General features: G+C 39.0%; 16 protein-coding genes and 1 non-coding gene across 24 annotated transcripts in view; 6 read left to right on the top strand and 11 right to left on the bottom strand.

Moving 5' to 3' along the window:
- The first annotated feature begins 8,394 nt into the window (after positions 1-8,394).
- On the top strand, positions 8,395-13,063 carry LOC126800226 (uncharacterized). Of its 2 annotated transcripts, none has more exons than XM_050527546.1 (4): positions 8,395-8,569; positions 8,706-10,369; positions 10,712-11,748; positions 12,779-13,063. In XM_050527546.1, the coding sequence occupies exons 2-4, from the start codon at positions 8,873-8,875 to the stop codon at positions 12,909-12,911; spliced, it is 2,667 nt and encodes an 888-aa protein (XP_050383503.1). In that variant the 5' UTR covers positions 8,395-8,569; positions 8,706-8,872; the 3' UTR covers positions 12,912-13,063. The 2 variants fall into 2 exon arrangements, with proteins under 2 accessions (XP_050383503.1, XP_050383504.1); XM_050527547.1 differs by having other exon boundaries at positions 8,714-10,369.
- Positions 13,064-14,351: 1,288 nt separating this feature from the next.
- On the bottom strand, positions 14,352-14,444 carry TRNAY-GUA (transfer RNA tyrosine (anticodon GUA)). Its single transcript has 2 exons — positions 14,408-14,444; positions 14,352-14,387 (listed from the first exon to the last, which is right to left on the bottom strand). It is a non-coding gene; the product is annotated as a tRNA-Tyr (tRNA).
- An 881-nt stretch (positions 14,445-15,325) lies between these two features.
- Positions 15,326-18,164, bottom strand: LOC126800245 (CBL-interacting protein kinase 2-like). Its single transcript, XM_050527573.1, has 2 exons — positions 18,046-18,164; positions 15,326-17,291 (listed from the first exon to the last, which is right to left on the bottom strand). Exon 2 carries the CDS (start codon positions 16,859-16,861, stop codon positions 15,446-15,448), a length of 1,416 nt encoding a protein of 471 aa, XP_050383530.1. The 5' UTR covers positions 16,862-17,291; positions 18,046-18,164; the 3' UTR covers positions 15,326-15,445.
- A 4,036-nt stretch (positions 18,165-22,200) lies between these two features.
- On the bottom strand, positions 22,201-26,239 carry LOC126800265 (uncharacterized). The gene is made up of 6 exons (XM_050527594.1): positions 26,127-26,239; positions 25,042-25,139; positions 24,625-24,800; positions 23,481-23,678; positions 23,138-23,197; positions 22,201-22,600 (listed from the first exon to the last, which is right to left on the bottom strand). Exons 2-6 carry the CDS (start codon positions 25,130-25,132, stop codon positions 22,436-22,438), a joined length of 690 nt encoding a protein of 229 aa, XP_050383551.1. The 5' UTR covers positions 25,133-25,139; positions 26,127-26,239; the 3' UTR covers positions 22,201-22,435.
- A 1,173-nt stretch (positions 26,240-27,412) lies between these two features.
- LOC126800235 (WEB family protein At2g38370) lies at positions 27,413-30,477 on the bottom strand. The gene is made up of 2 exons (XM_050527557.1): positions 30,162-30,477; positions 27,413-29,166 (listed from the first exon to the last, which is right to left on the bottom strand). Exons 1-2 carry the CDS (start codon positions 30,318-30,320, stop codon positions 27,649-27,651), a joined length of 1,677 nt encoding a protein of 558 aa, XP_050383514.1. The 5' UTR covers positions 30,321-30,477; the 3' UTR covers positions 27,413-27,648.
- A 9,829-nt stretch (positions 30,478-40,306) lies between these two features.
- Positions 40,307-41,125, top strand: LOC126800274 (uncharacterized). Its single transcript, XM_050527602.1, has one exon. The coding sequence runs from the start codon at positions 40,338-40,340 to the stop codon at positions 40,899-40,901; it is 564 nt and encodes a 187-aa protein (XP_050383559.1). The 5' UTR covers positions 40,307-40,337; the 3' UTR covers positions 40,902-41,125.
- Positions 41,126-44,998: 3,873 nt separating this feature from the next.
- LOC126800249 (putative F-box/LRR-repeat protein At3g18150) lies at positions 44,999-49,090 on the top strand. Its single transcript, XM_050527575.1, has 3 exons — positions 44,999-46,035; positions 46,137-46,280; positions 48,486-49,090. Exons 1-3 carry the CDS (start codon positions 45,130-45,132, stop codon positions 48,801-48,803), a joined length of 1,368 nt encoding a protein of 455 aa, XP_050383532.1. The 5' UTR covers positions 44,999-45,129; the 3' UTR covers positions 48,804-49,090.
- Positions 49,091-52,216: 3,126 nt separating this feature from the next.
- On the bottom strand, positions 52,217-64,496 carry LOC126800264 (cell division control protein 2 homolog). 4 transcript variants are annotated; one of them, XM_050527592.1, is made up of 8 exons: positions 64,468-64,496; positions 63,402-63,589; positions 63,186-63,306; positions 53,467-53,649; positions 53,189-53,352; positions 53,011-53,101; positions 52,867-52,925; positions 52,217-52,693 (listed from the first exon to the last, which is right to left on the bottom strand). In XM_050527592.1, the coding sequence occupies exons 2-8, from the start codon at positions 63,428-63,430 to the stop codon at positions 52,642-52,644; spliced, it is 699 nt and encodes a 232-aa protein (XP_050383549.1). In that variant the 5' UTR covers positions 63,431-63,589; positions 64,468-64,496; the 3' UTR covers positions 52,217-52,641. The 4 variants fall into 4 exon arrangements, 2 of the variants coding, with proteins under 2 accessions (XP_050383549.1, XP_050383550.1); XR_007672701.1 differs by lacking the exons at positions 53,467-53,649; positions 64,468-64,496 and adding an exon at positions 62,495-62,857 and having other exon boundaries at positions 53,189-53,306; positions 63,402-63,731; XM_050527593.1 differs by lacking the exon at positions 64,468-64,496 and having other exon boundaries at positions 63,186-63,259; positions 63,402-63,730.
- LOC126800250 (putative F-box/FBD/LRR-repeat protein At5g56810) lies at positions 56,612-60,473 on the top strand. Of its 2 annotated transcripts, none has more exons than XM_050527578.1 (3): positions 56,612-57,577; positions 57,720-57,863; positions 59,818-60,473. In XM_050527578.1, the coding sequence occupies exons 1-3, from the start codon at positions 56,720-56,722 to the stop codon at positions 60,133-60,135; spliced, it is 1,320 nt and encodes a 439-aa protein (XP_050383535.1). In that variant the 5' UTR covers positions 56,612-56,719; the 3' UTR covers positions 60,136-60,473. The 2 variants fall into 2 exon arrangements, with proteins under 2 accessions (XP_050383535.1, XP_050383533.1); XM_050527576.1 differs by having other exon boundaries at positions 56,613-57,625.
- Positions 64,497-64,775: 279 nt separating the features above from the next.
- Positions 64,776-66,632, bottom strand: LOC126800261 (cationic peroxidase 1-like). The gene is made up of 4 exons (XM_050527589.1): positions 66,360-66,632; positions 65,687-65,878; positions 65,402-65,567; positions 64,776-65,275 (listed from the first exon to the last, which is right to left on the bottom strand). Exons 1-4 carry the CDS (start codon positions 66,558-66,560, stop codon positions 64,890-64,892), a joined length of 945 nt encoding a protein of 314 aa, XP_050383546.1. The 5' UTR covers positions 66,561-66,632; the 3' UTR covers positions 64,776-64,889.
- Positions 66,633-76,725: 10,093 nt separating this feature from the next.
- On the bottom strand, positions 76,726-84,883 carry LOC126800281 (uncharacterized). 2 transcript variants are annotated; one of them, XM_050527611.1, is made up of 3 exons: positions 84,605-84,883; positions 77,800-77,863; positions 76,726-76,832 (listed from the first exon to the last, which is right to left on the bottom strand). In XM_050527611.1, exons 1-3 carry the CDS (start codon positions 84,830-84,832, stop codon positions 76,807-76,809), a joined length of 318 nt encoding a protein of 105 aa, XP_050383568.1. In that variant the 5' UTR covers positions 84,833-84,883; the 3' UTR covers positions 76,726-76,806. The 2 variants fall into 2 exon arrangements, with proteins under 2 accessions (XP_050383568.1, XP_050383567.1); XM_050527610.1 differs by lacking the exon at positions 77,800-77,863 and adding an exon at positions 84,105-84,168.
- A 10,584-nt stretch (positions 84,884-95,467) lies between these two features.
- Positions 95,468-97,628, bottom strand: LOC126800282 (uncharacterized). Of its 2 annotated transcripts, none has more exons than XM_050527613.1 (5): positions 97,471-97,628; positions 97,132-97,361; positions 96,902-96,971; positions 96,710-96,797; positions 95,468-95,603 (listed from the first exon to the last, which is right to left on the bottom strand). In XM_050527613.1, the coding sequence occupies exons 2-4, from the start codon at positions 97,315-97,317 to the stop codon at positions 96,748-96,750; spliced, it is 306 nt and encodes a 101-aa protein (XP_050383570.1). In that variant the 5' UTR covers positions 97,318-97,361; positions 97,471-97,628; the 3' UTR covers positions 95,468-95,603; positions 96,710-96,747. The 2 variants fall into 2 exon arrangements, with proteins under 2 accessions (XP_050383570.1, XP_050383569.1); XM_050527612.1 differs by having other exon boundaries at positions 96,706-96,797; positions 97,471-97,626.
- A 198-nt stretch (positions 97,629-97,826) lies between these two features.
- On the bottom strand, positions 97,827-99,916 carry LOC126800228 (putative pentatricopeptide repeat-containing protein At3g08820). The gene has a single exon (XM_050527549.1). It carries the CDS (start codon positions 99,900-99,902, stop codon positions 97,833-97,835), a length of 2,070 nt encoding a protein of 689 aa, XP_050383506.1. The 5' UTR covers positions 99,903-99,916; the 3' UTR covers positions 97,827-97,832.
- Positions 99,917-100,807: 891 nt separating this feature from the next.
- Positions 100,808-108,348, bottom strand: LOC126800219 (uncharacterized). The gene is made up of 9 exons (XM_050527535.1): positions 108,068-108,348; positions 107,425-107,588; positions 107,084-107,207; positions 106,860-106,986; positions 106,140-106,204; positions 101,792-106,025; positions 101,611-101,697; positions 101,382-101,501; positions 100,808-101,295 (listed from the first exon to the last, which is right to left on the bottom strand). Exons 1-9 carry the CDS (start codon positions 108,220-108,222, stop codon positions 101,245-101,247), a joined length of 5,127 nt encoding a protein of 1,708 aa, XP_050383492.1. The 5' UTR covers positions 108,223-108,348; the 3' UTR covers positions 100,808-101,244.
- A 6,833-nt stretch (positions 108,349-115,181) lies between these two features.
- LOC126800262 (short-chain dehydrogenase reductase 2a) lies at positions 115,182-116,533 on the top strand. The gene is made up of 2 exons (XM_050527590.1): positions 115,182-115,280; positions 115,579-116,533. The coding sequence occupies exons 1-2, from the start codon at positions 115,201-115,203 to the stop codon at positions 116,408-116,410; spliced, it is 912 nt and encodes a 303-aa protein (XP_050383547.1). The 5' UTR covers positions 115,182-115,200; the 3' UTR covers positions 116,411-116,533.
- Positions 116,534-138,197: 21,664 nt separating this feature from the next.
- Positions 138,198-138,723, top strand: LOC126800275 (wound-induced protein 1). The gene has a single exon (XM_050527603.1). It carries the CDS (start codon positions 138,222-138,224, stop codon positions 138,660-138,662), a length of 441 nt encoding a protein of 146 aa, XP_050383560.1. The 5' UTR covers positions 138,198-138,221; the 3' UTR covers positions 138,663-138,723.
- Positions 138,724-139,964: 1,241 nt separating this feature from the next.
- The window catches only part of LOC126800223 (uncharacterized), an 8,304-nt gene continuing 6,325 nt past the window's right edge, over positions 139,965-141,943 (bottom strand). The window contains exons 20-24 of the mRNA XM_050527542.1: positions 141,504-141,759; positions 141,359-141,404; positions 140,810-140,918; positions 140,583-140,645; positions 139,965-140,280 (exon numbers count right to left, since the gene is read on the bottom strand). Coding sequence (XP_050383499.1) covers positions 140,191-140,280; positions 140,583-140,645; positions 140,810-140,918; positions 141,359-141,404; positions 141,504-141,759 — 564 coding nt within the window. The 3' untranslated portion in view covers positions 139,965-140,190. The remainder of the gene's footprint in view (positions 140,281-140,582; positions 140,646-140,809; positions 140,919-141,358; positions 141,405-141,503; positions 141,760-141,943) is intronic.

Here is a 141,943-nt window from a genome sequence, read left to right on the forward strand (position 1 = left end):
AATGTCCGAAAACAATTGATTTTTGAAGTCATTACTATCATATATGATGTATGCACTTAGTATAGGTCCTATTTATAATAATGATATATTGATGCTCAACCAGTGTTTGTCACTATATCTAGTATCACAATTCTTTTCCTAAGCATGATATTAAGGAGTGTTGTACTTCTAAGATAAACAAGTATAGTTGGAGAGAAGTAAAGCGACAATCTTAGTAGTTACTACTGCACGCAACTTGGGAATAGGATCAAGCTTTAGTTAAATCAATCATTTGATTTTTATCCGATAATTGATGTACACATTAATGATTAATCAAACGCTTGCGAGCTACTAATACATCGACAGCTTGATACAGTTCTATATAACCTAATATATATGCATGATACGACATATCGGCCGCCCTGTGAACTTGTTTTATATGTACATGATAAGCTGCTATATAGTCACGCAGTGGCGGGACGCCCGGGGGGGGGGGGTGACTTCAATTAACATTATCTTAAAATTAACATTTGTGATTGAGATCGTGATTTCAATCATGTATTCATGTTATGCTATGCAACTTCTATTAACATTATCTTATTAACAGTTAATTATAGTATTGAGGGGATATACTATCGAGATTTCAATCATCTTATTAACATTTTGGCGTGCCATTACCCCCAGTCAACTTCTTCTTTCACTTTGCATCTTGATATATATTGCCTATAATCTCCTCTATGTTCATTACACATGTATGCAATAGTCTAAATATCTTTTATATATCGGTCGAGAGAAAAAATATATATTGAGAATATATCAAGGATATATCGGTATACATCAGATTTACTAATTTTTTAATTAAATTTATTATATATGATAAACATATACTTTAAAATGTACTAATAAACTTAAGAAAAGAGAACTTATATTTCAAAATACACCGGCTATGTGCTATTTCAATCGAGTTATTCCACAAGTACTAACTCTTTTGTGACACAATGTGCAAATAACTACATTCCTATGATTATGATCCTCCCAAAATCCATACTCCCAACCAATATCCAACAAAGCCAGTCTCCATAATATTTCAGAACTTTCTTGTGTTGAGTATTTGTTGTTGGAGTAGTTCATGTTGTATTAGAAGCTCTTGAAGAACTAGTACCAACACTATGAGCCATCACAAATTCAATCTTGTAATACATTATGCATATGCATTCAACTTTAGCAGTAATTCAGTAAACAACTAAGCATACAACAAGAGACCACAGTCTTATAATATAATTCAGACTTACTGTTAAATTATTTTGCAGTTACTCGTTTGCTTTTAATCCTTCTATAATTCAGATTACTGATTAATTACAAAAAAAAATTCCAAACAAATAAGAAACGCAAGCAGATAGGTGACTTACTATTACAGTTAGCATTCAAATCAATCATGTAATCCTTCTAGGCATCTAGCTCACCTCTATAGTCTCTACTCCGCAAGATGAAAACCTGCGTTCAAATTAATTAACCCCAATTACAATAGATATTCATCTCAGTTCTCAAATAATCAAACCCAGAGGCAAATAAACTTTTAAACCCAAATCGAAAATGAGTAACAATAAAAACTAGAACTAAATCCAAATCCAAACTGAACCCAATTCATAACTAAACTTATTATCTTAATTACAATTTACAAACATCTAACAATCCACCGCACAACCTAGAAGGGGCAGAAGGGCTTTTACCTATTCCAACCTTCAATATTGACTCATGTTGCTCTGCTTACGCATACGCCAAATCCTTTTTCAGTTCTTCTTCCAATCTTCTTCAGTTCTTTTGAGAAGATGGTCTTCTCTTTCAATCGCCTTCTTTCTTATGTTCACAGGGCCTTGTCTTTTTTGTTCTCAAATCAAAATGGTCGAATACAGTGAGAAATAAGACTTTCGTTTTTTGATTTTAACCTGGTCAATATCGGCTTGACCCGATACATTGGGTTTTTTAGTCAAATATCGGGTTGACCGATAACTTCAGACGATATGTACTTATCTTATCGGATTCAGCGATATATCGGCCGATGTATCCGATATTTCAAACACTGCATGTATGTAATCTATTTGCTATCTTCTACCCAATAACAATTTAAGAAATCCATAAGAATGGTGTCATTGTTATTTACCGGAATCGTTCGAAGATCTATGCATGGCTTATACAATTTTCATTAGCCTAATTTTCTTTTTTTTGCCCCCACAAACATTATTTGTTGCATTCGCCACTGGAGTCACGTACATGAACACATGATGCCTTTGATATTGTTTAGTACGCAATTGATTGAATAATTGACGAGTTCAAATATTTTTTTTTTGAAATGGGATTGTGTAGCTGTACTTAAGCATCCATTAATGAACTTATCGAATACAAAAGGGGACGTAAAGTCTAAATTCCTGCCTGAAAATAATATCATATAAATTTATAAACAAGTACCAAACAAAACACCAACTAGCAAAGAGTACCGCACTAATTGTGTTTTTATTTGCTTTAGAAATGCAGTGACATAATTGAGAGAACGATATGTATTTAACCCAAATACATAACCTAATGTCTAATAATAAAGCTCTCCGACTATATTGTTGCCGAAAGATAACTTTGGCGACACTAAGTTTCACTCTGCTATTAAGTGGCAACGACCATTTGACAAAACAAGGAACTCGCTGCCGACCTAGAGCAAACAAGGTACATGCGGACACAAATCCCAACTCGTCCAACGCCACTTGTTGTTCACTCGTCCCCCCTGTAATCACCATCTTAGACTGAAAACCAGAAACCATGGCCTTCTTCCATCCTAATCTCCAATCATTAGATCCAATTCCCAAGCACACATCTCGTTCAACCACACATGACGCACACCAACAAGGCCAGAGACTTGCACCAATGCCGCCGCACGGCTGAATGAGCACAAGAAAAGACATCAACAAGTTTATCAACCCTAGCGCGTGGATCACGTTCTTTTTTGCCCCTTTTTTTAATAATCGATCTTTGAGTTCAATTTTCTGAGAGAGCCAATTCTTTGCTATTAATCTAGGACCTATTAGCAATTTGTCTATTGTATCGTTCGTTTAGTTGGAGCTTGGAGCGATGCATATATGGGATGAGATACGATTTTGACTTCATTCAATCAGATCTTAATCACAATTGTATGACATTTTGGTGTTCTTTTAACGTCTTATTAACAGTTAATTGCTAGCTATTAGGGGATATACTATCGAGATTTCAATCATGTATTCATGTTATGCTATGCAACTTCTATTTACATACTGTTCCAAAGTCCAAACTGCCAACAAGTACATAAACAGGGCACCAGGCATCATGAGCCGTCATATGATATTCCAAACAAGTAAATTATAGACCGAAAGGCGATCACAAAACTACATTTCGAATTGACATATATATAGAATCATGAAGATGGAAGATAAATATTCAAAACTTAAACAAAAAAACTAGAATAAATTCTTTCTTTCTTTTTTTTTGGAAGAAAAGAATGAATGTGTACTTTAGCAAGATGAAGATATCACAAACCATCTTCTCCGAAATGACATAATATCAGCATCGAATATCTGTGTATTTAGCTCTCTGAACACACAGAACAGGTAATGTTGGACGCAGGATTGAAAAAGGTACACCTGTCACAACACCAATAACCTTCTTCGGTGTCACCGGTGCAGTTCCTACAGGTAACAGTGGACATTGGGTTGATAGAATTACAGCGCTCACAAGTCCAGTTGGCTCCGTCGCAGCACGTCTCTGTAAGCCCCTGCTCCAACCCCCTAACCAGGTTCTTAAAAAAATTCGTTATCATATCTGTAAGGTTTTGCAGTCTTACACGAAACAATGAAAAATCTTTGTCTTCCACTACCGGTGAGGATGAGGAGGGATCAATTTTACCCGAGATCAGAAACTGTCGATTCACGCTAAACTCTGCATGTTCTTGCAAGAACTGGAATAGATTATGTTTAGGTTGCTGGCCATCATTACTCAAGTTGTAGTAGGCATACACTTGAGTCCATTGCAATATCTGCCTGCATTCAATTATCTGTTTGCAAGCATTTATCAAAAGCACCGACGACCATGTCTCATCTTCATCTCATCAAATAAACTAACAGCTTTTTCCGTTAATTTTCCGCTGGTTATCCAGCGCTGGTAACAATACACGCATCTGTCATAGTTTTTGTATCCATCGACTGGGGTGGCTGCAGACTTGCAATCGCAAGATGTGAAGAATGGCCCAAGGCAAAACCAGCAGAACATGTAGGAACAAGGTGCAGGGCAAGTTATGCTTTTGGTGAAGGAGTATTCTTTGTGAACTGGTGTTTTGCACTTAGGGCAAGGCTTGATATGATCCAGTATCCATTGCCTGGTTTCATAATCCTCTTTGTTCTTCAAAATCCATTTCTTTGCAGTTTCACATTCCACAGGATGATGATTCTCCTCCTCACAGTTCCAGCAACAACTACGAGAGCAAACACAAATGACATAACAACATTTAGTGCTAGAACTGCTAGCATCCAACCAGATAGCGCTATTACAATCCGGAGTAGGACACCACTTAACCAACTTCTGATCTTTGAAATAAGATCTCAAGTAATAACGCTTGTACCTCTTGTACCATGTTGATTCTCGTCTTGAGGGCAGCTCTATCTTTTGGACTAAATCAGGACCAACCCCTGCACTACAATCGGGTTCAGGACATCTGAACATCAAATCCTCATTGATTGATTTTCTCATGTAAAGTCTCCAGCAATCTCCACAAAAAGGATGACCACAAGAAGCTGAGATATTACTGATACTACTCTCCGAACATAGTCGGCAAGTACTGATTTGGTTTTCACCGGCAGTACCGAGTAGCGGTTTCTCCAATAACAAGCCTGTTTATTCTCGGATTTTATTTTCATCGGTAAACCATGCATCGGCGAGATCAAAAACCATCCAATTCGAGTGTAGGAGCAGTAAGCATGCATCAGATTTTGTTACGCAGAAAACAGAGGACACTAGGGCAATATCATCCTCCTGAAGTTTGGCAATTTCTTCTGGTTTCAGAATAGCGTAATTATGGGAATCATCGGATTTTTCATTAAGGCAATCAAACCATGAACAATAGCTCACTGCTTCTTCATCGCTACTTCCATTCTCTCCGCCTCTAAAACTGTCATCGTTTGGAGGGTCGACGTCCATGTTGTCCATAGATTGTTGCTTCCCTTGTGCGGCGGCTACTACTTCAAACCTAAATTTTTTAATGCTATATGAATTTCTATATATTGAAAAAAAAAACGTTAAACCTATATTATGTGCCCGACTGAATAAGGAAACCTATTCCTAACAGAAAACTACCTTTTGATTTTGGCTTATGGATTATTCGTCTTTGTATTTGGCTTACTTTGTTACATCGGTTGATATATTACCAACATGTTCGACTATCAGTATTTTAAGCATGTAAAACGTTGCCCATTTTAATAGCTTAAAATGGAAGAGTTTTTAACCGAATAATCATTTAGTATTTCAAGAGCAACCTCTATTCTTAGCTAGCAAAAGGTATTAGATACTGCATGAAAATTATAGTAATGGATCAAACAGTCCTTAATATAAAGTTAAGCGTATGGGTGACGAATTAAAACAACACCGAACATATTAGTTGAAACAGACAACAAAAGTTTGATTATAAATTATTATGAAGTTGGGAGTTTGTGATTACCATAGGTGTTGGACAAGGAGCGAATATGAGGTTAAATTCTACAAAATAGTAATTTTTTGAAAGTTCTAGAGGGGGTGAATAAGATTACAACTTTTTTGTGTTAATTCGACCTCAAAGATACCAACAAATTGTAGTATCTGAGACACAATTATGTGCAATATGAAATACAAATTGTAGTAAATCTAAAACAACATTAAGATGTTTTTCACTCACAAAAACCCTGAATGTAGGGAGAAAAACTGTAATACTCAGAAACTCTTGCAACAGCTCCATCTACGGAAATCATGTGAGTTTGAGATTTAAAGAAAACTTTGGTTTGTAGTAAGAGTTATTTGCAAAATTTACCATTTCTTTTTCTAGAATTGGTCACTTTTCCTATTTTTCCTTGAGTTAATAATACTCAAACATCATTGAGCCCAGCCCAATCTCAACCTTCTAAAAAAACACTTGTACACTACATTTATATCATTACCTTTATGACATTACCAAATGCCTTAGTTGAAGTCTCATCGTTTGTTTAAAGGTATTCTCTTACCCTTATTCTGTCAGTCAATTTGGATGGCCTAATACACCTAGAATGAAGCTCAAATCGAGAAGTATTCTTTAGTAAAGTTGTTTGGGATTGTGTCGCCTACAACATATCCAATATTCAGAACAAATGGATTTGTATTGAGGTAAGTACGTCAGTTTGAGTAGAGGCTGCCAGAAAATCTGCATATTTTAGCTTATTTTGCATGTCAATTTGAGAATTTGGAACACAAGTGTTTGATTATTAGAGCCGCATTTCTCTCTTAACCAGCATCTTTTTCTAAGACTATAGTTGGGCTGCTATGAGAGTGAAAATCTCAACATGCATGTTAGATTTAAGCATGCACATCTTCCACTCTCTTATAGTCCAATAGACGGATGTTATCCCATCTAACGGTCAATTCAGGAAGAAGCTTATCATGAACGTTGTTGTACCGCAAGCGTAGTTTGTCCCATAATTCTTTAGGATCTTTTACGATCAAGTATTGCCTCTTGAGAGTTGCATGGATATGACGTCTCATAAAGATGAGAGTCTGAGTCTTAGCCATGGGTGGGAAATCAACAGGAGGGTCGGCAAACATGCCTTCGATTCCTCGGCTCTCGAAAGCGATCTCCATGTCAGAAACTCAACGGTGGTATTCCTTTCCTTCTAGATCAAGAAGGCCAAATTCCGGTCGAGATGGCGATGACATCTACAAAACGAATACAGAATCGATTAGATTCAAGTATACTAGGAATTAGAAGGGGTGACGTATTTGGTCACAAAAAAAATTGATGCAAGCGGCGATACTCATGATCGCACCCAAAACAGCGGTGCACTCAGGCGACCACACGAAAATCGATTAACTTCCCTTTTCAAACAATCGTGACTCCCCCAGGACCGCCACACAGAAAACATCGACCAAGAGGGGAAACTCATCCCTCTATAGTCTCGTCGGCGTTATAAGAAAGGCCGGAATTAAGACAAGAAGAAGGCTAATATCGCCCGATATAATATATCTATACCTTCAAAAGCGGGAACGTTTATGAAAAATTTACCTTTGAAAGTTTGTAGTATACGGGAGTAGCTTCTCTTGAGCGAAGTCTGTGCTTGTGAATCTCACGTTTCTTGCGTGAATATGTGCGAGGAGCAATTTTGAATGCTTTGATGCGGGGACTTGCGGGGTAAAAAGATGTTTTTGCGGAGCGAATGAGGAGGAGACCCTGCGGGGCTGCGTGCAGGGGCAGCAGGGGGGTCGCAGGGGCTGCAGGGGTCGCGAGCGGGGCTACAGGGGTCGCGAGAGGGGCTGCAGTGGTCGCGAGGAGATGCTGGAGGCCGGAGACAACGCGCCCGGCGGAGGAGAAGAAGAAAAAAAACAACATAAAAAATTTATGCACATGAAAGGGCGGAGTCAGGATTTCATAATGGGTTGGGCTAAAAAAAAATTACGATTATTTATTAACTATATATAGAAATTTGGGGTGGGCTAATATTTAAAATTTAAATTTTACACTAAAATTTAATTAGAAAGACATGCGTTTTAGTAATTTGAGGTGGGCTAAGCCCATCGTAGCCCGTGTGTAGCTACGTCTTTGTACACATGCACACATTCCATTCTCAAATCTCAATTCATATATTTTCGGTGAATAATCATTGGAAAATTTATAATAACACATTGAGGAATGAAGATGATAGATATTCATCTTCTTTTATCTCTACGAAAATCGGTTGGAGAAATGCATATTTTCACTATGTGAATGCATTTTTCTCAAACCTCATCTATAGTTCACATTTTAGTCAACTCCAAACCACCTTCTAAGCCCTTCTCTTTGACACTCTTTGCATTCCCCCTAAACACAGAAGCCAAACTCTGACCATAAATGAAGCATACGTAGAATTAAGTAATAATTTTAGGATGTAAAACAATTTCACACGCTAATCACACTTCCCTGAATGTACCCATCCATCATTAAAATCCCATCTATATTAACCCCTAAATACCATATCCCTTTATTAATAAGCACCATCTAGATCCTTTTTACAGTTTTACCCAACCGACCGTTCAACTGAACCCGCTTCATCCAAACCCAAACCGGCTCGACCGCCCGGTCCAGTGATTGCTTTTATAATGTGTTTTCCTTACATTCTCTCATTTTCTTTTCCCGTCTCTCTTATCTTTTCTCTCCCTCTCTCTCATCTGAAAATTTCCATCTTCGCTGTTACCGCAAAATCAAACCACGGCCGCCGTGACCGACCCGAATCCGAATTCCGAAGTGGCGGCTCCGCTTTTACGCCTCGTAATTCGCCCTCCCCCGTCTCATAATCCACCACCATCGCGAATGGACTTCGAATCTGTAAGTAATCCTCAGACTCATTCTTTAATCGGCGCCGCAGCTCTGTAAAATCTATATAAACCCTAGTGAATTCGATTGCTTTGTTCTTCTTGAATCCGTTTATGGATGATTGTGTTTCCTTTTCGATTTTGTTTAGGGGTGCAGGATTTTAGTGGCGCTAGGGTTCTTGGAGCATTGAGGAGGAGTGGTTTTGATTTGCTAGGGTTAGGGTTTGAGCATTTGCTTTGTTGAAATTGAAAGAGTTTGATTTTGCTAGGGTTTTGTTTCCTGCGAAAAATTGGCCCAAGGGGGGGTTAGAGGATAATGTGTATACTGTGTGTGATTCAGAAGTGGTCTCGCCGGGTTGCGACAATGCTTCCTTGGTTAGTTATTCCGTTAATAGGACTGTGGGCCCTGTCTCAGCTCTTGCCGCCGGCCTTTCGGTTTGAGATTACTTCGCCGAGGCTTGCCTGCGTGTTTGTGCTGCTAGTTACTTTGTTTTGGTACGAGATTTTGATGCCCCAGCTCTCGGCGTGGAGGTTGAGGCGCAATGCCAGGCTTAGGGAGAGGAAGAGGTTTGAGGCGATAGAGTTGCAGAAGTTGAGGAAGACTGCGACGAGGCGGTGCAGGAACTGTTTGACTCCTTATAGGGATCAGAATCCTGGCGGCGGTCGGTTTATGTGTTCTTATTGCGGGCATATTTCGAAGAGACCGGTTTTGGACTTGCCTGTACCTGGGATAGGGCTGTCGAATGCGGGAATTATCAAGGATTTGATTGGGAAAGGGGGAAAAATATTGAATGGAAAGGTATGGTCGGAAAATGGGTGGATGTGTGGTCAAGATTGGTTGGAGAATGGGAATTGGGTCGGTGGTTCTATAGGTGGGAAGTCTAGTTATTGGAGGAAGGATGGGAGCAGTGTTTTTGGAGGGGATGAGAATTGTTTGGCAGAGAAGTCTTATTCGGGTGTTGTTATTTTTGCCTGCAAGCTACTGACGTCATTTTTCTTGAGTGTTAGATGGCTTTGGAGAAAGATATTTAGGATTAGTTCATCAGGAGATGATGCTGCATCTGAAGAGCATAAAGCAATGTTGGCCAAGAGGGGTGAGAATGGGGTCAACTTTCAAGAGAGTAGAGGAGAAAAGGCACGCAGAAAAGCAGAAGAAAAGAGACAAGCTAGGATAGAGAAGGAGCTCTTAGAAGAGGAAGAGAGGAAGCAAAGGGAGGAAGTCGCAAGGCTGGTGGAGGAACGCAGGAAACTTAGGGATGAGAAAAAGGAAGCTGAAAGAGGAGATCATGGGAAAACACCGCCACCTGTGAGGGAGAAGGATAGTAAGAAGGAAGCAGAAAAGAGACGTCAGGATAGAAGGAAAGATAAAGACAAGGGTTCAAGCAAGAGCAATTCTGATGTAGAAGAGTTGGAAAAGAGAGCAGGTAAGGAGAGTGACCGGAAACGGGACTTTGACAAGAAGAATGACATTGAACGTCAGGAGCTTCAGAAATCAGGGACAGACTTTTTCAAGGGTCAAAGCACTGAGGTGGGGTATGCTGCAAAGAATATATCTTCAAATAGTTCAGTGAGGGGAAATGCCGGATCTAGGTACCTTGACCGCATGAGGGGTACAATCTTTTCTTCTTCAAAAGCATTTAGTGGAGGTAGTTTCTTTGGAAAGGGTTCCAATACTACAGTGACGAAAGAAACCAAATCTAGCATTTCTGTGGATCATGTCCATAGCTCTCCCCACAGGAAAGACTTATTCCCACCCGAGCGCGTAGCTGGCAGACCTTTGATGAATGGAGATGATAAAAGTATTAGCCGCCCTGTAAGTATTCTTGCTTCACACCTTTTTCTAATTCAGTTTTAGTACTACTGCAAAGCACTTTATTTACTTGCCTGCCTAGTTCTATGATCTAATTTTTTTTTCATATATTATAGATAGTAGGATTTGCTTGAGTAGGTCTATTATGCTATGCATCTATGAAGCTGGCTTCGACTAAAAGAGCATTCACCAATGTGATTGTTAACTTACCCAGTTTTGTTAAATGTATGCTGTTGGAATTTTTAAGCAAAGAAGATGAAAAATAACTAGTGTTTCAAGTCTTGTTGCCTAGTAATGACATAGGCATATTTTAAGAAATTATAATGTTGAGCTAATTTCATGCAGATTCAGTCCGAATCACAGCCAGGGACAGTGCCGAAAAAATCATGGCAGCAATTATTTACGCGTTCATCATCCGTTCCTGCATCCTCAACTGTAAATGTAATCAGTAGACCAAATGCAAAGTCCCAAACAGAAGTGCATACTCCTATGTCATCTGGTCAACCGTCATCAATACAATCTTTTGACAATCCAATTAATTTTGGTCTGCCATCACCATTCACCATATCTCCCTTTTCTAAAGGAGTCCCTAGCAGCAGTTTAGGCTTTTCACCTGCAATTGAACCCATGTTCCCTCGCGTTGGAGAAGGGCATCATGAACCAATACATGAAGAGCCAGAGCTTTTTGAAGACCCATGTTATGTTCCTGATCCGGTATCTTTGCTTGGGCCTGTCTCTGAGTCACTTGATAATTTTCAGTTGGACATGGGGACTGGCTTCGTGAAAGATCTGGGATCGGACAGGCCTCGCACATTAAAGAATGTATCTGCTTCTTCTGATCTCAACAAGCCATCTCCAATTGAGTCACCTTTTTCACGAGAAAAACATAACTGTAATCGCTTTCCAAGTACACCAAGGGCCCACGATATGCATTCTCCACCCCTAGATGATGCAAATGCAAATGATAAGGGTACGTGGAAAATGTGGAATAGTTGTCCTCTTGGCCAGGAAGGTTTAGGTTTAGCAGGTGGCCCAGCAAGCTGGCTTCTACCTCCTGAATTGAACAGATCCAGCAAGGATGATTCATCTCATATGTCACTGTTTTCAACAGAAGAACAGGTTCCTGGCCCTCACTCTCCTCGCCATCAAAGCATTTTCCTTGGTAATGGCCATAATGGTGGGACATTCAGCCCCGTGACTGGTTCAAGTGATCATGATCCTTGGTTACAAAAGGCATATTTTCCACCATTGTCAACTGCTGAACCCCATCTTCCTCTCAAACCTCCAGAGGAAGTTACGAAGAAAGAAATATTTTTTGGGAGTCCCAGCAGATCAACTACCAATCATGCGTTTGAGCTGTCTCCAGGAAATGGCTGGTCCAAGTAAGTGGATTTCACCTCATCCAGCTTATATCTTACTGTTCTTTTTATTATTGTTTGTGTAATCCTTGAAACGTTTTTTGATTGATTATGGCTGGTTTCCTGTTGCCTTGATTTGGGGGGGGGGGGGTTGTAGTATTAGGAAACGGTGCCTTGCTGAGAAAATAAAGTATTTCTACTAGAAAAATATGATGATAGAGAAGGGCAAGCGAACATGGCTTTAACACTTGTTTGGCCCTTGGGAGACCAAGATGCTGGAGGACATTCTGAAAATTCGACACTTTATTTCGAATATTCTGTAGAAACATGTGATGAAAAAGGATATTTTACTATATTGGAGCTATCAAACTCTTCCAAGGCATTTGGTTGGTTTTGAAGTTCTTTCCTGATTTAGTCCGCTTATTCAGATCTACCCATTGTATCCTGTGCATAATTATGTTTTCCAAGTAGTAGCTCACAGCTTTTAGCCATCACGCAGCTGGATTTCCTCTGTTATGTGGTTTAAAATAAAAAATTCAAAGTGATAGGGGCTGTATAGCTACATGTTCTAGTTGATGTTCCAGTTCACTTCATGTCTTGCTATTGTGTCTTAGCGGCTATACTGGCTTCTCCGATGTTGTAGTTAATAACTAAAAGTGAAATTGATATGATCTGTTTGTCAAGATGTTTTAGTTGAAAATGGTGTGGACATGTAATTTCCACTGTAAATGACGTATGCTGTTTAAGCATGCCCCATCAACGTTTTCTTGAGCTCTTCTTTGCTTCTTTTGCTTATGTAGAAGATAAGTTGATTTCTTACCAAGTCGATAGAGGGGGATGGTATCAGACTGTCAGGTGTTTGTCTAGGTGCCATCGGCCCAAATTTTGACTCAGCCTGTAGTTTTTTGGATGGTTTGATTTGTGCATTTTCTTAATTAATTTAATGGGATGTGACATGCTGTGATTGGTACTAATTTATATATGCTTTTGATATGTTTCCTAGTTCAGGTTTTGATAAAGTGACCTAATTGTTGTTTGCTGTGGTTATTCTCAGGAGGGAATCGATTGAATGCAGTGGTCAGGGTACAGCAGGGGAAGGTGTTGGAAAGCCGTCAGTTGTTAGGCCTCATGTCAGGGGTCCTTATCCTCCTGCCCCAGATGTACAGTCGCTTTGGTCTTATGTTTGAAAACAGAAAATGAGAGAATATGAGGGACTAAAAAAAACACACCTCCTGTTCTCTAATAGAGAGGCAAATAGCCTCTTTTGGAGTAGAGTTTAGAATACTGAATGCATTGTATCTTCCTGCTCATCTTTATAAGGGAGATTGATGTTTACTTACATTAGCTTCGATAGGAATACACGTGACATGCATGCTTTTATGCTCTCAGGTAACTGCTAGATGTGTCACTGTTCTGATTCATTAGTCTCTTTTTCATTAGAGCTGGAGGGTGTTACTACCATCTATGGGTAAATTCTACATTTGCAAAATGGTGATTGGTGCTCTTTTGTTTAACCGTATTGGCAGTGCTGTATCAGACTAACACACACTGAAGGAGGAAACAAATTTGCTGACCACCATTTTTGTGTTTATCCTTTTAAACTCATGTTATGTGTTTTTTCTCAATTTATATTTAGATAATAATTAAGTAATTGGACATATGTCATGAGTTTAAAAGGGTGGGTACAAAGTGGGCATAAGAATGGTGGTCGGTAAATTTGTTTCTTACTGAATGAGCGTTTTCATTCCTTCCAATATATGATTTTGTTGGCTAAATCAATGTTTTAGGAAGTTGTCGGGAGCGTTCGCTGATCTTTGAATTATACTCCTCGTATGGTCTTATTTGCGCTTTTTGTCAAGCATTGTATTTTCCTGCTCGTGCCAATACAATTACACGCAGGATCCATTTTCAGCATCTGTATAAAATGGGGAATGCTCGATAAATCTTCTCACCAATTTTTTAAAACATCGGTATAAAAAGTGGTACACATAGAAAGCTACTCGACTAATAATAATCATGCGTCACCTGGTTTAAAGAGAGGTGGCAAACATACTAAAACTGTGCATGTGCCATGCTCGGGCCGGTTTATTTATTTTTTGTACCGGGCCACGACCCAAGTCCATGTCGGGTCGGGTTCGGTCCAAGAAGCGGCCGGCCCGGCCATTAGGATCATAAGACGCAATTAATATTGAAAAAATTGTGTAATTAGAATATTTGTTTTATATAACTATTTAAAATGGTAAAATAAATAAAATACTATAATACATTTGATAATCTTATTTCTAAAACGTTACATATGTAAAAACTATGGCTTTTTTATCACTATTTTGATGATATTTGTGAAATAATGTAGTAAAAATAATGAAACAATCAATATGTTTATATTTAAAAAGCCTAATATTCAATTCTCATTATTATAATTATTTAAATATTTAAATAAATAATATAAAATTATTTTTTAACGGGCCGACTCATAAATTTTACCCGCCCAAACAATTAAAATAATAGACTAGGACCGGATCAGACGGGCTTTTCAGCCCACTTGACACCTCTAGAAGTACCAGTGTTAAAGACCCAAGATGGAACAATTGAAAATTTGACCCAAAAAATGAAAAACGACAAAAAAATCCGACCTACCGGATTCGAACCAGTGACCTAAGGATACCTGACAGGTTTTAACCCACTACAGTCCTCCGCTCTACCAACTGAGCTAAGGTCGGTTTGTTGTTAGGGTTGTTTCCGAATAATAATTATTCGTTTTGTTCGATTATAGCTAAACGAGAAAAACGAGTCAACAAGGGAACGCGTACTAAACTACTAATAGTAAGGCACGCGTGTAAAATTCGAACAAAGCCTTACTATCCATATCTGATTTGTTCTCATACTTCGTTCCCAGTCCAATTCCGACCTGGATTGCGTAAACGTCTATTGAGCACTATATATTAACACCAATCCTCATTTATGCATGAGATACAAGACTGCCCAGCAGCTCCACAATAACAACCCACATCTCTGTCCGTCTCTCTCAGCCAAAGACACTTCTTGTGTGCAAAGCAAAAGAATATGTGTCCCCTAAGGTTCATTTTGATTTTCTTGTCTGCCACGCTTGCCGGTTTCTTCTTGTTGCGGAACATCTCATCGGAAAATGACTTTGGAAACTGCATGCAGACTACTGGTCTCCAAGAACCTGATGCATCATCCTTCTCCTCCTCCTTTCCATCCAAGGTTGCATCTGCTGTGAAATCTGGTTTCTGGACGTGCGTTGACATGGCAAGTGGAGGTTACCTATGGAAAGCTCTGGTGTCTTCTCCGGCTTCCGTCCGTTCTCACTAGATAATTTTTGGGATTGGTTTTTCTGTCACAGATGATTTGTACTAATTTGCTTGTTCATAACTTGTATTCATCGTTATGCCATCTAGTTATGAATACATAGAACTGATCAAACGATCAATCTGTACTTTATATATAGAACATCAATGCTACAATACTAGAACCTATATGAATCTAGTTGTTCTTTCCAATGGTCCAATTTAAATAGAAGAACATTGAAAGTAAAAAACAGTTATTTCACATACATTCATCTGCAAGTATCCACACATAATTGAAAACTTCAAATTTTTTGCATAATTGGTACTTCTATAATGTCTCAATGACTAAAGCTTCTCAAGACTAGACCAAGAAATACTACAATCAAATTCACTACAATCTTCCCTTGATGGGATTATGCCGGCTGGGGAGAGACGACTTGAACTGGGAGCGCCAAAGGTTGTTGCTCTTGCTGCTCTGGTTGTGGTGGCTCTTGTTGCTGTGGATGTTGCTCCCCTTGCCAAGTCCAAACAATGTCCTTGAGACCTGGCCTTACCTCCTTTTTCATGACCTTCTGATACTCTAATGTATCTCCACTAGACTTCTTCACCTCCACCAAGTGAAAAGTCGGGGTGATCTCAAAGATCTCAGTTTCAATGCCTAAAACCCCCTTCCTGCCTTCCGTAGACCCTTCCATTCTCAACAACCCTCCGTCCTTCTTCTTGATTTTGAGTTTCAGACGCTTGGCTATGTCTTCCAGCTTGCTGATGATAGTTGGTGCAGTTTTGTTGGATGTAAACCGCACTTCTTTTTTCTGTTCAGCCTCCTCAAACAGTCCGGACAAGTCAAAACCAGCAGAGTAGGAGATGATATCAAAAGCATTCAAGTTAGAAGGCTTCTGTGCTAACTCTTGCTTTGCCTCTGTCACAGAATTGTTATCTTCACCTGGTCCAAAAATGGCATCAGCATCCAAAGGGGCCAGCTCTTTCACTGGCACTTCAGCAATTTCAAGTTTTTGGACCAGCCCCTTCCGGAACCAAGAAGACTGCATTACTTTAGACAAGGATATCCGAGTATTTGGATTTGGATCAAATATCTTCGACAGAAGCCTGCGTACTTCAGGAGTAAACCAGTTAGGGAATTTGAATTCACCCTTACCAATCTTCCTATACAACTCCATCAAATTTGCATCATGAAATGGAAGATAGCCAGCCAATAGAACAAATAATACCACCCCACATGACCAAATGTCAGCTTTGGCACCATCATAGCCTTTCCTGTTTATTACTTCTGGGGCAACATATGCAGGAGTCCCACAGGTTGTATGAAGCAATCCATCTTGGCGCTTGGATTCACCAAGGGCACTCAGCCCGAAATCTGAAACCTTTAGATTCCCATTCTCATCCAAAAGTAGGTTTTCCGGTTTCAAATCACGATGGTACACACCTCTACTATGGCAGTAGTCAACAGCACTGACAAGCTGTTGAAAGTATTTTCTAGCAGCATCCTCCTTTAGCTTGCCTTTGGAAACCTTGTTGAAGAGCTCACCACCTTTGACATACTCCATGACAAAATAAATCTTGGTTTTGCTGGCCATCACCTCATAAAGCTCTACCACATTAGGATGTCTAATCAATCGCATAACAGAGATTTCACGCTTGATCTGATCAATCATCCCAACCTTCAAGATCCTCTCTTTATCAATTATCTTTATGGCCACACTCATGCCAGTTATGAGGTTCCTAGCATGATAGACCTTGGCAAAGGTTCCTTGGCCTAATAACCTCCCCAATTCGTATCGCTGCATCAGCACACTCCCTTTGTTTTCCATTTCTGGCTTCTATTCTGGTACACAGTAGAACTTATTCTATATAATAGCTAAGTGTATGACAGAGAAACTATTTTCAATAATCTAAAAGGCTTTGAGATCAACCGTCCTCATCAACATAATGTTTTGACAAGAGGTACCCTCTCAAATTGACTACTACAGACGGCATTTGAGCATACAAGCAGGATGGGCTGTGAGTCTGTCCAATCTCATCCTTGATAAACAAGGGCAGCTCAAACAGTGCCACACGCTCACCAACAACTGAAGAAGAACTTTCAACTTTGAAGCACATCTTTCAGCATTCCCTACGCCTTCGTCTTTGATAACCCAGAGAAAATTGAAGAAGATGAGTAGCCGAAACTTATGCGGTCAAGAAACTGAAATAGCAATCAGTTAATTTTCCGACTGCCTGACAACTATATCAGATCCTCACCTGAAAAATAACCAAAATGAAACAGATGAGCCATCGTATAAACACAATGAATAATAATAGTACTGAAATTCTAAAAAACATGATAGTCTGGCCATAATTTGACAGGTCTTATATATCACTCTCGCTGCAAGCTGTCAACTTTATCAAGTTGTTCAGATCTTAGAAGCAAATGAGAATTTTGTTACTTTACATGGTTCTGAATGCATACTTTGATATCTTTCTCCTAGCAAGCTACAAACTTTAGCATGTTTCTCAAAATCTTAACGATAAACTGAGAATGTCTGGGTGAAGAAACATAAGGAATCTATCTTCTGAGTTCTGACACATGCAAGCTATGAATTGGGGCATGTCTACATCTTAAAACAAAATCCAGTAACACAACTTCCAATGATTATGAGAATAATTGTGATAACAGATATTCATAAACACATGCAACCTTACAATCCCAAATGCTAAGTCATGCATGAACAGAACAGAACAGAACAGAACACGAGTGATCTGTTTCATGTAATCATGTGAGAATCAAGATTAGATGCCAAAGTGAATTAAAAACTGACTGCCCTTTTGTTTAAACTCAATTCTGAACAGAAACAAAGAAAACCCAATTCTCAACTTCCAAATTTTCAAGCAGAGTTAGCAGACCAAACAGGAGGTTACAGAAAACAAAATCTCTGCCAAGCTAAACTCAACAAAACGTTCATAGTTTGCAGCAGAGAAGAACAAACAAGAATAATAATGAAGGCTGGAACTTTACCTTAGAAATGAAGAAGAAATCTGAATTCTGTAGAGCTGAAAGCAGAGAGAGAAAGGAAATTTGAGGGGAGAGGTTGAAGTGTTTCTGGTGTGTGGAACCGGGTTTAGGTTGAAAGGAAAAAACCAAAGAAGGGTTTATATTGGGCCAAGAGCGTTGCGCACCTCTTGTTTATAACCGAGTCACTTTCTACACTCCAACGGGCCAACGCCAACCAATAAAATTATTGATCTTTCGCTAACTTTTTTGTCCCTTTCAATAATGGAAAAATTAAATGTAATGTCTTTCCTTTTATTATGTTTCGAGATCTAATATTTTGAATAAGATTAATATAGAAAATTATAAAGAATATCACATTGCAAAGCGAGGAAAAGAAGTTATACGCCAAACAAAATTGTACACTACATTCAACACAAATAATAATTGAAAAATCGGGTTTGAAAATTTGATTAAAATATTTAGATCTAGTAACATGTAATGTACAACACAAAGTATTTACCCGTAAGATAGGTTTGTACTTACAAATATATTACAGATATACTATTAAAAATTGATCATGAAAGATATCGATTTAAATTGTTGGGTTCCATAGTCATACCCTCCTAATTGGTGGCTTAATTCCTTTAATTATACCCAGGTTGTGCTGGCTACTTGTAAACTTGTATATTGCCAATCATTGGTTCCTTTTAATATTCACCGGACGCGTTGATCACTATTATTAGTGTCTATCAATTCCTTTCATCTACGTAACCACAATTTTGCTAATCATCTAGAAATGTTTAAAACCAAATTCAGGTGTCCGTGTATGATTAGTCATTAATTACGTATTATAGCTCTCCCAATATGAATTGTGCACATGTATGATATCTATTCTTTAGAGTGAAAGGCCAATATCAATAACCATTCACAAGTCTTAATCAATTTCAGCTGCAAGTCTGCAACTGTTAGTATATACTTGCATATAAATTTCTATGAAACGTTTAAAAAACCAAATTGGCTATGATTTCATAACAGAAGATCATGAAGGTTTTCTCACATTAAGAGTGTAAAGCATGTGTTCAATTTGTGGTGGAACTAAAAATATCAAAGCTCGATCAAGTGGAATTGACTCAAAATTGGGGTGCTGCACATGAAATAAATCAGGGCTTGGCGTTAGGCAGGCCTTGTGAAGCTTCATGCATCAACATCATGTCACAGCAGAACCATTGACGAGTCGACAGCACAGAAGTGAATAATTTGGAGTTTGGCAAATAGATCTCACCTTCCTGGGTCACTATACTAACACGCAGTCACCCATTTCTGAGGTCTCAACTGGTGATGCATTCCAAACCACATACACGTTTCATGTCTCGTTGTTAATCTTTGGCATCTTGTTAACTCACTTGCTTAATCTCGTGGGTATCAATCGTCTCCCACAAGATTCTGGAGACCTCTGATAATAATCTTCTTCTGATCGAGGTTAATATAGTTATACACTTATGCTTGTAATATTCCTGAAATGATTGAGCTATATTCAACTTTGCCAAAGCCAAAGTGCATGCCATGCAATTGCAAACATGTCTGCTCATCATTTTTAATCAATCCTAAAGAAAGCTTCTGGGGTAGCTAGGGTGTCTCATCTACAATATTGATGATATATAAATGTAACCTTAGAATGCAGAGACCAACTTTTGTAATCTACACTTTTTCCATGAGTTCGGGATCTGAGGGGAGGAACAAGATGTAGCTAGTTTGGCATATTCCGATCCTTTAATTTGGTTTGGAACTTAGGTCTACAAATTAATATAAGACTCAATGAATTAGTTGATGTTGATGCCTTCAAATTGGTTACGCGTTCACCTAATAAGTCATTCGATCGATTCCTTTTCACAATCGATTACAATGAATTATGCTTCGAATTCTGAGGTCGGTACGCATGCATTGGGCGGGAGGCCGCCGGCCGGGCTGGTCACTGTGATGGTTCGATGAACACAGCTACATTTCTGTAGAGTTCGACTTGACAGAGTAGATGATAATCATTTTTCATATCTAAAAGACTAGGGCATCCAGTTCAAACAAAGAAAACTACAGAAAAAAGGACTTTCAAAGTTAATACAGTCCAGCACTTTCTTTGGAAGATAAGAAAAATCATTTACGCGCTGGGTGTATGTAAAAATTTCGTTGAGATATACTTTAGCCAGCATAAACTTGGAACTCGTTGCACATAGCTAAAAAACATGTTAATGTCGAGTAATGTATTATGAGTTTGCTGGTATAAGTCTTTTTATTATTATCTTAGTATGTATAAATTAACTCGCTTCAGCTTCAATGAATGAAGCTCCCATCAGGTTCCACATTCTAGTCTTCTTCTAGAGACATCCTGTTATAATAATTCTTCAGAATGTAGCTTCCAATTCATGTAGGTAGAAGAAGTTAAGAACATCAATCTTGAAGTGACGAGTATTGAAGTTTGCCAAAGACACCTTGCTCGGCCTAAAATAAATTACCCTTCACTTATAAGTCTAAAATAATATAAAATTCAACAAACTGTTAGGTGTTAATGATGATGCGAGATTAGAGAGATCAGAAGTATGCATTACGCACATCCCATTAACGGTTCACTCGATCGAGTAGAATTAGGCGGGTTTGAGAGAGAGCTCATCTATATACTATATACCTTCTTTAATTTCATAGTAGTGAAGACTCTTTCCTTTTATCGGAATGTAATTAACCTACACGTAAAGTCTCCTTTTCTAACAAATGAAACTCGATCTTCGTTGTGAGCTTTCTTTAGGGCTGTAGGGCATTGGTCTTGCATATCTCATACGAATTGTAATCATTAATCACATCTTATAAACCACTAATTGATGATCGAAGTATCATCTTCTACATTTTGGAAGTATTATCTAGAGACCAGAAATCAGAATTATTGTCGATCTTCACCCTCTAATGTTGAAGCAGGAAAGATACACCAGCTCATCGAAGGGCATGAGCGCATAGACAATATCCCGAACATATGAGATTTCAAATATGTCATGCAATAATCAAAGGTACCATTTCAAGCCAGCACGCAAAGAGGAGCTAGCATATGCAATGATGATCGAGGTTCAATAAACATACAACTATGATGAGGACCAGCTTTTAATTGTAATCTACAATTCATTTTCTTGTGATGCAAGGATCAAGTGGTCTGGCAAATGTTCCTTTGGTTCAAACCTATATATGCTTCAATGAAAGTATTGGTTGACAGTAAGCAAGGGTCCAACTTTGTTAGAGACGAAACCTCACCAAAATTTTACACAACCCAACGGGAGCTTCAGTAACAAAATCTGTATGGCGTATCAACAAACTCTTCATTGTTTTAACTTTCTTAGGTCTGATCTTGGGCAGTTGGTGTTACCTTATTCGATCATCGACCTCGCTATTACACCATTTGTCATATATACGTACAGAAACTTAAGCTTCACTGTTAGATCTAATAACTCAACATATATTGTATGAGGATGACAAATGATGTAAGGTGCTTCCTAACTATTGTCTCAGTGAAATTATACTAAAAAAACGAAGACTCATCATAAACATTTGGTATGAACTTTGCAAGAGTAGCCATTTCTTTCTCAGCGAATTGTTGGAGAACGATAGACCAGCCTGTAGGAGAAGTGACCAAACAGGATTATTCACCCATGGGAGTCTGACTTTAACTCTTGCGATTTACCGACAATATGACAGAAAGACGCACATAAAAGAATTTGTATTTCATTTTCTAGCAAAACCTTCTGCCAATGAGTATATCACATTATCACCAGCGAATGTGTACAATTTTTTTTGTTCTCTGATAACTCAATTAGTTTGGTACAACCGTACCTAGCAATTTTGCCAATGTACAGATGTCTTGTAAAAAATTGCCCTGCAATATTGAAGTTTCAGGACCGAAGAACTATCAGACGAATATTGAAGCACTTCAGATATCTAGAGGATAATGCGACAGTGAACCTGAAACATGCTCAACATGTAGTTTCCACAGGGATAAGACCACCTATGGTGTCTATCCAAACAATATCCCGGCAAGTTTTGTTTCATTTCCCAGGTAAAACCTATGTAAAAAGAAAGTGAGTTTTCAACACTTTTACTATTACACCTGCAGACAATGATGAAAAATAAACCGCAGACACAGGATCATAGATAGAGGAGAACAACATTGGAGATCAAACATTTTATGTAAGCATTTGAATTTATCTTACATATTTTACAAAGGATTCAACAATTTGTTGGCGAATCTTTACAGAATGTTCGACCATGTTTCCAGTACCAAACATATGACAGCACAGCACAGCACACCAGGGAGAGTACCAATACATAAGCTGAGTGTGGTACAAGCAGCATTCCAATTCCATTATATCGTTTGTTGCCTAGACTAAGAGTCTGCCCGCATGGATCCAATTTCCAATGATGTTGCTTCTTTCATACTAACGCTGCTTGGATTACAGGCATGAAGGGCGGTGCATATATCTGTTTTCTCAAGGTACTCCTCTGCATTCACAAGAATTAGTGGACCATACTGGAAGACGAGCCTCTTGCACTGCCAAATAGCAAAGCGTGTTAGTAGCTAAATCAAGCTGATGGAACAATGAAATTATAGAAAAGAGACACCTACTCCCCATCCCTAACCATCCTACCTCAACAAGGTCCAACAAATATGAATTCTTATGGAACTCTCATGGCTATTAATGTTTTACCACTAACCACGTAACCATATGACTAGTAACAAAATCTGGTTATCTCTATTATTCAACGATGTCTGACACATGAGAAAATTGTATGTCCTTTCAAAAAAGAAAAAAATAAAGAAAATTGTATGCAGGATCCCTTCCAGACCAACTACATTTAAGTTATATAGCCAATGTGTATAAAGCTTATAACTGGTATCAAAGATGTTCAAACAAATGAGAATACTAGAAAGTCTTTCGCAGAGTTCTGAAGGCCGAGGACAATTGATAGTTATTGATCCGTTGATGCTGCAACAGTATAATCTCACATATGGATATCAATTTTCAGCTTCATTGATCAATTAAACAATGGAGACAATACATAAATTTCAACTTTCAAAATTCCTTACCTTCTTGACATAGTTCTCCACAGAATTGCATGCCTTCAAAAGCATCTCAATGATTTCCAGCTGACAAAAGAGAAAGAAAGTAGAGTAAGTGTCTATTACCCTTGGAAAACATATATATGAATGCTGTGATGAATGATCTTTAATAGAAGTTGTACTAAAATATTAGATTAAATTCCAATCTGGAAAGTGTAAACAAAATCAATAGAAAGTAAAATGGAATATGATGATCAAAGTGTGGGCGTTGGCAACTAAACTAACAAGAAGAAATAAGAGCATATGGGCAAATGGCAAATCTGAATCTGATTTTTTCAGAAATTTCTTTATAATTAATAATTGTAGGTACCTGTGTATCAGGATCTTTTAACTTGACTAATACTTCAGAAACAGTACGATGACATAATCCACAGCTATCCTCCTTGAGTTGTGAGGAAAAGGTTGCAACTTGCTGACATAGGTTGACCTTCCGGCATAAATCAACAGGTTCTACAGAGGTAACCTCTAGGAAGAGGAGAGGAGCATAATAGTCCACCAAAGTGACACACTGTCCCACAAAAAGCACAAATGAACATTCAGAACTGATTAATTGATTCACAGAACTCCAAAGCTACTTATAGAGTTATATTAATTGATTCACAGAACTATCTGCCAAATTCTGCACAATAATTACTGATTGTAGAGTTCTGAATGCAAAATGTAAAAAGTAATCAACCCAATGTTTTATAATCATATACGGCCATACTACATTGTGCTAAACCCTGCATACAATTAGATATACAGCTCTAGAAATTCATACCAAACCATCCACTTAGAATTTGGTGAAAGTTTGCAAGATTGTATGACCTAACATATCAATGTCATTCATCATGTATGGAACAAATCACCATTTGAGACCAGTAAGTCAGCCAAAGAACATATATATATATATATATATATATATATATAGTCCATCTCTGCGGACGTCACCGTGCGGATTCAGCGATTCCGGCGACGCGCAACGACGGCGCGGATGGTGCCGACCGTGCTCCCCCCTTTCGGCGCTCCTGTATGTGCCGGCCAGCACATGCTGCAGCTCCGGCCGGCACATACAGGAGCGCTGGAAGGGGGTAGCGGTCGGCACCATCGGCGCCGTCGTTGTGCGTCACCAGTTGCCGGAATCGCCGAATCCACACCGTGAGGACGGTGTGGACATCCGCAGCTGAGATCTTCTCTACATATCACGGTGTGGACATCCGCAGCTGAGATCTTCTCTATATATATATGTATATATATGTATATATATTTTTTATTATTGTCAATCAATGGACCGACTGAATTATGAATGTAATTTCCTATCGAGTAAAGATGTGATTGTGAGCTTCTATTCTTGAATCACTTAGTGTGGGTTTGCTCATGTCTGAGCAATCTTTTGGTGGCTGCAATCATACAGACCCTCATTTTATTTACCAAGATTCTACAAACCAATCAATACAACTGGAGAAAGAGTTTACCTGCTGCTTGAAAGATTTTAATTGATTACAGGCGTTATGCCAAATTCCAATGATCTCAGTCTGAGTCTTGTTCTCACTGATGTAATCAAGTGCCTGAGATGCAAACTCCTCACATAATGTGCACACATTATTATTCCCAGAAAACTCATTCAAAGTTTGAGGTTCCCTCTCTTGCACTGCATTAGAAAGAAAAGGCAACAATTGTTCATTGCATGAACCAGGAATTAACAGTATTAATCAACTCATTGTATAAGGAAGCATTTTTTCCAATAAAATACTGAAATGTGCATAACGCACGAGATTCTGAACTGTAATACAGTTTGGACGTAATATTTATTTCATTCTCATAGAAGAAAATGCTCGTGTGTTACTTTTGAAGACTTAATTTTAGAAGACATTGGCCAATGACTAAATTACCTGAATAACTAACCACCACATGCCTTGCATCACAAGCCCAACTAACTCCAAGCAAATATAGAATTACAAAGCCAATTACTCGCATATTCATGGTGTGCCTGAAGTTCCATTAAACAACATGAGAGTCAGTATAAATGGTACATAGTACGTCTATAGCAAACCATAGACGATCAGAAATCTAGCAACTCAATACAAATAAAAGAACGGAATTACTAGTCAAATTATCTTAAACTACTAAGATGAGAGCTAATAGTACAAGATTCAATAACACAAAGGTCAAACATTTATCGACTCTATTCGAATGTATCAGCTGCTGGAACTGGAAGTTATAGCATCCTGTCAGGATTACAATTACTTCTACTTGGGCAAAAGTGGGGCACTGAGGTGAAATAGTACAGGCTGGCTTCTTCAGCCCAAGAAATGATTAGCGCTAAAGTCAGGGCCACAACCCCTTGCTAAGGAACTCACTTGCATACTGCAAACCACCAGCATAAAGCTTAAACCGAACCATATTGCCGCACCCAAGTCTAATAAAGTCAACCTCTTTCATAGTAAACTGGTTAAAATCCTACTGGAAGTTCAATGATTGTTCTTTCCCAAATATAAGTTCATGATATCGTTGATGAATTATGTAGTTCGAATCAATAAACAGCTAACATCAAGTGTAAAAGAGCCCACCTATTTCAAATTGAGTTTAGTTCTTCAACACTAATTGAATCAGCTATTCATATAATTGCTAACATATGAACTAGTAAAAGCATTAACAAGCAAAGACATCAATCACCAATCAAACAAAGCATGAATCTTTACCAATCACATGAGCAACTGATCATATATCAATTCAATACCACCCATATGCAGAAACCAATGGATGAAAACTGATTAGAAGATATGGGGATATCATACAAAGTCCTAAAGAATTGAGCTTGGTGTTTGGCAGCTGAGAAAACGTGGGAAACAAAACCATGAAACAAAGTTGTGGTGGACTTTTGAGAAGATTAGTTCGAGAATCCTACGATGATGTTTTTGGTAAGCAAACGGAAGCCTAACTGAAGTACCAAGGAATCGGAGAGACAGATATTTACCTGAAACTGGTGTTCCTTTCGGTTTGGGTCGAGCAGAAGGAAGGCGTTGAATTGTAGAATCGTTGTTGCTTGGGTTGTTTGCTTTGTTATAAAGTGCTGCAATAGCTACCCATCTGGGTCACGCTTCTATGTGCTAAGCTACACGTACATTCCGGTGGGGTTTCCAAACATGTTGCGGCATTATTTTGGATTTTTTTATAAAATCCCTCCAATTATTTCTTCTTCTTTTTCGAATGCTTCTGTGGGTAGGATTCTAAGTAACGTCCGGAATGCGATTTCCACGAGAGAAAACATCACTCTCTAGTCTCTTTCAACTTAAGGGCTATGGCGGATCGAGACCAGGGCTTGTCTGGCTCCATGCTACAATATTCATCCCAATTTTTCAATATATTAGTGCTAATAAAATATATATATATATAATTGGATTATTAGCATTTATTTCTTCTATATAACGGTATTCTTCTTCTTAAATTTCATAAAAAATTCTCAAATATTTTCTTATAATATTATTGTCACTCTATATATTGAATATGAAACTGCAAATATGAGATATTAAATTTCAATCTAATTAATTTGAGAAAAACATTGTTGGAGTATTTTAATTTGTCATTGATTTTTAGATTATTCTTCTATATTTATTGACACTTGTTTATATTTTTAAAGATTTTATAAACGTCAATGTTTATATGGTTATATATTGTATTGACAAAAAATTTTTTTTGCCTTCGGTCAATTTCAAGCTCACCCTATATTCGGATCCTAGATCCGCCACTGCTTAAGGGCTATAAAATTCTTTGTTGATAAACAAGTATTGGACCCTAAAAAAAAACTGAAATGAATTTCTTCAATTGGGGCTTACCTTCTTGAGTTGACATGAATTGTGTTACTGGTTAGTTACAACTGTTTATGGTCAAAGTTATGGTGCTTGGAGTTTATGGACCCCGATTGACAAAATAATTGGGTTAGCTTTACCAACTTGCAAGGCATCATATTAACATATAGCAAAACAGATCTCTTCTCTTTCAGTAACCATAAGCAGCTTTGAACAATCATGAACAGGTACAACATGGTAGACCTTTTATGTATACACAACTCAGCACTAACATCACAAATCCGTTTACCTCTGCTATTGCAGTTCTGAAATTTGGAGCTCAAAAACAAGCAAAGGAAGCAAGGCAAGGTTTGGTTCTTTGGCCCCATTATGGCCATTTGCGTCATAAAACAGGGTGGTCACCATATGCATTACTTGAACAATTTTAGCAAGACTCACTCGTATGATAGCAAAAGTTAAGCATTAGCATCAATGAAAGTGAAACACTTGAAAGGAACTTGAATGCAAACATTTTCACAAACAACACAGAAAGTCTTGACAGATACATGAGTCTGAGAAACAATCTCAACCCAAGTAATAACAGATTCTAAAGAAAGAAGAATCGGAGATAGAGGAGAGGGAACACGAGCATACGCATACATAACTAGATGTCAGTGCTTGAATGGATCAGCTGATTGACTTGATGATTAATTACTTCAAGTCTGGAGCTGGCTTCTTCTTTTTCCTGCTTTGCTTTGTCAAAAGAAGTGAGAACCGAGCAAACCCGGACTTCTTTCTCTTTGCAGAAAAATTCTTAAGACCACTTTCCTTATTAAACTTCTTCGAAGAGGGTTGGTCACCATTTTGCTTACTGAGCATCTGACCCAATGACACCTTTTGTTTTACAGGTGTCGTTTCGGTCAATTCCATTTCATCCTCTTCAGGCAACATCAACTTCCTGCTCAGGATTTGTCCAATTGATAAGGTTGGCTTTAGAACCGGCATTGTTTCATCACCAACTAGTTTCAGACCATTTACGTCACGCAACTGCAACTCTCTGGCATGACTTGATAGGCAAGGATTCTTGAATTTGGTAGAGTTGTGTAACGAAGAACGTCTTTTTTGACCATGCTGGGATCTCCATTTGCGGAGAGCTTCTTCCACTGCCAGCTTTCCCCTATTTGCAGCCTCCACTCTGTTCAGAGCTTCTTCCAATGCCTTTTTACTGGTTATGACTTCTTCAGTTGCTTCCTCTACTTTCTTCAGGATTTCTGTTTTCGATACATTTGCATCATCCACATACTTCATGGCATCTCTTACTCTCTTCTTAGATAGTTCTTCTGCATCTCGAACTCTGCGGGTTAAGGTAGAGTATTCTTCAAATGAAAGAGTTACTCCTTCAGGTTTCTCTGGTGCATCTCCAGAAGCATTCTCCTGGTTTGATAGAGCCTTAATTTCTGCAAGAGCAAAAGCTTCTGCTGCTCTAGCAGCAGCTTTCATCTTTCTTGCCGCAACCAACCTGATTTCAGCAGTCTTAATCTTACTTCTTGTCTGCTCAATCTCAGAAGTTGCTCTCGAGACCTCTATCTTTGCAGCTTCTGCCATTTTCTTGAACTGTTCTGTTTCAGAGCTCAGTCGCCGAAGCTCCTTTGCTATATCTAAAGACTTGTCAGGAGCGCCTTTAGATTCAGCATCCTTTGCCAATTGCAGCTTTTGTTTTGTCTGGTTGAGCTCTTCTTCAAGAGACAACATTTTTAAAGAATTTGAAGTTAACCTCACTCGGGTCTTCTCAAGTGCGACTCTCTCCTTCTCTAATTTCTTGTTGAATATTTGAACAGAAGCCCGAATGTCAGCAAGATCACTAGTAGTCCTGGTAAGGTTCACCTTAGCTTGTTTCAACTCCATTAAGATTAAACCTGGTGCTGAAGAAGGATACGAGCTCACACCTTCCCTCGAATTGCAATGGCTGGCATTGTCCCCATGGTTTTCCTTGTCTACTTCGTTTATCACAGGAATCATGTTCTGATTGTAGTCCTTACCAATATTTGTCTCAAGGTCCACTTCAGATACTTCTTTCTGCAGCTTTTTCTTCAATTCATCAATAATCTTTTTGGTTTGTTCTAGTTCTATTAGAACATCAAGAGTTTCCCTTTCTTTCAAAGTGAGATCTTTTTCCAACTGTAAAGCCTGCTCTTCAAGCTTTTCAGTGTTAACCTCTTCCATGTTATGCTGCAATTAGGCGAAACAAATTAAACACACAATATGGCTATGAAGCAAACAAACAAGATATCATCCCCACTATTTGGAAATTTCAGAAATGGAGGGGATACATACATGCAGATGCACAAGCCACTACTGTGCTTCACTGAGAGAAACCAGTAGAAGCAAATTGGACATTGAGAGCTAGTTTACATTATCAAACAATTAACGTTCCCTTTAAGGGATACACACTGGGATGATCCGCTGTGCAAATTTTGCAGTGAAAATATCATGGGTACACCATACACGACTCCATCATAGTGGTTCATTCCCATTCCCAAAAGAACGCAACAGAAGACAGACAAAACAGAAATTCACCGATCCAAATTTAACAAATAGGAATGTTACTTGATACAAAGAATCCCACAAGGTTCACTATTCAGCATTCATTTGACACTATAAGGAATACTAACAACCAGAGAGATGAAAAGCACCAAATAGAGCAATAAACATCTTAGCAAATTGTAAAATGTTACCAATCATAGTCTAACTATTTATTTGGCATGCCTATCTTCCCAAAGTGTCTAAAATTGATGAATTACAGCCATAATTTCCATCAATGTCACAGACAGACGGCAAACGCAAGCATTCCCATGACAAATTACAATGGGGCACAAACAAACAGTCAGGACAAAATTCCACACAAAGAAACAAAAATTATTTCCAGAGTCTCGACTACATATGGAAACAATTTGTTTCTCCAATACGAGTATTACAGATTAAAACTGCATTGCCACCACAATTCAAAATGTGAAACAAACTACCAATCTCAAAGACATAAAAATACATTTCCACTCAAAACATCCCCATATAGTCATATTACCCTAACAATACCGCCAAAAACCCAATGCACTTAGTTTCTCTGCTTTAAACATAACCCATTATCAAAATGATCAGAAGTAATCCCATCTTTCTGAACAAAGCAAAGCAAAAAAAAAAAAGGTAACGAGAGAGCATATATGTACCTCAGTCTCCGAATGCTTATTATTAGTATTCGAGGGTCTCCAGTACCCAACTCCACCGAATCGACACACCGCCTCCTTCACCGACTCAAACGGCGCCGATGTGTCGATCTCCGCCCGCAAACCCGACCCGCCATTCACGCCGCTTCTATCGGGCTCCATTTCCCGCACCCAGACAATTCAACTGAAATCCCAACACAGCCCAAAACAAAGACTGAACCTTTAAACCACCCAATAAGCCTTTGATGTATATTAACGTTAGAGGAAGGAGTCAAACAAAAAAAATGGTGTATGGTTTTCAGGTTCGAGCTCACACAGTTCGGAGTTCACAGAAACTAGTGATGAGACAACCCAAGAAGCACGGCTTTAGAGAGAGAGCCTAGATGGAGACAAGAGGGAAACTGAATAAACTGGTCTCCCGGAAATACCCATCACCGTGATCAAATTTTGCAAATTTCGCCGTTGAATAAAGAGAAGGCTTGGGGGTAGTTACGGAAATAAAATATTGCTTAGCTTTGGTATAAGCATTGGGTATTTGAAAAGTGAGTTCTACGCGCGAGTGAAATTCAACGGCAAACAAAAGCAGCATGATTATCTAACGGGCTTGTGGCCAACGCCAGCAATAATCATGAAAGCGCGTAAAAAGCACTTTTGCCCCTCTCGGCTTGGGCTTGCAGTTGCGGGTAATCAAGTACAGTTTAGATCCAACGTTCGGAAAATCTGGACAAAAGCACTCCCCGTTGTTTCCCGCAGAAGCCAAGGCTTCTATTTCAAACACTTACCTAGAGTTCTGTACTCTTCTCTTTTTTTTCTTTTCTTTTTTTCTCTTTCTGATTTTGTTAGGTGGTCTGATTATTATCGAAAAAACAACAGATTTTTGAACCGTTGGCCATTTTGTTCTTAGAGATCATCATAGATTCATGGTAATTACCTTCATCCTGGTGCAGCTAAAATAAGATAGGTAATACTAGTGTTTTGATTGTGAAGCGGCTGCTGCTTTACATGAAGGAGGGTTTCATTCAGCAATTAAATCATGTTATTGTTGAAGGAGACTCAAAGGTTTCTTGATGTTTGAAGTCCCTTCTCCAAGACTCAAAGGGTTTCATTTTGTTCTCACTTACCGCTTGTTGGGTGGATCCTCTATTTCTTGATGTTTGAAGTCCTTGTCCAATATATCTTACGACTAGCCTCGTCTTTTGTAAGTCTTCATTTCGTTATATATTTTGAGAAGCTAATTTTGTTGCATATAAAATTGATGTCTTAAGGCACTCTACTCTTCCCCTCTAGTTTAGTTCCACTCTCTTCATATCTTAGTTACCTTAGCATTCCATTTGAATCAGCTGAAAAATCAAGTTAATAGAGGTTTTGTCTTGTAAGTTATGTACATTATTATTCAATAGTCGAGAAGAAAATAAAATATGTTGGTTAATTAATTATGTATGCATATGTTTTCTGTTACCTTTTCATGCTAGTGATTATATAAGCTAATGACAAAACTACTCTTTCTCATATTCCTAACGCACGAAGTTTTGAGAATTGTTGAAACCTAGCTCGTGTATGTTGCATACCTAATTATTCAATCAAAATATACACAGAATATCTCCCTCGAAATCGTCATTTATGATACATATGGCGGCCTACTTGAAATTTTTCAGTTCCTTCCTATCCAAAAGCCAAGATTCCTCTTGTAGTCTTGTAAATTCAATATTGTTGAATTTTGTCTAGGATTTTCAATCGATTTCCTTGATAATCGATCCAATGAAAAACTTTGGTCATTGGTTTTGGCTCTGTGATCGACCTGTAGTATGATGGTCAATCAATCAGCTTGATGCTCTAATGGAATGAATTACGAGCCTCGATCCTTAACTACTCTATCTCAATGCCCTCAAGGCAAAGACGTTCAATTATTAAGAAGCATGAACTACCTAGTGAACTACTTCGTTTATTACTCTGTACGGTCTCTAAAGGGATAGGTAACCAGCTGAGCATGACACACATATAGTTAATTATGCTTTCATCTAGCAAAGAACGAGAGTGACAATACGCACAAGAAAATGAAATAATACTCGTGTCAATACGCACATTAAGTTCTCGCTCTAAGAAGTAATAGCATACGTGTAAGATTTGCGATTCACAGATCGAGCAGCCGTTGAAAGCCATTTCAGAGCTCCAGGGGCATGCAGAACCCAACCAGAAATCTAATAAATTTGAGTCACTTTCTTCTCTACGTCATACACAGATTTTATTTCCCTCTCTCACTTTCATGCAGATCTGGTTTCTCATTGCTATCTATGTGTGGTACTGCCATATTTAAGAGGGCAACGAGACATTATCAGTATAATTCTGAACTTGTGGAGAATAGTTTTATTATGATTAATCATATCAGTTGGCTGATTGTGAAGTTAGAACCGGGACCTTGAAGTAGACTTTGAAAAATTCCTCGAGGAATTTAGCCACCCCTCTAATTTATTAATGTGTTGTTATAAAACCAGTGATATATTGCATATATAATTTAATAAATTGAATTATAAATAATTATAAATCAGAAATGAAGAACACGAAAAGAAATTCAACCAAAATACCGAACGATTGATGTTGAAAGAACTAGTCGAGACGTGTGTGATACTACACTGTCCTTAAGACGTTTACGCCTCCTCTACCGGTGCAAGGATGCTTGGCGCTTGTCTCCCAGGATATAACGACTAAACGATTCTAGGAAGTTGCACTACTAACTAGAACCTTTAACGAACTCGAAATGCACATCTTTCTATCACTAGAGAAAAGCTAAGAGTTTTGAGAGTTGGAGATGATTGTGTTTTGAATGGGATGATTTTACAATGAAAGGATGATGACTATTTGTTACAAAGGAAGAATTTGAACAGTCAAGAGAATTTGAAAAGTCAAAACCGAATTTTCGGAAATGCAAAAAGAATATGCGTTCCGACCCTCAATTCGGTGTTGCATTCGTATCCGCAGGTCGCACGGGCATACACGAGTTTCCCTTGTGACCTAGGATTTGCACCCTCCCCTTGCGCGTGCGCGAGAGGGTACAAGGGGGCTTACACACTTTACAATCCATACACAATGGATTCTATATAAAGTCTTTTCAAAACTTCTCTTTTCCAATGTGGGACAAATACATTTCCCTCATTCTAAGTAGTCATCTTTGAGTGACAATTTCTTATTCACCCACAAACCAAATTACACAAACAAACATATGATCATGTAGCCCTTATTATGGAGAACTCAAATATATGTTCATCTTTGATTAATTATAAGTTTAACTTAATTTAATTAATCAATTAAAATTTGGTTTTAAATGGTTTTTCCAACCATTTTCCAACAATTCCCTACATGAATGAAATTAACCACCAAAGACTCGATAGAATTTGGTGATAGATTTCTACGGTTGAAACCTGCATAGGATAGGTAGGTTTGACCCTTTGAACCTTCCCTTATAAAAGTATGCTTACTTTACTAACTAAATAATAGACGCGATCTCTTTGAACTATTCGTCATTTGTGTAAATGATGACATACTTTACACAGGAGTCTCCCTGGTACACTTCGGTTCTCATTTTTGTGCTCATTCTGGCTATGGAACACACGCCTGGTTCTGCAAGTAGTTTGATAAGAGTTATGCCCTCATTAACTCCCCTAGAAGCGGCCCAACTTCTCTCTTGCATAGGTGATCTCTTAATTAAGAGTAACCCACATTACTCTGGTCGATTTCTCGACGCATAAGAATAATTAAAAGTTTTAACTTAACCTCATCTTTACGGGTATCACTGTTTTTCATCATAGGAATGGACTTGGGGAACTCCCCACAGTGATCCGAACTCATCTCCACAATTTGGTTTTCCCTTTTGAACCTAGATCTTGGGATCTCCAGTCAGCTAGGTTGGGTATCTACTGTAGTGATTTTTAATTTCCAGTGGGCTTTAGTCCCATTCCCTTCGATGATTTTTCAACTAACTCTCTGTTTAACCCTTTAGTTAAAGGATCAGCAATATTATCCTTAGACTTTACATAGTCTATAGAGATAACTCCAGTTGAGAGTAGTTGTCTAATGGTATTATGTCTTCGACGAATGTGTCTAGACTTACCATTATACATCTTGCTTTGTGCCCTGTTAATTGCAGATTGACTATCACAATGTATACCAATCGCAGGCACAAGTTTTGTCCATTTAGGAATGTCTTCTATGAACTGGCGTAACCATTCTGCTTCCTCCCCACATTTGTCTAGTGCTACAAACTCAGACTCCATTGTGGATCTAGTTATAACTGTTTGTTTTGAGGACTTCCAGGACACGGCTGCACCCCCTAGCGTAAATACATATCCGCTAGTAGACTTTGAGTCTTTCATGTCAGATATCCAGTTCGCATCAGTGAAACCTTCTATAACAGCTGGGTATGATATGTAGTGCAACCCATAGGTACGAGTATACCTTAGGTATTTGAGTACTCTTCCAATAGCTTGCCAATGCATAGCTCCAGGATTACTCGTGTACCTATTTAGCATATGAACCGCATAAGCTAGATCTGGTCTTGTACAACTTGTTAAGTACATTAGACTCTCAATTATTCTTGAATACTCTAATTGAGAAACCCTTTCACCTTTATTCTTGGACAAATGTAGATTCAAATCTACAGGAGTTCCGACAATTCCAGATTATTCCTTGTCAAATTTCCCAAGAATATTGTCCACATAGTGCGTTTGACTCAACACAAGCCCTTCTGATGTTCTCGTAATTTTAATTCCTAAAATGACATCAGCAAATCCCAAGTCTTTCATGTCAAACTTGGAATTCAACATATCTTTAGTAGACTTGATCATCTTATCGTTGCTCCCAACGATAAATATATCATCCACATACAAACATAGAATGATATATCCATTTTCAGTGTTTTTGACATATACACACTTATCACCTTCATTTATTCTAAATCCACTGGTGATCATGGCATTATCAAATTTCTCATGTCATTGTTTTGGTGCTTGTTTTAAGCCATATAATGACTTAACCAATCTACACACCTTCTTACTCTGAGGAGCAGCAGAAAAACCTTCTGGTTTTTCCATGTAGATTTCTTCTTCTACATCTCCATTTAGGAAAGCCGTCTTTACATCCATTTGGTGTACTTCAAGTTTGCGCAACGCTGCAATTGCAAGTACCATCTGTATGGAGGTTATTCTCGTCACAGGAGAATAAGTGTCAAAATAATCCAAACTCTCTTTTTGCCTATAGCCTTTAATAACAAGTCTAGCCTTGTACTTATCTATTGACCCATCAGCTTTTAGTTTCTTTTTGAAAATCCACTTGGAAGTCAAAGGCTTACACCCAGGTGGCAAATCCACTAATTCCCAAGTGTGATTTTGCATTATAGAGTCAACCTCACTTTTGATTGCTTCTTTCCACAGAGGACCATCAGTAGAGCTAACTGTCTCTTTGAAGGTACGGGGATCACCTTCAACCATATATGACAGGAAGTCAGGTCCATAGGACTTTGCGGTCCTTGCCCTTTTACTTCGTCTAGGTTCAACCTCAGACTCAGATTCGGACTCCGACTCAGATTCTTGATCCTGAGCATCATCAGTTTCGGCTCGGTTGTCTTCACGTGCCCGTTTAGAAGAATTAAATTCATCTCTAGACTTCCGTGGAAATACATTTTCAAATAAAGATGCATTTCTCGATTCCATTATCGTATCCTCATGGATTTCATGAATATTCGAATCATGGACTAGGAATCGATAAACCGAACTGTTATGTGCATATCCAATAAAGATACAATCAACCGTTTTAGGCCCATTCTTCGCCTTTTTAGGTTTAGGAATTTCCACTTTTGCCAAACATCCCCAAACTTTTAAGTATTTGTAGGATGGTTTTCTCCCTTTCCATAACTCATATGAAGTTTTCTCTTCTTTCTTTTTGGGCACCTTATTTAAAAGGTAATTTTCCGTGAGAATCGCGTCTCCCTACATGTTTGGTGGCATCCCAGAACTGAGTAGCATAGCATTCATCATATCCTTTAGAGTACGATTTTTGTGTTCTGCTACACCATTGGATTGTGGTGAGTATGGAACAGTCATTTGATGTATAATCTCATTCTGAGCACAAATCTCAGCAAATGGCGATTCATACTCACCCCCTCGGTCACTTCTTAGTGCCTTAATTTTCTTGTTGAGTTGGTTCTCAACCTCATTTTTATAGAGAATGAATTTCTCTATGGCCTCACTTTTGCATTTTAGCAAATACACATAGCAATATTTCGTGCTATCATCTATGAAGGTAATAAAGTATTTATTATTCCCTCTAGATACCGTTGATTTTAAATCACACACATATGTATGAATCAAATCAAGGGGCTCACTGTTTCTTTCAACACTTTGGAAAGATGATCTAGTCAGTTTAGCCTCTACACAAGTTTCACACTTATGTTTTGAATCAATTTGGAATTTTGGTAAGTGTTTCATGTTAATTAACTTTCGCAAAGTATCATAATTAACATGTCCTAGTCTACCATGCCATAAATTGAAAGACTCAATCATGTAGGTGGAAGTAGAAGCTTCATTCATTTTCTTGATCAAAGTCATTACATTCATTTTGATCATCCCACCCGAAACATAGCCCTTACCCACAAACATTCCATTCTTGGATAAAACAAGCTTATCAGACTCTATCACTATGCGGAACCCATGAGAGTTCAACATTGCACCAGAAATCAGGTTCTTGCGGATCTCCGGAACATACAGGACATTGTTCAGAGTCAACTCCTTTCTAGAGGTCATCTTCAGAATCACCTTTCCTTTCCCCTTGATGGTGGAGGTTGCAGAGTTCCCCATGTACAGAATCTCCCCATCCTCAGATGGTTCGAAGGTGGAGAACATCTTCTTGTCAGCACAGACATGTTTGGTGGCTCCAGTGTCCATCCACCATTCCTTGGGGTTTGAATCCACCATGTTCATCTCATATATCATGCAACAGAGGTTCATGTCTGCAACATCCTGAGTGACTGCTTCAATCAGGTTTGCCTCATTCCTTTTATTCCTCTTTGGTTTGTTGCAGTCGACAGACTTATGACCAGTCTTGTCACAGTTGTAGCACTTGCCTTCAAATCTTGGCATTTTGGAGATGCCTCCTTTTGGCCCCAGCTTGGACCCTGGATAGTTGTCTTTCTTATTTTGGGAACTTTAACCATGTTCCATCATGTTTTCCTTGGCAGAGACGCCATTGATCCATGCTTTCTTTTCGGATCCTCGGTTGTCTTCCTCAATGCGAAGCCTAACCTCTAGATCCTCTATGGTCATTTCCTTTCGCTTGTGCTTCAAATAATTCTTGAAGTCCTTCCAATCAGGTGGTAACTTTTCAATAGCACATGCTACTTGATAACTTTCACCTAGTTGCATTCCTTCAGCGTGAATCTCATGCAGGATTAGCTGAATCTCAGAGAATTAACTCATCACAGTTTTGGAATCCACCATTTTATAATCAAGGAAGTGGCCCACGATAAACTTCTTGGCGCCGGCATCCTCGGTTTTATATTTTTTCTCCAAGGATTCTCATAGCTCCTTTGCCGTTCCCATGCTAATGTACACATTATACAATGAGTCGGCTAGACCATTCAAGATATAATTCCTACATAAGTAGTCAGAATTATTCCATGCATTAACAGCAGCAATCTTTGCTTGATCACCATGGTCATCTTCCTTGAATTCAGGAGCATTCTCCGTCAAAAATCTTGCAAGATTCAGAGTAGTCAGATAAAACATCATCTTTTGTTGCCACCTCTTGAAATGCAAACCGTTGAACTTCTCAAGTTTTTCCCCATGGGATACTGAGACAGGTACAACGGGAGCAGTAAGCACAGTTGGCACCAAAGGTCCCTTGCCATTTCCAGAATTTTCTCCGTTAGTCATTTTTAGAAACTAAAACACACACACAAGGTGTAAGTTTACTTGAAAAATTGTAGATAAATATCGAATACAAATTATATAAGCAATATCAAAGATAAACGTCTTAAGATTGTTATAAAATCAGTGATATATTGCATATATAATTTAATAAACTGAATTATAAATAATTATACATCAGAAATGAAGAACACGAAAAGAAATTCAACCAAAATACCGAACGATTGGTGTTGGAAGAACTAGTCGAGACGTGTGTGATACCACACTGTCCTTAAGACGTTTACGCCTCATCTACCGGTGCAAGGATGCTTGGCGCTTGTCTCCCAGGATATAACGACTAAACGATTCTAGGAAGTTGCACTACTAACTAGAACCTTCAACGAACTCGAAAGACACCTCTTTCTATCACCAGAGAAAAGCTAAGAGTTTTGAGAGTTGGAGATGATTGTGTTTTGAATGAGATGATTTTACAATGAAAGGATGGTGGCTATTTATACTGTGTTTTGAGTGACAATTTCTTATTCACCCACAAACCAAATTACACAAACAAACATATGATCTTGTAGCCCTCATTATGGAGAACTCAAATATATGTTCATCTTTGATTAATTATAAGTTTAACTTAATTTAATTAATCAATTAAAATTTGGTTTTAAATGGTTTTTCTAACCATTTTCCAACATGTGTCACGATGCTTGTTAATTAATTAGAACATATATGATATATATTAAGGTGTTAATTGAACGTGGGTTGGATGAAGGGTGTAAAGACGGAGCCAGGATTTCATAATGGGTTAGGCTAGAAAATAATTTACGATTATTTATAAACTATATATAGAAATTTAGAGAGTGTTAATATTTAAAATTTAAATTTTAACATTAAAATTTAGTTAGAAATACAAGTTTTAAAAGTAATTTAAGATGAACTACAACTCACCGTAGTCCGTACGTAGCTACGTCCTTAGAAGGGTATGCATCATGCATGAACCAAGCTATAGCTTCTAGTTACACTTGTATCACGTACATGATGAAAGAGCAATTTCACTACACAAAGGTCGTTTTGCAACGAGGCCGGCGGACGCATTCTTCTACAATATTGCAGATTTGCAGTCCACGTCAAACTTCATCATTTCTAGTCGATTATCAACGCAAGTAGAACAAAACTTCATCCAATTTTGGTCAATTTGAGTACTTAATTAAGTTAATTTGTTGATCTAATATCTAACACACACCATCGCGAAGACCCAACAAGTACGTAATTATTAATTAGCGATGCTACTCATTGATACGTAGTTCTAAGCCTCTGCCGTTGGCATATCGTGCATTGTGAGGCTTAGTATATTAAAACCTGACTTGAACGGTTGAACCTCATACCAACAGTCAGTGAAAACCCCTATTCTGCTTAACTAATTATTCTGCAGAAGTAATAATTACTATGTAATATATGACCAGTAACAGGCCTCTGCAAGGAGTCAATGTTAACAGAATAACACCCCAAAGACCACAAAAATGTAATCTTTCCTACTGATTGATTTGTTAATGCAGAGTTCACACCCGATACGGAGACCATTGGCCATAACGTACGACCCATAAGTTTGTGGAAGATACATGTACCAATAGGAATACATGCAAATTTGGCGTTATAACTTCAGTTAAACTCGATTAATATTCAATTATTTTCTAGCCTAACCCATTATGTAATATATTCAAATAAACGTATGTGTTACTAACATATACATAAGATGATTAGGATCACGGTCAACTTACAAATGATCTTCATTTTTTTCGCTAAATTTATCTTACGAGGTAAATCTTCAGGTAAGTTGTTTTGAATGAGGTCTTCGGAGAAGAACAAAGAACGTACATACAACAAAAGGTTTGTTAAAGAAGAAAGATTGGGATCAATCATTCTTCAAAAGACCAGATTACTATATATATATTTATTTATTTATTTATTTAAAAAAGACGTCAAGAACTTATTACAACCATAAAATTGGTTAAAATTGTGAAGTCAACAATAGAGTTATACACTCATACGAGTTAATTAATCTTTCTTTTTTTGAAGTTAAGTTAATTAATCTATATATGAACGTATTTTGTTTGCTGACTTCAACTACTTCAGTGTGTTGCGCACTTTATTTAAATCCCAATCCAAAGAAAAAGGCAACCCAATTGCCTCTCCTACTTCCTCTCTCTCTCTCTCTCTTTCTCTCTCTCTCTCTCTCTCTCTCTCTCTCGCTTCAAACCCGGCCAATACACCGTCCAAAATGTTCGGCGCCAGCCACCAGCTTCCCCAGAAGTCCCTCGCAATGAAACAGGAGGATGACAAGTTCTTCTCTAGGGTTCTGTCCAAGGAAAGCTCCATGGCCAATCCATCTTTCAAGGTCTACTATGGAGGATTACCTGCAAATGTACCATTCATGTGGGAATCTCAGCCTGGTACTCCTAAACACAAATTCAGTGAAGAAACGCTTCCTCCTCTTACTCCTCCACCTTCTTATTTCTCCAACAATCCCAATAAAAACCCATTCAAGAAGCACTCAAGATCCAATCTTTTACGTGTTTTGTTCCTAAAGATTAGCCTGAAGAAAAACCATTTTCCGCAATCTCCCTCATCCACATCGTCTTCTTTGTTTTCCAAGTCGGATATGTCCATGCGTGTGCCTATGAACACTACCTGTCGGAGCAGGTTTTCGAGCCCGAGCTCATCTTTTGATTCAAGGGGAGATTATGAAGAGGATGGCGTAGTTGGCTCACCTGCTTCAGCATTATGCTTTGGATTTCGTAGGGTGATGGCTAGTGGAGCCAACAGGGATTGTCGCCGGTTTTGATCAGTTACCGGAATTTCCTTACTGTTAATATTGCATTGGCCATGGATGATGGATCTGATGGCCGAGGTACCTCTTTGAGAGTCCAGACATGCTTTGTATGGATCTTGCTTATGTTTTTGTTTATATATTTCATGTGTATAATATGTATTATTATAGTGACCTCTACTTCATTCTTAAACTGGTATATGGTAATTGCATTTTAGATATATCTAATTAAATTATGGCATTCAGTCGTTGCTTTTAATGTAGGTGTTTATTATAGGCAATGAACATTTATTAAGTAAATTGTGGCAAAACATGTACGAGCAGAGTACGTACAGAACATGAGAACATTAATTTTGGAGCTGTTAAATGATGTAAAATATGAGAAATAATTAGTTTTGAGGAACTATTACATTATAGATCGAGTACAATAGTAACCATGATCGGAGTTATTTCATTGAATAGGCTATAAGATGGTGATATGATCTCAAAGTATACTCTAATCAGTCTAATATATTGTCAGTTGTCTGAGGTTGCTCTTACATCTAACAAATTGAGACCATGGCAATTTGTTTTCATTTGGATTTTGGGAGTAAGGGATTTTTGCATTAGGTAGTTGGTTGTTGGGGACATACATACTAGCGTATCGTATTTCCTTAGCTCGTGGCTGCAGAAATATTAATTCAATGCAAAGAGGAAGGATGGGTAGAGCCGTAGAGGTTCCTATCACATATTCAATTGTTGCATTCTCGGCTCTGCCTTTGTGGCTTTGTCTATTAGTTGGGAATCTTTTGCCTCTCTTCTTCAAATGTTCACCGAATGCTAGCTTCTTAATTACATTTCGGATTGAATTTACAGAAAGTAATTAGTTTAGGGTTTCCGGCAATGGGAAGAAAAACATGAGATGTACTGTAGTTTTAGAAAGGCCTTATAGTTTCCGACGTGAGATGTAACGTACCCTCGAACGGTCCTTATTCGTCGCGGTGGCTCTCCAATTTTCAATCGTGTTACCCCATTATTATTAGAAGGACCATTTCATGGACTTCATGTACAATAAACCTAGTAGCAGAAGAGCTCCGGGAAGAAAGTCCCTAAAACTTAGAAATTCATGAGAATGATGATGACTTTCTATAAAGTAGTTTACTTTGCCTTTCCATGTTGTAGCTTTCACTTGTCGATTTGTCACGGACTCGAACAAGCCTATTTTGATCAATTATGTGAGAGTAAAACAGTAGCTAGAAAATGAGAAAAACTTGCGTGAAAATGATCTCTAATACTCTGTCGGTGCATATCTTTGGAAATAAATTAGTGACACAATGAAGCTCTGGGACCTTAGAGCTAATTGTCTGTTAACATATGGTATAGGCCAAAGATGATCGATCAATAATATTAAAGAGGGCTGGCTACATGGGGACACCATAGAGTACTAGAAGAAGATATTATTCTTGGCATATTAATGAATGAAAGAGGAAACAGAAGAGAAGGAAGCAGCTTAACACACCCTACATAGACAATAGACATGATACACTGAATGGCAGTAGTTGATAGACCTTGATCAAATCCGGATTGATCGTCTTTGTTTATCTAAAACTTGTCGGTAGCTGTATGCGACTCGCGGGGTGCGCATGGTGCACCATGTGCGCGCGGGCCATTGAAACTAGCATTTTTGAATGGTATATTGGTATAGAAACGTACATAAATCTCATGTCTGAACAGATTTTCCATCTGGATTTCCACTGTTTCTCCACAATCCGGACGTCGACGATGTCATTTTTTCTCGTTGGAGTGTACCACATCTTCCTAGATGTTGCTATTATGAAGAAGAAGGCAAAAAAGATCAGGGTCGGAGGTCCACTATGATCAGTCGTGAAGTTCTGAGTGAGGTTGTCGCACAAACCTCCGATCCCGATCTATTTCGCCTTCTTCTTCATCATAGTAGCGTTTAAGAATGTGTGGTGTTACTCCGGCGAGAAAACATAACGTCAACGACGTCCAAATCATAGAGAAATGACGTAAATCTAGACGGAAAAACCGTTTGTACGTCCACATCTAAGAAGCACTATTGAAAACATAACTCCATGCTCAATTGCTTACATGCTTCAAGTACATGCTCTCAAATTAATGGAATTATGCTTAGACTTTCCTCAAACAGTTTGGTTCTGTTTAGGTAGGATATAATTGGTTCAAACATTGGTATTTAGTCATTTCTTTAACCTCCAACTTGAATTCTCAAAAGAATTATCGATGATGATCGTATCATGATTTCAGGGTAATCATATTTATCGCAGGTCTCATAATAAATTAAGTAAAAGAACATAGCCAAATAATGAACACTAGAATAATCTTAATGACGTAATACGAAGTATGGAGAGTTTACAAGCGGTAAATCGGAAAAGATAGTGAAGAGATCTTAAGCGAAGAATCCTAGAGATAATATAAAACTCGTCAATGAAGTCTATACCTTTTTAAAAGTGCTTAAATATTGACAAAACAAACTCTAGAGTCACGAACCTAGCCATTCAGCTGCCACACTTGGTCTATGCGGCGCTTCATCCCTATGGAGCCAGCCTTATTCAACTGGGCAATGCACTGGTTTCGCCCTGTCTTGGGCTCATAAGGGGATCGGCTCCAGACCCCAACCTGTGTGTAAGGCGGCCAACTCTTTTCTTCGACATTAAGTCCCCGACTAGCGACAAGCTCTCCAAATTGAACCGGGTCGGCCTGCCTGAACCCCTCGAAAGGAGCAGCCATATATCACCCACACTTGTTATCTTAGAGCAAATCCCATATATGCTTGATGTTCTTATAACCAGCGACGCCCACGATTGACACTCCTGAAAACGGGACGTGACATCCTCCCCCACCAAACTTGGTGTACGTCCTCGTACATGGCATCCCCACTTACGGCCCGCATATCCCTTGTACGCCCGCGATGCCTAGAGCGACGAAAAAGAGTTCCCAAAGATCGCCCAACAATGACTTCGCTCCGGATCTCTCGTCCTGGACTTTGTCACGGATCCTCTCATCCGGTCCTCTCTTCTGGAGGCGACCCTGCTTACTCAACTCCCCCGTGGAGCCCCCCGCATCTCGGGGACACGACGACATATGTGAGCGCTTGGCGAACACAACGACAATGATGTTGAGGCGGCTCTAATACCACTTGTCACGAACCTAGCCATTCGGCTACCACACTTGGTCTATGCGGCGCTCCATCCCCATGGAGCCAATCTTATCCAACGGGGCAATGCACTGGTTTCACCCTGCCTTGGGCTCATCAGGAGATCGGCTCCAGACCCCAACCTGTGTGTAGGGCGGCCAACTCTTTTCTTCGACGTTAAGTCCTCAACTCTCTGAATTGAACCAGGTCGACCTGTCTGAACCCCTCGAAAGGAGTAGCAATATATCACCCACACTTGTTATCTTAGAGCAAATCTCACATATGCCTAATGTTCTTATAACCAGCGACGCCCATGATTGATACTCCCGAAAACGGAACGTAACACTAGGGTAATCCTAAAAGCCCAAAGATTGAAACAAACCAAATCTAAAACAAAATAGAAAACATAAAATGCTAGAAATACATAAAATTGTTGATTCGAGACACTTAAAGAACTTGGAAGCCTGAAAAATCACATTGTGGTGATAAATCTTAACGTACTCAACCTAGGTTCGCTGCCCTTAACGAATTGGTCTCACCACAACTCCACAAGGGTAGGTGTGGAAACTCTTAGATCCTATTTTAGAAAATTAAAAAAAAAATCTCCTCAAAGAGATAGTTTATCAAAAATTATTAATTTTATTGAAAAATAAATTTACTTAGTATTTTATTAAAAGATAAATAATTCCATGTCAATTGCCATATCATTCGGGAAATCGATTGTAACACATGAGCGGCCTAGGTAAAAAACTAACTGACATGCAAGTCATGGATCCCACATCACCCGGTAAATAGTAAAGACATTGTGCTTATAGCCTTATACAGTTATACGAGTAGGATAGTTTGACGCGGTGCGGGTCAGTAAACCCAAAACGGACAATACGAGTAAGTTAAACCTAACTAGATCCAACGACTAAAAACGAGCGTAAAAACTAGTGTGAAAAACAGCATCGACAAATCAGGCCCGACTTCTCCCTTGGCTTATCCTGGCCAGAACAAACGAGTCTGGTTCGACGGCCTCGTCTTGTTGTTAGAAATTCCACCAGCCCGACAGTCCCGACAGTTTCCAGTTCAAAGTTGGAGATCGAGATGGCCTCGGAGGAGGTGGATTGTATCAGCGAATTGCCTGATGAAATTGTAACTCACATCCTCTCTTATCTACCTGTGGCAGACGCTTTTTCTTTCAAGTTAGTGTCTCGTAGATGGAGCCGCATCCAGGTTCCCCTCTCTAATATCTACTTCAGTGATGAGACTATATTTGGAAAAACAATTTTCTTCGAGGGATGTAGTAATCTTGAAAAGCTCAAGTCTGAATTTGTTGATAAAGTTGATGGGTTCCTCAACTTGTTTAGAGGGCCGTATCTTAATACATTCATGGTGGATTTCTGCCTGGATAATGAGTCTGCTCCTGCGATCGATAAGTGGGTCAGTTTCGCAGTTTCGATGCAAGTTGAATCAATCGAGCTAGCCTTTAACAATACAAACAGTCAAACCCTCTACAAGTTTCCTTTTGATCTTCTTCCAGAACCCAAACCTTTCACTCGATTGAAGCGTCTCAAGTTGTCAGCATGCTCGCTGTTGCTGACACCTGAGTCTCCTCCTCCTTTCAATTGCTTAAAGACCCTTGAATTGAAGAATCTTCCTTTAGACCAAACCAGTCTAGACGGCGTCCTTTCTTCTTGTTTGGACCTTGAATGGCTGACATTGGAGGAATGTAAATGGCCACGGACGCTGCGTGTGTCCAGCGCCCGATTGAGAGGCTTACGCGTTCGTCATCATCTGCCAACTAGCACTATTGAGCTCAATGCTACTCTACTCCAAACAGTTGATCTTAAAGGTCGCGCATTAAAGCTCTCCTTTTTGGTTGTTCCGCCTCTCGAAAGAGTCCATCTTGCGTTTGTAAACCCATATGCGGCAGAGGTTTTCTTTGATCTTCTACCAGCAGCGGTTCGTCCCAAGTTACAAATTTTATCGCTGAGATGGTTTAAAGCTAATGTAAGTATCCTAGTTGTAGCTTATTTTGATTGTTTAGTGACACATTTAGACTCTGGAGTAAACTTTGGTTTGACACCTTGTTTGTATTTTTTTGTTCTTAGAATATAAATGCAAGGATCCCCGAATTCAGCTGTCTCAAACAACTGGACTTCTTTAGTCCTATATACAGGGAATTTGACCTCCTCTCAATTACCAACCTTCTAAACGCTTGCCCCATGCTGCAGAAGATCCATCTGAATATGAATGTAAGGCATCATTATCTTCAAATTGCACTCTCTTAATGATATCATACTCAATTCTTTGTGAAACTTATTTACCTTCTGATTTATATGCCATGTTTCTTTTTTAGACACTACTGCATGCACGCATTTATATAGTTCTGTACACATATGACTATAAGTCCTTTTGCACCTTTCTTATTTTTAAACTTTTTTCTTTGGAGATTTATCGCTTACTTAATAGTATATCCTATTATAATGCTGCTACATATTTACATTGAGTTTGAGCAATAAACATCCTATAGAATACAAAGTATGACGTTGGAATATGATCTGATGTTTACATGACCAAGGATAACTTTGTTTGTAGAATTCAGACACACATGCACACACATGTCGAAACAGGCCTGAGAGATACTTGTTTGAACTCGCTTTGTGTATGAGAAAGAAACTTAAGTAAACAGATTGTTATCAACACATATTCAATAAAGGTTCAGGAGGTTTTGTTTAGGACTTTAGGCATATGTTAGAGAGCAGGAGAAAGAGGTCATGCTTTTCAGTTGACACTTGTTAGGGGTCATATTCAGAAATGAAGTGGATTTCATTGCGCAAAATTTAATGATTGGTGGAAGTCAGATTGCATGAATGATGATGGAATGATCTGGAGCATTTCTTGCTTTCGTATTCATTGTTTTTTTTTCCTTATTTCCTTCACGCCCTACTATTTGGACTGAAAAGGTTATGGCTTTGGGTGGAGTTTTAAGCTGGCTTGTGGACGCGTAAGAGGGTAAATGCTAGTGATTTAACTAAATTAAGGAGTCCACGTTGTCGCTACTCTTCATCCTTAAAAATCAGGTTAGCACATTGAAAAAAAAATGTAACTCACTTCCCTTCCCTGGCTAACACTATAGGATAGAAAAATTGCCATCTAATTCACCATTCAATGGCCTTATCTGAAAATCTACAGCTTATGAGTTTTCCACGAAACTGATTTTTCCTTCCAGTACGGATATGACTTGAATAGAAGTGCTCCTGTAATAACTCTCCAAGAATTAAAAAAAGTTACTAAGGCAACTGTAGGACTTGTGAGAAAATAAAAGGACTCTTAGAAGCACAAAACCAAACCAACACTTGAAGGCAAACTATATAATTCCCACATAACCTAACACCAGTTTCCAGTTCAACTTGACTAGATTCTATGGTTCAGGCCTTTTAACTTGTGATATTGATGCCAGTATTTTGCTCGGTATTGCACCCAGGAATAATCTCTCAAACACTTCCATTTCAATATTAGCGGTTCATGTGCAACATGCAGTGAAGCTCACTGATCATATCTTTGTGCATTGTCAAGCCTAAGGAAAAAAAATTATGGAGGCTGAGGAGTTTGGAACATTCATCAGTTTTTATTGAGCAGTTTACGTTTATAACTAGAGATAGTGGACTAAACTATACTTCTAGACCAAAATATGCTTGTCTGGCTGATTAGAAGTTGTGGAGCTTTACATTATCAACTCTGGTTACTGGATGGGAGTCTACTTTCTTGTTGTCCAGGTTGGCCGTCCTGATTTCTTGATTTAGTAGATTTTATTTGTGGTGCTTGAACTCTTATTTAACATGGAGGAGAGGGATCCATGCCAAATTTGCTAGAAGTAATTTCTTGTAGTCCAACTTTCTGAGGAGCAGGGAATTTAGGACTTTTTTATGCAGCTGTAGCCTGTTGTGCGGAAGCGGCTAACAATCCCACACACACGGGATCAAGAATGCCTGATACTCCCCCCACTTTAGCCACCCGGTTGAGTTCGGGTATGGGGTTTTCCACAAAAAGCCTCGGCAGTAGTGTGTGTGGTATCATTCCTTATAACCAAGGATGACTTTTCACTTTTCAGATGTGGGATTCAAATGGCTCTTATCAAAGCAATACTTTTTCCAACATAGCCAAGTTCCTTCCAACGGTAAAATGTATTAGAAAAGCTATAGAATTCCTCTTTTGATACATAATATGTCTGAGTTGTAATTTTTTCCCACCTAATCTAGCATGGATATTATGACTTGCAAATGACGTTGCAACTGAATTGGTTTGAGCATGATAATTCTCTTGATTGTATGCAGCTTCTATTCAAGGCATGTCATTTGGGGAACCAATGATTTAATAAGTAATCATGAAAAAATGAAATTAATTAATTATTTGTGCATTACGTAATCTAACATTTCTGTCTTATGATCTAATGGCAGATCAATTCCATACGCTCGGAAAGCAGGAAAATAGAGAAGGTGGTGTATTTGAATAACATGAAATATTTACATTTGGAAGAAATCGAAATCAGTGGATTTTGCGGGACACCGAATCAAATGGAGCTTGTCATATACCTGCTTAACAATGCAGTGGCCCTTAAGCTTATCACTCTTATCTACTCACAGTGTAAATCACATGATTATAAGTGGCGAAATGCTGATCATCTATCCTGGTCGAAGTTGCTGACTGAGAAGCAATTCCATGATTTGCTTCATAAGGAGATGATTAGCCAAGGGGCAGAGTTAATTATCTGTTGATTTCTTCCTGGTGAAGAAACTTGGGTTTCTAAATTGGTTGGTGTACTGATTCCATATGTGTTATGTAACAACTCTGCAATGGCATCTTCAGCAATACCTGTAGCCTGCCCTCTTCAGCGCTCTGTTCAATGTTATTTGGTATACGCTGGACAAGATTGTTCTATTTCATCTCCACTTAGAATCTTGTCAAAAAAAACGAGCTGAGATTTTGTTTGGGTTGTAGGTGAGGCGTGGTCTAGTTGGTTAAATACTTTAACTAACAATGTTGAGATCATGGGTTTAAATCTCATTAAATGAGTTATTTAATGATTTTTTTTTTGTAAAAAGATTCGTTTGGATTGCGAGAAAATGTCCTTTCGAGGTTTTGTATGTTTGATTGTCGTTTGAATTTTTTACTTTTGTTGATGTGGTTGATCAAATTGTCTGGTATGCCTGACCTTTGTTGTAGTTGAGCTAATTGTTGGGTATACAATTTTTATTGTTTTGTTTCAGAAATTACTAACATCCTAACCCGCACAATGCACGTGCAAGAAAAAAAAACTGCAGGTTCATGATATTGAGACAATATGTTATTCTCACAATCTCACGTCTCCACTTTAATTTAATCTTTCTCACAATTTTTTTTGGATACAAAAAGTTTTGGTGAGAACTTGATTACGCTATACCACTATCGTTAGGACAAACTTGCATTCTCAATTCTGAAGGACTTACGACTGACACATACATGTCACACAACTCTCAGATATAGATTTCCGCATGAGAATTTACAGATTGCGAACCAACGATGCATGCTGGTAGTGGAGATCGAACATGTGTGAGTGATACACCTCAAGTCCGCCCTTGTCAAATGAGCCAAACCTCGTTGGTAATATTCTCACAAATTTTTTTCCTTTATTCAAGTTTTTTTGGTTTTACGTAGTTGTCCCTTTGTTTATTTATGGTGGCAAAATAATAAAAGTACAATACCTTTTTTTGTGTAAAAATTTTAAATCTCGTTCTCAATTTGGTGAATTATTGGTTTTTCACTTCATAAAGTAGTAGAGATACAACTGTATGTATGCAAGCACCTACGTGCAGTAACATTTAAATGAAGAAAAAAAGTCACCATCAGTACCCCAACTTTGGTGGTAAGATCAATGTGGTACTCTAACTTAATGACTTAGTTTGCTCACGTGCACACGCACGTGCCCATTTAAAAAAGAACAAAAATAATGCTCACGTGCCCACGCACGTGCCCATTTAAAAAAGAACGAGAATAACTTTTCTCTTCTTCTTCTTCTTCTTCTTCTTCTTCTTGCCAGTACTCATGGTTGAGGGTTGCGGCTCAGCAAAAAGCCATTTAATTTACCTTCTACACACTTGGCTTCTCTTTGTTCTTATTCTCTCAAACGAATCCTCACTATCGCCAATCACAACCTCAAACCCTTCCGATGCGTTCTTCTTCGATCCTCCTTTCCCATTCCAATTTTGATCATAAACATACTAGTTAAAAAAACAGATCCAAGTACAAAAACTCAGAAGTACATTCAACAAACTAAAACAACGAAAATTACGAAATCATATATATATATATATATACATATATATATAAGTCGTTTCAGGTACGGAGGTCCGTACCTTACGGATTCACTGATTTCCGGGGACGGCAGGCCGCAACGGCATGGTGCACCACCACAGGCACAGTACCTACCTCCCGGCGATCCCGTCTATGCCGACCGAAGCTCCATTGACAACCCACAACAGCCGGAATATGCAAATTTCAATTTCTGGGCAAAATCCGGCAATTCCGCGACTACGACCGCCATGGGTCACCGATGGAGCTCCGACCGGCATAGACAAGATCTTCGGGAGGTGGGTAGTGCAGCTGTGTCGGTGCGCCGTACCGCTGCGGCCCACCGTCGCCGGAATCAGCCAATCCGTACTTTACGTAAGGTATGAACTTCCGCACTTGATCACCATTATATATATATATATATATATATATATATTCTTGAGCTCGAACTCCTCATATTCCTTGGATTCAGTTGTTGTAACTCATCTTCTCGTAAAACCGAATTGATAAGAGCTGAGAGATTCACCTAATCCTTCCCCCACCTAGTGTGCGGCTTCGCGGCCATCACTAGGTTTAGTGGAGTCGCCGCAGCCCACGATGATGATGACGGAGCTGAAGAAGCAGCTGGAGAAGAAGGAGAAGGAGGAGGAGGGGGCTTAGTGAAAGGCCATATGTAGAGGGAGTGGAGCTTGTGGAAGCCACCGAGAGCTAGAACAACAGATCTCAACTGCTGGTTTCATAGCCGATGTTAGCCCAATGGCGAGTGCATATGAGCTCCCAAAGCCGCCGTGAGTACTGCAAAGAAGAAAGAAGGAGAAGAAGAGAAAACTCATTTTAGTCATTTTAAAAATGGACAACTAACGGCTCCGTGCAGCAAAATGGCCTCCGGCCCATCTTTGATAGTAAATGACGAGTTTGGGTATCACAATGGTAGTTTTATAAGTTTGGATACCACATTGTTCTTGTCACTAAAGTTTGGATACTGATAGTAAATTTTTTTTCTTAAATGAATGTGGGCTTAAACAATAGCATTTCAAATGGAAGAGTAACATCTCCCTAACGACTTTCATTTTAGATTTCAACTTGCGAATTCTAAACAGACTTGGAACAAAAATCTTGGCAACAATTATTTTAGGGGAGTGATTGCACACCCAAAATTACAATCCACACACTTTACCATACTTTTTACTAGTTAAATGTCAAAACTATCCTTGTTTCTTTCTCTTCAAATTATTCATATGAGGACAGTTTTGACATTTCACTAGTAAAAATGGGATAGGGGTGTGGATTGTAATTTTGGGTGTTCAAATTTCACTCCCCTTATTTTATCACATATTCACATTAGTGTGTATAACTAAGGTCATCTCCAACCCAAGAGTGTTAGGTACTTATCAGAGAGCTGCAACTTTGTAATCGCCCAATTTCCTCTCTATTGTCTATGGACGGTGTATATTTATACCAAGGACAGAAATATAGGATCATTTTTTTTCCAATACACTTGGATTTGGTGAGGAGTGCTTGTTCGACAAATAAGTATATCATATCGTAGATCCAAATTTTCTCTTTATACTTGTTTAAGTAGAGAACTTAAAAAGTTGATGACTTAGGTAGTCGACTCTTTGTCATGTATGTGAAAGTAGAGTACAGCTCAAATGGCGTCCCGGATCCTGCGCTGGTTTTAGTTGGCCTTTAAAAAGCTAATGTATTTGTGCGGAGAGAAAATTAGGAGGAAGGCTTTGCTTCTCTTCAGTCACTGAAAGTTATGAGCACAATGCTCTAGACTACGTTGATGACGATTAATGAGCACTTGAGGAATGTATATAATCTAAGAAAGCCACCAAAATGGAAGTCTGCCTTCTACAATGTGACAAAGTTTTTTTTTTTTTGGAGAAGACAATGTGAGAAAGCTTAGTCGCGGGTCTTTAACGTGGGCAGAGTACTTTTACCGACAAAATGAGAATTGCTGAAATCAGAGGATAGCTATGAACATCAATATCAATATAAGAACTGAACTAAAACGTACTCAAAACTAATCAATTTCTCTTATCTCCCGTGTCCGCAAGCCAATCCATACCTGAGAAGCGAGCTTAACTGTACCCCTTTTCAGTTTGCCCGCAATGCCCCACTATTAGTATCAGCAACATTTCTGTTTGCTCAGGAAGCCCTAATATTAGGCTATTAGCAATATCAAAGTAACACTCTATTTTGCTAATAGAGATGTGGTCATGTATTTATATCCAAGACGTATTTAAATCTAAACTCAGACCCCGGAAAAGTAAGGGTGCTTCAAAGCATCTTCAGCTGAAATTCTAGCTTGAGGATTCGGGCATAGCAGCTTCTGCAAACATAAAGGCAAACTCAGAAACTCAACTAAATAGACTTGACAGATTCAATAAAGGAAAATGTTTGAGGCCATGCTTTTCAGTGAAAACTTGTTAGTGCTCATTTCATAGGATTTATCTATAACATATTTGGAAATTAGATCTTTTGCAACTTGAAGTAAGAACTTACCGACAGAAGATCTTTTGATCTGGGAAGGCATCCAGTCCTGGAACCAACTTTTCCAAGCCCTAAAACGAGATTGCAATTTAGTGTCTAGAAATGAATTCATACTAGATATCAAAAGAAATATTACAAGCGGTCCAAGATGGTTACCAGTGGCTCGTCTTCAGGGAACTGAAATTGGTCAGCAAACTTTAATTTTGACAGTGCAGACCAGTTGTTTTCCTCCGGGGTACCCAAAAACCTATTTTGAATCTGATCAGTAACATAAATAAAGTGGCAACTAATGCAAAAAAATCCCATATTAATATACTTAAAAAAAGGCAGGCACCTGAAATTTTTTTCAAGAACTTTCTTCTCATATTCCAGCAAAGAATCATGCCCATCATTTACAGCAGGACCAAAAATAGGACTTGGAATCGGGCTCAACATTTCACCAAGTATACAACCTGCAGCCCCCAAGACTTCTGGTGGTCTATAGTCAACTGTCACGACCTGCCGGGGGGGGGGGGGGGGAGAGAGAGAGAGAGAGAGAGAGAGAGAGAGAGTTAATCAAAAACTTTTTGCAATTGCAAGAACGGAAGAAAGAGATAAAATAAAGAGTAATACATCAGGTGAAAGACTGGGACTATCACTGGTAGAACTATGAGTAGTGAATCCCCTTGCAGCTCCAAAGTCTGCAATCTTCAACTCGTCACCAGAGAGTAGCAGGTTTTCAGGCTTTATATCTCGATGCAAAATTTTATGTGAATGGCAATATGCTAGCCCAGACAGAAGACCTTTCATGAATTTCTGCAAAATAAGAATGCAAAAGGGAATGTTAATAAACACTTTGTTTTCATTTTATGACAGACTGCAGACCACTGAGATATTCTAACTGTGAGACCTAAATATGACAATTCTATAAAGTACTTTCCTGAACAGGCACTACAATGTATAAATCAAATTATATCTCTTTTTAAACCATTTCTTCTTCACAATCTTATTTTCCCATTCTTGTACTTTTCTCCCTTCGCGTCTATCACTCTTCCAAAATCCTCCCTCAAATCCCAGTCCAAATACTCTAAAACTAAGTAGAGGCAACCAGCAGAGACTAACACACAATCCAACCTATCCAAAAAGAGATCAATAAACTGAGTAAACTTGTGAGCTGGAATAAAATTATGATATAGTAAGAAAATTGAGTTAAATGTCAAGAATTACCCGAGTATGTTGGGGTGCTTAATGTCACGTCCCTATTTTGGGAGTGTCGATCGTGGACTGCTGGTTGAAAGAACATTAAGGATATGTGAGATTTGCTCCAAGATTCAATGTGTGGGAGATATATGGCTGCTCCTTCCGAGGGATTCAGGCATGCCGACCCGGTTAAATTCGGAGAGCTTGTCGCTAGTCGATGACTTAACGTCAAAGAGGCGAGTTGGCCGCCCTACACACAGGTAGGGGTCTGGAGCCGATCCCATGATGAGCCCAAAGCAGGGCGAAACCAGTGTATTGCCCCGTTGGATAAGGCTGGCTCCATGGGGATGGAGCGCCGCATGGACCAAGTGTGGCAGCCGAATGGCTAGGTCCGTGACAAGTGGTATCAGAGCCACCTCAACATCGCTGTCGTTGTGTTCGCCAAGCGCTCACACGTGTCGCCGTGTCCCCAAAATACGGGGGGCTCCGCGGGGGAGTCAAGTAGGCAGGGTCGCCTCCAGGAGGGAGGACCAGACGAGAAGATCCGTGGCAATGTCCAGGACAAGAGAGATCCGGCGCAAAGTCATTGTTGGGTGGAAGATCTTTGGGAACTCCTTTTCGTCGCTCTAGGCATCGCGGACGCATAAGGGATGCGCAGGCGCACAAGGGATGCGCGGCCGCAAGGGATGCGCAGGCGCACAAGGGATGCGCGGCCGCAAGGGAGGATGTTGTGTACGAGGACGTACACCAAGTTTGGTGGAGGAGGATGTCACGTCCCTATTTTGGGAGTGTCGATCGTGGGCTGCTGGTTGAAAGAACATCAAGGATATGTGGGATTTGCTCCAAGATTCAATGTGTGGGAGATATATGGCTGCTCCTTCCGAGGGGTTCAGGCATGCCGACCCGGTTAAATTCGGAGAGCTTGTCGCTAGTCGAGGACTTAACGTCAAAGAGGCGAGTTGGCCGCCCTACACACAGGTAGGGGTCTGGAGCCGATCCCCTGATGAGCCCAAGGCAGGGCGAAACCAGTGTATTGCCTCGTTAGATAAGGTTGGCTCCATGGGGATGGAGCGTCGCATGGACCAAGTGTGGCAGCCGAATGGCTAGGTCCGTGACATTAAGCTCCATATGAATATAGCACTCTCGAAGCATGGAAACAGTCAATTCAGCATCTTCCTTTAGCTGAATACGCTTCAGCACCACCGATTTGTTACTTGGAGTATGAGTACCGCTAAACACATGACCATACGCTCCTGCTCCGATAATGTCCTCTTCGTCGAACTCATACTACAATAGTTTCAAACATTAAAGATGAAAAATACACAAACAAGTCTCCAGTTGGATCGCATAAACTAATGAGCTAGTGAACCCTTTTACCTGACCAACAACCACCATTGTCTCTGAAACCTGTTGTCTTGTATTTGTTTGAAAGTCGGATTCCCTAATACATTTCGAAAGTTAACAGCTTAACATGAACACCATGATCATTCTTATTTCAATATAAAGTAATCAATATCTTTCACTATTATCCTAAATCTACTTTTGTGAAACATGTGAATAACATTGACATGCGTTGTTTATCAAAACTTTAGAGTTTGATAGACTTTAGGGGGAGTCAACATCACATGTTAAGATCTTTAAGTAGTTGGTGTGTTATGTTCTTTTTCCATTCGATCAAGCTTTTGTTTTACCCAAGAGATTTTTGTTTTGCTTGACAAGATCTTTAGCGAGACAACGTTGTGCGCCATACAATCTAGGCATGTTACACAAGGGGGAGTGTTTCTGAATTACTATTCTACCCTTATCTGTGTATTAGCCTTAATATGTTTCATGTTAAGGATAAATTAACATCTCTGTAATATATTATGACTCTGAATTATACGAGATTGTAGTTTTGTAATACTTATATATAAGCCATTATATCATTTAATAAAGACACAGTTATTTCATAATATATATATATATATATATACAGTCCTTATTCAGAGTGAATGTTCACTCTGAAGTTTCAGAGTGAAGTTCCAATTTTAACACACTTTTCGGTCAAATTTTTTCACCATAAGTGATTCAATATTTAGATATGCTATTCAAGATCATCTCTATAAAGTTTCATCCAATTTGACAATGATTTGAGCTTTCAAAATTGAGATTTACACGAACGGTTCACGTTGAACAGTTTTAATTCATTCATTGATTTAATCTAATTTCAATACCTTAACGATGTCCGAATTAGATGAAATTTTGTAAAGATGATCTTGAATAGCATACCTAAATATTGAATCACTTATGGTGAAAAAATTTGACCGAAAAGTGTGTCAAAATTGGAACTTCACTCTGAAACTTCAGAGTGAACCTTCACTCTGAAACTTCAGAGTGAACCTTCACTCTGAAACTTCAGAGTGAACCTTCACTCTGGATAAAGGACTATATATATATATATATATTTGAATGGGCTGTTACATCAATAATTAATCTAATCAAGACCAGTTAAACCTAACTAGATCCAACGACTAAAAACGAGCGTAAAAACTAGTGTGAAAAACAGCATCGACAAATCAGACCCGACTTCTCCCTTGGCTTATCCTGGCCAGAACAAACGAGTCTGGTTCGACGGCCTCGTCTTGTTGTTAGAAATTCCACCAGCCCGACAGTCCCGACAGTTTCCAGTTCAAAGTTGGAGATCGAGATGGCCTCGGAGGAGGTGGATTGTATCAGCGAATTGCCTGATGAAATTGTAACTCACATCCTCTCTTATCTACCTGTGGCAGACGCTTTTTCTTTCAAGTTAGTGTCTCGTAGATGGAGCCGCATCCAGGTTCCCCTCTCTAATATCTACTTCAGTGATGAGACTATATTTGGAAAAACAATTTTCTTCGAGGGATGTAGTAATCTTGAAAAGCTCAAGTCTGAATTTGTTGATAAAGTTGATGGGTTCCTCAACTTGTTTAGAGGGCCGTATCTTAATACATTCATGGTGGATTTCTGCCTGGATAATGAGTCTGCTCCTGCGATCGATAAGTGGGTCAGTTTCGCAGTTTCGATGCAAGTTGAATCAATCGAGCTAGCCTTTAACAATACAAACAGTCAAACCCTCTACAAGTTTCCTTTTGATCTTCTTCCAGAACCCAAACCTTTCACTCGATTGAAGCGTCTCAAGTTGTCAGCATGCTCGCTGTTGCTGACACCTGAGTCTCCTCCTCCTTTCAATTGCTTAAAGACCCTTGAATTGAAGAATCTTCCTTTAGACCAAACCAGTCTAGACGGCGTCCTTTCTTCTTGTTTGGACCTTGAATGGCTGACATTGGAGGAATGTGAATGGCCACGGACGCTGTGTGTGTCCAGCGCCGGATTGAGAGGCTTACGCGTCCATCATCATCTACCAACTAGCACTATTGAGCTCAATGCTACTCAACTCCAAACAATTGATCTTAAAGGTCGCGCATTAAAGCTCTCCTTTTTGGTTGTTCCGCCTCTCGAAAGAGTCCATCTTGCGTTTCTAAACCCATATGCGGCAAAGATTTTCTTTGATCTTCTACCAGCAGAGGTTCGTCCCAAATTTCAAATCCTGTCGCTGAAATGGTTTACAGCTAATGTAAGTATCCTAGTTCTAGCTTATTCTGATTGTTTAGTGACACACTCTGGAGTATACTTTGGTTTGACACCTTGTTTGTATTTTTTGTTCTTAGAGTATACATGCAAGGATCCCTGAATTCAGCTGTCTCAAACAACTGGACTTTTTTAGTCCTATATACAGGGAATTTGACCTCCTTTCAATTACTAACCTTCTAAACGCTTGCCCCATGCTGCAGAAGATCCATCTGAATATGAATGTAAGTCATCATTATCTACAAATTGCACTCTCTTAATGATATCATGCTCAAATTTTTGTCACACTTATTTACCTTCTGATTCATATGCCATGTTTCTTTTTGAGACACTACTGCATACACTCATTTTTATATTTCTGTAAATATAATGACTTCTAGATCTTTTGCACCTTTTTTATTTTTTTTCTTTGGAGAAATATCGCTCACTCAATAGTATATCGTATTATTATGCAGCTACATATTTACATTAAGTTTGAGCAATAAACATCCTATAGAATTCAGAGTACGACGTTGGATTATGATCTGATGTTTAGATGACCAAGGATAACTTTGTTTGTAGAATTCAGACACACATACACACATGCAAAACAGGCCTGAGAGATACTTGTTTGAACTCGCTTTTTGTATGAGAAAGAAACTTAAGTAAACAGATTTAGGGGGTATTGTTTAGGCATATGTTAGAGAGTAGGAGAAAGAGGTCATGCTTTTCAGTTAACACTGTTAGGGGTCATATTTGGAAATGAAGTGGATTTCGTTGCTCAGAATCTAAAGATTGGTGGAAGTCAGATTGCATGAATGATGATGGAATGATCTGGAGAATTTCTTGCTTTCGTCTTCATTTTTTTTTCTTATTTCCTGCGCAACCTACTATTCGGACTGAAAAGGTTATGGCTTTGGTTGGAGTTTTAAGCTGGCTTGTGGACGCATAAGAGAATAAATGCTGGGTATTTAACTAAAGTAAGGAGTCCATGTTGTTGCTACTCACCATCCTTGAAATCGGGTTAGCACATTGAAACAAAACTGTAACTCACTTCCCTTCCCTGGCTAACACTATAGGATAGAGAGATCACCATCTAATTCAGCATTCAATGCCTTATCTGAAAATTTACAGCGTATGACTGAAGTTTTCCACGAAACTGATTTTTCCTTCCAGTATGGATATGACTTGAATAGAAGTGCTCCTGGAACAACTTTCCAAGAATAAAAAAGTTACTAAGACATCAGTAGGATTCATGAGAAAACAAAAGGACTCCTAGAAGCACAAAACGAAACCAACACCTGAAGGCCAGTGGCAAACTATATAATTCTCCAGGACCTAACACCAGTTTCCTGTTCAACTTGACTAGATACTATGGTTCAAGCCGTTTTAACTTGCAATATTGATGCCAATATTTTGCTCGGTAATGCAACCAGGAATAATTTCTCAAACACTTCCATTTCAATATTAGCGGTTCACATGCAACATGCAGCAAAGCTCACTGATCATATCTTTGTGCATTGTCAAGCCCAAAGAAAAAATAAATTATGAAGGCTGAGGAGTTTGGGACATTCAGCAGTTTTTATTGAGCATTTTACGTTTATAACTGGATATAGTGGACTAAACTCTACTTCTAGACCAGAATATGCATGTCTGGCTAATTAGAAGTTGTGGAGGTTTACATTATCACCTCTGGTTACTGGATGGGAGTCTACTTTCTTGTTGTCCACGTTGGCCATCCAGATTTCTTGAGTTAGTAGATAACCTTTGTGGTGCATGAACTCTTATTTAACATGGAGGAGAGGGATCCATGCCAAATTTGCTAGAAGTAATTTCTTGTAGTCCAACTTTCTGAGGAACAAGGAATTTAGGACTTTTTTATGCAGCTGTAGCCAAGTTCCTTCTAACCATAAAATCTATCAGAAAACTTTAGATTCATCTTTTGATACATGATATGTGAACATGTCTGAGTTGTAATTTTCTCCACCTAATCTAGCATGGATATTATGACTTGCACATGACTAAACGTTGCAACTGAATTGGTTTGAGCATGATAATTATCTTGATTGTATGCAGCTTCTATTCAAGGCATGTGATTTGGAGAACCAATGGTTTAATAAGTAATCATGAAAAATTGTATTTAATTAATCAGTTGAGCATTACATAATCTAACATTTTTCTTTTATGATCTAATGGCAGATCTCTTCCAGACACTCGGAAAGCAGGATCATAGAGAAGGTGGAGTATTCGAATAACATGAAATATTTACATTTGGAAGAAATAGAAATCAGTAGATTTCGCGGGACATCGAATCAAATGAAGCTTGTCATATACCTTCTTAACAATGCGGTGGCCCTTAAGCTTATCACCCTCATCTACTCTCAGTGTGAATCACATGATTATAAGTGGCGGAATGTTGAGCATCTATCACAGTCTAAGTTGCTGAGTGAGAAGCAAGTCCATGAATTGCTTTGTAAAGTGATGATTAGCCATGGGGCAGAGTTAATTATCTGTTAGAAACTTGGGTTTCTGAGTTGGTTGGTATACTGATTCCATGTGTTTTGTAACAACTCTGCGATGGCATCTTCAGCAATACCTGTAGTCTGCCCTCCTTCAGCGGTCTGTTCTCGAGGAAGATTCAATCATCTCTTCTGTCACTGTTATTTTGCATATGCTGTTCAATTTCATCTCCACTTACTCAGAATCTTGTCAAAACACGAGCTGAGATTCTGTTTGGATTGCGAGAAAATGTCCTCTAGAGGTTTTGTATGTTTGATTGTCGTTTGAAGTTTTTTTACAATTGTTGATGTGGTTGATCTAATTGCTTGGTTACTTTGGTATGCTTGACCTTTGTTGTAGTTTAGCTAATTATAAAAATGTATGTTGTATGTTCTACTAATGACATTATTACTAGCATCCGGATGCGCACAACGCAAGTGTAAGAACAAAAACTGCACGAACATGATATTGCTACAATCTGTTATTCTTGCAATCTTACGTCTCTTCTCTTTAATTTAATCCTTCACTGTTGCGCGTCCCTTTCACGGTTTAAACTCTTCCTTCTACTTTTTTTTTGTTTTTTCTTTATCCAAGTTATTTTGGTTTTACGTAGTTATCCCTGTGTATTTGTGGTGGCAAAATAATGAAAGTTTAAATCCCCAAGTTATTAATTTGGTGAATGACTTTTCACTTTATAATAGTAGAGATACAACCGTATGTATGCAAACATCTATGTGCAGGTAACATTTAAATTAATGCGGGCTTAAACCGTAGCATTTCAAGTAAAAGAACAACAATGATTTCATCACATTAGTGTGTAACTAAGATGAGGATTTGAGAGTAAAACCCTGTAATCTCCCAATTTCCTCTCTATCGTCTATGGATGGTGTATATTTGTACCAAGGGCAGGAAAATAGGATCATTTTTCTAATACACTTGGTGGAGAGTTCTTGTTTGACAAATAAGTAACATAGCGTAAGTCCAAAGTCTCTCTTTATACTCAGGTAGTCGACCTCTTTGTAATGTATGTGAAAGTAGAGTACACCTCAAATGGCGTCATGGATCCTGCGCTGGTTTTAGTTGGCCTTTAAAAAGCTAATGTATGCGTGCGGAAAGAAAATTAGGAGGAAGGCTTGAAGTTATGACGCACATTGCTCTAGACTTTGTAGTTGGCTGTATTTGGTTTAGGGTGGGGAGGGGATCACATGACTACGTTAATGACAATTATTGAGCACTTGAGGAATGTATATAATCTAAGAAAGCCACCAAAATGGAAGTCTGCATTCTACAATGTGAGGAAGCTTAGGTCTTTAACATGGGCAGAGTACTATTACCGACAAAATGAGAACTGCTGAAATCAGAGGATAGCTATGAACATCAATATCAATATAAGAACTGAACTAAAACGTACTCAAAACTACTCTCGTGTCCGCAAGCCAATCCATACCTGAGAAGCGAGCTTAACTGTATCTCTTTTCAGTTTGCCCACAATACCCTACTATTAGTATCAGCAACATTTCTGTTTGCCCAAGAAGCCCTAATATTAGCAATATCAAAGTAACACTATTTTGCTAATAGAGATGTGGCCATGTAGTTATATCCAAGATGTTTTCTAATCTAAACTCAGACCCCGGAAAAAGTAAGGGTGCTTCTTCAGCTGAAATTCTAGCTTGAGGATTTAGGCTCAGCAGCGTCTGAAAAGTAAGGGTGCTTCAAAGCATCTTCAGCTGAAATTCTAGCTTGAGGGTTCAGGCACAGCAGCTTCTGCAAACATAAAGGCAAACTCAGAAACTCAACTAAAGAGACTGACAGATTCAATAAAGGAAAATGTTTGAGGCCATGCTTTTCAGTGAAAAGTTGTTAGGGGTCATTTCATAGGATTCATCTAGAAGATATCTGGAAATTAGAACTCAGGCAACTTGAAGTAAGAACTTACCGACAGAAGATCTTTTGCATCTGGGAGAGCATCTAGTCCTGGAACCAACTTTTCCAAGCCCTAAAACAAGATTGCAATTTAGTGTTTAAAAACGAATTCATACTAGATATCAAAAGAAAAATTACAAGTGATCCAAGATTGTTACCAGTGGTTCGTCTCCAGGGAACTGAAAGTGGTCAGAAAACTTTAATTTTGACAGTGCAGGCCAGTTGTTTTCCTCCGGGGTACCCAAAAACCTATAATCATCTGATCAGTAACCTAAATAAAGTGGCAACTAATGCAAAAACATCCCAAATCAAAATACTTAAAAAGATGACAAAGGCAAGCACCTGAAAATTTTTCCAAGAACTTCCTTCTCACATTCCAGCACAGATTCATATTCAGCGTCCACATCAAGACCAAAAAGAGGAGTCAGGCTCAACATTTCACCAAGTATACAACCTGCAGCCCATATGTCAACTGCTTTTGAGTAGACAGTAGAACCCAGCAAGACTTCTGGTGCTCTGTAGTCAACTGTCACAACCTGCCCGGGGGGTTGTTGAGGGAGAGAGAGATAGACACACACACACACACAGAGTTAATCAAACAATCTTTTTTTTTTTTCAATTGCAAGAACGGAAGGAAGAGATACAAAGCTGGAGTAAGACTGGGACTATCACTGGTAGAACTATGGGTAGTGAATGGCAGATCCAAAGTCTGCAATCTTCAACTCGTCACCAGAGACTAGCAGGGCTTTATATCTCGATGCAAAATGTCATGTGAATGGCAAAATGCTAGCCCAGACAGAAGACTTTTCATGAATTTCTGCAAAATAAGAACGCAAAAAGGAATGTTAAAAAACACTATGTTTTCATTCTATGACAGGCTGCAGAGTACTGCGATATTCCAACTGTGAGACCTAAATAAGACAATTCTATGAAGTACTTTCTTGAACAGGCACTACAATGTATAAATCAAATTATTTCTCTTTTTAAACCTTTTCTTCTTCACAATCTTATTTACAGCTGGCCTAGGACTCTATAATTGCATGTGACAAGCAAGGCACCCAAAAATAGAAGGATAAAAGAAAAGTCAGTGCTCATCCATTTATCAAGTGTTGTACCAAATCCAGAATTAAAAAAAAAATTCATACGTTTACTCTTTTCCCATCCTTGTACTTTTCTTTGTTCGCTGCAAGTTCCACCCTCAAATCCCAGTTCATATACTCTAAAACCAAGTAGAGGCAACCAGCAGAGACTAAAACACAATCCAACCTATCCAATAAGAGATCAATAAACTGAGTAAACTTGGGAGCTGGAAAAAAAAATTATGATATAGTAAAAAAATTGAGTGAAATGTCAAGAATTACCCGAGTATGTTGGGGTGCTTAAGCTCCATATGAATATAGCACTCTCAAAGCATGGAAACAGTAAATTCAGCATCTTCCTTTAGCTGAATACGCTTCAGCACCACCGATTTCTTAGTTGGAGTATGAGTACCGTTAAACACATGACCATACGCTCCTGCTCCGATAATGTCCTCTTCGTCGAACTCATACTACAATAGTTTCAAACATCAAAGATGAAAAATACACAAACAAGTCTCCAGTTGGATCGCATAAACTAATGAGATAGTGAACCCTTTAATCTGACCAACAACCACCATTGTCTTTGAAACCTGCTGTCTTGTATTTGTTTGAAAGTCGGGTTCCCTAATACATTTCGAAAGTTAACAGCTTAACATGAACACCATGATCATTCTTATTTCAATATAACAGTAATCAATATCTTTCACTATTATCCAAATCCAAACAAGTTTTTGAAGAACTATCAGAATCACCAGCAGTTATAGCAAAACTTCAACCAAGAAGTTACAGAATCAGAGTTTATGACATCAAACTTTATATTATTGAGAGATATATCAACACAGAGATCAGATTAGCATCACATATCACTTCAGCAACCAAAGCATAGCACAGCTACAGTGTGAGGTATACAGGATTTTCATATTTGAAGGTAAAACCTCATAGAAGCGTGAATCGAGAGCTCTACCTACTTCAAATACCAAAACCGAGGACTCGTTTAAAGGAAAATGAAGCTTATCTCTCATATCTAGGGCTAAGCGCAAGCATGAACCATATGAACAGTGAAACGCAGCAAGAATCTACTCATTTCCAGCACAAAAAACACAATCGCAAGCTCAAATCAATCTTATAGCTACTAATTATCATGAAATAAACCAGATCTAAGGTCAAACCAAAAGCTAGGGTTTCAGTGCAGTGACGAAGCAAAATCACTGAACGCGGAAGCAATAACAGAATCGAAACGAAGCTAATTAAGTAAGTGATTACATAAGCCACAGGATCAAGAGCATGATAAAATGGAAGCCATAACTGAAATGCTTGAATCTAAAGGAAGAGGATGAAGAAAACTTACAGAACCAGCCAGAGAGAGAATTCTGAGAAAACGATCTCGGGATTTTTCGATTAATGCAGAATTGCATCATTTGGGGTATTTATAGCAGAATCAAATAAACTGTCTTCACCTAGGCTTTATTACAAGCTGGATGCCAGCTTGGCCCAAATGCCACATCACTATCCAGCCTGGCCCATTCTTTGCACTTTTGGGCGTTACTGATTATCAGTCCGGCAAAATTTTGAATGATTTAATTTTGTTTTTTTTGGCACTATATTAATCTCGATAAAACAGATGAACGAATTTATGGTGGTCCAATCAAACCAAGCGACAAAAACAGATGATTTTATTGATCTATATGTGTCCACAAATTCACTAGTTTAATCAAAACAAGAGCTAAATAGAAGCTCGGAAGCAACCGGGCTCAATCTAGTCCCGTAAACTCAATTGACCTTCTTACAATCGGTCCTAATCTGACCGCTGGTGCCCGTTAGAGGGCTAAGATTTCCCATCTTCACCATAGCGTTGGCGAAGTCCGTACTGAAACTTCCCGGGTTGCTATTATAAGCATTCACCTGAGCGTCAGTGGAACCGCCGCTAAAGAGTTGTTGATCGGAGTGCAACAGACCCTTCTGGCTCACCAAGTTTGTGAAGTAAGCATTGTCGAACGTGTTTGGGGTTGTGACATCAAGCGGGGAAAGGTTGGCATCACCCCCATTGCTTGGACAATTTGCTTGGAGCGATGTTGCGAATGAGGAGTTTATGTTGGCTTCATTGTAAAGCCTTGCCCTAAAAGTTGTGCACCTTGCCTGCCCAATTGTATGAGACCCTGATTGATTGAACGAGAACACACAAAGCAAGTACTTGTGAGGTTGAATTATTGACTAGGCTATAATGATTTCAAAATTAAGTCACCGCCGAGCCAACAGTTAACGATTAAAGATCTAAAACCAACCTGAGAGAGCCACTAATTCCTTTGCATTGAAGCCTTTGTTTGAGAAAGAAGTAAGTAGGGCACTAAGATTCAAGGTGGGAGCTGGAATGTTGGTATTAGCGTCACTTAAACTCGCGGTGGTGGAGTCTCTTCTCCCCAATGGAACTGTCCAGCTAGGTCCGCCCAACTGATTTGAGAATACAGAATGTCATGAGATCTGACTTGATGTATGTACGTAGACATCAATTACGTATGAACAAAATAAATCAGAGAACCAAATAGCTAAGGATGATATAGTTTGCTTACGGCGACAACGGAGTCTCTAGCTGCGACGGACAATATATCAGCACAAGAGAAAACACCGGGACAGAGACTCTCTAGTTGTGATTTAATGGTGTCGACTACGTCGAATCCCCTCAAAGAATTAGCATTAGGGCCGGCAGACTTCTCGCCGGTGAAATTGGCTGTGTCATCCAACAGTACAGAAGCATCGCATCCCTGTTTATAAACACGCGTTATTCAAAACTGATTGTCACCTTTTGACCTAAAACAGAATACATAATATGCATGATTAATTTTGAAAGGCCGTGCTTGTAAGTTTGTACGTATGCATATCTTACAGAGAGCAACGCGTGGAGATTCAAAGCAGATAGGGACATACTGAAGTTCTGAACAACAATCAACAAAGTCCAAAATATCGGCAGTTTCATGAAGCGAGATAGGATGAACAAAAATGTATACCTCAACCATTAGATCTACTACTTTTACCAACTTTAATTCACTTATATATATTCATCTCTTTAATTGGTCAGGTCGTCTCTTGTGATGTTCTAACGGTAATATATACTACATGATCGTGCTATTAGGTATCATAGGAGACCTTATGCATGCTGCATGCACATGAACTCGCACGCACAAAATGCATAAGAATAATAGAATCTATTGAAGGAGGCAATGAAAATAAGGAGAAGAAACTTGCATTAACAAAGCAATCGTGAAAATGGAGGCGGAGCAAGGAGGCTCCCATGCGAGCCTCGCTTGAAACGGCTGAGTTCACGGCTGATTTGATGGTGGAGAGGGCATTGGGACATGAGCTGGAATAGAAAGTAGAGGACAACTGAGCTGATGCTATTCCAACTAAAAGAAAAAAGAAGGACAAGGAGGCTTTGAAGTTTTTCATGACTTTAGGATATATGTTTCAGAGGGAGAGAGTCGAGAGATATGGGTATAGGAGGAACTGGGGAAGACTGGATCTAGGTTAGTGTCTTGGTTATGACACCAACAGAACCTATGTATTTATAGCGGGGGAGTGTTGTGTTTATCATCAGTGGACTAGTTGCGTTTAGAAATAGAAGAATGCTTCTAGTAGTCAACATGGAAAAAGAAAGTATATCATATAGGTAATGAAAAAGAAACAAAAAAAAAAAAAATTCGAAGGCTGGGGCGCTGGGCTGGCCGGCTGGCAGAAGAATATATATAGGTAAACGCGGTTTTCATCGATTCTTGTTCTGTTTACATTAGTAATGATCTTCGATATTTTGATATTACCAGAGAACTCTGTTATGAAAAGTTCTTAGTTTTTACTTGGTGAATTTATTAAAGCCTAAAGAGGTTAAGACTAGCTCGGATGTAAACGTGCAAAATCAAGGATTATCTACAGACAGAAAGGAGGTGGATAATGCCAAGAGATTTCTAGTTTTCGTAAAGTCATTGAGATGATATGATCGATATAAAGATTCTCCAAGGCTTCTACTATATTCCTGTAATTAATCTAGGTTATCTAGTCAATTAACTAGAAGTATGTATAACCAGAACGTTAGGATTGTTATCAGTAAGATCGAGTTGCATTTAGGCTACCTAGCTAGCTTCATGGCACAATATCAATTTACGTTAATCGAAACACATATACGCTACAAAATATGCTATAATGTTTTATGATTGTAGATACAATTTTCGCGTGTCCTCTCCAGATACGGCAATGCTACAAAAACTGGTCTGAATATCAAATAGAATAGCTTCCAGATAAAAGTTGCAGTATAAGTCACTTACGAGTTGCTAATGAAGATCAAAATCAATAGATGAGATGTCATTGTCCTGTTTTCTTAATGAAAGGCTGGTTAAATACTTTAATTGTACGTTGCGATGAATTTACTGAATATCATTAAGTTTCAAAAGTCTCATGCATGCGAAGTGCATCAGATAGCTTAAACTACAAAAGTACTCATGCAATTATATTAACCTTTTCTTTGGATCAATCTGGTGGAAATGGTCGAGTCAAACGAATTAGTATATGATTCTGTATACGTCATGCATGAGAGCAACGTTTAATTTAACATCACAGATCCATGCATGTTTGATCTCAATGCAATTTTCTGTTGCCTTTTGCCTTCTATTTTCTTCATCCACTCCAATTATTTCCCTGCAGAAAGAGAATTGTGTCGCTTCTCTTTGTTAGTGGGATTATTTGACATTTTGCTCATATTTATACCAAACAAAGTGAATCCATGCATCGTTGGAAATTTCTTTCACCATCAACTACCCCACACGCTTAAAATGACTTTGATTAATTTAAAAGCTAGTTAATTCAATAGCTTCGACTTTTACAGTGGATTAACTGGATTTCGATCAGCTAAATTATGTATGTGATGATTGCATGTGTTTCATGCATGGAAATGATTGGAGATGAAAAATGTATACGTGATTTGCTTAGCTAGCAAGCATGGTCTTAAGTCTTAACTATAATTAATTGATTAAGCTTATTGATTCAACGCTATAGATCGACTGGTTAGTTATAACATGGGTTTGGTAAAAGGTCGATTTCAAGTGAAGACTTTCTGAAAGTCCCAGGCTCACACATAGAACACAATATGGTTTGAAAATCCTGTGTAAAACCAATTCGTAGTTATATTATCATCTTGCAATTGCTCGATTAGTGACTCGTCAAGTCTTGGTTAGCTGTATGTCTGCGTCACTTTATTAATCGTTAGCTACGTGTTTGATTAATTGATATATAGAGACTGTGATCGAGGGCGGTCGAACGAGAATGGTGCGCCAAATCAAATGTAAGATTAAAACGTATTAATTATGCTTAAGAAATGAGTTAACAGTGGAAGTCAGCAAAGAATAATCAAACAGTTGAACAATGCGTGTAGAATAATAATTCTAAGATTGGAAGCAGAGATAGTGGAAGTAAGTTGATTATTGCTTGATTTTGAATTGATTGTTCATATACAGATTACAATGGTATATATAGGTTAATTCATCCTAACCACCTACTCACTCCGCTATCTTCACTATACATACTACATTCCACTCACACCTACTACATTCCACTCACACTCCCCCTCAAGTTGGTGCATACACATCAATCATGCCCAACTTGCAAAGTGAGTCATAAAAAACATTCTTGGACACTCCTTTGGTGAGTATATCTGCAAGTTGTTCTTCTGTAGGAACAAACGGAAAGCAAATGATCTCAGCGTCTAGCTTCTCTTTTATAAAGTGACGATCAACCTCTACATGTTTTGTACGATCATGTTGCACAGGATTCTGTGAAATATTAATAGCTGCCTTGTTGTCACAATACAGTTGTATAGCACTCTTAGGTTTAACACCCAAATCTTGTAGCAATTTCCTAATCCACAACAACTCGCACACTCCCTGAGCCATACCTCTGTATTCTGCTTCAGCACTAGATCGAGCTACCACATTTTGTTTCTTACTCCTCCACGTAACAAGGTTACCTCCAACAAAGGTAAAATACCCTGATGTTGACCTCCGATCTGTAATATTTCCAGCCCAATCTGCATCTGTGAAGCCACAAACATCAACGATATTGTTGTGATTAGAAAACATTATTCCTCTCCCTGGGGCTGACTTCAAGTACCTCAAGATCCTTACAACAGCATCCATGTGGTCCTCACTAGGGTTATGCATGAACTGACTTACTACACTTACTGCATACGCAACATCTGGTCTGGTATGTGATAGATAAATCAGGCGCCCGACTAGCCTCTGATAACGCGGTTTGTCAGTAGGGACTTGATCTGGATACTCTGCTAACCGGTGGTTCTGCTCAATAGGAGTATCAATGGGAGTCCAGTCCAACATACCTGTCTCTGTTAGTAGATCAAGGATGTACTTCCTTTGACACAGATAGATACATTTGCTTCCCCGGGCTACTTCAATGCCTAAGAAGTACTTGAGTGTACCTAGGTCCTTCATCTCAAACTCTGTGACAAGCTGTTTCTGTAATCTATCCACCTCAACAGTATCATTCTCAGTAACTACCATATCATCAACATATATAATTAGGGCTGTTACCTTCCTTTGTTGATGTTTGAGAAATAACGTGTGGTCTGAATTACTTTGTCTGTAGCCAAGTTTCCTCATGAATTGTGAGAATCTTCCGAACCAAGCACGAGGTGACTGTTTAAGACCATACAAACACTTTCTCAATCTGCATACGGAGTTACTTGGGGAGGTGGCCACATATCCAGGCGGAAGATCCATGTATACTTCCTCTGTTAGTTCTCCATGAATGAATGCATTCTTGACATCAAACTGCCTAAGTGGCCAGTTCAAGTTAGCAGCGACAGAGAGCAATACCCGGATAGTGTTCATCTTTACCACAGGTGCAAATGTCTCATCATAGTCTATGCCATATGTCTGGGTGTACCCCTTCGCTACTAGGCGTGCTTTATACCGGCTTACTGACCCATCTGGATTATGTTTCACTGTAAACACCCAACGACATCCTACAGTTTTCTTGCCATATGGTGGAGGTACAAGCTCCCAAGTATTGTTCTTTTGTAATGCTTCCATCTCTTCCTCCATTGCTTTCCTCCATTTTGGATCTCCCAATGCATCCTGCACTTTGTTAGGTACTGATACAGTAGATATTTGATTCACAAATGACTCATATGACTTAGATAATCTTTTGGTAGATATAAAATTTGCCACTGGATACTTGGCTTTAGTCTGAAGGGTAGGCTCGTATTTTTTTGTTGGTTGTTCCCGAGTAGACCTATTTGGCAAAACATATTGTCTACTAGTATCCCTAATAGAATGACTAACCTCAGATGAGTGATCTTCTGTACCAGGAGAGCATTGGTCAGGGGTATAAACAGTGATACGGGAGACATGAGGGGCAGTTGTGTTGTCAGCTTCTGGTGTCTCAATCGATTGAGTGACAACCTCTGGTGGCGCCTGTGTGGCTGATGATTGAGTAACAACCTCTGGTGGCGCCTGCGTGGCTGATACTTTGGTAATCTCAACGGGACCTGTTACCACATCGACTGGCTCACTTGTCTCCCCCTTTCCATGATATAACTCTTCAAAATATGAATTCTCCCCCTGAAGAGTAGTATCAGAAGAGGAAAAATAACTCATATCCTAAAAAAAGATAACATCCATAGTGACATAGTACTTCCGAGTAGGGGGATGATAGCACCGGTATCCTTTCTGATGTCCTCCGTACCCAACAAACACACATTTAATTGCCCGGGCATCCAACTTAGAACGCTGATGTTGTGGAAGATGAACAAAAGCAACACAACCGAAAACACGGGCAGGAAGATTATGAAAAGAGGGTGAGGAGACATGAGATGCAAGCACCTCATAGGGAACTTTCCCTTGAAGGACACGAGATGGAAGACGATTAATAAGGTGGGCGGAAGTAATGACAGCATCACCCCAAAGGTATTTAGGCATGTGGGCACTAAAGAGAATACACCGAGCCATTTCAAGTAAATGACGATTTTTCCTTTCAGAAACCCCATTTTGCTCAGGTGTGTAAGGACACGTTGTTTGATGAACAATTCCATGTGTGTTAAAGAACTCTTGAAAGACATGATTCACATATTCCCCCCCATTATCAGACCGAAGAATGCGAATGGTGGCATTATATTGTGTTTGGACAGAGGTATAGAAGGCACGAAAAGCTGGAAAAACCTCATTTTTATTTTTAAGAAGAACAATCCATGAGAGACGTGTGCAATCATCAATAAATGACACAAAATATCGCATTCCTGATACAGTTGACTCTTTTGAGGGTCCCCAAACATCAGAATGGATTAATTCAAAAGGAAGAAAACTTTTAGTAGAAGTACTAGGAGAATAAGTAGATCGATGACTCTTGCCCAAAACACATGTCTCACAACATAAACAAGACTCGTCCACATTAATAAATAAAGTAGGCATGGATTTTTTCATAACACTAAAGGATGGATGCCCTAAGCGACGATGCCATAACCAAACTTCACTTAGCTTGTCAGAAGTGGAGAGTAAAGCGGTCTGAGACGGTCCCCCTGGTTTTTCCCCTGCGTATGTCAGATCCAGATGAAACAACCGGCCCCTCAGATACCCCCGACCAATTACCCGTATGGTGAGAAGATCCTGAAAGATCACATACATAGGAAAAAAGGTCACAGAGCACTGAGCGTCAGCGTTCAATTGGGGAACAGAGATCAAATGATGAAATAAAGCAGAAACATAGAGTACATTGTGAAGCTCTATGGTGGGAGTAATACGAACAGACCCTGTCCCTAATACGGGAAATGCCTCACCATTAGCATTAGTAACATAGGGTACGGGTGGAGGGGATAATACGGTAAAATAAGATTTGGCATAAGTCATATGATCAGATGCACCAGAATCAATAATCCAGGTATCAGAACTAACAGAGTGAGAAATATTGAAGGCCATACCAATTTGACCACGGCCAACGATGGATGCGGTAGGTGCTCCTCCAGCAGTATGATGATCCTGCCCAACCACACCATAGATATCGGGTTCCGGAACTAAGTGAAGAGCTGCTGTTGCTTTTGCCTGGGGACGATAATTAGGCCTTTTGGGCCTAAGATGTGGATATAATTTCCAACAGGTCGCACGAGCATGGTTGGTGTCATGGCAATAAGAGCAAGGAGGGCGGGGCTGATTCCCGAAACCTGGTGGTGGTCCTTGTCGATGAAGGAGAGCGGAAGGGGTGGTGCCGGAGATCGAGCATGAACAGTAAGGCTGGAAATCACAGCCGGTGCCGGAAGAATACTCTCTTGCTGAGACTCATCCTTTCGGATATAAGTGAAAGCGGTGAGTAGGCTAGGTGGTTCGGTCATTCGGAGCAATTCGCCTTTCGCACTGGTATGCTTTGCATCAAGACCTTTCAGAAAATGGTGAACTCGTTCAAGCTCCTTCTCCTTTTGGTACCAAACGATATCCGCTTGATTTGTAATCATGCAAGGTCGTTTCACATCAATCTCAGCCCAAATATTCTTCAATTTGGTGAAATAGTGCGCCACCGGTTGCCCATCCTGGTGAATGGCTAAAGCTGTGCACTAATACTCATGAACCTGTATGAAATCAGAGTCATTAGTATATAAGCCGGCTAGTGTCTCCCATATTGCCTGTGCAGTGGGACAGGCCTCCACCAGATCAATTATCTCATCATTCATAGCTTTCCACAAGACAGACATGACAAGACCATCGTCATCGTCCCATTTAGTGTAGGCAACAATATCCGTAGGACTAGGAGCCTTAGTGACGCCGGTGACATGTCCCATTTTATGCATGCCTCGAAGATGAGCAGTCATGAGTCGTTTCCATTTACGGAAATTGGTGCCGTTTAGTTTGGCGCCCCCAAATGAACCACTTTCAGAACCCTTCACAGATACTTCGAATGTCGGAATATCAGAGGTCTGAGAACCATCAGCTTCGTGTCCAGAACCCATGGAAAAGGAAAAAGTGTAGAGGAGGCAAAAAATGGAGAAGAATCTGCCGCCGGTGCACTGGAACTGTCGGTGAAGATGCACTGATGGGTCGGGTCAGGCGAACCGGGTCGGATCAGGCGAACCGGATCGGGTCAGGCGAACCGGGTCGGGTCAGGAGAACCGGGTCGGGTCAGGCGAACCGGGTCGGGTCAGGAGAACCGGGTCGGACTGAGCTGAGCTGGGCTGGGCCGGGTCGCAACGAACTGGGCTGGGCTGGGCTAAAAAATGGGTCGGATACCCATGTGACGTCGCACCGAATCTGGGCTGAGCGGTATAAAAAGCGGGTCGGGCAGTGGATACCAGACTAGAGAAAAGGAGGGAGAGGACGGTGACTGCAGAGGGAGAGGACGGCGACGTCGGGGGCAACAACAGCGGCAAAGGGACAGCGATGTTGGGTCGACTCTGGAGTGGGTGGCGACTGCGGGCGATGAGTACCGGTGAGGAGCAGCGGTGACGGAGCCGGAAGAACGGAGCGCGGAGGGCAGCGACTTCGGGTCCGAGTGCGGAGCAGGCGGCGACTGCGGGTCGATGAGCGAGGAGCAGCGGAAATTCGACCGCGAAGTCGAGAGGCGCCGGAGGGCAGCGGTGAGCACGAGAGGGCGACCGGCCGGAAAAACAAAAGAAAAAAGAAAAAAAACAGAGCCTTCTTGCTCTGATACCAAGTGGAAGTAAGTTGATTATTGCTTGATTTTGAATTAATTATTCATATACAGATTACAATGGTATATATAGGCTAATTCATTCTAACCACCTACTCACTCCACTATCTCCACTATACCTACTACATTCCACTCACACCTACTACATTCCACTCAAGATGCTATACATCCAAAGACAAACTTCTAGGCTAGTAGAATTCTTAGAATTAACATATTAATTAGGCCATGGCGACAGAGATATACGTCCTAATAAACATGAAGAAGTTGAAGTAGATAGTGCACAAGCTTCGTCAAATTTGGTAGGTTTCTCACATCTTTGGAGTATTAGACAGTGCAGGGGAGGACAATTTATCATTGTTGTATAAGCAAGCACCTATAATTGTTCATATACACCGACTTCGAGTGTGAAAGACATAACAAAGAAACCAACATGTCTTCCTTTCTAGACTTTAAACGTCGGAACAGATAACGATTGCCACAAATCCGAATCAAACACGGTATTAGCTAGAGAACGAAAAGAGTTCAATATTATAGTTACTGGGTCTACAATTAGAGGAAAAACTGAAATTTTGCCCCCCCCCCCCCGGGCCCATCTTTAGGTGAGAATGGGGAAAACACGTCGAATGAAATAGTGTATGCAATTTTCTGTAATTCCTAGACTTGTGCCACTTGCCACAAAGTGTTCACGTATTGAGGAGTTGGTTCTCTAGTATTGCTGCTCGCTAATTAGTGAGGCTGTGAGATTAGTTCTACCACTAGGTGGTCAAGGACTACCATTTTCAGACAAATATATTTTCAGTAAGAAGCTAATTAAGAAAGGGAATCAGTACGTTTAGCTTTGTCTTCACTCTCTTCACAGTTCGCAGGGAACTCTGCGATATTTTCAACCAATTAAGACCGTGATGATTCATTAAGAATTGACCAGAAAAACTTCTACTTCGCATTCATTTTATCTACAACAGAGAATCGTACTACTTCTGCAGTAGAGATCTTCACAAGTAATGCATGTTTTGACTAAAAATGACAGCATTTGGGTTTGAATTTCAGAACCCTTCATTCTAACCTTCAAGAGGCTTTGACCTGCCCTATATAAGTTATCTTCTATCTGTCTTGTCTCCCACTCTAACCCTAGTTAAAGCAATCTTCAGATTTTCATGCCAAAGCACAAGTTAACTTGTTATCCTAGCTTAGTACTCTATTTGCATAGAGCTTGATCTGCAGCTCCCTCATGAGTATGGAGTATTGAGTTAGGATGCCATTTACCTAGTGCTAAAACGGTATGTTAACTCGGTTCAGAATTTCAGATTATCATTAGGATACTTAGCTATAGCTAGTAAATCGAACTTCCATTTCGCATGCTACTGCACCAGCTAACTTGTGATCCTAACTTATTATTCCATTTGAATCAACTCTCAGTTATCCAGTTATGGAGTGATAAGTTAGGATTCTGGTTACTTGGTGCTCAGAAAGGCATGTATCTGTTGGTGCTCAAAATGGCATGTATCTTTTGGCAATTGAGTTCAAGAGCCAAGAGAAGGTTCAGATTTCTTTGCTTTTGTGTTAGAATTTGTGGCCTTTTCTGATTTTCAGAGATCAAATCATATTTCGTCTGGTCCATTGGTCTCTGAATATCAGACTACGGTCTCTAGTTTGCAGTTTACGCATCAAGCAAATCATAGGCTTGTAACTCAATCTGAAGAAACCCATAGCTTCTTATCTTTTACTGTGGGAGTGTGGGATATGCCTGTAAGACTTCATACGCCGACGAGAAAGAAATTAATTACCATTCTCTTGTTGGTAGAGGTAGCTCTTTGTCTACTGATTTCTGTTAGAGTTTTACTTTCTTTGAATATGAAACTTTGTAATGAGATTCAAGCTAGGATCATATGTATCACTATGAGCATTAATATCAATTTGCTACTCAACAGAGGAGCTGCAAGACATTGTTTCTAGCTTGGACTCAATTTTGTTTAATGAAATTGGACAGTGTCCACACACAGAACGGTATGATCCCAGTCTTGACTCTCCACCACTAAATTTTTTCAGCAAAATTTCTGTGCTAAAATTTAAAGTGATCGGAGTAACATGGAAAGTTAAAAGTCGCATAAAATGAATTCTAAAGGAAGAAGTATTCTGTTTCCATGTAACATTGTAACACTTCCCTTTTACTGAGAAAAGGAAAAGGTTTGATTCTGCAAAGTTCAGATAACATAATTTAGGTCGATCAAGATCGAGGATAATCAAATCAAACTTCAAAACTCATATCACTTAGGAAAATGGCTTCTTGGGACATAGAAGCAGCAAATTAATTAGAAGTTTAGGCTTATAGTGCTATAATGACTATGAGAACTTGGGACATGTACGAGAAGAACTATCAACCAATATAATATTGTGAAAGGAATTAGACAATTAGGACACGTAAAAGACCAACTGATATCCAAAATTGGCATTCTGAGATGCAGATGATTATCTCAAACTAAGTTAAAAAATTATGCATAAATTAGAACTATTTTTTGTACGTGTGAAAGGCATGCATACATGATTGATGATTCAGAAAGCTACAGAAACCCATCGATATTGAAAGCCAGGATTGAGAACGAATCACAATTGTCTATGTAGGTATATGTCTATTTCTCATCTTATCTTTGACATCAAATTTTAGTACGTATTCAAGCTTTGGCAGAAGATCTGCAGTGTCAGTCAATGAAGGCAAATCATGTAACGACCCCAAAATTTCAAGCTTAAAAACTCAAAATTTCAAAGTCGTTAAACACCAAACAATTTCAACGAATCGAAATCATTTAAAATGCCACAGCGGATCATCTCTGAGTTCAAAATACAACTCAGTTAAACCGATTATTACAACCAAAATTATAATTCAATATTATAGCAAATGGAATTGCGTAATCCTCACAACAAACTCACAAGATAGTCACACAAAATCCTCACACAAGCTGGAGATAAATAACTTCAAGTCCTCTGAGCAGTCCGTCAATTCCCGCTAATCCACACCTGCGGAGTTATCCACTACACCATCGAATTGGTGCACCGGGATTGTAAACACAAACCCGGTAAGCTTTACAGCTCGTATGAGTAAAATGAAAATATAACTCGCATATTAATATATATACGAAAATCCACAAATCAAACAAATATAAATGCACTCATGAGTCAATGGACGGCCCATCTGGTTGTCCCAAAGAAATATGAAAAGAAGCGCTCATGAGAAATTAAGTAACCCTTCTGGTTACCCAAATGCATTTATAATACGGGTACCAAGAACGCTGGTACACATCTGTTACCCCTCTCGTAATACACCGCCGATATTGGGCAACCACCCGCTACCCAATATCCAAAAATATGAGTACTCATGAGCAGATAACCACCCGTTACCTCACATGCAGGACTCTGGCAGACAGACTAGAGCTCTAACTGTATCGTAACTTTCGCCCGGCTAAAGGCTAGGTTCCGACTTGCCAAACAGGTACAATAATCTCACATCATATTGTACCAAATCAAGTCCGAAGACAAATCAACATTTTAACAATCTCAATGTTAAAATCACGTACAATAATCTCACATCATATTGTACAAAAAATCAAGTCCGAAGACAAATCAACATTTTAACAATCTCCATGTTAAAATCACGTACAATAATCTCACATCATATTGTACCAAAAATCAAGTCTGAAGACAAATCAACATTTTAACAATCTCCATGTTAAAATCATGTACAATAATCTCACATCATATTGTACAAATCAAAATCACATGCTCAATATTTAATTCTCGTCATCGAAATGACAAATCCCAATGAATTTATAACAGTATATAATATAGCAAACTATATATATATATGTACTTATTACCATTTATACAATATATATATATAATCCACTATATCGTATACATGTCGTAATTCAATATTAAAAACTCTTGTAAAATCTTGAATCTCCGCAAGGGTAGATTCGTAAATATGTGAGATTTTACTCACCTTCTTTCCTGCGTGCAACTTCCACGACCCTGAAAGTAATTTCCTCACTCGTTTCGTCAGTCACCTAATAGCACGATAAATGCTTAGAAAATGATACTTAAAATATCAGGTGACGAGTTCAGCACAGCTAAATGTTGTTCATAAAACATTGTTCACGGAACACTGTTCATGTTTACTAATCACTGTTTTTACTAAACCACTATTCACAGTTACTGTTTTACCAAAACAATGTTCATAGTACTGTTTTACCACACCACTGTTCACATTTACTGTTACAGGTCACTATTGACAATTACTGTTATAGATCACTATTCACAGTTACTGTTACTATTCATTCGGCGTTACTGTTCACCGACCGCCAACAATCATCACCAAATTTCACCACCACAACCTAAACAACATTTCCAACAACTTCCTAGTTGACACCAATGTCTAAATCCGAGTCTAAACAGTCCAAACAACGAAGAACATAAAATCGGCACTATTCACAAACCCTAAAAATTGAAATTTTGATTCGGGTACTTACACTTCGATTTGGCTCGATTCCTTTTGTGGGAATGTTGCTGGGACTGAGACAAGCAAAACCCCCCAAGAATCGCGAGCCATGGTGGCCGGAGGAGGCGCCGCCGCCACAGCAGTAACTTCCGGCGGTTGCTACACCGTGTGTGGTTGTCCCCGGAATGCAAGGCGTAGCCCAAAAGATGAAGCTCGTCGAGCCCGTCAGTTTGATAGGTGGCACGACACGAGGCGACGTCGGATGGTGGAGAAATCAGCCGAAGAAGGTTTTTGGGTTGGGTGAACAGTACCCGAGCTCGGGTGAACAGTACCCGAGCTAATTTTTAGAAAAAATCTGATTTTCTGATTTTTAATCTCCTCTCCTTCCTTTTATACTATTTCCAAAATCGGAAACGAACTTCCGACGTTAATAACTTTCGCGTCCGATGTCCGATTCGAATGCATGATGTGTCCACGAATTCGTATCGATGAGCTCTACGACTTTCGTGAAGGAAGTTTTCGCAACCGAGCGACAGAATAAAAGTCGATCTATACGTTGCGGTAACGTTACGTTTTCTAATTAAACGATCCGAGAACGTTTCCGTTTCCGTTTCGAAATGTCACAAACCTCCAATTGTCGTCTTGAATTAATTTCACAAGTTTAACACTTTGAAAATACTCAACATTTAGTTTCTAAAAATTCGGGTTATTACATTCTATCCCCCTTAAAAGGAATTTCGTCCCGAAATTCAAGTTCACTCAATAAACAACTGTGGGTATCTCGTCTTCATATCTGACCCTAGCTTCCATGATGCATCACCTTCATCATGATGGCTCTACAATACCTTGACTAGCTCCACTTCCTTCCTCCAAAGCTTCTTTGTGGATCTATTCAAAATACAAACCGGCTCAAAACAAAAGTGGTATTTTCCTTCACCTCAATGGTGTTATGATCGATCACATATGCGACACATCAGGATCATACTTCCTCAACATGGAAATGTAGAAGACATTGTGAACGTCCGACATGCTAGTAGGCAAGGCTAGTTTTCCCACCTTCTCGAGAATCTCAAAGGCCCAACATACCTCGGCCAACTTTTCTTTCTTGTCAAATCTCACTACACCCAACTTTGGCCCAACAGATAGGTGATCGACATGGTCTACCTTAAGTGCCTCATAGGGTACCATGCCGATGCTGGAATGGTAACTGTCGTTGTAGGTGAACTCAATCAATCTCAAATGATTTCACAGCTACCTTAAAATCCAGCATACAAGCTCTCAACCTATCTTCCGTTACCTCAAACTTTCTCCATCAGACAATCTGTCACATGTCCTAACAATAATAGTCGCATGTGAGCTACTCAAAATATAATCATCCTCCCGAAACATAATGATGTTTTCAGCATGGAGGCGTCAACGCCCTCTTTTGTCTAGTTCACCACTCTCTTGCGATTTGACAGACTATCCTCACGTCATGAGTTAGCTCCTACCACTAAGCATGGTCAAAACTCTCAACATCTAACATGAGTCAAATCAATGATTAACACATGCCTACTACTTTCATCACACATAGTGGTTTTCAAATAAACGTGTTTTATCACGACAATACCTTCATGACTTCACCACAATGCATTGCTAGAATAACGAACCTACCATTCCTTCCAATCAACAAAATAATCTCCTTTCATGATCATCTTATTATAACCATAAAAAGTTGTCGTGCATGATACCCACTCAAGTACCATATTTGTATCGGCAACACGATAAAGAAATCTTAACTCATTGAGTTCACAACCACCACAGAACACCACCTTGGATTAAGAATTACTCTCAAAAATTTCACCAAAGAATCGACTAATATACGCACAAGGCAGTAGAGAACCTCTACCGCCACCACAAGAGTGACGCATCACGCATCCCATCATACTCACCAAAACTTACCGTCGAAAATTAATTACAACTTCTTGCTTCCATGAGTGGTATGCCACAATTTGGGGTTCAGACAAAGAAGGTATTTATCTCACAACGGTGGAACATGAAAATTAGGTGAACTTTACAGCGCAAAATCCAACACGACCACAACTGAGATATACTTTACCCCCTGGTTCATACATGCCTCAAATGCATGACATACGGTCCACACAAATGCCCCAGTGCATCATCTAAGATATTGGTTTCTCCCACCGTTGTAGTACTAATAAGTTTAGTAATTACTTCAACAGAACCCGATATTAGGTACACCATCTCCTCAAAACTAACCCAAAATGATCGCTATACCACCACTCTAAACAGTTGTTTCTTTACTTTCATTAAGAACTCTCATGGCCAACGCATTCGGCCAAAATAACTTCTCTGCAAGCAGTAATATAATTGGGTACTCTTTATTGCAAAATTTATCCCTTGTTGAACACTTCAGTCAACTTCTCCTTATCCAACAATAAACAATCTGATGCATAGAGGAAAAGAACCTCTAAGTCTCCAACATTAACGCCACTTGCACATGAAAAGAAAATTTAGTCCTCAACCATTTCTTTACCAGTTAGAAGGTACTTGTCACGACCAAATCGTTAAAACATCATTAAGCTAAGGTCATCTCATACCTTACCTTCAATAGAGTTACTTCACCGCCATTGCGTCTCATTTGGACCTGTGGCATTGTGAAGTTCCAATCCCCAACACCAAAATAATTAAATCCTGAAAGACCAGCATTCTCATTTAAATGCTCATCTAGCAAATAATTAATTCATATCGCCACCTTGAGATTTCTCTATCACCTTATATTTGTTGCTCAGCCAAGAACAATGCGTAACATCAATTGTCTATAGCCGAACCAAAACAAGTTTGGAATGTCACGTCGACAAAATGTGAATCTCAATTCAATAATTGTATTACCACTTTATGGACGTATCATACGCCCTACCACTATGTTACCAATAGCGTTAGAGATGTTAGTCACGAAAATTTTCGTTAACCACCTCCAACCTATGGTCTATACATCTCTTACCTGAACATAATATCTCAACCTTGTTAGGCTTCAACTTAGATTAGTTGCATAACTAAAATCTAGTCCTTAACATTTAAACATTGAACATCCCTCAATATAGGGTCAACGCTCTCTATCAAGACTCCTTGATAATTCTCTGCCCTGATAGGAAATTATATACTCAAACCTGTTAGCATTCCAGTATCTGGATCGCATGTCAAACTTAGAGAGTATTGTAGCCTCTCTAAGCTGATCGTACCAGTCATTAAGTCTTTGAATTCATTTGTCCCATCCATACGGCGTCTTCGTTATAGGGGCTATAACACAGTATCTCCTGAAACGTCTCACTTTACTCTGATATCACAACGATGTCTGTTATAGCTACTTCAGATCCACATACTCAACATATGCCATGACTCAAGCTCTCATGGCATTATCCGCCTCGAGTCAAAGATACGAAACTCTGGTTTCCTGGGTCTACGAATGAACCCACCATGTCAAAACAATCAATCACCGTGTACTGCGTACTCAACCAATCAATTCCTATGATCACATCATAGGTGTGATCCGGAATCACGATCAAATAAGCAGAGAACTCTCCACTTCCAATCACAATAGGACAAGCCTTTCATTGTCTCCAATTCGAGGAACACTCCAAATGCGAAGTGACACATAAAGAGTTTCTCATAGATGTAGGAGTCAATCTTACCATCTCCTCTACCGAACTATCACTAATAAGTGTCGATATCATCTTCTTCTCTTTCTCAGGGTACTCAATCATCTCAAAGTAGATTATGATGCCCTCGATCCAGTGGTCCACTACCATATGATCCAGGCCTCTATGAAATAAGACGTTGACAGACGATTAAAGTCCTTGATCAACTTAACACACGACTATCGTCGTCTCTAACGACAGCAGCAGGGTCAACATGTTCTGCCCGTGGAGCAGCCTCCTCGTAAAGGTTCTCCACATTGCGGACTCGGCCTGCAACCCTACCTCGGCCGCGACCTCTCGTCCGTCCTCGGCCCTGTTCACGGCCCTTTTTCCAAATTCATCACCATTCAACAATTAACACTCAGTCATACATGTGAAGTCTCGAATTCGACAAAATAGATCCAACTAATATCAATCATGAAATTTCAGAAGAAGGTGAATCATCGGAGTATCGTCACAATACTCTCTACAGGACCAAACCATAAGGTATGGCTCCTAACACTCTCGCGTACCCGACAACATATCAATACCGAGGAGCATGTGATAGGTGCCCGCCTGCAGTCGGATCATCGCTCCCGAATGGTATAGATAATCGCCAAATACGCACTTAGGCTCTGATACCAACTGTAACGACCCCAAAATTTCAAGCTTAAAAACTCAAAATTCAAAGTCGTTAAACACCAAACAATTTCAACGAATCGAAATCATTTAAAATGCCACAGCGGATCATCTCTGAGTTCAAAATACAACTCAGTTAAACCGATTATTACAACCCAAATTATAATTCAATATTATAACAAATGGAATTGCGTAATCCTCACAACAAACTCACAAGATAGTCACACAAAATCCTCACACAAGCTGGAGATAAATAACTTCAAGTCCTCTGAGCAGTCCGTCAATTCCCGGTAATCCACACCTGCGGAGTTATCCACTACACCATCGAATTGGTGCACCGGGATTGTAAACACAAACCCGGTAAGCTTTACAGCTCGTATGAGTAAAATGAAAATATAACTCGCATATTAATATATATACGAAAATCCACAAATCAAACAAATATAAATGCACTCATGAGTCAATAGACGGCCCATCTGGTTGTCCCAAAGAAATATGAAAAGAAACGCTCATGAGAAATTAAGTAACCCTTCTGGTTACCCAAATGCATTTATAATACGGGTACCAAGAACGCTGGTACACATCTGTTACCCCTCTCGTAATACACCGTCGATATTGGGCAACCACCCGCTACCCAATATCCAAAAATATGAGTACTCATGAGCAGATAACCACCCGTTACCTCACATGCAGGACTCTGGCAGACAGACTAGAGCTCTAACTGTATCGTAACTTTCGCCCGGCCAAAGGCTAGGTTCCGACTTGCCAAACACGTACAATAATCTCACATCATATTGTACCAAATCAAGTCCGAAGACAAATCAACATTTTAACAATTTCAATATTAAAATCACGTACAATAATCTCACATCATATTGTACCAAAAATCAAGTCCGAAGACAAATCAACATTTTAACAATCTCCATGTTAAAATCATGTACAATAATCTCACATCATATTGTACAAATCAAAATCACATGCTCGATATATAAATCTCGTCATCAAAATGACATAAATCACGATAAAATCATAACAGTATATTATATAGCAAACTATATATATATGTACATATTTACCATTTATACAATATATATATATAATCCATTATATCCTATACATGTCATATTTCATCAACACGTCCGAAGACAAAAACTCGTCCAAAGACAAAACTCATTCGAAAACAAAACTCGTCCGAAGACAAAACGTTTTAACAAACACCATGTTAAAACCACGTACAATAATCACACCTCATATTGTACAAATTAAGTCACATGCTCAATATTTAATTCTCGTCATCGAAATGACAAATCCCAATGAATTTATAACAGTATATAATATAGCAAACTATATATATATATGTACTTATTACCATTTATACAATATATATATATAATCCACTATATCGTATACATGTCGTAATTCAATATTAAAAACTCTTGTAAAATCTTGAATCTCCGCAAGGGTAGATTCGTAAATATGTGAGATTTTACTCACCTTCTTTCCTGCGTGCAACTTCCACGACCCTGAAAGTAATTTCCTCACTCGTTTCGTCAGTCACCTAATAGCACGATAAATGCTTAGAAAATGATACTTAAAATATCAGGTGACGAGTTCAGCACAGCTAAATGTTGTTCATAAAACATTGTTCACGGAACACTGTTCATGTTTACTAATCACTGTTTTTACTAAACCACTATTCACAGTTACTGTTTTACCAAAACACTGTTCATAGTACTGTTTTACCACGCCACTGTTCACATTTACTGTTACAGGTCACTATTCACAATTACTGTTACTATTCATTCGTCGTTACTGTTCACCGACCGCCACCAATCATCACCAAATTTCACTACCACAACCTAAACAACATTTCCAACAACTTCCTAGTTGACACCAAGGTCTAAATCCAAGTCTAAACAGTCCAAACAACGAAGAACATAAAATCGGCACTATTCACAAACCCTAAAAATTGAAATTTTGATTCGGGTACTTACACTTCGATTTGGCTCGATTCCTTTTGTGGGAATGTTGCTGGGACTGAGACAAACAAAACCCCCCAAGAATCTCGAGCCATGGTGGCCGGAGGAGGCGGCGCCGCCACAGCAGTAACTTCCGGCGGTTGCTACACCGTGTGTGGTTGTCGCCGGAGTGCAAGGCGTAGCCCAAAAGATGGAGCTCGTCGAGCCCGTCAGTTTGATAGGTGGCACGACACGAGGCGACATCGGATGGTGGAGAAATCGGCCGGAGAAGGTTTTTGGGTCGGGTGAACAGTACCCGAGCTAATTTTTAGAAAAAATCTGATTTTCTGATTTTTAATCTCCTCTCCTTCCTTTTATATTATTTCCAAAATCAGAAACGAACTTCCGACATTAATAACTTTCGCGTCCGACGTCCGATTCGAATGCATGATGTGTCCACGAATTCGTATCGATGAGCTCTACGACTTTCGTGAAGGAAGTTTTCGCAACCGAGCGACGGAATAAAAGTCGATCTATACGTTGCGGTAACGTTACGTTTTCTAATTAAACGATCCGAGAACGTTTCCGTTTCCGTTTCGAAATGTCGCAAACCTCCAATTGTCGTCTTGAATTAATTTCACAAAGTTTAACACTTTGAAAATACTCGACATTTAGTTTCTAAAAATTCGGGTTATTACAAATCAAAATGTAATAACCCTATTTTTCAGAGCGAATGTTGGATTGTTTTTAAGTTCATAAATTTGTAAAATTTATTTAAACGAATTTTGTTTGCTTAGCGAAGCGGTAAATCGAAAACGGAAACGTTATCGAAACGTTTATTTAGAAAAATATTACGTTTCCGCAACGTAAAATCAACTTTTACTCCGTCGCTCGTTTGTGAAAACCTCTTTCATGAAAGTCGTAGAGCTCGTCAATATGAATTCGTAGACACGTGGTATGCGTTATTTGAAGATCGCATGAGGAAGTTACGTTCAAGGGAAGTTTGAGTTCCGAAAATGGGGATGTATAAATAGAAACTTTTCTGTTAGGGTTTCATTAATTGCTAAACACACTTTGTCCCTCTTCTTCCCCTCGTGCGCCCCTCCTTCAGAGTCAAAGTCTGAAGACTGACCTGACCCGGACCCGAGCCAACCCGACTCGAGATTTCTGGTGCCGTCCGGTGTCCCCCGACCGCGCGACCAGCCCATATCGTCTCGCCTCGTCTGTGCGCCATGCCTCGTGGTGATGGTTGGTATCGATTCGTATCAGGTGGTGCGAACCGAAAGCTTGACAGCGACCCGATGACCCGGTTTCGATCCGGTTTCATTCCCGGCGATTCAAGCTCCTTCACCGGTCAAGTTCTCTTCTTCACCGTCGTGCGAGGCTTGCTGTGGCAGTGGCTTGCACCATTTCATGTCGGATTGAGAGAATCGAAGCTCGAAAGAATGGATGTTTCCTTGGAATCGGTTTGGTTGCTGCAGGGAGTTTCGGCGATTATGGCAGCCTTCTGACTTGATTCTCGGCCTTCCTCGGCGTGGCAGTGGGTCTATGATGTCCTTCCCCTCCCAATAAAACTTCCAATGGCAGTGAAGCAATCCAATTCGACCTCACCATGGCTGAGCAGTGCATTTGAGCAGTGGTGGACTTGATTCGAATTTGCATGTCACTTTGGCTAAGCAGTGCGTTCCTGGAGATTGAGTCTTGTATGGTAGAAGTGAGAGTGCACCTTGTAATGGCAGTTCCGATCAAGATGTTGTTGCCTAAGGTATCAATAGTTTTTTTTTTTTTACATTGTTGATGGGTAGTTGTTGTGAAATGCCTAGGATGTGTAACTTTAGGCAGCGATGTGTCTTCACACGTGGTATCGAGTCTTAGTAGTGCCATGAGAATAATTCGAACGCCAATTATCATGTACTTATCACGATTGAGTGATTATTACGGAAACAATAGCGTTACCGAGTTTAAATTGTTATGGTCAGTGAGCGGTTTCGATACTCAGTCGATTCACTCCCTGACCTAATGACGTTAATGTATTCAGTTAAGTACATTTTGGTGGCTTAACTCGAGTTTAACGACATTTGGGGTGAAAAACCTTATTCATTATTTTCACTGCAAGGGATATTGAGTTGTGATCTCGGTATGATTATGTACTTGGCGGTCTTGGTGTGGTGGGGGTGGCGGTGATTCTTCACAAGTGTGTGGAAGACGCATCCGGATTTTAAGGTGAGTAAAATCTCACATATTTACGAATGTATCATTGTGGTGATTTCAAGATTTTTGCAAGAGTTTTAAATATTGAATACGACATGTATATGATATAGTGGATTATATATATTTGTATAAATGGTAAATAAGTACATATATATATGTTGCTATATTATATACTGTCATGAATTCATTGTGAATATGTCATTTCGATGACGAGAATTATATATGGAGCATGTGATTTAATTTGTACAATATGAGGTGTGATTATTGTACGAGGTTTTTACATGGTGTTTATTAAACGTTTTGTCTTCGGACGTGTTTATGAAATATGACATATATATGATATAGCGGATTATATAAATATTGTATAAATGGTAAATAGGTACATATATATATAATTTGTTATATAATATACTGTTATGATTTTATCGTGATGATGTCATTTTGATGACGAGATTGTATATCGAGCATGTGATTTTGATTTGTACAATATGATGTGATATTATTGTACATGATTTTAACATGGAGATTGTTAAAATGTTGATTTGTCTTCGGACTTGATTTTTGTACAATATGATGTGAGATTATTATACGTGATTTTAACATGGAGATTGTTAAAATGTTGATTTGTCTTCGGACTTGATTTTTGTACAATATGATGTGTGATTATTGTACGTGTTTGGCAAGTCGGAACCTAGCCTTTGGCCGGGCGAAAGTTACGATACTGTTAGAGCTCTAGTCTGTCTGCCGGAGTACTGCATGTGAGGTAACAGGTGGTTATCGGCTCATGAGTACTCATATTTTTGGATGTTGGGTAGCAGGTAGTTGCCCAATATCGGCGGTGTACTACGTGAGGGGTAACAGATGTGTACCAGCGTTCATTAGTACCCGTATTATAAATGCATTTGGGTAACCAGAAGGGTTGCCCAAATTCTCATGAGCATTTTCGTTTTCATATTTTGGACAACCAGACAGGCCGTCCATCGACTCATGAGTGCATTTATATTTGATGTTTTTGTGGATTTTCGTATATATTGATATGCGAGTTTTATTTTTGTTTTTACTCATACGAGCTGTAAAGCTTACCGGGTTTGTGTTTACAATTCCGGTGCACCAATTCGATGGTGTAGTGGATACTCTGCAGGTGTAGATTAGCGGAAATTGACGGACCGCTCAGAGGACTTGAAGATATTTAGTTCCAGCTTGTGTGAGGATTTTGTGCGACTTTCTTGTGAGGATTATACATTTCCATTTGTTATAATGTCGAATTATAATTTGGTTTGTAATAATCGGTTTGACTGAGTTGTATTTTAAACTCAGAGATGATCCGCTGTGGCATTTTAAATGATTTCGATTCATTGAGATTGTTATGGTGTTTAACGACTTTGAAATTTTGAGCTTTTATGCTCGAAATTTTAGAGTCGTTACACAAAAAATCTGATGTACTTCCTCTTAACACTCTTTGCAGTCTAGCAAAAGTGGAAAATTAAGCTTACATACAATTTTCTCCCCACTACCTGTATTAAAACAAACACGCATCAATTTCAAGCTGTAAATAAACTAGGTAATTAAGATGGGTTGAAAGTTGAAACTGTAAATTGTCTATGGAGATAAGGAAAATGCTGTTCAGATTACTGAAATATGAATGCTTGTATTTTTATTCAAGTGAAGGTTTATGTATGTACATCTATATTAGATGCTATATATAAATTCAAGCTAGATGGTCTAGCTATCATCTAGAAGTTGGAACTAGTTTGCCACTGATTATCCAGATCATTTACTTTTATATGAACAGTTAGGTTCTTACACCAGCCCATTAATTTGTTGTGCTTTCCCAACTATTGTATGTTAAATTTATGTCAAGAAGAGAGATAGTGATAACAAAATAAGAACAGAGGGCAAGTTTTCATACTATTTTGATACTGGTTTCAGGGGCGGAACCAAGAACTCGAAGTGGGTAGGGTTGGTTTTTTAAGGCATGAAAAAAAAATTGTAGGAAATGAAATAATTAGAGAAATTATAAAGAAAAGTTGTAACTAAAGAGAAAATAGGGATATAATACAAAGAACTGGAAATGATGAGGCAAACAAATGGGGTACTGGGGTAGAATAAAAAGAAAATGGAAAGAAGAAGGCAAAAAAAGAAGGAAAAAAAGGGAGGAGGTGGGATTTGAATTCGGAACCAGAAGTGTCTGCTTACATTTTAGCCGGACACTTAACCAACTGAGCTAATTGACATTTGATAAAGAGAAGGGCATATAGGTAATTAATTACAAAGCTAGATTTCGTCTGGGCTATAGCCCTACCTGCCCTCAACGTAATTCCGCCTCTGACTAGTTTGGTAATGAAATTCATATAAGAGATTTGTAATAGGTTTCATCAATGTATACTAGAATGTTCCATGCACATTAATCACACCCCTCTGTCGAGATGGTCAGCTGCTTTGTGGTCCATATAGTATATGATCATATCAAGATTCAGAACTGATCAACCCTAGCTACCAAGTACAGGCATCCAATATTGATATCTTTGACTGGAAATCTTGAACTCAAGGCTGGAGTTGCAGCATATCTTTGTCCATAAGTATGCAGCTGACACCTTCAAGCCTGAAGCTTTGACTGGAAATTTTGAGCTCTGGATTTAAATTTGTAAAACCCCTCCACGTTTATCATCAAGTTTTGGTGCCTGCCATGCACTATGTATGATCTCCAGTTCTCCATCGTCTCTAGCTAACTCTTTCACTACTCTTCTGAGTCTTTCCTACACTTTGTTATCTCCTTGCCTGTGGTCAGAACCCATATTTGCTTTCAATTTCGACTGCCCTTCCCTCCTTTCATCATGATCAAGCTACTCCTTTGATTATCTAACTATCTATATATCATTACTTATCCCAATTACCCTCTTCCATACTCTGTCACCATCTCTTATTTCTAGGCACATTTGCTGTAGTTCCTGAAACTTTAGCATAATATCTATGACCACCACTTTGTCCTCATTCCCACCGCTGCTCTGGTGCATGTGCAACCCTTCCACCACCATTACTCTATCTACTAGAATTGTTAGCGTGATTAGTGTAATAGCATGATTAAAAGAGGAAATCACGCCTGGTGCATGTGCAACCCTTCCACCACCATTACTCTATCTATTAGAATTGTTAGCATGATTAGTGTAGTAGTATGATTAAAGGAGGAAATCACGGGCGTGATTTCCTCCGTGATTTGTGGGAGTAGGCTAAGTTATTTAGTTTATATATAGATTGCAAATCAAGTGTAATATAATCATCTGAGATACAATTTGAGTTGGTATCAGAGCCTTTTTTGGAGCTCTGTTTTTTCCTGGGTTTCACTGAGTTTTTGCGTGGAACTGCACCTTCTTCATTTTGGCATAGACGACGTCCACTGCCCCCTCCTTCAAGTTGTGATCATCACTGCTGCTCGGCACCTCCGTGACCCGCCCGCCGCTGTTGCTCGGTCTCCAACCTCTGCCCCACAAGCACAGGGACATAAATACAGCACTGTCCGGCAGCAAGCTTCATTGGTTACGTCGGAGAAAAGTTTTTTGTTTTTCTATCCCTTGAAGCCCGCGACCCGCCCGCCGCTGCTCAGAACCACCGCGACCCGTCCACAGCTGCTTAGAACCTCGGCGATTCACCCACCACTGCACAGAACCTCGGCGAACGACGACAGCCCCATCCTTTCCGAAGTCGAACCCGTCGTCGGTGTCATACCCAAAGACGTGGACTCCCGTCCCGGTGCTGCCGCCGTCGACCCCTGAAGCTCCTGTGAAAAAAAAGAGGCGCGCGACGGGGGAAAAACATTTCGGTGAAAATCCAACCCGGATTTGACTCGACCCGGAGACCCGGATTCGACCCGACCCGAGACCCGAATTCTATTATCTTGGTTGTCAGTGTAGATACACCGACAGTGTCGGTGCACCCAAGACAGGCTCAACTTCGTTTTTATCCTATTGTGTTCCCGCTGCATCAATCCTGATCTTTTTTTTCAATGGTTTTTGGAGACGACACAGAGAGTTCTCCCATTCAATTCGTCCACGAACCAGATATTTATGGTCTGGTTAGACGTGATCATAACACAGCATGAGGAGCAATACTGATCGCATCCATTGGTATGGCTTTAAATATTTCTAACTTTGTTTGTTTTGATACATGGATTATTGATTCTGGTGCATCTGATCATATGACTTATGACAAATCTTATTTTACCGTATTGTCTCCTCCACCAGTACCCTATGTTACTAATGCTAATGGTGAGGCATTTCCCATATTAGGGAAAGGGTCAGTTCGTATTACTCCCACAATAGAGCTTCACAATGTACTTTATGTACCTGCGTTATCTCATCATCTGACATCTGTTCCCCAATTGAACACTGACGCTAAGTGTTATGTGACATTTTTTCCTATGTATGTGATATTTCAGAATCTTCTCACCGGTGAGTTAATTTGTCGGGGGTATTTGAGTGGCCGGTTCTTTCATCTAGATCAGACATATGCGGGGGAGAAACCAGGGGCACAGTCTCGAACCGCTTTACTCTCCACTTTTGATAAGCTAAGTGAAGTTTGGTTATGGTATCGTCGCTTAGGGCATCCATCTTTTAGTGTTATGAAAAAATCTATACCTACTTTGTTTATTAATGTGGATGTGTCACTTTTACGTTGTGAGACATGTGTTTTGGGCAAGAGTCATCGATCTACATATTCCCCTAGTACTTCTAATAGACGTTCTCTTCCTTTTGAATTAATTCATTATGATGTTTGGAGACCTTCCAAAGAGTCTACTGTGTCAGGGATGCGGTATTATGTGTCATTTATTGATGATTGCACCCGTCTTTCATGGGTTGTTCTCCTCAAAACTAAAGATGAGGTTTTTCCGGCTTTTGAAGCCTTCTATACTACTGTTCAAACACAATATAATGCCACAATTAGAGTTCTTCGGTTTGATAATGGGGGGAATATGTGCATCATGTCTTTCAGAAGTTCTTTAACACGCACAGAATTGTTCATCAAACAACGTGTCCTTACACACCAGAGCAGAATGGAGTTTCTGAACAGAAAAATCGTCATTTACTTGATATGGCTCGGTGTATTCTTTTTAGTGCCCATATGCCTAAGTACCTTTGGGGTGATGCTGTCATCACTTCCGCTCACCTCATTAATCGTCTTCCCTCTCATGTCCTTCAGGGAAAAGTTCCATATGAGGTACTTGCATCTCATGTATCATTACCCTCTTTTCATTATCTTCCTGCCCGTGTTTTCGGTTGTGTTGCTTTTGTCCATCTTCCAAAATATCAACGGTCTAAATTGGATGCCCGAGCAGTTAAATGTGTGTTTGTTGGGTATGGAGGACATCAGAAAGGGTACCGGTGCTATCATCCACCTACCCGGAAGTACTATGTCACTATGTATGTTACTTTCTTTGAGGACATGAGCTATTTTACCTCTTCCGATACTGCTCTTCAGGGGGAGAATTTATATTTTGAAGACATGTATCATGGAGAGGGGGAGACAAGTAAGCCAGTAGATATGGTGAGCGGTTCAATTGAGACTACCAATGTGTCAGCTACACAGGCACCACCGGATGATGCCGGGTCTCCAGTCACTCCAGACATTCAAGTACCAGAAGATGACAACACAACTGCCCCGCATATCTCCCGTACTACTGATTCTACACTTGACCAATACTCTCATGGTACAGAAGATTACTCATCTGAGGTTAGTCATCCTATTGGGGCTAATACTAGTGAAGCTAATAGTGGACAATATGTCTTGCCAAATAGGTCTACTCGAGGTCAGCCAACAAAAAAGTATGAACCTACCCCTCAGGCTAAAGCTAAATATCATGTGGCAAATTTTATGTCTACCAAAAGGTTGTCTAAGTCATATGCATCATTTGTGAATCAAATATCTATTGTATTAGTATCTAACAAAGTGCAGGATGCATTGGGAGATCCAAAATGGAGGAAAGCCATAGAGGAAGAAATGGAAGCATTACAAAAGAACAATACTTGGGAGCTTGTATCTCCACCACATGGCAAGAAGACTGTGGGATGTCGTTGGGTGTTTACAGTGAAGCATAATCCAGATGGGTCGGTGAGCCGGTATAAAGCACGTTTAGTAGCAAAAGGGTTCACCCAGACATATGGCATAGACTATGATGAGACATTTGCACCTGTTGCAAAGATAAACACTATTCGGGTATTGCTCTCTGTTGCTGTTAGCTTAAACTGGCCACTCAGACAGTTTGATGTTAAGAATGCATTCCTTCATGGAGAACTTACAGAGGAAGTGTACATGGATCTTCCGCCTGGATATGTGGCCGCTTCTCCAAGTAACTTTGTTTGCAGATTAAGAAAGTCTTTGTATGGTCCTAAACAGTCACCTCATGCTTGGTTTGGAAGATTCTCACAATTCATGAGGAACATTGGCTACAGACAGAGTAATTCAGACCATACATTATTTCTCAGACATCAACAAGAGAAGGTAACAACCCTAATTATATATGTTGATGATATGGTAGTTACTGGGAATGATACTATTGAGGTGGATAGGTTACAGAAACAGCTAGCCACAAAGTTTGAGATGAAGGACCTAGGTACACTCAAGTACTTCTTGGGCATTGAGGTATCCCGAGGAAGTGATGGTATCTATCTGTGTCAAATGAAGTATATTCTTCATCTACTAACAGAGACATGTATGTTGGATTGCACTCTCATTGATACTCCTATTGAGCAGAACCATCGATTAGCAGAATATCCAGATCAAGTTCCTACTGACAAACCTCGTTATCAAATGCTAGTTGGACGCCTTATTTATTTATCACATACCAGAACAGATGTTGCGTATGCAGTAAGTGTAGTGAGTCAGTTCATGCATAATCCCAGTGTGGACCACATGGATGCTATTGTAAGTATTTTGAGGTACTTGAAGTCAGCTCCAGGGAGAGGAATAATGTTCTCTAATCATAATAATATCCTTGAAGTTTGTGGCTTCACAGATGCAGACTGGGCTGGAAATATTACAGATCGGAAATCCACATCAGGGTACTTTACATTTTTTTGGGGTAATCTTGTTACATGGAAGAGTAAGAAACAAAAAGTGGTAGCTCGATCTAGTGTTGAGGCAGAATACATGGGTATGACTCAAGGAGTATGCGAAATGTTATGGCTTAGAAATTTGCTACAAGATTTGGGCATTAAGCCTAAGTGTGCTATGCAGCTGTACTATGACAACAAGGCGGCTATTGATATTGCACATAACCCTGTGCAACATGATCGTACAAAACATGTGGAGGTTGATCGTCACTTTATAAAGGAGAAGCTAGATGCGAAAATCATCAGTTTTCCTTTTGTTCCTACAGAAGAGCAACTTGCCGATACGCTCACAAAGGAGTGTCTAAGAATGTTTTTTATGACTCACTTATCAAGTTGGGCATGGTTAATGTGTATGCGCCAACTTGAGGGTGAGTGTTAGCGTGATTAGTGTAATAGCATGATTAAAGGAGGAAATCACGGGCGTGATTTCCTCCGTGATTTGTAAGAGTAGGCTAAGTTGTTTAATTTATATATAGATTGCAAATCAAGTATAATATAATCATATGAGATACAATTTGAGTAGAATATCTTAAATGGAACAAATGTTCTGTTTTACTGTCGATGGAGTGCCTTGATTAAGGACCATTAAGCTAGGATAACAAATTATGATACGTACTGCCTTCTGGATCACGGGACTGGAAGTTCCACACTGCCACATGCTCAAACTATTCACTAGTCCTTTAACTGCTGGAGAACTGACCATGGAGTCCAGATGACCAAATTGGACCAAACTGCAGCTGATCACTTTTATCCTAGTCTTCCGATTGCCATAATGGCTGCGGAGTGCTCATCGTAACACTTGGAATATAGAAGAATAGTGGTAATGAGCCAATCATTCGAAACTCAACTGCTTTCATTTATGTATTTGCTTTTGTTACTGCCATTCCGTCTCGGTGTATAAAAAGATTAAAAACTAAAAGTCTGATAATTATATATTGCATAGTTGAAAGTTTGAGTTTCTGTCTCCAATTTCCTATTTGCAGAGTGATTTTTTTGTTTGGAATACTTGCGAAGTGATATTTGATGATGACTTAATCAGAAACTTTCATTTACCAAAAACTAGATTTATTTCAAGGATGATAAACCTGTCATCCTTTTTACCTTTTTCAAATGAAATTAGGGCTAGTCAGGTAATGGTGTCTCTAGACTATAAATAAAAGAATAAGGATCAGGTATATTCATCTGTGAGTTTGACCCCAAAAAATGCCAGCAGACACTAGAGACAAAGCTGATCGACTTGACAAGTTCCGAAGGGCTTGAATCAAGCACGTTTTGGCACTATGTTAAGAGCTCAAGAAGAGAAGATAGCAATTTCATATGTCACGTAATGTTCCACACTTCCAGAGTCATTTGTTAACTACCCAGTTAAGACCTTGGAATATTATTTACCAATACAGAAAAAGGGAAATCCATCAAATTAGATCAAGTGTAGTAAGTTATGTCATACTTCAAAAGTTTATCACCGTTGCTTCAAACCTTATCTGAAACTATTCTATACCCTTTTCTCCAGCAATTCACTCTGTTATGATTGGATGGAAATTGCAAGTCTTCATAATAACTCAAAAAGTTCTACAGAATATGGAAGTGCAATAAAAAATAACGGTTTTTATATGACACAAAATGTTATGATTACATTGGTAAATTCAGGAAAAGAGATAAATTGAAGAATGCATCCATAATGCATAATGCAGATGAAGAACATGAACATTTCTGAGCACATCCTGCAACAAGAAGCAAGAAATTAGATTTATGTAGCTGAATTGGTCAATTACAGGACTTCTGTCAGCCTTAAGAACATAATCATAAATATATGGCCTCTGCATTGACTGCCTATAATTATGTACCATAAAACGTCCTTCCCATGGGGTTTTCCTAAAGTGAGTCGAATAAAAAACTGAAAATTGCAATGTTGAATCATCTTTTTTAACAAAGAGAAATTTGTTGCTATACTCTTTAGTGTTAGAAATATGGCAGATGCAAAGATAGGTTTACTAGAGAAGGCTATTATATCTACCACTACCGACAACATAAACAAGGACAAGCTAGAACCAAAAGTAAGTTTGGGAAGGATGGAACACTGGAAGAGTGTAATACAAAATCATGAAGGATGAAGAAAATGTATAATTTCCCCACCCTTTGTTTTTGTTCCATAATACAAAAGTAAGAAAGAAGGGAAAATGTTACTACAAATCACAGATGTTCAATGGGTTGAGAGGCCATAAGTTGAGATGCAACTCCTCCCATCCCCTTTTCCTCCTTCTCTACCACCAATTAAACATAACACACCTAATCGAACCTCCCTTGTCCCTTTTCCCTCTATCCACTGTTCCATATAATCTCCCTTCCTATCTGTCCAGGCATTTTAATATCCCTATATAAAGTTAACAGAGATGACAATAAACCCTTGTGACCTTGACAATTGCACTTAAGTGACTTAATTAAGAATAATATAACTAAGGAGTATGTACAATTACCCAAAACTAAAACCATATCAACCTGTGGAGCAACAATATAATGGAGGCAGTCAACCAGTGTAGAATGATCTGAAATCTGATTCAAAGACTGACTAAGAAAAATGATTCTACTGTCTACATTTTGCCAAGATAAACTTAATGGCAATATGCATATACGTAGGAGTCTTGCTACCAAAAAAAGGAAGGAACTAAAAAAGCACACTAAGGAACAAAGTCAGGGGTTTACAAAGATCAAAAGCTCATAGAGATTTAAAATCCTTGCCATACTGAATAATACTCGGTATTTTGACCATTTTCATTTCTAAGAAACAAAACAAATACAAGAAGAGGTAAGAATGTTGGGAAATACTTGCTCAAACTATAATTGCACATGAAGTTTGTGTTGGGCCAGCTACGACTCCCCCTTCAATTCATCTGAATCTGAATCACTAGCATTATAGCCTACCACAACAGATCCAGACAACCAAATCAGAGGCACATTTACAACAGCAACAACAATAATCAACACAATGACAATAACAACAATTGCAAATAGAGAAACCAACCCGGTGGCTTTTCACAAACTTTCCAAGCCGAAGACCGGGTCCTCGACGCTCTTGTGATCCACATTCTCCCCTACAAAATCCCAAAACCCAAAATAGTCAATACTACAAACACAACCAGACCTACCATCACAAGAACAGAACTTTAACAATCCCAATCGCATTGACTTTGTTGTTCTAATACAAGCAAAACAATTCACAACTCCTTAATACGAAAAGCTGAAAAACCATACCATATGGGCATCTCTGGGAACACCATAGCCGCTATAGTACATCTGTCCCACCAGCACCTGCATATTAATATCTCCAGCTTTGGCCTCCTTGAGAGTATCCTTGAACCACCGCTTCACGCATTCCGATACAACCTCCTTCAGCGGCGCCCTGCTCTTCTCCCTCTGCGAGCTGCTCGAACTCTCCATCTCCCTCTCTCTCTGCGACGTCGTTTTGGGACAACTGTTACAGCCTGGCCATAAAAGGAAGCAACTTTCGCACTAGAATTAAATAAAGCAACAAACTTTAAGCTGTACTTAGAAAAAAGGTAGGGTTTTTAGGCCTTGAATGAATTTGCTTACCTTGGCGATGCGATTCTCACTGTAGATGGTTTTTTTTTTGGCGACTGAGAAAAAAAATAATTGAAAGAAGAAGAAGAGTAGGAAATTGCTAGGAAGAAAGACGGCTGAGCTTGACTGCGTGAGCTTCGGTGGTAAGGTACAAAAGGAGAGAGAGGAACACCAAACGACGTCGTTGATTTTGCCTTTGCCTCTTCTAGTCTTCTTCCTGCAGACTCTCGATTTTGTCTGTATTATATATGGCAAATTCTTGTGTCACTGGATAAAGTCTATTACTTTACCATCAATGAGATAAGGCTTTGGTATTTATTATTATTAACCAACTAGAGATTTTTTAACTGCGGGCGGTAAGAATTTGGAAATTTTTACCAATAGTCATTACATGAACATGAGCCATCATAGAAGCGATGGAATCGGTTAGCGTCTCGGACGATGATCTCTCTTCCTGTGATCTTGGCGATAAACTTTATGGCTTGGTGGCAATCGCCGCATACGCGGAGGTTCTTTGAAACTCGAATGGTGTCATGGGGGCCTGTGGCGATGAGAGCAAATGCAACGGCTAGCTTCTCGCTGTGACAGCCGAGGATATGCTCCTTCTCCTCCTCTTCTATGTCGTACAACACGACATCTGTTGTGGGAACGTAACCGGCTGCTTTGATGTCCTTGGCCAGCTCGTCGAGTTTTGCGTAGATTATGTCGGAGAGCTCGTGGGACTTGTCTCCCACGAAAAATTCATGAACAACCCTGTTTACTTCGATCCAGCTGCAGCCAGGGACCTTCTTCAGGGTTTGGTCATTCATTCCTGATCTAATGTTGGCTGCCTCGTCCCATTTCTGATTTGCGGAGTAAACATTTGCGAGAAGAACATAATAAGACGAGTTCCATGGTTCGAGCTCAATGAGTTGTTTCAATGCGAGTTCAGCCAGTTGAGTATCCCGATATAGCCTACATCCACCTAATAGTGATCCCCAAACAACAGAATTTGCCTCCATTGGCATACTATTAATCAACCGATGAGCTTCATCCAACAAGCCCGCACGGCCAAGAAGATCCACCATACATCCATAATGCTCAATCATAGGAGTCAAGGAATAGCCCCTAGTCATGTTATTGAAAAATCTACGACCCTCATCAACCAGACCAGCATGAGAACATCCAGAAAGCAACCCCATGAAAGTGTTCCCAGTAGCTCTAGCTCCAAATTTCTCCACTTGCCCAAATAGTCCGAACACAGCTTTGACATGTCCATTCATAGCTAATCCCGACATCACTGCATTCCAAACCACAATGTCTTTCTTCTTCACCCCTCTAAAGACCTCCCAACCTTGCACCATGCTCCCACATTTCGCGTACATGTCAATCAGAGCAGTACCGAGGACAGGGTTATTGAATATTTCATTTCTATCCACCAAATTGCTAGCCCATTCCCCTAGCTCTAGAGCTCCTAATCTAGCACAAGCAGAAAGCACGCTAACCAACACATAATAATCCGGTTTCAAATTCTCCCTCTGCATTTGAAAGAAGAGGTCTACGGCTTCTTTAGGAAACCCATTCGACGCATATCCCTGAATCATGCTACTCCAAGCAACTACATCCTTCTCAGCTATTCCATCAAACACAGATCGCGCTCTCCCCATGTGCCCACACTTAGCATACATATCAACCAGAGAAGTGGCCACAAACACATCTCCCACCATCCCAATCTCCGTAACGTAACCATCTATCCACTCCCCACTTCGTAAATCCCCCAACTGACTACACGCCGATAAAGCCCTCACAAGTACAAGTCTATCAGGCCTCAAACCCATCTCCAAGAACCTCAAAAACGTATCAACAGCTTCCCTACACCTCCCAGCTCCAATATACCCAGAAACCATCGCGGTCCACGAAACAACATTCTTCTCAGGCAACTCGTCGAACACCTTATGCGCATGTTCCATATAGCCACATTTCGCGTACAGCGCAAGCAAACTGGTTTTCACGTACACATCAAAGTCGAAACCGGCCTTGACCGCAAGTGCTTGAACGTTCAACCCCAACTCAAAGTCCAAACGCCTCGCGCCGGCCTTGAGAACAAATGGGAAAGTGTAGCTGTCCGGGAACAAGCCCTGTTTCCGCAATGAGCCATAGAATCCAATTGCATCGTCGCAACAATCTACCGAAACCAATCCCCGGATGATTGTGTTGAAGAGAAAGATATTGGGCTGGGTGATTTGGTTGAAGACGAGAGAGGCGTAGATGGGGTTTCCGAAATCGAAGGCGGAGCGTAAGAGGGAGTTGAGAAGGAAGTGGTCTTGGTCGAGGCCGAGGCGGAGGAGGCGGGCGTGGGCGTGCTTGAGCTGAGTGAAGGAGCTGAAGCCCTCAGTGATGAATTGCTTGGTGTCCAAAGCCTTGGAGATTGCAGGGGAGGCTCTGCTGGCTACGGCGTTCATCATCTGGTTTTCAAATGGCGGGCAAATTTCGATGGTCGATAATAGTCCCTAGACTATGTGACACAATTGGGGTGTACTAACTTCAACTTTATATGGTCCTCCCCTTGGCCTTGGCACCCCATCCTTAATGCTTAAAATGTAAATGTAATTACAAATCTCTAGTAATGTTGTAGCTCAATTTTTGGTTCTAACTTCCGAGTTAGAGTCAGTGATTTGATATTAATTTGTTGTGATTATTAATCTTTCTTGTAATTTAAATGAGTGTTGTTAAATGTATCAAGTAAATATCTAAGTATACCCAGTCTTAAAATATTGAGTAAAATTTTCCAAATTTACCTTTCTAAACACATCCTGCAAACTCTTCACAAAAACACACGTACCCATCAACTTTGAATTTTTGAGGATGTAAAGCAACTATAATTTCATTAATTTGAACAACAAGATCAACATAGGACGGGTGAAATCATTAGTAAATAGAAAACCCAAGATGGATAAATGTTCTTATTTCAAATCAAAATAGATCTAAAGGTCATGACTCTACTCTCCAGATGTCTTTGGTTCCTTCAAAGCACAGTAACACTTGAAGGCGTCAATATGAGATTGACATGTAGTCTCCCTTGTTCTCCTCCAAATATTTAGCCTCAACATCGCACCCGAACACTATCTTCTTCCTCTCACGCTTTCCTGTTTCTGACACTTTGTGTTTAGCAGTTCCATTGTTCTCAATCGATTAAGGTCTTTAAACTACTTTATTATGACGGATATTGAGGGCCGGTCTGGATTTTTGACGTTCTCAAGTTAGTAGATGCGGGCGAATGAACTTGAAAAATTGTACAAATAATTTTTAGTAGATATATTCTGACATTTCATATGTACAAATCATGTATGCAAGACATGAGGGCTGTTGGGCAAGAAATGGTTGGAATTGACATAGAAAGTGAGAATTAGCCAAGAATATGAACCGGATACGTAGTATATGGATACATGTATATGCACTAGAGAACCATTACATACAAAATTACAAACATTACAAAATTTCATTTTCAGTACGCTACATGCTACTTTTATAACACTTTAAACAATTTACAGCTGCCAAGATCTTAACAATATGGTGATTGAAACTGATTGTGCGCTTGCACGCGGAGCGACAGCTTCATTCTTGTATATAGGCATTTTGCCTTGCACTAGATTAATGTCGAATAGAGCTGAGTGACTAAAGATGGCGTTTCAGAAAGAGAGGGGGTCGTATAATACAAGCTACAGAAACGCCAGTCTGGTGTAAGAGAATCCACCAGCCAGTTAAAGACTAACTGTAGGGTGAAAATCTGAAGTAGAATAAAATCTCTTAAGAATCACTCCAACTGTCATCATCATCTTCATCACTTCCCGCAAATGCCTGCATCAGAACCCTCATTTTATTAAATATTAACTGACTGGACAAAATTCTGTGTTTAAGAGGGAGAGAGACAAAAAGAGACAGACCTGGCGGATTGCAATTGCTTTTTTCTCTAAGAGAGAGATGACCTTCAAGTTCGGGTTATGACCCTGAATGTTGGGTCGTGGTGTGGATCTTGTCACAGTTGCAGGCTTTAGGTTGAAGGACTGAGGCAACAAAAAGGTCCGGTCTTTAATAGATTCTTGGAATATGGAGAACCCAAAAAGGAGGAAAGGTGAATGATGAAGAAGCACAATTATAATAAACTGGTCTAACCTTGGTTCTAATTTGTTGCAGAAATAAATCTCTTTCGTCTACCTTTGGTTCAGTCTGAGGCTGAATTCGTTCACTTGCCTTTTTCAACTGCGAAAATGTAAACTTGTTATTAAGGTATTCCGCAGTGCATAAATCTCAAAAAGAGCATTTTCTGAGTGCAAAAAATTGGTTCATCAGTTACCTTGCTTTGGCCATGAGCAGTAACATCATCAATGAGGGGATTTCTAGGACGAGGGATCTTCTTTACTGTGCCATTAGACTTTCCAACTTCTGAGTCCGGCATTACATCAGAAGTATTTGACAACCATGCTGTTTCTCCCTCTGATATTGGCAAACTAGGCTGAGGCTTCTCATCTACCGTAGTAGTCACTGTCATTGATGTAGCAATAGGCTTGTTTTGTTCCCGTTCTGAGTTTCTCAATGAACGGCAAAGATCCTCAGGCTCCAGACCCGATTCCTGGGTTGATTGTTGCGGAGGTTGGATGGTTTCCCCATCAAAAAATGAAGGGTCACTTGTAGAAGTTGCGCATTCAGTTCCTGATACTGTTAATGGCTTCGAAGTAGACTGAACCTTTCCTCCCTCTGTTGTTGGCAAACTATGTTGAGTCTGCTCATCTTCCATAGTTGGTGCTATCACAGATGTGGTAGGAAGTCTAGCTTTTTTCTCCAATTCGGTATTATTGAATGATTGTTGAAGTACCTCAAGAGCTAAACCAGTTTCTGGCGTCAGCTGTTGAGGATGGATAATTTCCTCATGAGAGTATACTGGGTCTTCTGTAGATGTAGATTCAGTGCCAGGAACTGTGAATGACTTTAGACTTGACAGACCCTTCGCTCCTTCTAAAACACCGTCACTGTGACCAGAGCTGTTACCAGAGACCTCCAATGGTTGTAGGATTGGGATTGATAATTGCATTCCCCCAAAATCAGGGAAATTGTACTGATGATTAGAATCATTATCGGTCCATACTTGTGGATATGGGGTGGGAGACACAACATGGACCACCAAAGGTCCAATACCAGGTTGGGACTCCATATCTTCTGCTGTGAGAGATAAAAATGGGTTCCGAGGTTGCAATAGCTCCCTCTGTGGTGCTGGTGGATCAAATTGAGGTTTCTCGTCAGCTTTCAGTGAGTGCATCGTTGGGAAAGACGAATCATTGCTAAGTCCACCCAAATCTCCAGGTGACGCTATTGAAGCATATTGCATCTTTCCCAACCTCCACTGCATAGGTGGTAGGGGCGGCAATGGCGGCGTGTCCTCAAGATTGACCACAGGTGGCTGGACTAAGTTAGAAAGAATATACTCTAATGGCTCCATGTTTTGCTTTAAAATATCTGTTTCCTGGCCGGCTGATTTTGTAAATAACTCTGAAGTTGGAGGTTGACTTGGAAGAGTTTCAGGCAAAGATTTACGGGAGTCATCCAAGCATGTCTCTTGATTGATATGATCCACGGATGATAGTTTGGATATCTCCTTATCTGGGTGACTTCGAGACCCAATCTGTGCATATTGAGAATTTGATAAGTTAGTACCAGCTTGATCGTCTTGTGAATCTTCCATGCCCTTTTGACTAGACTGCAACTCCGGTGACTGCTCTAAGGCAGCTAATAGCTGATCACTTCTGTCTATTTCCAAATTCTCCACTTGAACTTGATTAGCTTGCAACTCCGTTGACTGCTCCACGGCAGCTTCTAGCTGATCACTTCTTCTGTCTCTTTCCAAGTTCTCCATTTGAACTTGATTAGCTTGCAACTCCAACAAAGTTTCTAATTTCCTCTCAGCTTCTTGGAGGTCAGTTTCTGGAAGGGCATGCATAGATAATGACACAGGATACTCTCCACAACTCTGATAAAGATATTGTGACTGTGACTCCTGATTGCTCATTTCCAAAAATGATGAGGCTGTAGGGACATCATAGACAGCCATGCCACTTTCATTCTGCACATCCGGGGAGAAGTTATGATCATCAAATACCTCTGAACTCGAAGGACCATGAGAAACTGATTTCTTTGGGTCTGAATCTGAATCTGACACTGGCAGAATAACTTCACTTTCTTTCTTCTGCACTTCTGAGTCTGTCACGGATTTTGGAGAAGCGACCTCATCTTCAGATTCTCTTGGGTATTTCATAAAATTCAATGGAGATTTTTCAATATCATCGGCATCAACAGATTTAGCAACAGCAGCAGAATACACAGCCACATCTTCTGTATGAACTGTTTCAGGCAATTTATTGTCTGAAATTACAAGATTCCCAATGCCTGAATAAGTTGGAGAAGTTGACGGAAGGTCTGTAGAAACAGAAGGTCCTTCCTCTTCATCAAGATTTCTGGTGCCAGGAGATGTATCAATAAAATCATTGACATCATCGGATTTGGCCACAGCAGCAGAGGATGCAGCCATGTCTTCTATATAAACTGTTGCAGGTTCTATATTGGCTGAAAGTACATGATCCCCATGCTCTGAATAAGTTGGAGTGTTCGATGGAATTTCTATAGAAGCAGAATCTCCTCCCTCTGAATTAACATTGCTGGACAATAAGCCTATCTCCACATCATCCAGAGTCTTAGATCTCTCTTCAACGTTAAATTTCTCTTCATCATGAGTCATAACGTCATCAATATCAGAGATTTTCTGGTTGATTAGGACATGTGTCTGTGGAGCATCCTTCTGCTCTATTTGGCCATAAGTCTGTGGATCATCCTTCTGCTCTTCAGTGTTAAATTTATCTTCACAGTGAGGCATATCCTCATTGAAACCAGAGATTTTGTGGTCAAATAGGACATGAGTCTGTGGAGCATCCTTCTGCTCATCTACAACATGTGTCTGTGGATTATCCTTCTGCTCTATTAGGTCATGAGTGTGTGGAGCGTCCCCTTCAGGAAATGTCTCTCTTGAGATACGTCTCCACGGTATAACTCCAGTTTTGAATGCAGTTGGTTTAACAGGATCATCTACATGAGAAACCCTGTTAACAGGCTTTGCAACATCTAATCTATGAGGCGGTAATGTACTACCCAAAGATGTTCGTACTTCTTTCATTGCTGAAGGAAAGAGCTGTTCTTCTGTGGATGGAATACTTAAATGTGGTGAATCAATTTTTCTACTGGTGGAGCTCCTGACAGCATCTTCATCATCACATTGTGCCAGAAACACTTCATTCACAGATTCATTGCCACTGTGATTTATAGAAGCCAATGGTTCACCATTTTTCAATTGGTGTAAATCATCAGAAGCGCTAACTACACCTTCTTCATCTGGACGAAGTGTGGAAGTCTTCGTGAAATCATACTTAGCCTGAGAAGAATCATTGGAAACAACTGCTATGAAGTGATTCAGATTTGTCCCATTTTCTTTGATGTCATATGATCCAGAACCAACTTTCATTTTATCAGAAGATGTTTCATCTGATAAAGGTTCCACATATGAAGCCACAGGTGAGTTTGCTCCACAGTCTGGATGTTCTTGTGTAGGATCCATTTCCCTAGCCAACTTATTGCAAGATATATCTTCACTATCAGGGCTCATGCCTTCCTCAAAGCATGCATCCTCAGATCCACAAGGTTCAGTGGATGGGAATTCTATAGCTGCTGCATTACATTCTGAGGGTGTATTCTCAACCAAACTGCTTAAAGAATCAGAGTTCAAACTGGCTCTATCTCTTTCAAATGAATTATTCCAGTCATCTGGCAAAGAAGAATTCTCAGGTGATTGAGAATCCAAAGACCGAGCTTGAAGATATACCTGTTCCTCCTCATTTGCATCAGAGTCTGTCCTGCATTTGTCAACCTTCATTAAGCGTATATTGCTCTTACTTCTGGACTCATTGTCGGTATCCATTTCTGACTCCATAGTAGCAAGAGCATCCACATAATTATCCACCTCACTGGGCAAATCATCAGAAATGTAGCCCTCTACACTGTCTTCAGTTTTGTCTTCTCCATCAACTTCTAATTCCTTCTCAACTGCTACCATTTGGAGGTTGGAATAGCTGTTGTCACTTTTGCCATCAGAATTTGGTTCAGATACCTTTGCAACTTCTCCATAGAAAGAGCCCCCGCTCAAAACTTCCATCGACTGTTTTGATACGACTTCTTGGTCATTAGTTGAAGAACTAGAACTACCCCTTTCAGAGGACTTTTCTGCAGGACTCACAATACTAATGTCAAGTATTCTAAGCCCCGACTCATTCTTATTATCTGAGCTAAAATTCAAGAGCGGGGAAGTAACAGAAGTTGCACAAATCAGTTTACGCTCTGGTGAATGAGTGTCCACAAATTTATCCATGTAACTTTTCCTGGTTCTTGAATCAATTGCAGATCCATTCAAATGTCTTCTCTTTAACTTCACACGACGAGCAGGGTCACTGTAAGCATTTTCAATGCGCTCCTCCAGAAATAACTCATGTAATCTGCGAGATTCGAAGAAAAAATAAATGAATGGCCACTCAATCATCTGTATTAAGGAAACATGCACATTTAACAGTCACATGAATAGTAATAAGGCAGTAACAAGAAGATCTCACTTAGCATGTGATGGCAGTAAAACTTCTGTGGTTTCACCATTCCTCCAGCGAGATCCTTTCTTGTGCTACACACAAAAGACACAATAAATATTTTCTCAAACAAGTGTTAAACAGTGCTTTCTTACATCAAAATTTTTTTAAAAAAAAAAAGACTGAACCTAGTTTGCATTTTCTAAGTGCAGAAGGTTATATTGCCTGGTTTCCACACAGGCATGCATGTAGGCACACTTACAAATCAATAATAGGAATATCAGTTAAAATAAATTAAAAACAGGTTTCAAACTTTCTTTACTTCAATCCATTCTTTTATTTCCACCCAGAAAAATCAATTCTTTTTTCCAAACAAAAGTTGTCACCATGGGTGGTCATGCCTTACTAAGGGTGCTTCCCATAAAGCCTGGTGCTTTTCGAGAAGAAGAAAAAAGGTATATTTGGGGGTAGCAATAGCCCCACTTACTGATGGTTAATACCTATATTGGATGTCCTAATGAACCGCCCTGAGTCAAAAATCACCTAAGGGATCCAAAGACCACACTCACCGCAGTATGGTTCAATCTTTTAATGAAAAATGCGTGAATGGATGATCGACATGGATATGAACAAACATGAAAGCATATCACACATGTAATAGTTGAGAAACATAAGGACTTCCCATATTGACATCAGTGGACTGGCCACATATATTAGTCATTTCAGCAAGTTGAATATTCTTAGAAATACCTTTACTTTACGGATCTTTCTTTCTCTCTGCATATCTGTTGATGTTAATGAGTAAGCTGATTCCACTTTAAAGAATGACGGATCAGTGTATCGCTTCAAACATGCCCCAGCCCCAGCAACATCAAACCTGTTAAAAATAGGATGAGATTTTTCCCGACTTTCTTCATCTTTAATTCTTATCTAGATGTTAGGTGAGAGTAGCATAAGAGAGTAGAACATCATACTTGTCGAGAAGGAATAACTGAGGAGGAGCACGGCATTCTTCATAAGAATCCATTACAAAGCGAGGTAAGTCTCCATGGGTGATCACATTCTGTTTGGAATGCAGATTAGGATGCCAGTCAACACCTGCAATAGAACTATGCCATTACACAACCATGTTCGAATTACATTCCTTTTAATAATTAAATGAAAAAATTGTGTCCCTTTCCAATGCTCATGCATTTTGGAGAAGACCCATTGGTCATGTACGAGTAACAACATAACTATCAGATCATTTTCTTTCAACTGCCACAAAGATGCATTACATGTTATGCAGAAACATTTGTCTAACAGGGACCCTAACCTGTATTTGAAAAGAACGACGAATGATTAGTCTGAGATAGAAGGGCCTTCTCAATCGAAGGAAAATCTGCTTCAAGCTGTTGGACACGAACCATTAGACCATGGCCTCTTGTAGCTGTTGCCATGACATCTTCATGCAAGTCATGAAATATCTCAGCAGCAAACCTATTCATCACAACACCATTTCCTCATGAGCCTACCTCAAATGTGTCAAATCAAACCATACAACACTCCACTCTAAAATTTTAACAACGCAATAGGAACTTAATCTGAACTAAACAAGGTTTAATCCATGTCCAAAATCTCCATAATATGAACTCCTTATTTCATTTCATTTCCAGAGACCAATCTTCAGTCCTAAACAGTAATTAAGTCTGACCTTACTGCAAACATTCACAATCCAACGGATTAAAACTCAGTAAAATCCAATACCTATATAACACTACTCGGAGTCAATCTAGTAAAAATTCGGAGTCAATCGAATTAGAAATTGAGCACATCAGTCAAATTATCATCCACAAGCTCCGAATTGAAACCCTAGAGGTTCAGCATTCTGGTCAAAACAGTAATTTCCAAATGAAAATTTCCGCAATTGAAATCAACAACAGCAAAGAGTAACCAACAAAAAAGAGAAGGAGGCTCACTCGGCAAGGTCGCCGAGCTGACGCAAGACGCCGACGAGTCCGGCCATGGCGACGCCTTCCAGTAACGCCTCCGGATCATCTCTATCGGCGGCTTTGTAGAGCTCCGGATCGGCCAAGCCGTACTCGTTCCGTATCTGGTACCGCGTCAACGGCATTCTTCCTCAAAATCGTTACCGAAAAACCCTAATCGCCTCCGCGAATTCAATTTCACATTTCCCGGAGGCGGTGGAGAGAGAAGGAGAAGAGTCCGTGACAGTGAGTGAATATGCGGTGGTGGTGCGAGAGAGAGAAACAGAGACAGACAGACAGAGAAAGAGACAGAGAGTAAAAAGACGAAAAAGATTAGTTTTTTTATGGGGAATATTGGAATGCAATGAAAGCAATGGTGGGCAATATTGCGCTTACCATGGGGTGGCTGTATTGGATCTTGTTCTTCTTTTTTAACTTGTTTATGCTCTTTATAATTCCCTGGGTTGGCGTTAGAATTATCTTGGTTTCAATGTCACAAGTATTTGTTAATGTTTGGCCCCAAAATGATTGAAAACTTGTTCACCTTCTTAGAAATGGGGCTATAATGATGGAGTCTTTGGGTTTACGCTGGATTTTGGAACATTTGTATGTTTCTCTAATACTTGAAGACGTTTGTCATAAAAAATTTATGCTTGTTTGTGCTAAGTTAGGTAAATAAATTTACAATAGAGTTGTTTCCTAAATTAAATTGTTATAGTTAGTTCTAGACGATTGAATTTTACTTATGAGCTCGATTTTTCTTTATCAGTTATTTTCTTTTAACTACGACATTTGCGCACACAGGTAAGTATATATGTAAAGTCGATGCGCCAAGTTTGTGCGCCTATAGTGAAAGATCAATCTAATTGTACTGGGATATTATTGTTGATCTCGCTATGTGTGTGTTATCAACCCATGTGTCTTTTTTTTAACTCACCACAAAATCAGTACAACATACATTGAAATACAAGGTGAAAATGAAATTTCATTATTATATGGAGTTCGTTACGGACATAAACTCTTTTTTTTGGTTAAGTGGACGGACATAAACTCTAGAACTTGAACTTATATTAGGCATGAACTAAACTCATCACATTAAATATAGGTTAACCAAAAGCAATAGAGATGGCCAAGAAAGAAAGGACATTTCTAGATATTATAGGTAAAGCAGTTGGTAACTCCCTCAGACAAACACTCGATACGCGATGATATCACCCGCCATCATCGTGTTTGAATGCGGGAGCTTAACTATAACGAACAATGCCGTATCCAATAAAGTCCCGCCACGCACATCTAGTCAAAGAATCAGACCACTCTCGTGGTGGACCCCACCATGGGGTGGACGTGAGCGCCACAAACAAAGCCAGGTGGACGCCAGAGAATCAAAGACCGGTAATTTGGTGAGTAGTTTTGGGTGCACCTGATCAATTTTACTTTTCCCACGCTTTTCTGTTTCACCAGTACTGAGAAAATCTCGTTGGGGAAGATATGGAAGCTTCGCTAGCTGGGGAGTCAGTGCTTCCCAATCTTTATAAATTGACCCTTTTGTTTCTGGTTCCAGAGAGAAAGAAGAGAAGGTTGGTGGGTTATAGTGGTTTCAGTGGAGAAAAAAGAAGCAAAAGAGGTATCTGTAATCCAAATGGGGCGGCTTCGCTTTCCGGGGTCGCCTAGCTTTACTCATTTTTCCATGGGGGTCTGTTCTTTAGTATAGTAGTTGTTGGCTAGCTTTTGTTTTCCAAGGTTCTCTTTTGCTTGTTCTAGTCACCTTTTTGGGATCTTAATCTACTATGCTGATACTTCACATGCATGCATGGAGACTTCAGATGTGCTGAGATCAATAATTCAAGAGCTTTTGATTATGATCTTAGTCATCTGAATTAAAACATATACGTATCCCCGTTGTTTGTAGTCGAGATATTAAAAGGATATAATGAAAAAAAACAAGATATTTAATATAATTTCAAACATTCTTATACTAGCTACTACATTGTTAGATTACATCATTCGAATTATTTCATAATGTGTGAGGATGATTATTGTTAAATTTTTGTGCAATATTTGACATTTTCGATCGTATGTTCTATGCAATTTGTTGTTTAATTTCTGACCCGTAAAATTTTGTCAATTGAAGTACTAGATCGATCAGTGTATGGTTTGACAGTGGATACTAACAATGCACTGATGGAGTAACAATGACAATATCGGCTTTGACGACTTGCATAACTACCTAGGACAAGTAGTAGTAGGCCAATATAGGAAGCCTACAATCATGTAAGCTTTGCTTAAAAGCTTTGAATCATTAGTGCGATGCGTGCTAGCTCTTTCAAGTGGTATGTGGTGCGGTGTGGTTTGGTGGAGTACTACTAGCAATTCAATTCGTTTCCACTTGACAACGACTCGATCTCAAATACGAAGGGACAATGTGTTGGTTAATGCTCAATAAGTATGCTTCTACATATGCAATTGAATCCCTCCGTTGTTTTTAAGCCGTCACGCTTCTATGTATCTCTTTCTCTAACTATATACGCAAACTCTGTCATTTTTGCTCATGCCACTAACATAATTGCTTGTTGTTAACTTCTTGTTAGTTGTGATGGTGTGCTAGCTTGACCCACCCATATGCACTTGAAGCCTAAAAGATATTGTCTCGTTATGAGAAAATGAGAAATAGCGCATGTTCCTTGCTGAGTTGTTAATGGGAAACAAATTTATTTTACACTCCAGTACCATGACTTAATGTAGAATTAATATGCCATAAACATATTTGAAAGGTCATCATTACCAAACAAACACCTTGCTCTATTTTCATATAGACATGAGGGAGGGAAAATGAAAATTATATAAAACGGGGTATATTTACATTACCTTCAAATTTTCTATTATATTGTTTGAAAGGTTACCTCTCAAAGAAGTTGATATTCATTGGAAATTCATCGAAAAAAAAAATGAAATAAGAACATGTTGAGTATTCATTAGAAAATTAGTTGTGATCCCATTTGGGTGGAATGAACCTGATCAAGAGAAGAACAGACATAACCAACAAGCTAGAGCTGGTGGCCAGGAAAGAGGTGGTAGCATCTTAATCACTAAATTTTATATCTTGCGTTGGTATTTTCATGAAACACCCCACTTCAGTTTCACAAGTCAGTTCTTGGGCCCTTGGAGACATTATTGGTGCAGGCCGGGATTAATTTTACCCACAGGGGTGATGAGACAATCGGACGGATTTGAGGATTTCCTCCGTTGTTCCTCATCTTCCATCTAATTTTTAACAAAGAGGTGCTTGATTATCATTCATTTACATTTGTCAAGCTCTCCCAGTAGCTTGATTTGCACTATCAGTTTTGATGTCGTTGATATTAGAGTTTTTTTCACCAACAGTCCCTCAACTCTTGTGTACCTACCAATGTGATACCTCAACTCTTAATCGTACCAATGTGATACCCAGACTCTAGTATTGCTATCATTGAAGTACTTCCGTTAGTTTTTTTCAACTTTTCTGTTATCTTGGTGACGTGGCAAGTACGTGAGGCCCACAAAGAGAGTTAAAAGACAAAATTAACCTCATCTGAGAGGAGCAATGTTTTTCCCGCCCTTGCCCTTTACCTTGAGAAAGACACCTAACAATTCCAATTTTGGCGCCAATTTTCCCTCCCTACTCCTTAATTTGTGTCTCTTATCTAAACTAAAGAACTACCGCCAACCAATTGACCACAATCAGATAAAACCTAAATCAATCTCATTTTCTATTTTTACCCTAGCACTTGTTAAACTAACAGAATAAATATAGAAATTTATATGGAACATCTCATTTCCACAATCTCATAAGAATATAAAAACACATAACTTAACGAAATTCAAATACATGTTTAAGTACCATTAGTTGACACCTTTTATGTTGATCTGCCATGATTTTTGCTTGTAAGAACTAATGGTACATGTAGTTGAATTTCGTTAAGTTATGTGTTTCTATATTCTTATGAGATTGTGGAAATGAGATGTTCCATATAAATTTCTATATTTATTCTGTTAGTTTAACAAGTGCTAGGGTAAAAATAGAAAATGAGATTGATCTAGGTTTTATCAGATTGTGGTCGACTGGTTGGCGGTAGTTCTTTAGTTTAGATAAGAGACACAAATTAAGGAGTATGGAGGGAAAATTGGCGCCAAAATTGGAATTGTTAGGTGTATTTCTCAAGGTAAAGGGCGGGAAAAACATTGCTCCTCTCAGATGAGGTTAATTTTGTCTTTTAACCCTCTTTGTGGGCCTCACGTACTTGCCACGTCACCAAAATAACAGAAAAGTTGAAAAAAACTAACGGAAGTACTTCAATGATAGCAATACTAGAGTCTGGGTATCACATTGGTACGATTAAGAGTTGAGGTATCACATTGGTAGGTACACCAGAGTTAAGGGACTGTTGGTGAAAAAAACTCTTGATATTAATTAGGCTATTAGTCTCGTTCGGAACCGATCCGTGAAATGGAATTTAGTTCGCTGTGACGCTGATCTCAACCTAATTCTTTGAGCTACCTATGTTTGAAGGTTCTAGATTTAACTTTTAACTACATAAGTTTCTTCCTTATATGTGTTAAATTCAGGTCTGAACCTGAATGAGTCCGTAGAGCCGGTTGACCCAGCGCCCGGGCATCTAAGAGGCCTAGCATAGCTTTCCACGATCGATCACTAGTTAAGGAAAACTAAATCATATCAATGGAGATGTTAGGGCTACATCTTTTACATCAATATCTTATAGGGCCCAAACGAGTTTCAAATGTTATACCAATGATTTTATGACTTCACCCCCTCCGAAAGAAAACATATATATACCAATAATGCAAGAATAGATTCACGATTCCTTTTCATTGTGTTTAATAAATGTGCGATCAGGTCATAAACTAAATCTCTCTTGTCCTTTTCTTTTTGGGATATGAGAACCCATCACTATTAAGTGTGGTCCATTAGTGCAATACATAAGCATCACGAGTCATTAACCTCATTACACTACTATTTCACGTAAATGTACACCAAATGAAAACACTGTGCTCTGTGAGTTTCGATATATGGCATCATGGGGCAAAGCAGAAGAAGATATTAAGCAAACGGGCCGGGAAGCATATATTTGCCGTCACAAACCCACCTTGATTGGTTTGCAGATATACAAATACAGTCAATGTGCCAAAGGGGAACCAGATAAAGAGGAGGGCTGTGCTATTTGTTTGTACACATTCTGAATTGTTAATACTAAAATACAGAAACTAAGGTCCATATATATGGCATCTTATCTTTCCCCATTTGTTAATTCGTTACAAAAACTTTTCCTAATTAAGAACGACCCACAATAACAATCACACTTATAATTAATAAGGTGACAATAAGCTAGTGCTTGGATTTACTCAATTGAAAACAATAAATGTCCTGACAATATGGAATTGCTTAATCTCTTGATTCTCTTCTCTGCTTTAAGTCCCCCCTCATACCATCTGGCAGGGCTTTAAACCATTGCATAATGATTCCATGGCTAACACATAGTTTCAATGGAGCACTGGTCCCTCCCTATTGCCATGATAACCCATACTGTAATGCTGATACTGCAGCAAACCACTCAATTAAGTTATCAAGTTTGTTAATTTGTTTATCTCATTGAACCGATCAAATAATGAAATAATACAAGTTGAATGCAATGAGAGAAACAAGTCAAATTTGTAAACTTTGAAAGGATGAATCGTTGGTTATATATATGTAGCAGTAAGCAGTTGGTACTTGGTCATAAACTTGAGGCATCGTGACTACCACTTAATTGATCATAAATCAACATTCGAGTATGAAACAAGCAAGTCAAGGTACTTATGTTTAAATTATACTAATGATCTTCTTCTTCGTTTTCTGGGGGGTCAATATCTATTCGTTTAAATTATTCACGATCGAGTACGTCGAAACTTAATTGAAAACATAGTTTAGCAAATCAGTTACGGTTCTCGTTACTATATGGGTTATTGCTCAGCTTTACCCAGTAGGGCTCCAAATGCATGATGCATTTGACAATTTAATATAAATCAAGCTATCAGCTTGGGGTACAAGTTAAAACCCCAAGAATAATACACAGTCTGGATGGTCGATCCCTGCAAAAAGAAACATAAGTTACAACCTAGATAGTATCCAGACATTATGAAGCTCCACCTACGTTGTTTGCCTGCAGCCTGCTGTCTTTGCAAGTTGGTAGAATCTAAATCTTCTTAGTTGAGTCACGAAATCTTCTGCCTTGTTTAATTTAACGTGATATTGTTTCAGCAGAGCTCAACCTTTAAGGAGTTTAAGCATAGCTTAATCTAAATTTTTCTTCTTAAATCTCATGAAATCCAGTAGTAGTACTAGTTCAGTCTTCATTAGCCAACCCTACAAATTCCACGTGTGTGTTATGGTCTGCCAGCTCCAGGTTTAGCTTTTTTCTTCTTTCGGCTCTGTTCGATCTGCTGCCTCAGCTATAATCAATTATACAGGTACGTAACGTCGATGATATGAAGTAATGAAACCGCGACTGTTTAGCTTTACACGGTGAAACCGTGAAAATTTCAATTGCCTTCCTTGAAGTCTTCTTTGATATCTAGACATATATGTTCTTTGACCCAACCAATGACTATTGACATTTTGACCAAGTTGTGTTAATCATTAAATCTACCTAATACTTATTCAAGATCTATTCATGGACTAGTTGTACATAGAGATCGATTCAGCTATATATAATTGGTAGGTGGCTAGCTGTAATTCATACTTTCATAGAGATCATTCGTTTTTACAGATCTGCTAACCATTCTTTAGTCCTGCAAAAAGAAAAGCGAGCGATGCAAAGGGCAAAAAGGAAGAGTTACAAATTTGGGGAAGTTACCTAGAATTAAGACCCTCTTATGGAACCCACTCACCCCATTCTTATATATGTATGCGGAAAATTCTATGCTATGCCTCCTATATAAAACCCTTTCATTCCCCAATCAACACCACATTGTATCAATCCTAGCAAGAGACTCTCTCTCTCTCTCTCTCTCTCTCTCTCTCTCTCTCTCTCTCTCTCTCTCTCTCTCCAGTTTGCTTACCTATAAGCCGAAAACTAAAAAGTATTGCAACCATGCCTGCCGTTATGCCTGAAAAACCCTTTCATGGAATTCATGGATTAGGCAACACTACCAGTCCTCCACATCCTAGAAGGTAGACTTTAACTTCTAATTTCACATATGATCATCACTCTTCAGCTTCCTTTGACATATACACACTTGATTTCATCGTAAAATTCCTGCTTAGTAGTAAGCAGTCAACTCTAATGGTTAAATCATAGTGCCATCACGATAAAAGTGTTGTGGGTTGATATATCATACATAAAGTCTACACTACAACTGCAACAATGTATCAAAAAAAAAAACTGCAACAATGCATTATATGTATGTTTAGTTTTGTGTTAATGTTTCGGAAGCAGCTGATCGAAGTGTCTTTTTTTTACATAAATTAGGTTGGAGGGAAAAGTTGCTATAGTAACAGGCGGTGCACGAGGCATAGGAGAAGCAACAGCTAGGCTTTTCGCAAGACACGGCGCCAAAGTAATCGTTGCTGATGTGGAGGATTCTCTCGGTGCAGCCCTGGCCAATTCCTTAGGCCCTTCAGTCACCTTCGTTCACTGCGACGTTAGCCTTGAAGAAGACATCGAAAACCTAATCCAGTCCACCGTCTGCCGCTACGGGCAACTCGACATTATGTTTAACAACGCCGGAATCCTTGGAAACCAATCCAAACACAAGAGCATCGTCAACTTCGACGTTGACGAGTTCGACCGCGTGATGCGCGTCAACGTAAGAGGCACCGCCTTGGGAATCAAGCATGCGGCGCGTGTAATGATTCCTGGGGGAGGAGGCTGCATAATCTCCACCGCGAGCGTCGCCGGGGTCACCGGAGGGCTAGGGCCACATGCCTACACAGCTTCCAAGCATGCCATTGTTGGCTTGACGAAGAACGCTGCCTGTGAACTAGGCCGGTATGGGATCAGAGTGAACTGTGTTTCACCTTTCGGGGTTGCCACGACGATGCTAGTGAACGCGTGGAGAATGAGCGACGAGGACGGTGAGGAAGAAGAGAGTGTGAGGTTTGGGATTCCTTGTGAGCAAGAGGTGGAGAAGATGGAAGAGTTTGTGAGAGGGCTTGCTACTTTAAAAGGTCCGACTTTGAGGGCTAAGGACATAGCCGAGGCAGCTCTCTATCTTGCTAGTGATGAATCCAAGTATGTAAGTGGTCATAATCTCGTTGTGGATGGTGGAATTACTACCTCCAGGAATTGTGTTGGTTTGTAGTTGATTTTAGCTTCTTTAGTTTCAACTTTTTCCCATGTATGGTGCTAATCAAATTGTACATGCACAGAACACCTAGAGGCCGGCTTGCCATTTGTATTTGGGTTTGTAACGAGTATTAGAGATTTATATATATCATTACTTCAATATTCATCCGGATTTAGTTTTAAGAGAAAAATTGAATTGATTATCTCATTTTTGTCAACGCGGGTACTTGATATATACATTCCGCTATCTGATATTGTGGTTCTTAGTATAGAATTATATATGCAGCGTAATTCATTTGGTGATAAAGTTAGTGACTTAGGTGCCTTAAACTTAATGTTGAGCTTCAAAATTAGAACCCTTATCCAATCATAGACCCATCACCTTAGATTTGGTTCAAGAGCAATGGCATGAATGCAGAATGCAGTGCTCAGGTTTTGTGAGCGATAGTATGTATAACTGTATAAGTAGCATGGGATCCATGTTTCACTGAAAGAGCACGCTTTCGAGCATTATTGATTATCGAAAATTCTGCTTGTATAAACCAATCCCCGGCCTGATTGATTAATTTAATATATGTCATGTACTAGTAATTAATTGTTTTTGGGTGAACGTATACTATATACGTCGGTAAGCTTCTTTATAATTATTATCAACAGTCAGCGCATAGGTACACCTAGTCACTTACATAAGTCATGAGTGAACTCTTGATTGAATATACTTGTGGATCGTAGCTAAATCTTGGTGAAATTTGTGTATCACCACCGTACCGGGAAGCTCTTTATTAACATAAAAAATAAACAATAGGAATTGAGTAAAAAATAGAACAAATGTCTCTTAATTAGTAAAATAAAACTTCGATGTACTGTATACAGTTTCACTAGGCGGCTAGGCATCGATCGTTTTAGCATAGTTTTGGGAATTTGATTCAATTGAATTGGAGGAATTAATCCAAGAGAAAGGAGTTCAGTATAAGCAAGTAATTAATTAATTAATTAAAGGGCCTAAGATAAATGGTGTATCAAATTAACAAGCTGTCATGGACTCATGGTCAAGAATTAGACAGCTGATTTTGACAACTAAGAGCTGCAGATTTGACCCATGAACCAATTAATTAAAACCTCACGAAGAATTCAAAGCATGCAACAGATTCTTGAGAAGCAAGTCAGCGGAAAGACGCTTATACAGCCAAGAAATTTGGACAATTAATTTGGACAATTATTAGCCTGCTAAATATGATCAACCAAAAGTTCCACACTTCCACGTTTAATAATTGTTTACGAATTCATGTTTCTTACTCATCTCTTTCTGCCGACAAGTTTACGACTTTGTTATAGAACTTAGTTATAGAAGTAAACGACCAGAGAAAAGTATTCTGCATTCTTAATTTTTTATGGACATAATAACTGGGATCCTTCAAATCACAATAAGGGGCGGACTCTAAACTATATATATATGAAGGATATTACTCATATTAGGTTGTGGTATGCAGTCTATTAAATCTCATCGATGATCAGATGATTTGTTTCATCTACAAAGTAACAAAATTATACTTGATTGTTCCAATATTCTATAGTCATTTATTGAATGACAAACGTACTAATGCATGTAAAAGTGCTGGTTGGGATCTACAAAGTAGCAATGAACGTGCTTATATTGCAACTTCGAATTCCTAGGCGTACACATGATCTACTTCCTAGAAATAATGGTTTATTGAAACGGAAGTGCAGAAATGTAAAGAGAGAAATCAGAAAATGCAGAAGTCTGTAAAGTGTAAACTATATATATTGTGTCTTCAATTGATGAAGGTACGGTGGAGTACATCAAATCTATATTAAGGTACGTATCAAGGAGATAGAAAATGACTAATCTACGTTTTAATATAATTGCTGCAATGTTAACGAAACTAGCCAGTATGCATCTTACACTTAAGTGCTCACCATGTATACAGGTCCTAATTAAGTCCTGATTGATAGCAAGTGCTCCCGTAGTTATAATCAATGTAGTATTAGAAGTTTATATGTAACAAACACACTACTATTCAATGAAGGAGTTGTACGTATCATTTGCATGTATTTTTAGTTTGTTACGTACTTAATTTGTAGAAACAAGTGCTGCAAATTATGGCTAAATCCAGTCAAAATTGCAGCATTCATAAGTTTTACAACTTAATTTTAGAGATCCAAAACTCGAAGAGTCCATTTATATATATATGTTCCAAGATAATTACTATTTTACTCTTATGTGTGTCTTTGTCTTATTAGGTTTTGTGTTAGAGATAGATTCGCATCAATGTAATATCTTAGGACTATCAATCCTACCGGATTGTGGTTATGTAATGCTTATATATAGGCCTCATTATCAATCAATAAAGTGTTACGTTCTGTTCCATTGCGTCGTTATTATTCTCGTTTCGTTTCTCCTCAAACACATTATCAGCACGTAATTCTAACCCTGCGTTCCTAGGTCTAGAACCCTAATTTTTGAAAAAAATTCTTTTGTCATGAAAAGAATTCGACAGAAGAAGACGTACAATTTTTTCTGTCATGAAAAAAAATTTGACAGAAGATGAAGCAAATTTTCATTATGCCGAAAACAATTTCGCAGAAAAGACGAAAAAAAAAACCCAAAAATCGATCTTGTTCAGGGCACCCAGAAAACTTCTATGGGGACCCCAACTCTTTCTTCCCCAATTGCACTGCTACCTTTCATGGCCGCCGGCTCCGACTTGGTTGCATGTCGCTGCCCTCATCCAGCCAGCCCTACGCCGGCTCTAGTTGTCGTCCAGTGCCACTCCCAACCCAGATTACCCTGACCAAGACTCATCACCGCCGCCACGCAGCTTGCCTACCTCCATCGCATCTGTAGACGTTGACCCATGTTCGGAGTGCTCAACCTAACGACCCAGCAGCGCTGCTCGTCATTGGCGCCACGCCGGTTTGTTGACGATATTCGGTGGTTAAGGTCTACCGCCTCCGATTCGGTCGCCGCCAACTTGCCCCTCCTCCTTCCTCGCCATCAAGCAGGCTCAGCGTCATACCTAGATTTGCAGATCTTGACCCATGCAACGCCGACGATGTCCCTCGACGTCGTTGAATTCCTCCAATCCTGCAGCCTCGAAGATCGCTACTGCCCTTCTTGCCATCTACCACACATACTGATGACCTGAATCTACAGGATCCGATCGGCCTTGACCCGTCTTCAGCAGATCTCGACCCGCGCCAGTTGACCTGACCCGAAAAGATCCAATGATGGTTTGAGCCTTCTGACAAGCCCAACAACCATATTTGGCATGCATCCTTAAACCCAACTACTACTTTTGGTCCTACGGACTATCCAGCCCACTAGACCCTTGGGCTTTAAAACCTATTTTTTTCTCCTTTTTCTTTTCCTATTGACTTATTAAATCGTTTATTTGCACGTTTTCGTTTTCTAACTACGCTTCACGTGCTTGCGTAGGAAAAGTGATAACTTGTCGTACTATGGTGATGACATTCATGCCGGGATGGACGATACCTTTGTCATCTACATGCGATTTTGATCGTATCCTCACAAGATTTTTATGTCATCAGACGAAGATTGAAAAGAAATTCATCAAGCAGCTTCATGCATGACAATCGATTTGCAGAGCATTTTAATTATATGCGGTCTATTTGGTAGACTATCAAGTATGTTTTTCTTAAAGTTGCTGCTTTTGAACATATATATATATATATATATTATCGTGCGCTATTAGCCTTCTCCATGTCTATTTTCTGGCATTTTTATAACGCCGATTAGACCAAAGAGGGATATGATTCCCCTTTTGATCGACGTTTTTCGTGTGACGGTCCTAGGGGAGTCACGTTATTATCTAATAAAAAAAAATCGATTTCGTGTAGTTCTTTGAGTACACTGCTGTTTTGGGTGCAATCATGAGAATCGCCGATATCCATCAATTATTTTGTGACCATATACATCACAACCCTTCTAATTCCGGTTACATACTTGAATAGTTTCGATTATTCGAAACCTATACAGCCATCATTTCTCATGGATGCGTCGTCATCGCGACTGTTATTTGAATGTTTGAGTTTTCTTAAACTCATGTCTATAAACGATAATCCCAAGGTCTACGTACTCATTTATTTGAGTTGAAATTAAATACTCTTAAGCAGCACTATTTGCTGACAAAAGATCCCAAAAATAAGGAATTATATGGGACACACTTAAACTGATTCAATAAACGTCTATGACGTTGTATTATCAGAGTTGACTTTGATGCATGCTCCGTATCCAAGAAACACATGCCATTTTTTTAGCACTTGTATCTATTTCTTGAGGGAACTTTGGAGATGGAAACGTAACATTCTTTCATTCTCAAGTAAGCAAATATTTTGAGACTCAGGCTAAGGCTAAGACCGATCTGATATGTAAGATTTTGTTGATACAGACTTTTGATTAGTCAATCTATTTTGACTATGTTTTTTGCTTACTAGTTTTCAAGTATGACGTTGGCATTGCCATATTTCTTGCTCGACTTTAGCTTAAGTCATATATAGGAATTGGAAGCTTATTTGTGTTGTATTAAATATTTGGATATTCAATAAAATTTCTCGTATTTCTTGTTTACAAGAAGAAACTCCTGAGAATTTTATTTGCTTTAAACCTAGCATGAATGGTCAACGTTTGCAACTCACGTGGTTTTTAAACTGGCCTCTTTTGGGTTACATGATACCCCAATCGCTCAAAATTTTGAATTTGGACCTTAAAATATGGAAAACGGACCTCGGAATGTCAAAATTGACGTCTTTTCCCGGTTACTGTTCCGGCGTTTTCATAACGTTTTCCTGCGTTTTACCGGCATTTTGTCCGCCTTCCGGCGACTTGCCGGCGTTTCCGGCGCCACCATACGGTTCATGCCGGCATCCCCTGTCAGACATGCCGCCGCCGGCCGGTTTTTCGGCAATCGGTGCCACCAGTTTTCGGCGATTTTTCATCGTTTCTCATCTTTTTTCCAGCATTTTTTACTGCCACGTTTTCCTAGTCTAAATTTCCCCCGGTTTTGAGTTCTTTTGACATGGTTTTCTGGTTAGTTTTCTGATTTTCTCCAAGTCATTTAATAGCTTAAACAATTTTATTATTATTGGTGACCACCTGCACTAATTGGATGGTTTTTACGACCCAAATTATTTGGTATTTAATTGCTCAAATACCATGTTTTCTAACTTTTAAGTTGAAGAATGTAGTTTTATTTTCATGTGATACACTCGATGGGATTGCACTTTGTTTCAATCCTCCCTCTTACAATATTCTACGGTGTATTGTTTACCGAAGTTCACCGTGTCGTTGACCCTCTTAATTTTATTTTGAGAATGTCATGCCGTGAAATCGAGTGTCTTGCTAATTGCTAACCACCCACACTGTTCTACGACGCAGATAGTTATTTTACGGATCTCGTGCGGGGATTTTGTTCTATATCTTTGTGCCTTGCTAATTTTTAAAAGGTCATATATGTCAATGATACATTTTCATCTTGATATTTATGTTGAGAATGTAGAGGAATAAATCTGTCAAATTTCATTGACAGTAGTTTTTTCAAGCTTAGATAGTAACTTTGTTAGTCTGTATACATAGCTTTGTTTGCCTACAACAGTAGCTTTATATGACTCAAGATTCTTTGAATCATGGTCGGTTTTGCTGTCTTCTCGGTTTTTGACATGATCATTTTTTGTCATTTTGAACGAGATATGATGATTAGAGTTCTTTGAAATTCACATGATCATCTATTTTTCATGTTTACGAAGCGATTGGAGGACCAATTCACTTGTGCCCAGCTCGGCAGCTCCATGGCATTCAGGTCGTCGGTGGCGGCATCCCCTCCTTCACAGGAGCTTGTGATGCCTCTCGTGTTTTCTAATGCCTTCATGGCAATCTCTGATGCTCATCGCTCATTTTGTAAAACTTGTTCTCTTGCTAGATTTCAAGGAAGTCCTTATTTTCTAAGACTCTAACCGAGAATATTCCAGTTTTACAAAGTATTTAAGGTGATATTAGTGGACCTTATCCAACCGAATGCGGACATTTTCCGGTATTTTTATGGTATAGGTTAAGAGCATCGACGCGTTGATCACACGTCGCTTTGCTATCCACAAGAAATATTGCATTTGCTAAAGTTTTTAGCTATGATCATCATACTAAGGGCTCACCACTTTTCTCATCCTCTGAAATCTATTTGATTAGATACCGTTGGAGAGTTCACCTCCACGACTTTGATGATTTTGTTTTGCATATCTACTGGGATCATCGTTGAACATATTATTCCTCATGTTCATTCACTGCATGATCTAGCAGAGCTCAGACTTGGTTATGGGTACTAATCTGTCGATTTTTGCATGGGGATATGTAATGATGTTGCATGCAGCGACACTTATTCGTTTCAGACCCACAACTCATCAAGCATATAGTGCGTACCATATGGTCACTGGATACGGTCCCAACGTTCTTTTCGCTAACGCATATTTCGTTAAGTTGTTTATGTGCCTCTATTCTAGTAATCTCAATGGGTATACTTGAAACGATCAAGTATTTTGGTTGGTTACGATTTATGACTCACCAACACTTGTCCGCTATTTCCAATCTACAAACGTGGATCTCTATCATGCAATATTAGCAGACGGTAACTTTGATAAGATATACTTTCTGTCGTTAGGGGAAGATATGGAATGCTCCCATTACGGTTTTAACATCATGAATTGACGTGGTGTGGCACTATGTCTCAATAAGATCTCACACTACTCTAAGTAAGCAATAAGTGCAATGCATTATCAACCTCCAGAAAGTCAAAGATTCGATGCTCAATAACTTTACCGATATGACGAAATTGATGAGATCGCATATAAATGTTGTAATGTGCCTGTAAGGTTGGAACTTTCAGAATATGAGAGAATTTCATATGACCTGGTCCTAGCACCGTTGGCACCGTCCCTGACAGTGGGAAGGAAGCCGACGATGATACCATTGTACACTGTTGTGTTGTTTGCGCCCATGGTATTGCACGACAAAACAAGGGTGGCAAACGCAAAGATGGACTAGTAAGGGTCATAGATTCGGTCTTGGCTCCTGCCTAGATGAGGGAGAGACTATTATTTTCTGGAATCAAAATCAGAAATAAGCGAGGTGCGTAGGCACAAGTATTTCGCCCATAATCATGAGATATTTTCTAAACATGTGTATCAATTAAGTTTATGTGGGATGCTATATACTCCTTTTGTTGATGTTAGAGAAGAAATGAAATCTCTCAATTGATCGATATAGCGCGCGTGTGTTTAATGGATTGATCTCCCATGATTGATGATGTATTCTCTTATGCTCTTATTCTATTGTAAAGTATCAACGATGAGTAACTTGACCAAAGTGGAAAGAATCAATACAGGTTGAACTAGACTTGTTATGTTAGTCATTGTTCGTAAGCGTAATGAGAGAGATGAAGTCATGCAATATTTGCAGGACTTATGGCGCAAAGATACTACGATGAGTTATATTCTCTCGTTATGGACATAATTGTTTTCTCCTACTTGATCAGTAGTGGTGTCCATGAAAACTGATTTACAACATATGATAGCGGTCATAGCATATTTGTAAAGGGATCTTGACGCAGATATGAGAGTGCCCGAGGGACTTTAAATGCCTCCATACCATGGAGAGCTTATGTAATCAGATTGAGACGTTCGAGAGAACGTAGTGCAATCGGTTGCAAGAACTCATACCCATATGTGTTCATATGAAAGCTAATTATTGATTCTCGATTCAGTCTAAGTATAGATGATGAAGATATTCAATGAGCTATACATTCATACATTTTAGTGTTGTTGGGACACTATTGTTTTCATTATGATGTGATGCGCCTATGCATCGTCATTGGACTTGCATCACTACTTTGACATGGGTTTAGTTATACACTTAGTGAACCAACACAAATCATATCCACACCAATGCCGCCAGCAGCTCCAACAACATCAACGTATGCCTTGGTGTAGCAATCGACACTTGTAGCGTAAATGATGCATACGGTTCTGTCTCGGATAAAAATCAGTCATTTATTGGTCTATTTCCCCATTCCTTTGTGAAAAACACATTAAATGTGACAAATCAGAATCTGTCTAGTTTCTTATGTCAACTTCAATGAGACCTATAAGACAGCTTGCTCAATAAAATATGGTGAAATTGGTACCGTTGGAAATGTATATGTGTCTACTTTCCAGAGACACTAACCATTTTTTCATAGCTATCATATTGAGTAAGTTATAACCGTTTTAGGAAAGTATGACAACGATGTGTGCACCATGCAACCTAGTCATGTTATTATTCTACCTTTGTGTGTGTCTTAGCCTTATTAGGTTTCCTATTAGAAATAAATTCGCATCTCTGTAATGGATTAGGACTTCAAATCCTACGGAATTGTGGTTATGTAATGTATATATATACGCGATATTATCAATTAATAAAGTGTTACGTTTTGTTCAATTACGTCAGAATTATTTTCGTTTCGTTCCTACTCAAACAATATATATATATATATATATATATATTGTTATAGACACACAAAATAAGTTATTTCATATTCATTTTGATATTGCCATCTACGTGCAGGTTACAAAAGGACTATATCTCGTGCTCTCTTATATACTATCGATCAACTTGAGTTTCATGTCTCAGCCTCGTGAAAAATTAATAGTTAAGGAATCAGAATCCATAGATAGATAGCTTTAGAGTTTAGACTTTGAAGCTGGCTCAAACTGTCAAACACTACTACTCATTATCGAGTTGTAAGTTTTTGTCTGCTTCCGTTTTTCATTAAATTAAACACTGCATGCGGGGATTTCCCGCTCATTTTCTCCTTAGTTTTCTTTCCTCGATCATGAACAGTAATAATCCGGCAGAAGCTAGTCAGTGAAAGACTTGTACAAACCGGTGAATGTACGTTTACTGGAGCTTGAAGATGATATCGTTGATGTAACAATTTTTTATAGCTGCTTTTGATATATATATATATATATATATTTTGTCAGATTGATCAATCAAATAGTTGCAGAAGCTACCTAGGTTGGAGACTATATTAAGCATAGACCCTAATTACAAAAGTAAATTGTACCATGTCTTCATATCTTACAGTAAGTTTGGTCCTTCTGATTCTTGTTTTTTTCCTGTAAGATCCTGCATTTACGACTGGAATCATGGGGCACAGCCGAGCAAGAATCTTCAAAGGAGTTGAGAGCTCGATAGAGGTGCAGAGGTACCTCGTAACTTTTGTTTTCATGTGTAAACTTGGAGATGATATATTAAAATCCGAGTAGAATTCTCATAAATAATAGTAAATATCCAAAATATGGCTTAATTGATTCCCGCCATTCCAACCATAATACTAGGTACTCATTCAGCAAGACATAATATAACCACCCATATTTGCATATCGATTAAGAAGGTCAGAATATGCGTTTTGCTACTTTTGCGTAAGTTCTTGACGTTTCAGTGGCGCACACATAAGAAGACATTTCTTTGGTGAAACCGATGCCGACTATGCCCAAAATTTGGATTCGTTTTTGGACTATTCATACATGAAATGCATTCTGTACAAGGTTGTTACAAGAATTTAGTTTCGGATCAGTGCTACCATTCTGGACCCAGAAAGCAGTACTCTATGATCCATCTCGATCATCATGCACAATCTAACGCAAACGTCGGAATGGGGTTGCCTTTGTTGCTTTGCTACCACAAACCCTCCAGTCTACACAAGTACTGCTACATTCACTGTCTGAACTGTAAAGCATTAGTGTGATGCACTTAATGACCAAGATAGTAGAACACTGTTTTGCACGGCGGAAAATCCTCGGCTTCTTTTGCAGGAAAAGTACGAGAGGTTTTATATTGATGCTGACTTGTTCGGCTTTGGACTTAAATTTGATGTGTCCTATTGAATCCTCTATACTCTACGTGTCAGTTCTACTGCTTCTGAGATTTCTGACCCATCATGTCATTTCAAAAATTTCAACTTAACTTCATTTCTCACCAGTCCCTCTCTCAAGTCTACCATTTAACATCATCGACTTCAATTCAACACTTTGCAGAAGAAAACAAAAAAAAATGAGTTCAAATATTCAGAGAAGGGGTTCTTCTTCTTCCTCTTCATCTTCTTCTGGGAAGCAAAGAAGAAGGTCTCGCCCTAGAAGCGTTGGTCTACTCACCATTAACGTAGCTGAAGCTAGGAGACAGGTTTGCCATGCGTTGCAGCACCACAGAACATCAGCAAAGTCATCAGTTCCATCTTCTTCTTCATCCTCCTCCTCATCATCATCACCGTCGTCATCATCACATGTTATTGCCAATGTTACTTCCACGCAGCTATTGCAGTCGATACCTCTGCCGGAGCCGGTGTGGTCAACCACGGCACCGTCGCTGCTGCCTTATATGTCATATTCTGAGCTTGAGGGTGCAGCCATGGAAGCAGAAGGCATTGAATTTCAGTGGGGAGAGAACCAAGCTTCTTCTTATACTTGGTGGTTCTCTTTTTTGAAGAGTTTAGATGGTAATAAGAGCACTAGTAGTATTGTTCCTCAGGAGTTTAAGTACCCATTGGCATTGGGGAACTCTAATTGGTATTTTGGCCAGAGGCCTGTTGGTAATTTGAAAGTAGAAGAGGCAGATGAGCAGATCATTTCACCAGATGAGTGGTTGATAATTCCAGCAACAGAAAATCATGAGGGTGAGTTTAATCATGTAATTCCCTAGTCTATTAGGAGGAAGGATCCAATAAGTTATAAGCCCTAATTGCATTGCACTAATGTTAGATGAATTAAGTAGCTTGCGTACGTAATTTGTAGTTCGTTTCCTCTATTTAACTATGTACTCCATTTTCTTAATGACGGTGATCATGATCTTTTAGTGCATGATATGTTCATATGTTTTACCAAATACAAATAACTAATTGTGGCTGTATTGTATATACTAATAATCTCAAATCCAATATGTAAACCTCCGAAAAAATGAAGATAAGAATTTTTTGTGTAAGGTAGAGATTGGATATGGTGGGATCCTATCATTAGGACTATTATCATGTTCAATCAGCAGGTATATAGAATCAATCACACAACGTCTAAACGGCATATACATATGATTGCTTACCAATTGATTTTCCATATTTTTTTTTGGGAAATTCATCTAGTTAATGATCAATTATTGGTCCACAAAACTACAAGGTACTTAATCCAATAGATTATAATCATTATATGATCAGCGATCTTCAAAACAAAACACGGCCTGCTTCATATTTGACAAACTGGCATGTTTAGTCCAATGCGGAAATATGGGCTTTTCCTTTGTCGCCTTTTTGAATACGGTAGCCCTGGATTCGCGAATCACTACATCTACATGTCTACAATTATATAGAGCTCATTGAGCAGTCCAATACAGAACTACAGATTTACTTCTCATTATAAAGAGGAAACTCAAATGATCCCACCAACTAATTAGCTATGGCTGCTTATCCTGCTATGCATTACATAGATGTTTATGAATTATGGATGATTCTTACGCCCATGTCCCTTAATTATCAAATTACAACTTACGATTTAATCAGAAATCAATTTTGGCATTCTTTATGTGATCCGGAATCATTCCAATCTGTGTAATCATTAATCCTCATTTCAAGTAAATAGAAGTGCGCACTGCATTATTTTATCCCCGTAATGTTCTTTGCTAATGTAAAAACACGATTTCTCGGGTTCAATTTGTATGAATTCTTATAAATTAATAAATTTAAAAAATTTAATAAATCGTATTTTTCGCTTCATGACAATGTCAAATCAAAAATGGAACCGTCTTCGGAAATCTAAATTGGAAAACAACATTACGTTTCCGCGACGCGGGAGTCGACTTTTACTCCGTCGCTCATTTTCGAAAACTTCCTTCACGAAAGTTGTAGAGCTCGTCGATACGATTTCGTGGACGCGTAACGCGTTCTAATCAGATGTCGTATGTGAAAGTTATTAGCGACGGAAGTTAGTTTCCGATTTTAGAAATATGTATAAAAATGAATTTTTAAAAGCTAGAGTTTCTAAAAACGGAAACCCTCATTTTCTCTCTCTCTTCTCTCCCCGCAGCCACTCCCCCCTCTCGACCCGACCTCCCTCCGGGCGATGTGGCTCTTACCGCCGGTCCCTAGGCCTTCGCAAGCTCGACTTCTCCCTCCCCCGAGCTAGACGCGTCCTCCCTCGCCGCCGAGAAGCCTTGCCGACAAGCGGTGATTCTAGGAACAACCTCGCCGCCGATCCAAGCTTCACCGCCGGTGAATGGAGCCATAGATCCTCGCTAATCGACGTTTGGGTGGTGTATAGCACGAAATTGGAGCTCGAATCGAAGGTTTTAACGTCGGAGAAGATCTTCAGATTTCCGGAACTTCCCGGTGACTTTCTGGCCAAACCCCGGTGATCTGGGTTACAACGAAGGTATGGTTGGGATCACCTCTGCTTGTTCTTCATCTTTCATGTTGAATTTGTGGAGTTTTGGGCGGAGTGGTTGGAGTGGCGCGTGGGTGGTTGTGGAGGTGCAGGGAGACGACATTAAGCCGTGGAAGAGAGGAGGGGAGGAAAAGGAAGCGTTTTGGGCGGCGGTGGGCGATCTACGCGCTGGTTTTGAAGTGGCGTGTGGGCCTCACGCGCGGTTCCCGAAGGTGGCGCGTGAACCCCACGTGCGGCGGCACGTGAACATTAATTTTTGAACAGTAAATTTTTTGTAAAAAGTAATTATGTACAGTGAAAATGTAAAAGTAAGTTACGTACAGTAATTGTAAAAGTAATTTACGTATAGTAATTGTAAAAATAATTTACGTACAGTAATTGTAAAAGTAATTTTATGAATGGTAAATCGGTGATTAGTATTTACGATGAAATAGTACATTGGTGTACATGAATACGTAAACAATACGTACATGTACAATAATACATGAACAATATTTACGTGAACATTAATTATGTAAAATCTGTAAATTGTTGAACAGTAAAACAGTAGTACTAATTCGGCATTTGAGGTTTTACGTAACGTTTCTAACCACTTTTTATACAACTAGGTGATCGACAAAATATGTGAAGGATTTGCTTTCGGTATTGTGGAAATTACGCTCAGGAAAATAAGGTGAGTAAATCTCACAATGACGAGTCTACCCTTGGTGGTGATTCATAATTTCGTTTTATTTTAAAAAATTGAACTATGATATGAATATGATATAGTGGGTTGTGTATGTGTATAAATGGTAAAATCGATACATATATATGGGTTGTTATATTATATATTGTCATATTCGTATTTCCAAATGAGTTTATTTATAGCATTGATATTTATTTTATTTGAGCATAAGTCGCTTGGTTTGTGTACAATAACATGTGAGGATTGTTTTGTACGTGGTCTTAACTTGAATTATGTTAGAACGTTTTTTTGTCTTCGGACCTGTTGGCAAATCAGGACCTAGCATTGGCCGGGTGACAGTTACGATTCAGTTAGAGCTCTAGTCTGTCTGTCAGTGTACTGCATGAGGGGTAACAGATGTGTTACATGCTTATGAGTACCCATATTTTTGGATATTGGGTGAGAGATGAGTTGCCCAATGTCTGATGGCGTACTACGTGAGGGATAACAGATGAGTACTTGGGTCTCATGAGTACCCGTATTATAAATGTATTTGGGCAAACAGATGGGTTGCCCGATTCCTCATGAACACTTATATTTTCAGATATTATTGGACAACCAGATGGGCCGTCTTGTGACTCATGAGTACATTTATAATTAAATGTTTTCAATATTTTTCTCATGTATTACTATGCGTGTTATACTGTTGTTTTATTCATACGAGCTGCAAAGCTTACCGGGTTTGTGTTTACAATCCCGGTGCACCTATTCGATGATGTATGAGATAGTTCTGGAGGTGTGGATTAGCAGAATTGGAGGGCTACTCTGAAGATTTCGAAGTTTCTTTATTTTATTTTGTGGTGAGGATTGAGAGGATTTTACATTTCCATTTGATATAATGTTTGAATTATAAATTGGTTTTGTAATAATCAATTCGACTGAGATGCACTATGAACTCAGCAACGATACGCTGTGACTATAAGATGATTTCGATTTACTGAGATTATTTTAAAATTTTTCATGACCTCGATTTTTGAGTTTAACACATTAAAATTTCGGGATCGTGACAGCTAAGATGCATTAAACATGACAGATAGATTAATTTAATCTACGAGTAGATGTATTACAAACAAGGCACTTTTGGTAGCTACGGTGCTACTCTTTTCTTCATAGATTCTTGTGAAATAGCCTGGTAAAGCTTTAGGACTATTTTCCGGTCAATTTTTAATTGTTCAGACATTTTCTTTTTTGCTTGCTTCAGTTTTCCAGTGCTGGGTTGATAATTTGATTTCTCATTTGTTGGTGCATCTTGTAGTCTTTTTTTCATTATTTCAATGTACTGAGGGTTCAGGCATACTCCTGCTCATCTGGCGAAAGGAAATAATGGAAAGCAGTTCCATGAAATCATGAATTCATTCTTCAACTTTTACTTTCTTTTAGTTCAAATTGCCATCGATCACTAGGGTCCCGCGTACGAACAAATTTTTGTTTTTATTTTATTTTATTTTATAAGTAAATAAATTGTATTCACAAGATAAAAGTAGCAGTATAAAATATAACATTATAACCTCTGTAAAAGCCGACGGCCACCAACTAGCAGGTATGTTCACCCTGTTGCATGAAGCTGGTGAAATTAAGCTAACAAATTAAAACAGAGGAAATATAACTCCAATGAACAATAACAAAGTGAGTTAGAACGGAGTCTGGACTCATTTGGTCGGCTATGCTCAGTAAATAAAACAAGAGTTTTTTTCACCAACAGTCCCTCAACTCTGGTGTACCTACCAATGTGATACCTCAACTCTTAATCGTACCAATGTGATACCCAGACTCTAGTATTGCTATCATTGAAGTACTTCCGTTAGTTTTTTTAAACTTTTCCGTTATCTTGGTGACGTGGCAGGTACGTGAGGCCCACAAAGAGGGTTAAAAGACAAAATTAACCTCATCTGAGAGGAGCAATGTTTTTTCCGCCCTTGCCCTTTACCTTGAGAAAGACACCCAACAATTCCAATTTTGGCGCCAATTTTCACTCTCTACTCCTTAATTTGTGTCTAATATCTAAATTAAAGAACTACCGCCAACCAGTCGACCACAATCTGATAAAACCTAGATCAATCTCATTTTCTATTTTTACCCTAGCACTTGTTAAACTACCAGAATAAATATATAAATTTATATGGAACATCTCATTCCCACAATCTCATAAGAATATAAAAACACATAACTTAACGAAATTCAAATACATGTTTAAGTACCATTAGTTGCCACCTTTTATGTTGATCTGCCATGATTTTTGCTTGTAAGAACTAATGGTACATGTAGTTGAATTTCGTTAAGTTATGTGTTTCTATATTCTTATGAGATTGTGGAAATGAGATGTTCCATATAAATTTATATATTTATTCTGTTAGTTTAACAAGTGCTAGGGTAAAAATAGAAAATGAGATTGATCTAGGTTTTATCAGATTGTGGTCGACTGGTTGGCGGTAGTTCTTTAGTTTAGATATTAGACACAAATTAAGGAGTATGGAGTGAAAATTGGCGCCAAAATTGGAATTGTTGGGTGTCTTTCTCAAGGTAAAGGGCGGGAAAGACATTGCTCCTCTCAGATGAGGTTAATTTTGTCTTTTAACTCTCTTTGTGGGCCTCACATACCTGCCACGTCACCAAGATAACAGAAAAGTTTAAAAAAAACTAACGGAAGTACTTCAATGATAGCAATACTAGAGTCTGGGTATCACATTGGTACGATTAAGAGTTGAGGTATCACATTAGTAGGTACACCAGAGTTGAGGGACTGTTGGTGAAAAAAACTCATAAAACAACGACCAAAACTAGCTTCGCTACGTACAAAGTGTTCTCGTTAAACCGTTGTACAAAGAATCAATAAACACATCTTTGAATCAAGAACATAGATACTTATAGTAAGATAAAACCTAGCAAGTTGATACAATACTCACAAATCCATGTTAGCTTAAAATTGTCGATCTCGAAAAAATTCATTAAACAAATCTTTGAAACGAGAATATAGGCACATAGTTACTTCTAGTACCGTAGTACGTAAGCCTTGCAACTTGCAAGTTGATAAAAATACTCACAAATCCAGGTTAGCTTGAAATCGTATGGCTACTTAATTTAAATTTTATTATTTAAGTTTAATTACGAGTGTTTTTTTAGGAACTCATCTCCACCTATAATGCAAAATCATTGATTCTCCAAACAAAATCAAATCAAATCATCTCTTCTATGATGTTGATCGGAGGAAGCAAATCAAATCACGATTATTGATAGATATGATTCAATCATCCAAGTGAATGGGACATTACAATACACACACATCTATATCGACATATACATATCTGTCAAAATGCATTCAGCTAATAATTTACTTATAATTTGCCAGCCAGTTAGTAGTTTTTTTATATATTGGAGACCCCATACTACTACTACTCAATCGATCGTGAAGGTGACAAGTGCATGCATGGAAACGAGTCGTACGGCCCATTTTGACCATAATACTGAATATATCTCAACCTCAATGAGCATAGCCAATGTGACTTTGCAACTAAAATGATCGTCACTCACCCATTAATACTGCTCTAGCTAGCAATGATCAATATGCAAGCTGCTGCAAAAACTCACATCGGATCCTCAGTGGTTCTAAACCATCCTATCCCCTTCGCATTGTTCTTGAAAGTCCTCATTCATCAATGTTGATTGTCGTTGGGGTACCCACGTACCATATACAGAGACAAATCCAGGATTTAATAATAAGATGTGCTAAATTTCTGTGAAGCCCAAAAAAATTTTAAGGACTTCGTAGTAGAACAATGATAATTTCAACATGGAAATAATAGTTTACGCCTATTAGAACAAGCCAGAAGACTGAGATTCAAGTTAAATGAATTATCATATGTACTATATGTTGATAAAAAAAACTAGAAAAACATAACAAATAAACCCAAAAAACTAATATGAGAAGTTGATACGAATCAATCGATATATACATGAGATTTCTTAATTAATATGATTATGGATGATGATTTTTCAAATAAAGTGATTAGAATTTTAGAGTGAAAGAATTGCAGAGGACTGAGATGAGAGAAAACAGAGTCATGGAGCGGTGGATAAGAAAAATAGTCTTGACTTTCAAACTATTTTTTCTTATATTTTTTTTCTTATGCTCTAACATATAATAAAATTTGAGTTTCTTTTGAAAAAATGGGATGAGCTGCAGCAAACCTCAACCCATCTCTGCATGCGTGCCTGACCATATATATCCCATCATGATAAAATTTCTGAAACCAATTTTAAGAGCCCTAGTTGATCGATCCATGTATATATGTTAGTACTCTACAACACGCAAAACTTGTAGATCGTACTAGCTATATATTCTTGTGGCAGAATAATGGCAGTCAACAACACAATCGGCTTAACGATTGAGACAAAAATGCTATTGAAACTCATGAGACATTCTAATGCATCATGCATGCATCTTATCAGTTATCATTAAACTAAGACAAAACATAACTAGAAAGGCTTAAACCAATACCTATCTTGATGACATATTGATGAACAGTACGTTTTGGTAGCTTGCATACCAAAACCAGATCAGTTCAACGTCCATTTTGGAGATCCTAATCAGTTTTCAAAAGCTAACTACATACTCCAAATGCCGATGATTTGCCAAACTCTATTGCCCAATTTAGTTATTTATCAATTTTACAAGAAAAACTAGCGCGTAGTCTAGTTGGTATATTTTAAGCTTGAAAAATGGACCACATCCTACCATGACGGACGCCTTTATAATCAAGGAGATGACGATGTAGATGATTGTGCTCGCTCAAGTAACCATAAATCATATAAGAGGTTTACGCAGTTTGATACGTTTCTCTTCTTCAAAATATACGTACGTCTAAGTGAATTTGAAACATATGTTTATCTTCAAATATATATAAGAGTTACATACTTAGATATTTGACAAAGTTTTCTCAGTGATCGAGATTTCAAACAATTATGGTTATATGTCAAGTGTGTAAGTCGTTAAGTATTTCATTTTAAAGAAGAAGAACTTCTAAACAGAAATACAATTCAAGCAACATGAAAATGCCGGTCATTATCTCTTTCGACGCTAAAATAAATATATCTAAATCGAAACAGAACCTCTGTAAACCACGAAAGCAGGGGCGGATCCTTTAAGAGGCGTGAGGGGGTCATAGCTCGCGTCAAGTGAAAAAAATTCTTTTAATTATGGTATAATTACACCATAGAATTATGATTTAATTGCTATAATTATGATATAGTTGTATATACTAATATTATATTTAACTTTTAAATATGGTATGATTGTGTAATTATTAGTATTTAAATCAAAATTTCATACTAAATTGGTCTCTCCGGAAATTTTGGCCCTTTAAGAATTTGGTTCTAAGTTCCGCCACCGCATGAAGATTTGTAGGTAACTTGGAATCAGTGGACAAGAAGCTGTGGATTGGAGATTCAAAAACGTTAAAAACAATTAATGCATACATATCACATGAAATTGAATTTCTCCAAAACATTCCATATACGAACAAAGTCATCAGACAGCAAGATTCGAGAATCCAGAAAAATGATGGGTAGAAGACAATATATATGAAATGGTTGGTTCAATGGCTCCCATCCCATAGATATGAGCTTTCAATTCATTGTACAAGTCGATCAATAATTCGCTTATGTGGGCTAGCTTCTCTTCTAGATTGGATTTTAATTTGGAGAATGTCTATCTCAGTGTATACACTAGGGGGTTCCGTCCCGGTTGGATACAACTGGTTTTCTTCAATGTACGGCCACCAACTAGTACTACTGTCATTCAATATACTTTTGTCATGCATTTCTCTTTGAATTTAATTTGTTTTCCTTACAAGTCAGGGCTACGTTTGGTTTGAAAGAGAGATTTCCCTCCACAATTTGGGCTAAGAATGAACACCGTGAATTAATGGTTGGATGTCCTGCAAAACTCTGTGTCGGTGAGCCTTCGGTAGTACTTGACGATAATTCATACAATGATCATATCTATATTTAGTATAATTTCGATCCTTATATCTATTTTTATACAAAAGACACATGTTTTCAGAATAAATGTTATGCATATATCATATTAATAGTTAGGGTTACTTCATGAGTGTTTCCTTAAAAATCCCTTAAACGCACATGAACAATTGTAAACGCTAGCTATCGCACGGACTAGTTATATATCTTATGATTTTTGTTATACTGTAGTTAAATCCATTCCCTAGCTATATGTATGTTTTCCTGGCCCCTCTCTCTATTATATATATTTACAAAAAATATTAGATCGATTAGTGTTTGATGGAGAAACGAAAGAGTTATTTGGCGAGCTTAATTACTTAATTACTAGCTTATACGCGTGCATAGGTAGCTTTTAAGTTTCTTATGATGATTACAGACTTACAGTTGCAGAAAAACTCACTTACAAGATAAAAGATCAATGGAATTCTTACATATATAAGGATCAAAGAGTTCATGCATGAATATATGAATACACAAAGACATGCATGGACGGGGTGAGTGGAGTGGCCCTAGTGGGACTGCATCCGAGGACAAGCCAAAAGAACACCAATCTCCATAGTCGAAAGCTTTAGGGTTCTGGACAAAGAGAAAAGGATACTTATGGAATTTTGATGCCACAGGCAGGCGGATAGTGACGGTCGCGGCCACTTACCACCTCCACTAGATAGTGGTTTCCTTAAAAAACGACGAGCCAATGAGATTCAAGATGGTCGGACTCAGACATACAGCTCGGCATCGATCTCATGACTCCCCTGAGCCGCCACCGTGGAGTATGTCACTATTTCATTTCCGAATGACTAACTTCTCCCTCCATCTCGTAATTCTCTTTCACTTCTGTAGCCCTGTGAAGATTAAAACAAACTAAGAGGCCAGGCTTAAGCTCGAAATAGAAGAAAATGAAAAATGCTACAAGTTACTACTTGCTTTTCTTTGTATGCGTTCTGTTTAGTTCATATTTTAGGAAAAATGCACAAGGAATTGGTATTAAGAAGTTCTATTCAGTATGATCCTACGGTTTTTCGGCAAAGATCTCATTAGTGCATGGCCTCCCCAGTCCCCACCTAGCTAGGGTTTATAGCTTTCTAGAATATCATCTGCGTTTCCAGTGGCCATTGCAGAGGTGACCGCGCGTAACTTTAACCTTCACGTTGGCTCTTCCAATTTTATTAAATGGGTTCGTTGATCTTAGTTCAGTAAGCATATACTTAGTTTGGAGTGCTAGTATTGATTCTTGGTGGGTCGTCTACTCACCAATGTATAAACCCGTCCTTAAGAACGATTATTTCATATTTTAATGTCTAATGCAAAACAAAGGAAAATTTTAAATAGACCGGCCCTTCATGATTAAAATGAAAGATTTTTTTTGATACAAGAAAATAAATTACAAACAGAATCCCATAGGGCATCCAGATTTAACAAAATAAAAAACAAGGACATTAGAAGCCTCAAAGGGCACTTGATCAACCCATGATCTCGCATGCAATGTGTGACCGAGATTCGCAACAGCATCGGCGACGAAATTAGCTTCTCTAGGAACATATTTGAAGCTAATTTTCCTAAAATCTTTCACAAGAATTTTTATATCCTTTATGAGTTTCCGAATCCTCCAAAGGGGGGATAATGATCCCATTGATAGCGTCCACCACCATCTTAAAATGAAAGATATTTGATGAGCTTACTTCCACTATTATTTCGCCAAAGAATGGATTTGGTTTATTTTTTTAGAAAACAAGTCAGGAGATATTCTGTAGCACTCGAATTATATAGAAGATACATTAAGTAATTTAACATGTGAAATTAATTAAAGAACACGTGAAATTAGTTCCAAGTCCCGCCTGATGATTACAATCATATGAGTTAGATTGGAACAGCTAATATTCGGCACAAATCCTAATTGAAACAAACGCTACACATACACATACACATACACATACACATACAATTCTTAATTGCCACTTACTGTATTCCTAACTTTCTTGACTGCTCTACTGAGTAGTTCTATAAGTTGTTTTGTATCACTTCGTTAGCTTTAACTGGTAAGTTGTTGGTCTAATCGGTCTTGCACGACAAATTAGAAACAATCCAGACATGAGATTTCAAATCGGTCAATTCTCACACAAGGATACCATAAATATAATTGATGGAAAAATGCTCATGAATGATGCATAAGTATAGCGACGTGAGGAACCTTCTAGATTTACAATGGTCATTAATTTTAAGTTTCAACTCTAGTATATATACAAACCCTACTATATGTCATTTACCCCCAGAAACAAATTGAGCATAGAGCTTTACGATTACATTAATCCGGCCAAAAATTATAATATACCTGGTAGAAGTACTTTAAAGCCGAAAGAAGAATATCTCGCATATAGTAAAATGGCTTATACCTTCCATGCCATTGGAACAAATCTCCACCATTCAATCCCTCATTCCATCAAGAAACACAACCACCACCCTTATTTCTGGCTCTCAGTTTTACTATAAAAAGGACTCAAATCTCTCAACTCTGCAGCATCATCAAGCATTTGTGCATAAGCACACGAAGAGCTATTTTGAGCAACTCATTCATTTCTATTTTCTAAGCTCCCAAAAAATGCAGGACAGCAAAGCTATTGTGGAGGCTTTGTACAAGGCACTGGCCAAAGGCAAAACCGAGACGCGTACGGTGGCGAAGTTTCTAGCTACTGATCTGGAATGGTGGTTCCATGGTCCTCCCAAGTGCCAGCACATGATGAGGGTGCTCACAGGAGATTCCGGTCACGTTGGCTTCAAGTTTGAGCCGAGAAGCATAACTGAGGTTGGTGACTACTGTGTTATTGCTGAGGGCTGGGAAGGAGCTCAGGCTTACTGGGTTCATGTGTGGACGATCAAGGACGGCTTGCTCACTCAGTTCAGGGAATATTTCAACACCTGGCTGACTGTAAGGGATCTGAAGCCGCTAGGGTGGAAGGAGAGTAAAAGTTTCACAGTGTGGCAGAGCATGCCAAGGGACCTGTTCCACCGTTCTTTGCCAAGCCTTCTGCTAGCTATTTAGTTTAATAACTAATAATTGATTACCAATTAGAGTAAGGCTTTGTTGTACGTACAAAACTTAATTAGCAATCCAAATATGAAATTTCGAGAGAAAAAATAAGACTGCTGGTATTGCGGTTGAAAAAGTATAATCAAAAGACAAACCTTTTGCTATGTTGAAAGTTGACAAATGGTGAATAGAACTTGATGTTTTTTCTTGCAGCGAAAAGTAAATTAATGGATCCTAACTGAAACCTGGATATGCTTATGACAATGGAGATCAGACTACTAACCAATTTTGTACCCCGCAGATAACTTGGGGTTACTTGGTACGTAAACTTCATTATAAGAAGACCAATGACCGCGAATCTCTTTAACTTTTGCTACACGAGTGTGTCTCTGATGCGTAGGAGAGGATATTAATTTGGCAGTAACAATGAGGATATCCCTATAACCCTTAGTGCAATGTTGACGCTAAGACCAGGTTCTCCTGACATTAATCACGTCATGTAAAAGGGGGTATTAGTCTGATAAATTAATCTGGGATCGAAGAACGATTCCTTGTGCAATGTAGCAACCAAGGACTTCTAACTACTTCCAAGATCGGTATGATCACAAGTAAAATGTTCTCTTATGCTGACATTTCAGTGAACAAATGTCAGATGAGTTGATTTTGAATTTCTGATCTATTGAGGGCGGATGTATACGCATGTGCACTGAGACACCATGTCTTTTGTTCTAGGGAATTAACAACTGGGGTAGATGATAAAGATGACAAGGAGGTCAAAGGTGATGGCACAGTCCATACCATACTGCTACCGGAGAGTTTGCAGGGGACAAGACTGTTCTGGAAGTGTTGCAATATTTAACGAATCCATTGCCCTTGTCTCCTAAGATGGGTTCAGAACTCTCTGAGATAAGAAAGAGGGATGTCTTTGACGGTGTTAAAACTTTCTGGACAAAAAACCTAACTAATGCCGCCCACACTGCGCTCTTTTGGCATCAGAGCACGAGTTACTAATGGCAGACATAGATGTGTCCCGTAATGTTTACCTAAATGTTTGAGGATAAGTTCTTCGCTACATTTATGTATCTACATATCGAGTAGAGGTACACTGATCTAGTGAATGTATCGTGGACGAACCATGTTTGAATTTATCATACTCATGGCGATGCTAGCAAAGCATTTCAGAGCTACTTTGTCCATGCATGCTCATGGGCTTGAAAGTAGTCAGCAAGCCGCAGATAGTCCTGCATCCAAATCTAGTAATGACACTCATGATAGACAAGTGACTCTTAAGGCTAAATGAACAAACACATCACATTGAAACCTGAACTCTACATGGAAAAATAATGATGATATGATTTTTTTACAGAACCATTATTGTAGAAATTTGGCGATTAGCCTTGATTTGATATTTACCTCACTATATTACACAGCATGTCTCTGCTTCCTAGTACATTACAAACATCAACAGTGACCGAAGGTTGCCCAAGGGCCAAGCCACCTCAAAGGAATTTATAATGAAAAAGTGGAGATATTGGCAATACTAAGAACTGTATATGGTTCTCTCTGATGCCAAATCAAGCAGTGTCCGGAAGAACTGGTGAGGATACATGGGTGGTTCCTCTGCTAGTGCCTGAGATGCACAGATAAAGGTCTAACTGGTTAGAAGTTCCTAGTATCTGATGATCTACATTGTGGGTGGCATCATTTGTGAGCTCTTAAAAATGTACCATCCGTCATTCCGAAGAGGTTCATTTGGTCTTTAATTTTTATTCAAAAAATTTTAAGTATGAATTACCATATGTTTTTGTCATTTTGATTACTAAGAAAAGCATTTAGTCTGAAAGGAAATGTTTCCATTACTGCAATGCAAAATCCAAAATGAGTGAATTCAATTTCTCCCAAAAGAAAAATATGTGTTTCCAAACTTAATACCTGATGAATAAGAACAGTGGAAGGTGTCATTCCAGGCACTGTATTGACCTCTATAACCAGCACCTACAAATAATGAAATCAACAACAACCATTAAGGAGGCATTTTATTGTTAAAAAAAACGACAACCAGGTTGCATATTTCACAACAAAAAGAAGTTCAATTAAAATTGTAAATTGCTCATGTTTTAGCATAAGAAAGAAGGAAAGATGCTTGTTTGATATCTTACCTCTCCACTATCCACATTGACAAAGGCATCAATTCTTGAAAATCCTTCTAATTCTAGAGTGTTCGCGATCATTTCAATATGTTGTTTACATTTCTGCAAGGCCTCGTGGCTGAATTAAGGAGAAAGAACATTAGACAGAAGACTACGAAGGTATATAAGAAAGATTCTTCAAGTCAAACTTGAGACATGTTCGAACATTCTGAAACATAATAAGCAACAAAGTGCCAATGATTCCCTATAAACCTCAAGGCTGCGACTAATCTCAAACCTCAAGACTCATGTATGGTACTTATTTCAATACGACTCTCATACCTAGGCTCCATTTATATGACACTTTGCAGAAGAAACATGCCATGCATGAATACTGTTATGGGAACAATGAAGGGAAAAGAAGAATGCAGAATGAAGAATCCATAAAAAATCGGGCTCCTTTGTTTATATTGTTTTATAGAATGTAAAAGTACTTGCTGCAACCTAGAGAATTCTCTTTTAACAAAAAGAAACATCTTTAATTGTAACAAAAAAAAAGATCCATCTTTAATGACAAACCTAATAATTGATGATGGAGGTGGAGTAAGATTGATTCCAGTGCCACCTGCCATGCAAGTAATTTATGATAAATCAGATGTCTGCCCAAAGCTTAAAAAGAATACCCTGAACTGTAGAACAAAAATTTACAAGAAAAAAATCTTACCCTGAAATTTCTCTTCAAGTGATAAAATATCACCACTCTCCTTCACAGTGATACTGGGACTCAACGAGTGCATTAATCCTTGTTTCCCAATAACACCAACAGTTATTTCCACCCATCTACTCTTTCCATTCCACATGAGGTGATGTCCATTCTCATTTATGGACTTCGATGAAACAATTATATCATCCGTATCAATAAAAGGTTCAAAGATTAGGAGCTCTGGAGGGGGGCTTGGCATTTCAATCATTCCATGTTCCTAAAGTGAAATACCGGGATCAAAACTCGAAGAAGGTATTTAGTTTATTGTAATGCAATATAAAGATGATCTACTCATCCCCAGATGGAGAGATCAAATTCAGTGGCAATTGTCTAAGTAAGCCTTAGAATGGAAGCACAGCTCAATCACATTACAAATTACTTGGCGCCAGCGACTTGAGGAA

The sequence above is a fragment of the Argentina anserina genome, chromosome 6 (genome assembly GCF_933775445.1).
Source record: "Argentina anserina chromosome 6, drPotAnse1.1, whole genome shotgun sequence".
NCBI lineage: Eukaryota > Viridiplantae > Streptophyta > Magnoliopsida > Rosales > Rosaceae > Argentina > Argentina anserina.

Coding starts and splice junctions, on each gene's coding strand:
- LOC126800226 (XM_050527546.1), top strand. CDS start 8,873: ATGTGTATACTGTGTGTGATTCAGAAGTGGTCTCGCCGGGTTGCGACA. Junction 10,370..10,711: donor ATAAAAGTATTAGCCGCCCT/GTAAGTATTCTT, acceptor AATTTCATGCAG/ATTCAGTCCGAATCACAGCC. Junction 11,749..12,778: donor CCAGGAAATGGCTGGTCCAA/GTAAGTGGATTT, acceptor GGTTATTCTCAG/GAGGGAATCGATTGAATGCA.
- LOC126800245 (XM_050527573.1), bottom strand. CDS start 16,861: ATGGAAAACAAAGGGAGTGTGCTGATGCAGCGATACGAATTGGGGAGG.
- LOC126800265 (XM_050527594.1), bottom strand. CDS start 25,132: ATGAATATGCGAGTAATTGGCTTTGTAATTCTATATTTGCTTGGAGTT. Junction 23,679..24,624: donor TAAAATCTTTCAAGCAGCAG/GTAAACTCTTTC, acceptor TTTGTGGGACAG/TGTGTCACTTTGGTGGACTA. Junction 22,601..23,137: donor TGGAGAACTATGTCAAGAAG/GTAAGGAATTTT, acceptor GCTATTTGGCAG/TGCAAGAGGCTCGTCTTCCA.
- LOC126800235 (XM_050527557.1), bottom strand. CDS start 30,320: ATGGAGCCCGATAGAAGCGGCGTGAATGGCGGGTCGGGTTTGCGGGCG. Junction 29,167..30,161: donor ATAAGCATTCGGAGACTGAG/GTACATATATGC, acceptor GCCTAATTGCAG/CATAACATGGAAGAGGTTAA.
- LOC126800274 (XM_050527602.1), top strand. CDS start 40,338: ATGTTCGGCGCCAGCCACCAGCTTCCCCAGAAGTCCCTCGCAATGAAA.
- LOC126800249 (XM_050527575.1), top strand. CDS start 45,130: ATGGCCTCGGAGGAGGTGGATTGTATCAGCGAATTGCCTGATGAAATT. Junction 46,036..46,136: donor TGAGATGGTTTAAAGCTAAT/GTAAGTATCCTA, acceptor TTTTGTTCTTAG/AATATAAATGCAAGGATCCC. Junction 46,281..48,485: donor AGATCCATCTGAATATGAAT/GTAAGGCATCAT, acceptor ATCTAATGGCAG/ATCAATTCCATACGCTCGGA.
- LOC126800250 (XM_050527576.1), top strand. CDS start 56,720: ATGGCCTCGGAGGAGGTGGATTGTATCAGCGAATTGCCTGATGAAATT. Junction 57,626..57,719: donor TGAAATGGTTTACAGCTAAT/GTAAGTATCCTA, acceptor TTTTGTTCTTAG/AGTATACATGCAAGGATCCC. Junction 57,864..59,817: donor AGATCCATCTGAATATGAAT/GTAAGTCATCAT, acceptor ATCTAATGGCAG/ATCTCTTCCAGACACTCGGA.
- LOC126800264 (XM_050527592.1), bottom strand. CDS start 63,430: ATGGAGCTTAAGCACCCCAACATACTCGG. Junction 53,650..63,185: donor AGGATGGGAAAAGAGTAAAC/GTATGAATTTTT, acceptor CTTATTTTGCAG/AAATTCATGAAAGGTCTTCT. Junction 53,353..53,466: donor GTCCCAGTCTTTCACCTGAT/GTATTACTCTTT, acceptor CCCCCCCGGCAG/GTCGTGACAGTTGACTATAG.
- LOC126800261 (XM_050527589.1), bottom strand. CDS start 66,560: ATGAAAAACTTCAAAGCCTCCTTGTCCTTCTTTTTTCTTTTAGTTGGA. Junction 65,568..65,686: donor CTAGAGACTCCGTTGTCGCC/GTAAGCAAACTA, acceptor TTCTCAAATCAG/TTGGGCGGACCTAGCTGGAC. Junction 65,276..65,401: donor GGAATTAGTGGCTCTCTCAG/GTTGGTTTTAGA, acceptor TCAATCAATCAG/GGTCTCATACAATTGGGCAG.
- LOC126800281 (XM_050527611.1), bottom strand. CDS start 84,832: ATGTCGCCTCGTGTCGTGCCACCTATCAAACTGACGGGCTCGACGAGC. Junction 77,864..84,604: donor GAATCGAGCCAAATCGAAGT/GTAAGTACCCGA, acceptor TCGTGCTATTAG/GTGACTGACGAAACGAGTGA. Junction 76,833..77,799: donor AGTTGCACGCAGGAAAGAAG/GTGAGTAAAATC, acceptor TCGATGGTGTAG/TGGATAACTCCGCAGGTGTG.
- LOC126800282 (XM_050527613.1), bottom strand. CDS start 97,317: ATGGAGAGTTCGAGCAGCTCGCAGAGGGAGAAGAGCAGGGCGCCGCTG. Junction 96,972..97,131: donor TTCCCAGAGATGCCCATATG/GTATGGTTTTTC, acceptor GGGATTTTGTAG/GGGAGAATGTGGATCACAAG. Junction 96,798..96,901: donor AGTTTGTGAAAAGCCACCGG/GTTGGTTTCTCT, acceptor CTGTTGTGGTAG/GCTATAATGCTAGTGATTCA.
- LOC126800228 (XM_050527549.1), bottom strand. CDS start 99,902: ATGATGAACGCCGTAGCCAGCAGAGCCTCCCCTGCAATCTCCAAGGCT.
- LOC126800219 (XM_050527535.1), bottom strand. CDS start 108,222: ATGCCGTTGACGCGGTACCAGATACGGAACGAGTACGGCTTGGCCGAT. Junction 106,987..107,083: donor CAGTTATTCCTTCTCGACAA/GTATGATGTTCT, acceptor TATTTTTAACAG/GTTTGATGTTGCTGGGGCTG. Junction 106,205..106,859: donor GAAAGATCCGTAAAGTAAAG/GTATTTCTAAGA, acceptor TTTTGTGTGTAG/CACAAGAAAGGATCTCGCTG.
- LOC126800262 (XM_050527590.1), top strand. CDS start 115,201: ATGCCTGCCGTTATGCCTGAAAAACCCTTTCATGGAATTCATGGATTA. Junction 115,281..115,578: donor AGTCCTCCACATCCTAGAAG/GTAGACTTTAAC, acceptor TACATAAATTAG/GTTGGAGGGAAAAGTTGCTA.
- LOC126800275 (XM_050527603.1), top strand. CDS start 138,222: ATGCAGGACAGCAAAGCTATTGTGGAGGCTTTGTACAAGGCACTGGCC.